This window comes from Canis lupus, chromosome 19 (genome assembly GCF_011100685.1).
Source record: "Canis lupus familiaris isolate Mischka breed German Shepherd chromosome 19, alternate assembly UU_Cfam_GSD_1.0, whole genome shotgun sequence".
NCBI classification, from domain to species: domain Eukaryota; kingdom Metazoa; phylum Chordata; class Mammalia; order Carnivora; family Canidae; genus Canis; species Canis lupus.
The window spans coordinates 22,750,832-22,883,110 of NC_049240.1; the positions used below are offsets into that span (position 1 = coordinate 22,750,832).

Genomic DNA, 132,279 nt, shown 5'->3' on the forward strand with positions numbered 1-132,279 from the left:
TGCTTCAATTGTTTCTGCCTATCTTGGAAGCTCTTTATCTCTCCTTCTATTCTGAATGAGAGCCTTGTGGGATAGAGTATTCTTGGCTGCATGTGCTTCTCATTTTGGATCCTGAATATATCCTGCCAGCCCTTTCTGGCCTTTCAGGTGTCTGTTGAGAGATCTGCTCTTAATCTAACATTTCTTCCCATATAAGTTAGGGATCTCTTGTCTCTTGCTGCTTTAAGGATTTTCTCTTTATCTTAGGAATTTGCAGGTTTCACTATTAAATGTAAAGTTTCTGAACAGTTTTTATTTATGTTTTTGTGGGTGGACATTTCTATCTCCTGGATCTGAATGCCTGTTTCCTGCCTCAAATTAGGGAAGTTTCAGCTATGATATTTTCAAATATGCTTTCTAGCCCTCTGGCCCTCTTGGCGTTCTCTGGAAAACAATTATACATAGATTTTTCCTTTTGAGGCTATCATTTATTTCCCTTAACCTTTCCTCATAGTCTTTTGTTTTTCTCTTTTGCCTCAGTTTCCTTTTTACCATCAACTTGTCTTCTTTGTCTCTCACTCTTTCTTCCACTTCATTAACCTTTATTGTTAGGACCTCCAGTTTTGATTGCATCTCATTTAATTGATTTTAATTTGGCCTGATTAGATCTAAATTCTGCAGTCATGAAGTCTCTTGAATCCTTTATGCTTTTTTCCAGAGCCACTAGTAGCTTTATAATTGTGCTTCTGAGTTGGCTTTCTGACATATAATTGTAATCCAAATTCTGTAACTCTGTGGAGGGGAGTAGTATTTCTGATTTTCTTTTGTGGTTAGTTCCTCTTTCTAGTCATTTTACTCAGTGGAGAGTGGCTGTATGAGTTAGCTGAGTCAAGAATATCAACCACAACCTAAGTAAATATCACCCTAGATGATTCTTGTTAGAATAGAAATCCCTTCTCTCTGTAGCATTCTGGCTGTTCTCTCTTTAAATCTCAGGTTGGATTCATAGGTGTTCCGGATGGTTGACAGTTATCTAGATAAGTTGGTGAGGCCAGGTGAGTTGAGGACCCCACTCCTCTGCCATCTTGCCCTGCCCCTCGACACCACAATCTGGAGCAGAAGTTTGAACAGATTTATATACACATATAATTTATAAATGCATACATATATATTTGCATATGTATAATTTGTAGGTATATTTTTATGAGTGTGAATACATGTATGTAAGCAATGCAGTTTGTGTGCAAAATTGGTTATATATATATAGGTACATATGCATATTTGTGTAATATATACGTAAAATTTCCAATCCTTTACTCTTATGGGGATACTATTATTTCTTTTCTGTGGGTTCCCCTTGTTCATTCTCACAAATAAGTTCTTAGGCCACAATTCACCCCCAACCCTTCCTATCCCTGAGGAGATGCTCTTTGAACTCTACTATAATGTCTCCCTAGAGACTTCCACTGTGCCACCCCTCCCATGAGTATCCCAATGCTGTGTTCCATATCCTGGCCCATGTCTGGTTGCCATGTTTACTCTAGAAAACATAGAGTTCAAGTCCTACAGCCTTGCACATACCAAAAACAGAGAATAAACTGTCTACTCTCTACAGTGTCCCTCCTCCTGAGGACGCCCCAGCTCCTTATGGAGCATGCACACACATGCACGCAGAAAAGCAGGGCAAACTGAACCAGACCCTAGAGAACCCTGCATCGAAGGTTGAGCACATGACCCCCCATGCCAACCACAGAAAACTCCAGCAGGCTACCCCTGGGATGTTTAGGGTACCTATACTTACGTGCAAGTGTTCACTTACCTGGGACATGTGGAAGGAGAACCTGAGGCTCAGAGGGCCCGAACTGGGTGAATGGGGTGCTTTGCTCATGCCTGAATGCTCTCCACAATTAGAGAAAGCTGCCAATGAGGCCAGCCAAGGGACTAGAACCTAGGAATCCCTCTGGTTCCATCAGTAATGCCCCAACTTTTGGGGAGGAACCAAGCGCTCGGCTCACTTGGGGAGATGCTCTGGTCCTCTTTGGGTTGGGTTGTTGCTGCGGCTTTGATATCTTTGCAGGAAACCAGCCTCTTCTCTTTCTTTTAAGATTATATTTATTTATTCATGATAGAGAGAAAGAAAGAGAGAGAGAGAGAGAGGCAGAGACACAGGCAGAGGGAGAAGCAGGCTCCATGCAGGGAGCCTGATGTGGGACTTGATCCCGAGACTCTAGGATTGCACCCTGGACCAAAGGCATGCGCCAAACCCCTGAGCCACCCAGGGATCCCCTACCTCTTCTCTTTCGAAATGGAAACCAAAGGATGGATGGGATCCAGACGTGGTCATGCTCTCTGGCAACTGGAGTTGTTGTCACCCAGCAGGGAGATTGGAACATCAGGTCTTTCTTGACCTCTCCACAAATCAGAGTGAGACCAAGGCTATACTTTGTTGGCATCATGTCTACGTCTACGTGTCCCTATGGGTTCTACGTGGGAGAGGTTTCTTCTACCTCCGGATGCTATATTGCTAACATTCGTTTGTAAAGAAACTGTAGTTTAGGAGTTCAAAGGCCGGCGCGGGTAAAATCAGGAACAGTACAGGTCAGAGAGATAAGGACGAGCCCCAATATTTCACAAGTTCCCATGACCTGGGATGAAATTCCCTACGTTCATTTGGGACTCCTAAGTTTCTCAGCGGTTAAGCATCTGCCTTCATCTCAAGGCCGGATTATGCAGGTCCAGGATCCTTTCCTGCATCTGTCTCCTTGCAGGAACCTGCTTCTGCCTATTTCATTCTCTCTCTCTCTCTCTCTCTCTCTCCTCTCTCTCCCTCTATCAGCAATAAAGAAACAAAATAGTTTAAAAAAGAAAAAATAAAAAACATGGTATCACTGAAAAAAATCACACTAGATAGCATAGAAACGGAAGCAAACTAGGTCTATAATCACGATCCCTTTTCATGATTTCCCAACTGGCCAAATCACAGTAGTACGTCAAACATTTTTTGGTTTGTGTGTTTGTCCTTTTTTTAATTAAGTGCTTTAAATAGTAAGACTCCCTAGTAATGATGAGTCCGTTTAAAATAATGTTCAAGGACGAGGGCAAGATAGTGGAAGAGTAGGGTCTCCAAAACACCTGTCCCCACCAAATTACCTAGATAACCTGCAAATCATCCTGAAAATCTACAAATTCGGCCTGAGATTTAAAGAGAGAACACCTGGAATGCTACAGTGAGAAGAGTTTGCGCTTCTATCAAGGTAGGAAGACGGGGAAAAGAAATAAAGAAACAAAAGGCCTCCAAGGGGGAGGGGGCCCGCGAGGAGCCGGGCTGAGGCCGGGGCGAGTGTCCCCAGGACAGGAGATACCCGTCCCGGAGAAGCAGGAGCTTGCACCGACCTTCCCGGGGGGAAAAGGGGCTCCAGGGAGGTGGAGCAGGACCCAGGAGGGCGGGGGATGCCCTCGGGCTCCCGGGGACACTAACAGGCACCTGCGCCCCGGAGAGTGCGCCGAGCTCCCTAAGGGCTGCAGCGCGCACGGGGGACCCGGAGCAGCTCGGGGGGCTCGGGGGCGGCTCCGCGGAGGGGGCTGCGGGGCGGGAGCAGCTAGGGGGGGCTCGGGGGCGGCTCCGCGGAGGGGGCTGCGGGGCGGGAGCGAATCCAACAGCTCAGGCGCCGGAGCACAGGGCGCGGGGACACAGTCCAGGATCCGGCCTCCCCCGGGACAGGCAGAGGCCGGGAGGGCCCAGATCAGCGAGGACGCTCCTGCCCGAGCTGAGCAGATCAGCGGCCCCGCCCGGGAGCCTCCAGGCCCTGCAGACGGAGAGCTCCGTGGTTACTGCGGGAGCTGACTCCAGGGCTTCAGAGCTGGCCCCGCCACTGCGGTTGTTCCTCCTGGGGCCTCACGGGGTAAACAACCCCCACTGAGCCTCACAGTGGCCTCACCAGATAAACAGGATAAACATCACTCATTGAGCCCTGCACCAGGCAGGGGCAGAGCAGCTCCCCCAAGTGCTAACACCTGAAATCAGCACAACAGGCCCCTCCCCCAGAAGACCAACTAGATGGACAAGTTCCAAAAGGAAGTCAAGGGACTTAAGTATACAGAATCAGAAGATACTCCCCCGTGGTTTTTGTTTTGTTTTGTTTTGTTTTTTGCTTTTTGATTTATTTGCTTCCCCCCTTTTTTCCTTTCTTTCTATTTCTTTCCCCTTTTTCTTTCTTTTTTCCTTTTTTCTTCCTTTTTTCTTTTTCTCTTTTCTTTCCTTCTTTCTCTCCTCTCTTTTTCTCCTTTTCCCAATAGAACTTCTTTCTGGCCACTCTGCACTGAGCAAAATGACTAGAAGGAAAACCTCACCTCAAAAGAAAGAATCAGAAACAGTCCTCTCTCCCACAGAGTTACAAAATTTGGATTACAATTCAATGTCAGAAAGCCAATTCAGAAGCAATATTATACAGCTACTGCTGGCTCTAGAAAAAAGCATAAAGGAAACAAGAGACTTCATGACTGCAGAATTTAGATCCAATCAGGCATAAATTAAAAATCAATTGAATGAGATGCAATCCAATCTAGAAGTCCTAACGACGAGGGTTAAGGAGGTGGAAGAACGAGTGACTGACATAGAAGACAAGTTGATGGCACAGAGGGAAACTGAGGAAAAAAGAGACAAACAATTAAAAGACCATGAAGATAGATTAAGGGAAATAAACGACAGCCTGAGGAAGAAAAACCTACGTTTCATTGGGGTTCCCAAGGGCACCGAAAGGGACAGAGGGCCAGAATATGTATTTGACCAAATCATAGCTGAAAACTTTCCTAATCTGAGAAGGGAAAAAGGCATTCAGATCCAGGAGATAGAGAGATTCCCCCCCCTAAAATCAATAAAAACCGTTCAACACCTCAACATTTAATAGTTAAGCTTCCAAATTCCAAAGATAAAGAGAAGATCCTTAAAGCAGCAAGAGACAAGAAATCCCTGACTTTTATGGGGAGGAGAATTAGGGTAGCAGACCTCTCCACAGAGACCTGGCGGGCCAGAAAGGGCTGGCAGGATATATTCAGGGTCCTAATGAGAAGAACATGCAACCAACAATACTTTATCCAGCAAGGCTCTAATTCAAAATGGAAGGAGAGATAAACAAGTTCCAAGACAGGCAGGAACTGGCCTCCAAACCAGCTCTGAAGAAATTTTAAGGGGGACTCTTAAAATTCCCCTTTAAGAAGAAGTTCAGTGGAACAATCCACAAAACCAGGGACTGAATAGATATCCTGATGACACTAAACTCATACCTTTAAATACTAACTCTGAACGTGAACGGGTTTAATGACCCCATCAAAAGGCGCAGGGTTTTCAACTGGATAAAAAAGCAGGTCCCATCTATTTGCTGTCTACAAGAGACTCATTTTAGACAGAAGGACACCTACAGCCTGAAAATAAAAGGTTGGAAAACCATTGACCATTCAAATTGTCCTCAAAAGAAAGCAGGGGTAGCCATCCTTATATCAGATAAACTAAAATTTACCCCGAAGACTGTAGTGAGAGATGAACAGGGACACTATATCATACTTAAAGGATCTATCCACGAAGAGGACTTAACAATCCTCAATATATATGTCCTGAATATGGGAGCTGCCAAATATATAAATCAATTAATAACCAAAGTGAAGAAATACTTAGATAATAATCCACTTATACTTGGTGACTTCAATCTAGCTCTTTCTATACTCGATAGATCTAAGCACAACATCTCCAAAGAAACGAGAGCTTTAAATGATATACTGGACCAGATGGATTTCACAGATATCTACAGAAATTTACATCCAAACACAACTAAATAAACATTCTTCTCAAATGCACGTGGAACTTTCTCCAGAATAGGCCACATACTGGGTTACAAATCAGGTCTGAACCGATACCAAAAGGTTGGGATTGTCCCCTGCATATTCTCAAACCATAATGCCTTGAAATTAGAACTAAATCACAACAAGAAGTTTGGAAGGCCCTCAAACGCGTGGAGGTTAAGGACCATCCAGCTAAAAGATGAAAGGGTCAACCAGGAAATTAAGGAAGAATTTAAAAGTTTCATGGGAATTAATGAGAATGAAGATACAACCATTCAAAATCTTTGGGATAAAGGAAAAGCAGTCCTAAGGGGGAAATACATCACAATACAAACATCAAATCAAAAACTGGAAAGAACTCAAATACAAAAGCTAACCTTACACATAAAGGAGCTAGAGAAAAAACAGCAAATAGATCCTACACCCAGCAGAAGAAGAGAGTTAATAAAGATTCGAGCAGAACTCAACGAAAACGAGACCAGAAGAAATGTGGAACAGATCAACAGAACCAGGAGTTGGTTCTTTGAAAGAATTAATAAGATAGATAAACCATTAGCCAGCCTTATTATAAAGAAGAGAGAGAAGACTCAAATTAGTGAAATCATGAATGAGAAAGGAGAGATCACTACCAACACCAAGGAAATACAAACGATTTTAAAAACATATTATGAACAGCTATACACCAATAAATTAGGCAATCTAGAAGAAATGGACGCATTCCTGGAAAGCCACAAACTACCAAAACTGGAACAGGAAGAAATAGAAAACCTGAACAGGCCAATAACCAGGGAGGAAATTGAAGCAGTCATCAAAAACCTCCCAAGACACAAGAGTCCAGGGCCAGATGGCTTCCCAGGGGAATTCTATCAAACGTTTAAAGAAGAAATCATACCTATTCTACTAAAGCTGTTCTGAAAGATAGAAAGAGATGGAGTACTTCCAAATTCGTTCCATGAGGCCAGCATCACCTTAATTCCAAAACCAGACAAACCCCACCAAAAAGGAGAATTGCAGACCAATATCCCTGATGAACATGGATGCTCAACTTCTCAACAAGATACTAGCCAATAGGATCCAACAATACATTAAGAAAATTATTCACCATGACCAAGTAGGATTTATCCCCGGGATGCAAGGCTGGTTCGACACTCGTAAAACAATCAGTGTGATTCATCATATCAGCAAGAGAAAAACCAAGGACCATATGATCCTCTCATTAGATGCAGAGAAAGCATTTGACAAAATACAGCATCCATTCCTGATCAAAACTCTTCAGAGTGTAGGGATAGAGGGAACTTTCCTCAACATCTGAAAGCCATCTACGAAAAGCCCACAGCAAATATCATTCTCAATGGGGAAGCACTGGGAGTCTTTCCTCTAAGATCACAAACAAGACAGGGATGTCCACTCCCCACTGCTATTCAACATAATACTGGAAGTCCTAGCCTCAGCAATCAGACAACAAAAAGACATTAAAGGCATTCAAATTGGCAAAGAAGAAGTCAAACTCTCCCTCTTCACCGATGACATGATACTCTACATACAAAGTCCGAAAGCCTCCACCCCAAGATTGCTAGAACTCAAACAGCAGTTTGGTAGCATGGCAGGATAAAAAATCAATGCCCAGAAATCAATGGCATTTCTGTACACTAACAATGAGACTGAAAAGAGAAATTAAGGAGTCAATCCCATTTACAATTGCACCCAAAAGCATAAGATACCTAGGAATAAACCTCACCAAAGAGGTAAAGGATCTATACCCTAAAAACTATAGAACACTTCTGAAAGAAATTGAAGAAGACACAAAGAGATGGAAAAATATTATATGCTCATGGATTGGCAGAATTAATATTGTGAAAATGTCAATGTTATCCAGGGCAATTTACACATTTAATGCAATCCCTATCAAAATACCATGGACTTTCTTCAGAGAGTTAGAACAAATTGTTTTAAGATTTGTGTGGAATCAGAAAAGACCCCAAATAGCCAGGGGAATTTTAACAAAGAAACCATATCTGGGGGCATCACAATGCCAGATTTCAGGTTGTACTACAAAGCTGTGGTCATCAAGACAGTGTGGTACTGGCACAAAAACAGACACATAGATCACTGGAACAGAATAGAGAACGCAGAAGTGGACCCTGAACTTTATGGTCAACTAATATTCAATAAAGGAGGAAAGACTCTCCACTGGAAGAAAGAGAGGCTCTTCAGTAGATGGTGCTGGCAAAAATTGGACATCCACATGCAGAAGAATGAAACTAGACCACTCTCTTGCACCAGACACAAAGATAAACTCAAAATGGATGAAAGATCTCAATGTGAGACAAGATTCCATCAAAATCCTAGAGGAAAACACAGGCAACGCCCTTTTTGAACTCAGCCATAGTAACTTCTTGCAAGATACATCCACGAAGGCAAAAGAAACAAAAGCAAAAATGAACTACTGGGACTTCATCAATATAAGAAGCTTTTGCACAGCAAAGGATACAGTCAACAAAACTAAAAGACAACCTACAGAATGGGAGAAGATATTTGCAAATGACGCATCATATAAAGGGCTAGTTTCCAAGATCTATAATGAACTTATTAAACTCAACACCAAAGAAACAAACAATCCAATCATGAAATGGGCAGAAGACATGAAGAGAAACCTCACAGAGGAAGGTATAGACATGGCCAACATGCACATGAGAAAATGCTCCGCATCCCTTGCCATCAGGGAAATATAAATCAAAACCACAATGAGATACCACCTCACACCAGTGAGAATGGGGAAAATTAACAAGGCAGGAAACCACAAATGTTGGAGAGGATGTGGAGAAAAGGGAACCCTCTTACACTGTTGGTGGGATTATGAACTGGTGCAGCCACTCTGGAAAACTGTGTGGAGGTTCCTCAAAGAGTTAAAAATAGACCTGTCCTACGACCCAGCAATTGCACTGTTGGGGATTTACCCCAAAGATACAGATGCAAGGAAACGCCGGGACACCTGCACCCCGATGTTTATAGCAGTAATATCCAGAATAGCCAAACTGTGGAAGGAGCCTCGGTGTCCATCGAAAGATGAATGGATAAAGAAGATGTGGTCTATGTATACAATGGAATATTACTCAGCCATTAGAAACGACAAATACCCACCATTTGCTTCAACATGGATGGAACTGGAGGGTATTATGCTGAGTGAAGTAAGTCAATCAGAGAAGGACAAACATTATATGTTCTCATTTATTTGGGGAATATAAATAATAGTGAAAGGGAATATAAGGGATGAGAGAAGAAATGTTTGGGTAATATCAGAAAGGGAGACAGAACATAAAGACTCCTAACTCTGGGAAATGAACTAGGGGTGGTGGAAGGGGAGGAGGGCGTGGAATGTGGTGAATGGGTGAAGGGCACTGAGGTAGGCACTTGACAGGATGAGCACTGGGCATTATTCTGTATGTTGGTAAATTGAACACCAATAAAAATTTAATTTATTAAAAAAAAGAAATAGAAAAAAAGAATTAATTCATTTATCCATCATCTGCTCATCTGTCTATCAACTCATCCATTGAAACATTATTCACTTACTCAAGGATTCAACCAATAGAAGTCACTACAATTTGCTCAGTAGTAAGGTGCACAGTTAAATAAACCCTGATCTCTGCCTTCAATGAATGGTCTTATGTAGGAATGTTGAGTAAATATCAGAAAAGGCATCCTGCATCTGCCCTTGACCCTACAAATGTGCATTCTTTCCTTGAAGGATCCATATGCAGCCTGAGGATCCTTCAAAAACAAGCAGTAGGACAGCTGCCACCAATGGTTAGAGTTATAAGGCAAAGTGGAGTTGACTCCCATACTTAGTTCAGAGGAGAGAAGAAGGGGAATTGAACTTTATTGGGCATTGTACCCATTAAACACATATTATTTCACTTAATAATCAAAATAACCTTATCCATTCATCTTATTATCCCTATTTAGCTGGTAAAGAAAGTAAGGTTTGAAAGATTATGTTATTGATAGAGAATGATTTATTTGGGCTGAAACTGGGTTTGATACCAGACGTGTCTAGAGGCAGGGTGAGAGTTCCTTTTATCAGGCCAAGCTTTGCCCCATTATATGTCCAAAGTTGTCAGGACAGAGTTTGATGAATGTGACAGAAGGCTGCCATGCCAACATGGCATGTGGGTGGGAGAGCCTGCAGGCTGTGTCTGTAATGAGAGCAGGGGTGGGAAGCTGCTCAGTGGATCTGTGGAGCCTTCTTCCCTGCCGTGCGAGGTGTGGGAGCAAAAGCCCCTCTACTCACACTGCAGGCTTGAAATTAACAGATAACAGGTAAGGGTGAACTTTGGGCCAGAAAAGGAGTTCAACTTACATTAAGTTTATGTATGGATAGAAGTAATTAGAAATATCAAATAGCAACATAAGCAAGTCATTTTCCTGTACAAATAATATATGTCTTAGTTTTTTAACTTTCTGGATTCTCTAGGCTGCTACATTAAAACATTGGCTTAAGATGTACATGAAGCCATAGCACATAGATCCCCAAGACTAGAGCAATGACATTGGCAAAAATGAGAGTAATCTTAATGGAAAGGTTTAAGAAATCATGGCCTCTGCCAGGTGCTTCTACAAAGGAATGTGCTGGAATGGTGACAAATGGAACACCCAGGAGCCTGGTGATATTTTTCACTTTCCATGTGGATAATCTGGCAGCAAGGAGGAACAGCTGGTTTGGGCTAAGAGGCAACTTTAATTTTTCTTCCTTTTACTCCAAGATTTAGAGTTTGCTGGAAAATTAGAGGTGCCTTGGTTGACTTCATTCTATAAACAGTGTATTATGATATTTGCCTATTCTCCAGAAGCAAAAGAAATGGGAAGTTCATCATGTGGGCTCATTATTCCTTTCCATTGTCACAGAAGTCTCATAGGTTTGGAAAATTTTTACCTCAGGAAAAATGTAGAATGGTATTTTCTTTTTTTAAAGATTTTATTTATTTATTTATTCATGAGAGACACGGAGAGAGATAGAGAGAGAGGAAGAGACACAGGCAGAGGGAGAAGCAGGCTCCATGCAGGAAGCCTGACATGGGACTTGATCCTGGATCTCCAGGATCAGGCCCTGGGCTGAAGGCAGCGCTAAATCGCTGAGCCACCTGGGCTGCCCTAGAATGGTATTTTCATAAGACTTTTTCCTTTGTATAAAATCTAGCTGGGCAAATAGTGGGTTTCCATTTTGTTCCAAGATTTGTAGATTAGCTTATTGAATTTTCACAATAATTCTGTGTTTAGGATTTATTATTCAAATCAAAGTACTTCCCTCCTTTCTTCCCTACTCAAACAAGAAGCTGAACAGACCAAAACCTAGAAAAATCAAGTCAAGTCAGCTTTCTTAGGAAAGAGAGATTTTACCCAAAGTTAGCTTTCAAGTTTGGGGGGAAAAGTGTGCTTTCTGGAGGCAGAACAATTATTTGATCTTTGCAGGTCCTATTTAGGCCCTCTTCTCCATTTGACTCCTCACACTTTTCACTTATAGGAAAGCTCCTTCACACTCTTGTCTTAGCTCAGCAGTCATGAAATCACTACACAGACCCAGGCCTAAGAGGTGACTGTTAGAACTTTAGGAGGCCTATATTCCCTCTGGTGGGCCAGACCCTTTGGAAAGGTGGCAGTGTGGTAGTAATACAGAAGTCATCGGGAGAGTGTTGTGTATACATGATGGGGGTGAACTGTTGTGGGGTGAGTGCTGGTGACTAGAGTGGGAAAAGTTGGAGTGATAGCAGAAGACGTTCCCCTTCTTCTATCAAACATGTAGTATAAACCTTGCTCCATAATAGATGCTTATAATAAATGAATCATCAATAAGTTTCTAAGTGCATGGATGATAAATGAGTGAATGAATGAACCTATTTTTATATTTCTATGTCACTTCCTGTCTTCCCAAAGTACATTTCTTTTTATTTTTCCTATTTGTTTTTGGAGGAAAGGCAGAAGTGTGGGTTTGAGTCTTGGTATCTGTCTTGGAGCGTATCAGAAATTGATCCCTTTAAAACTTGCTCCAACTGATCTCAATTTTCATGTTGTGTTTGAATGCCCATGATATATAATTCTGTGGGGGGAAAATCCCTCAACTTGAAACACACTGAGGCTGTCGTTGTTTATCTTTCTTCTTTCTTTCTTGTCTTTCGTTCTTTCTTTTTCTGTCGTCGTTTCGTGTTGGGGAGGGGGGTAGGTCGTTGGAGGTAGTAGGGAGTGAGTCTTGAGGATGCGGGTCTGGGGAGGGGGGAGGGAGGGGGATTGTTCTTATTTCTTCTTCTTTTCTTCTCTCGTCTTCTTCTTCTCCTTCTCCTTCTCCTTCTCATTCCTCCTTCTCCTTCTCTCTTCCTTCCTTCTTCTTCTTCTTCTTCTTCTTCTCTCATCTTTACATAGTCAGAAAGTTAACATCCTAATCTCAAGAATTTTGGACCTACCGTATACCAGCTTGAGTAGTGATATGCATTCCAGTGGCGACATAGATGTGTGAAGCGCTATGAAAACATAGTATACTCTGTGAACTTCCTATAAGTATCTACCACAATATTTAAGTGAGGTTATTGTACTTAGGGTTAAAAATCCTTCTTGCAGACTTGTTTCTGCCAAGATAGAGTAACTGGGCTTGGATTTATTTCCCTTCCTGGAACATCTTTTAAAACTACAAGGAAAATATATGGAACAATTACTTTTAAGACAATGGACAATAAGGCATCGAAGGGCAGTGATTCCTGAGAAATGGGATGGGGGCAATATAATAACAACAATGCAAGCCCTAAGATTATCCCAGATTACTGGAGAAAAGGTTTAGACCAAAATGGAGGAAGGGGGAACCAAAACCAATCTGGTAGCCTCCCTAATTGATCAAACAGAACTAAGAGTCAAGAGTAGGTAAGGCAGCCTGAGTTCACAGGGCAATGTACCAAAGAAGAAACACATAAAGGGAAGTACAGAGATCTTTAGAGGCTATCTTCCAGTATTAAATTCAATAATGATCAGTGAATGCATGCATATGAAGAAACTAACCAGGGCCTGGGGAAAAAACATCTGAAAAGAGCAGTGAGAAGAGGACCTAGAGCTTAAACAATGTTCAATATAGCTTTTGTTCCAAAAACCAGTGTAAGAAAATATTGTGATTAATGGTGTATGAGTTAGAGTACTAAGAAGGTTCTTGCCTCAATAGTGATAAAAACTAGGTGCAGACAACACTATGTGGGAGCTAAAAACAAGCCAAAAAATAATCAGAATGTCTCCAGTTAATTTAACTGTGTCCCAGGGTAGTAGGAAGGGTGGAGAAAACTCAAGAATGCAAACATGTCCACTACTCAAAATGACAAAATTTGCAATGTTTGCCATCCAATAAAAAATTCTAGACTTGCAAAGAATCAGGAAATCACACCTCATAAAGAGAACAAAAACCAATCAATCAAAACTGACTTATAGTTTCTGGTTCCAGGACAAGATGGATTAGGCACAATTCTTCCTACTTCTTCCTTAAGAATAGCTAAAAATACCAGGCATTATAAATATGACAGATACTAAAAAGACTCAAAAGTGGAGAGAGGGAGACAGATTAGCTAAGTGGAGAGTTGCTTGGGTATTCTTTTGCTCAATATATTACAGGCTGTGTGCTGAGAAAACTGGTATCTGAGAAATGCCAAAGAGCACAAACAAAAATGCCTCCCTCCATTGGGATGATGCCTAAAAAGACAAGGCAGGTAGCTAGGACATCCATCCCCACCTGAGAGCAATAAGGGCCATCCCCCCACCATGACGTCAGTGTATACCAAATGAAAAGCAATAACAAGTTACTTTCTCCCAGCAAGTGTGGTATCAGCAGTGTTGCGCGCGCTGCGGCAACATGATCAGGGTCCTGAGGATAAGGGGATGAGGAAAATAAAAGAACAGTAAAGAGATGGGAACAGGAGGGACACAGTGGATGATGTCCAAGCAGTGCCAGCTTTATTCAAGGTCTTACAACATTTTATAGCATGAGTAAAACAAAGCCAAGAAGGTGTTTATTTTTAGCAGGTTTGTGAAACTCTCCAAAGTTTCCCTTTCTCAGCATGTAAGACAGACTCACGGGTGCCAGAAGACCTTGGTAAATAGATAAGCTTGTTGCTCCAGATGTGCATACTTCAAAGGAATATTAGGTATGGTAAACAGACCAGCAAGGACAGACAGACCCTTATTTACATTTATGACCAAGTCAGAATAAGTTTTATTTATTGTGTTATGTGAGCGATCATGTACAAGCAAGCCCTGAGAACCACTGCTCAAGCCCTTTCTCAAGCGTCTACCAACTATTCACCCTTTAGGCTCTCGAGCCTTTTGAGTGAATGAGGGACGCAAGTCCGGGCCTGGTTTGGTTCAGTTACTCTAGCTAGTTTGTGGCCGCCCACAAGCAGAGACCTAATGGGGAACCAGAACACTTAAATTTGTCCAGAAGTAATAAGAATCATCTCTCTCCATCAAAGTTTAGAGTAGGCAAAGTAGAAAACCTAGAATTTCACCCTCACCTAAGCAGGACCCAGGTAATGCCCACGTTCCCCATTGGTATGGCATCAGAAGATGACTAAATCTATTTAAATAAAATCTAGGGTTCCATATAATATTATCCAAAGTCTGCAGGATTCAACTGAAATCACTTATAATCTCAAGAACCAGAAATATCTCAACTTGAGTGATAAAACAATCAACATATGCTAACACCAAGATGATACAGATGTCGAAATTGACAAAAATTTTATTTTTTATTTTTCATTTTTTTATTTTCTTATTTATTTGTTTATGTATTTATTTTTAATAATAAATTCATTTTTTATTGGTGTTCAATTTGCCAACATACAGAATAACACCCAGTGTTCATCCTGTCAAGTGCCCCTGTCAGTGCCCGCCAACCAGTCACCCCCACCCCCCGCCCTCCTCCCCTTCCAACACCCCTAGTTCATTTCCCAGAGTTAGGAGTCTCCTATGTTCTGTCTCCCTTTTGATGTTTCCTACCCATTTCTTCTCCCTTGCCCTCTATTCCCTTTCACTATTATTTATATTCCCCAAATGAATGAGACCATATAATGTTTGTCCTTCTCCGATTGACTTATTTCACTCAGCATAATACCCTCCAGTTCCATCCACGTTGAAGCAAATGGTGGGTATTTGTCATTTCTAATGGCTGAGGAATATTCCATTGTATACATAAACCACATCTTCTTTATACATTCATCTTTCGATGGACACTGAGGCTCCTTCCACAGTTTGGCTATTGTGGACATTGCTGCTATAAACATCGGGGTGCAGGTGTCCCAGCGTTTCATTGCATCTGTATGTTTGGGGTAAATCCCCAGTAGTGCAATTGCTGGGTCATAGGGAAGACCTATTTTTAACTCTTTGAGGTACCTCCACAGAGTTTTCAGAGTGGCTGCACCAGTTCACATTCCCACCAACAGTGTAGGAGGGTTCCCTTTTCTCCGCATCCTCTCCAACATTTGTGGTTTCCTGCCTTATTACTTTTCCCCATTCTCACTGGTGTGAGGTGGTATCTCATTGTGGTTTTGATTTGTATTTCCCTGATGGCAAGGGATGCGGAGCATTTTCTCATGTGCATGTTGGCCATGTCTATGTCTTCCTCTGTGAGATTTCTGTTCATGTATTTTGCCCATTTCATGATTGGATTGTTTGTTTCTTTGCTGTTGAGTTTAATAAGTTCTTTATAGATCTTGGAAACTAGCCCTTTATCTGATACGTCATTTGCAAATATCTTCTCCTATTCTGTAGGTTGTCTTTTAGTTTTGTTGACTGTTTCCTTTGCTGTGCAAAAGCTTCTTATCTTGATGAAGTCCCAATAGTTCATTTTTGCTTTTGTTTCTTTTGCCTTTGTGGATGTATCAAAATCAATGCCCAGAAGTCAGTGGCATTTCTATACACTAACAATGAGACTGAAGAAAGAGAGATTAAGGAGTCAATCCCATTTACAATTACACCCAAAAGCATAAGATACCTAGGAATAAACCTAACTAAAGAGGTAAAGGATCTATACCCTAAAAAGTATAGAACACTTCTGAAAGAAATTGAAGAAGACACAAAGAGATGGAAAAATATTCCATGCTCATGGGTTGCAAGAATTAATATTGTGAAAATGTCAATGTTATCCAGGGCAATTTACACGTTTAAGGCAGTCCCAATCCAAATACCATGGACTTTCTTCAGAGAGTTAGAACAAATTATTTTAAGATTTGTGTGGAATCAGAAAAGACCCTGAATAGTCAGGGGAATTTTTAAAAAGAAAACCATAGCTGGGGGCATCACAATGCCAGATTTCAGGTTGTACTACAAAGCTGTGGTCATCAAGACAGTGTGGTACTGGCACAAAAACAGACACATAGATCAATGGAACAGAATAGAGAACCAAGAAGTGGACCCTCAACTTTATAGTCAACTAATATTCGATAAAGGAGGAAAAACTATCCACTGGAAGAAAGACAGTCTCTTCTATAAATGGTGCTGGGAAAATTGGACATCCACATGCAGAAGAATGAAACTAAACCACTCTCTTTCACCATACACAAAGATAAACTCAAAATGGATAAAAGATCTTAATGTGAGACAAGAATCCATCAAAATCCTAGAGGAGAACACAGGCAACACCCTTTTTGAACTTGGCCATAGTAACCTCTTGCAAGATACATCCACAAAGGCAAAAGAAACAAAATTGACAAAAATTTTAAAGTAGTCATCCTAAAAATGCTTTAGCAAACAATTATGAACATGTTGATAACAAATAAAATAGAAGTCTCAGAAAAGAAAAAAGAGAAGATATAAAGCATTACAAAATGGAAATTTTAGAATTTAAAAACAAGCAGTCATAACAAAAAGGCTTAAGTGAGTTCAACAGGAGAACGAAGATGACCCAGAAAGAATCAGGGAATTTGAAGAGAGAAAAGTAGAAATTATAACCTGAACAAAAGAAGGAGAATAGTGTGACAAGTTAAGAGAAGTTCAAATACCTGTGAGATTATAACAAAAGACCTAATTCTTCATCATTAGTTCCATAGAAGGAGGAAGGAGAGGGAAAGAGTGTGGAGCTAGAAATAAACACAAAAACATAATTATTGCAAAATTTCCAAATTTGCAAAAAAAATTGACCTAGTTATTCAAAAAGATAAGGAAAACTGAAATAGTTCAAACCCAAAGAAATTCACATTAAGAAACATCTGATCAAATATGTGAAAACTAAGCACATACATACACAGCATTTGCAGAGCAAGAGAGAAAACGTTGAATAGCGCTAGGTTTTTCATCAGAGAATCATGGAGGCCAAAGGAGTTAACACATATTTTTTCTCAAGTGCTGAAAGGAAGGAAAAAAAAACCTGTCAATCCAGAATACTTTTGAATTTCTGAAATCGCATTCAAGAATAAAGATTAAATCAATAAATTTGAAAACAGAAAAACATAAAATTAATCAATTATACAAAAGAATGAATAAAATTGAAAAATCTGTAACAAGACCATGTGTGTATGTGAAAGAAAGCATGAGGAGAAAGGAAAAAAAGGGAGCAAGAGGAAAAGAGAACACACATATTACTAAATTACCAATATCAAAAATGAGTCTTAAAATATGAATGTCACTAGGTTTGATGGAATCACTGTTTCCTAAGTCAATTCTCCTTTTATGTAATTATTTTCTCTCTTTGTTCAGCTTGACTACTTTTCATTACTCTATCTTCTAGGTCACTAATTCATTCCTCTGCCTCTTCCATCCAGCATGTTTCTCAGTTCGTTTATTGAGCCCATATGTCTGCTATCTTATTCTTTATATCTGTATTAATTGTCTCACTCGTGTCTTCCACTCTTTTCTCAAGTCAAGTGAATATTCTTATGATCATTGCTTTAAATTCTCTGTCAGGCATGTTATATACATCTGTTTTGCTTAGATCTCTGGCTATGGCCTTGTCCTGTTCTTGTATTTAGCTTACATTTCTCTGTCTCCTCATTGTGTCTGCCTCTCTGGGTCTGTTTCTGTGTTGTAAGAAAGTCAGGTGTGACTTCCGCTCTTGAAAGTAGTTTGTTGGATAGCCTGGGTGGCTCAGAAGTTCAGTGCCGCCTTCAGTCCAGGGCCTGGTCCTGGAGATATGCGATCGAGTCCCTCATTGGGCTCCCTGCATGGAGCCTGATTCTCCCTCTGCCTGTGTCTCTGCCTCTCTCTCTCTCTCTCTCTCTCACACACACACACACACACAGACACACACACACTCTGTCTTTCATAAATAAGTAAATAAAATATTAAAAAAGAAAGTAATTTGTTTATGAAGAAAAGGTCCTAGATTGCCATGCAGTGCACTGCCTCTGTTCACGAGAAGATGGCACTTCAGCAGAGTATTCTCTGTGTGTTGCTCATGCCCTGAAATTGTGTCTTCCTTTATGGGCAGTCATCTGCACTAATTCTCTGCCTGTTGTGGGCAGTGCTTGGTCTCTGATGTGTTAGTGGGTGGGACTCAATCAGGTCAGCTCTGAGGGGCGAAACCTGCCTGGAAACATGGGAACAGGATGGTGGAGTTAGCAAAATGTTCACTGGGCCCCTAGTCTTATGCTGGATTGCCTGAAGTGCTGCCGTGACTGGATGCTGCACACCAGAGTGACAAGGGCACATGGATGGGCATAGTGCTTGAGGGGAGATATGATTATGTGAGGGCAACACAGGAAATTCATCAGTTCTGTACCTTGACTGTTATTGTGCTTATAGGAATCTTCAAATATGACAAAATAGCATCGCATCAATGCCAAGCTTTAGGCCTTGATATTAAGTTATGATTATGTAAATTTCATAGCATATATAATTTATGAATGTTATTGGAGTCACATAAGAAGAGGGAAAATTGAGAGGAAAGATTATATAACTTCTCTGCTATATATGTCACTTTCCGTAAATCTAAAATGATTTTAAAATAAAGTTTCAAAATGGCAGATAAAAAAACTGACAGGAATAACAATCATAAGAATTAAGTAAAAAAAAGAATTAAGTAAAAAGAACATGAAATCAATTGTGATAACTATAACATATATATTTTTAAAAACTAGAGAATCTGGGAGGCGGGGCAAGAGGGCGGGAGAGTAGGGTCCCCAAGTCACCTGTCCCCACCAAATTACCTAGATAACCTTCAAATCATCCTGAGAATCTACGAATTCGGCCTGAGATTTAAAGAGAGACCAGCTGGAATGCTACAGTGAGAAGAGTTCGCGCTTCTATCAAGGTAGGAAGACGGGGAGAAAGAAATAGAGACACAAAAGGCCTCCAAGGGGAGGGGCCCAGGAGGAGCCGGGCTGAGGCCGGGGCGAGTGTCCCCAGGACAGGAGAGCCCCATCCGGAGAAGCAGGAGCTGCACCGACCTTCCCGGGGGAAAGGGGCTCGCAGGGAGTTGGAGCAGGACCCAGGAGGGCGGGGATGCCCTCGGGCTCCCGGGGACACTAACAGGCACCTGCGCCCCGGGAGAGTGCGCCGAGCTCCCTAAGGGCTGCAGCTCGCACGGGGGGACCCGGAGCAGCTCGGGGGGACTCGGGGGCGGCTCCGCGGAGGGGGCTGCGGGGCGGGAGCAGCTCGGAGGGCTCGGGGGCGGCTACGTGGAGTGGGCTGAGGGGCGGGAGCAGCTCGGGGGGCTCGGGGGCGGCTCCGGGGAGGGGGGCGGCGGGGCGGGAGCAGCGCGGGGGGAGGCTCTTGGGGCGGCCTCCGCGGAGGGGGGCTGCGGGGCGGGAGGCAGCTCGGGGGGGCTCGGGGGCGGCTCCGCGGAGGGGGCTGCGGGGCGGTGAGGCAGCTCCGGGGGGCTCGGGGGCGGCTCCGCGGAGGGGGCTGCGGGGCGGGAGCAGCTCGGGGGGGCTCGGGGGCGGCTCCGTGGAGGGGGCTGCGGGGAGGGAGCAGCTCGGGAGGGGCTCTGGGGCGGCTCCGCGGAGGGGGCTGCGGGGCGGGAGCAGCTCGGGGGGCTCGGGGGCGGCTCCGCGGAGGGGGCTGCGGGGCGGGAGCGAATCCAACAGCGCAGGCTCCGGAGCACAGGGCGCCAGGACACAGCCCAGGATCCGGCCTCCCCCGGGACAGGCAGAGGCCGGGAGGGCCCAGGACAGCGAGGACGCTCCTGCCCCAGCTGAGCAGATCAGCGGCCCCGCCCCGGAGCCTCCAGGTCCTGCAGCAACCACTGCGGTTGTTCCTCCTGGGGCCTCACGGTGTAAACAACCCCCCTGAGCCCTGCACCAGGCAGGGGGCAGAGCAGCTCCCCAAGTACTAACACATGAAAATCAGCACAGAAGGCCCCTCCCCCAGAAGACCAGCTGGACAGACGGAAAAAAAAATTATTGACCAAGCAGCACTGGAAACTTCCAGGGGAAGAAGAGGGATTTACAGAATACAGAATCAGAGGATACTCCCCTTTGTTTTTTGTTTTTTGATTTCTGTTCGCTCCCCCGTTTTTCTTTTTTTCTTTTCTTCTCTTTTTTATTCTCTCTCTTTTTTCTTTTTTTCTTTTTCTTTTCTTCTTTCTCTTCTCTCTTTTTCTCCTTTTCCCAATACAGCTTCTTTTTGGCCACTCAGCAATGAGCAAGGTGACTAGAAGGAAAACCTCACCTCAAAAGAAAGAATCACAAACAGTCCTCTCTCCCAGAGAATTACAAAATTTGGATTACAATTCAATGTCAGAAAGCCAATTCAGAAGCACTATTCTAAAGCTACTGGTGGCTCTAGAAAAAAACAAAAAGGACTCAAGAAACTTCAGGACTGCAGAATTTAGATCTAATCAAGCAGAAATTAAGAATCAATTAAATGAGATGCAATCCAAACTAAAGGTCCTAACGACGAGGGTTAACGAGGTGGAAGAACCAGTGAGTGACATAGAAGACAAGTTGATGGCAAAGAGGGAAACTGAGGGAAAAAGAGACAAACAAAAGATCATGAGAATAGGTTAAGGGAAATAATTGACAGTCTGAGGAAGAATAATCTCCATTTTTTTAATTTATTTTTTATTGGTGTTCAATTTACTAACATACAGAATAACCCCCAGTGCCCGTCACCCATTCACCCCCACCCCCCGCCCTTCTCCCCTTCCACCACCCCTAGTTCGTTTCCCAGAGTTAGCAGTCTTTACGTTCTGTCTCCCTTTCTGATATTTCCCACACATTTCTTCTCCCTTCCCTTATATTCCCTTTCACTATTATTTATATTCCCCAAATGAACTTCATCAAGATAAGAAGCTTTTGCACAGCAAAGGATACAGTCAACAAAACTCAAAGACAACCTACAGAATGGGAGAAGATATTTGCAAATGACGTATCAGATAAAGGGCTAGTTTCCAAGATCTATAAAGAACTTATTAAACTCAACAGCAAAGAAACAAACAATCCAATCATGAAATGGGCAAAAGACATGAACAGAAATCTCACAGAGGAAGACATAGACATGGCCAACATGCATATGAGAATAATCTCCATTTAACGGAGGTTCCCGATGGTGCCAAAAGGGCCAGAGGGCCAAAATATGTATTTGAACGAATCCTAGCTGAAAACTTTCCTAATCTGGGAAGGAAAACAGGCATTCAGATCCAGGAAATAGAGAGATCCCTCCCTAAAATCAATAAAAACCATTCAACACCTCCGCGTTTAATAGTGAAGCTTGCAAATTCCAAAGATAAAGAGAAGATCCTTAAAGCAGCAAGAGACAAGAGATCCCTAATTTATATGGAGAGAAATATCAGATTAACAGCAGAACTCTCTACAAAGACATGGCAGGCCAGAAAGAGCTGGCAGGATATACTCAGGGTCCTAAATAAGAAGAACATGCAGCCAAGAATACTTTATCCAGCAAGGCTCTCATTCAGAATAGAAGGAGAGATAAAGAGCTTCCAAGACAGGCAGGAACTGAAAGAATATGTGACCACCAAGCCAGCTCTACAAGAAATTTTAAGGGGGACTCTTAATATTCCTCTTTAAGAAGAAGTCCAATGGAACAATCCACAAAAACAGGGACTGAATAGGTATTATGATGACACTAAACTCATATCTTTCAGTAGTAACTCTGAACGTGAATGGGCTTAATGACCCCATCAAAAGGCTCAGGGTTTCAGTCTGGATTAAAAAACAGGACCCATTTATTTGCTGTCTACAAGAGACTGATTTAAGACAGAAGGACACCTACAGCCTGAAAATAAAAGGTTGGAGAACCATTTATCATTCATATGGTCCCCAAAACAAAGCAGGGGTAGCCATCATTATATCAGATAAACTAAAATTTTTCCTGAAAACTGTAGTGAGAGATGAAGAGGGACACTATATCATACTTAAAGGATCTACCCAAGAAGAGGACTTTTTAAAAATCATCTACATATATGCCCTGAACGTGGGAGCTGCAAAATATATCAATCAATTAATAAAAAAAGTTACGGCATACTTAGATAATAATACACTTATACTTGGTGACTTCAGTCTAGCACTTTTACTCTCCATAGGTCTTCTAAACACAACACCTCCAAAGAAACGAGAACTTTAAATGATACACTGGACCAGATGGATTTTACAGATATCTACAGAACTTAACGTCCAAACTCAACTGAATACACATTCTTCTCAAGTGCACTTGGAACTTTCTCCAGAATAGACCACATACTGGGTCACAAATCAGGTCTGAACAGAAACCAAAAGATTGGGATCATCCCCTGCATATTCTCAGACCATAATGCCTTGAAATTAGAACTAAATCACAACAAGAAGTTTGGAAGGACTTCAAACACATGGAGGTTAATGACCATCCTGCTTAAAGATGAAAGGGTCAACCAGGAAATTAAGGAAGAATGAAAAATATTCTTGGAAACTAATGAGAATGAAGATACAACCGTTCAAAATCTTTGGGATACAGCAAAAGCAGTCCTGAGGGGGAAATCCATTGCAATACAAGCAGCCATCCAAAAACTGGAAAGAACTCAAATACAAAAGCTAACCTTACACCTAAAGGAGCTAGAGAAAAAACAGCAAATAGATCCTACACAAAGCAAAAGAAGAGAGTTAATAAAGATTTGAGCAGAACTCAATGAAATCGAGACCAGAAGAACTGTGGAACAGATCAAGAAAACCAGGAGTTGGTTCCTTGAAAGAATTAATAAGATAGAAAAACCATTAGCCAGCCTTATTAAAAAGAAGAGAGAGATGACTCAAATTAATAAAATCATGAATGAGAAAGGAGAGATCACTACCAACACCAAGGAAATACAAACTATTTTAAAAACATATTATGAACAGCTATACACCCATAAATTAGGCAATCTAGAAGAAATGGACGCATTTCTGGAAAACCACAAACTCCCAAAACTGGAACTGAAAGAAACAGAAAACCTGAACAGGCCAATAACCAGGGAGGAAATTGAACCAGTCATCAAAAACCTCCCAAGACACAAAAGTCCAGGGCCAGATGGCTTCCCAGGGGAATTCTATCAAACGTTTAAAAAGAAACCATACCTATTCACCTAAAGCTTTTTGGAAAGATAGAACGAGAAGGAGTACTTCCAAATTCATTCTATGAGGCCAGCATCACCTTAATTTAAAAACCAGACAAAGACCCCACCAAAAAGGAGAATTACAGACCAATATCCCTGATGAACATGGATGCAAAACTTCTCAACAAGATACTTGCCAATAGGATCCAAGAATACATTAATTGTAAATGGGATTGACTCTTTAATTTCTCTTTCTTCAGTCTCATTGTTAGTGTATAGAAATGCCACTGACTTCTGGGCATTGATTTTGTATCCTGCCACGCTACCGAATTGCTGTATGAGTTCTAGCAATCTTGGGGTGGAGACTTTTGGGTTTTCTATGTAGAGTATCATGTCATCGGCGAAGAGGGAGAGTTTGACTTCTTCTTTGCCAATTTGAATGCCTTTAATGTCTTTTTGTTGTCTGATTGCTGAGGCTAGGACTTCCAGTACTATGTTGAACAGCAGTGGTGAGAGTGGACATCCCTGTCTTGTTCCTGATCTTAGGGGAAAGGCTCTCAGTGCTTCCCCATTGAGAATGATATTTGCTGTGGGCTTTTCATAGATGGCTTTTAAGATGTCGAGGAATGTTCCCTCTATCCCTACACTCTGAAGAGTTTTGATCAGGAATGGATGCTGTATTTTGTCAAATGCTTTCTCTGCATCCAATGAGAGGATCATATGGTTCTTGGTTTTTCTCTTGCTGATATGATGAATCACATTGATTGTTTTACGGGTGTTGAACCAGCCTTGTGTCCCAGGGATAAATCCTACTTGGTCATGGTGAATAATTTTTTTAATGTACTGTTGGATCCTATTGGCCAGTATCTTGTTGAGAATTTTTGCATCCATGTTCATCAGGGATATTGGTCTGTAATTCTCCTTTTTGGTGGGGTCTTTGTCTGGTTTTGGAATTAAGGTGTTGCTTCAATGTGGATGGAACTGGAGGGTATTATGCTGAGTGAAGTAAGTCAGTCGGAGAAAGACAAACATTATATGTTCTCATTCATTTGGGGAATATAAATAATAGTGAAAGGGAATAAGGGAAGGGGGAAGAAATGTGTGGGAAATATCAGAAAGGGAGACAGAACGTAAAGACTGCTAACTCTGGGAAACGAACTAGGGGTGGTAGAAGGGGAAGAGGGCGGGGGGTGGGGGTGAATGGGTGACGGGCACTGGGGGTTATTCTGTATGTTAGTAAATTGAGCACCAATAAAAAATAAATTAAAAAAAAAGAGGATTATTCACCATGACAAGGTAGGATTTATCCCTGGGATGCAAGGCTTGTTCAACACCCGTAAAACAATCAATGTGATTCACCATATCAAGAGAAAAACCAAGAACCATATGATCCTCTCAATAGATGCAGAGAAAGCATTTGACAAAATACAGCATCCATTCCTGATCAAAACTCTTCAGAGTGTAGGGATAGAGGCAACATTCCTCAACATCTTAAAAAACATCTATGAAAAGCCCACAGCAAATATCATTCTCAATGGGGAAACAATGGGAGCCATTCCCCTAATATCAGGAATAAGACAGGGATGTCCAATCTCACCACTGCTATTCAACGTAGTACTAGAAGTCCTAGCCTCAGCAATCAGACAACAAAAAGAAATAAAAGGCATTCAAATTGGCAAAGAAGAAGTCAAACTCTCCCTCTTCGCCGATGACATGATACTCTACATAGAAAACCCAAAAGTCTCCACCCCAAGATTGCTAGAACTCATACAGCAATTCGGTAGCGTGGCAGGATACAAAATCAATGCCCAGAAGTCAGTGGCATTTCTATACACTAACAATGAGACTGAAGAAAGAGAAATTAAGGTGTCAATCCCATTTACAAGTGCACCCAAAAGCATAAGATACCTAGGAAAAAAGCTAACCAAAGAGGTAAAGGATCTATACCCTAAAAACTATAGAACACTTCTGAAAGAAATTGAGGAAGACAAAGAGATGGAAAAATATTCCATGATCATGGATTGGTAGAATGAATATTGTGAAAATGTTACCTTTACCCAGGGCAATTTACACATTTAATGCAATCCCAATCAAAATACCATGGACTTTCTTCAGAGAAATGGAACAAATTATTTTAAGATTTGTGTGGAATCAGAAGAGACCCCAAATAGTCAGGGGAATACTAAAAAAGGAAACAATACCTGGGGGCATCACAATGCCAGATTTCAGGTTGTACTACAAAGCTGTGGTCATCAAGACAGTGTGGTACTGGCACAAAAACAGACACATAGATCAGTGGAACAGAATCCAGAATCCAGAAATGGACCCTCAACTTTATGGTCAACTAATATTCAACAAAGGAGGAAACACTATCCACTGTATAAAACACAGTCTCTTCAATAAATGGTGCTGGGAAAATTGGACATCCACATGCAGAAGAATGAAACTAGACCACTCTCTTGCACCATACACAAAGATAAACTCAAAATGGATGAAAGATCTAAATGTGAGACAAGATTCCATCAAAATCCTAGAGGAGAACTCAGGCAACACCCTTTTTGAACTCGGCCACAGTAACTTCTTGCAAGATACGTCCACGAAGGCAAAAGAAACAAAAGCAAAAATGAACTATTGGGACTTCATCAAGGTAAGAAGCTTTTGCGCAGCAAAGGATACAGTCAACAAAACTAAAAGACAACCTACAGAGTGGGAGAAGATATTTGCAAATGATGTATCAGATAAAGGGCTAGTTTCCAAGATCTATAAAGAACTTATTAAACTCAACAGCAAAGAAACAAACAATCCAATCATGAAATGGACAAAAGACATGAAGAGATATCTCACAGAGGAAGACATAGACATGGCCAACACGCACATGATAAAATGTTCTGCATCACTTGCCATCAGGGAAATACGAATCAAAACCACAATGAGATACCACCTCACACCAGTGAGAATGGGGAAAATTAACAAGGCAGGAAACCACAAATGTTGGAGAGGATGTGGAGAAAGGGGAACTCTCATGCACTGTTGGTGGGAATGTGAACTGGTGCAGCCACTCTGGAAAACTCTGTGGAGGTTCCTCAAAGAGTTAAAAACAGATCTGCCCTATGACCCAGCAATTGCACTGCTGGGGATTTACCCCAAAGATACAGATGCAATGAAACGTCTGGACACCTGCACCCCGATGTTTCTAGCAGCAATGTCCACGATAGCCAAACTGTGGAAGGAGCCTCGGTGTCCATCGAAAGATGAATGGATAAAGAAGATGTGGTCTATGTATACAATGGAATATTCCTCAGCCATTAGAAACGACAAATACCCACCATTTGCTTCAACGTGGATGGAACTGGAGGGTATTATGCTGAGTGAAATAATCCATCAGAGCATGACAAACATTACATTGTCTCATTCATTTGGGGAATATAAAAAATAGTGAAAGGGAATAAAGAGGAAAGGAGAGAAAAATAAGTGGAAAATATCAGAAAGGGATACAGAACATTAAAGACTTCTAACTGGGAAATGAACTAGGGTTGGTGGAATGGGTGGTGGGCGGGGGAATGGGGGTGAGTGGGTGACAGGCACTGAGGGGGGCACTTGACGGGATGAGCTCGAGTGTTATTCTGTATGTTGGGAAATAGAACACCAATAAAAAATAAATTTATTATTAAAAAAATAAATTAGAAAACCAAACCAAACTAAATATATATATAACTTTAATTGTGCATACAGATTGTTTATACCCCCCACCTTAGTTTTACCAAGTAGAAGTATCTGAGATTTCTTAGACTCATCCATCATTCTTGCTTCCAAATGCATGTCCTAAGTATTTCGAATCTAAAGGACCTTTGAATTCTTATCGTTTCTACCCTCCATTACAACTGCCCTAGTTGGGCCTCCTCATCTCTCAGGTAGGCTAAGGTAAAAGTCAGATTACAGTTCTCCTGACCTTGCATGCTCGATTCTGCCTATGAGCATCACATAATCTCCTGCCCAGGCTTAAATATGCAATTGGTCCTGTGGTCTTCATGCTAAAAATTCCCAGCTCCACTCTTGGGTATAGAGTCTAGTATAAGGCCCTCTCTCCTGCTCTCTGAATCTGGGCAGCAGTGGGAAATGGTGGGCAGAGTGCTGAAAGCTGCAGAATACATAGCTCCAGGGATTGAAGTGAGCAGGCAGTACTCTAGGGAGTGCACACCCAGCCTGCCTCCAGTCTGCTTCTCTGAAAACAGCAAAACATGAGAAAGGAAAATGCCTTTTGGTAATTTCCAAATCAAAGTTTAATTCATTTATACCCATTCACCTTTAGAAATAAAGAGCATAAAGCATCATTTGCTAATGCTCTGATATTTCTGGCACATTTAAAATGTAAAAATGAATGCCTTTATTGATTTTTCTTCATCACAAAAGAAGCCATATAACACAAATAAATCAACCTTTCCAGGTGGAGCCCATTTTTAGTGGGAAAACATACTGGCTGACAGAACAAATCAATTATAGGTCCCTACTGGGCTCCAAGTTATTTCTGAACTTAGTAGAACTTATGGGCTGAAGGTTCTGATGCCGTGAGAGCCCTTCTTCAATTGTGATTCCATCTTTTGAGCTCTGTTTAAACTATAGTTCAGTTGTGGATAACAGCCCCTCCAGATACTGCAGCCTTGGAAGCTGACACTCTCAGGGAGTTCTCTGGATAGGTGGACTTGTGTTCTGGATCAGAGCATGAAGTGAAATGTAAGAGACGATGTTATACAGTTCTTACCATAGAGATCCTTGGACAGCTGGGGCAATTGGTAGACATGACTATCCTGGGCCTAGATCTGATTAATTCCTCTTTTTTAATGCCTACATCCTCTACTCTTGACTAATTAAACAATTATCCATCCTGTATCAGACAGACTTCCATCTGAGAAGCAAAAAATACCACATGTGATATAAAATTTGGAATTTGTTATAAGGACTCGAGCAGGCTACTGCCTCAGTTAGTGAGCCTGAGGCTACCTGTCTATGGGTCAGACAGGCAGAGCAGTGGTAGAAAAACAAGAAACTGGATATAGACAAAGTCAAGGGTTAAGGAAAACTAATTCAGGAAGAACACATTGGAACACACGTCTGCCTCTACCACCTCCAATCTTAATGCTGTAGATTATCTGCAAAAGAACTTGGCTCCCTTTGCCATGGAATTGCCTCTTACCTGGACCATACCTTGAAGAAACTGAAGGAAGAGAGCCTCTAGGAACCAGATATATCATGTGGTCTCATGTGGGTCTCAGTGCTATCCCATGCCAACCAGGTGAGCCAAAGGATCAGTGACAGCATGCATACATTGCATACCCAGTCTCTATCTATAGAGCATAGAAGTGGGGGGTTCACTTCCAGCTTAGTTAAGTTGAGACAAATCACTCCCACCTCACATAACTCAGGTTATCAGGTTGTCCTTGTGCCTTTTCACCTCCATGCCTTTGTTTATGGCTGGAATGATCAGAAATAGTCATTAGAGTGATAGGAATTGATAAAAAGTTCTCCTTAACCATCTCCATATTGTCTGGTTTGAAATCTACCCCTAATTGATCACATATCCCCTTTCATAAATAATTTTCTCATGAGCACTGACCCTGCTATTTCCCTGCTATCCATAGTCCACCCATTAGGAAATCTAGAGGTGCTCAGGGTGTAAAGATAGATATTTGTGAGTCTAGGTACACAACAGTAAAAGAAAATCACTCTGAGTTCTGAAACTCTTGCAACCAGAGACAAGGTAACCAGAGATTTTCAAAGGAAAAAAAAAGAGAAGGTGTGTTGCTAGTGCCCAGTGGTCAGGGTTACCTCAAGACCTAAGCTACTTCTGCCAAAGGCACTGCCCATGTAAGGTAGATAGAAGACACAGCCTCTTGTCTTCCTTTCCCTGGCTGTTTGTTCACTAGGGGCTGCCTACTCTAATAGACAGGAATCTGAAGAAAAGTAAACAAACAAACAAAAAAAAGATCTGAGGGCAAACAGGTACTGCCTGGCTTCTAATAGCATTCTACTCTGTGCTAAATGCAGCACTAACTGTATCCAGGAAGAGATGTCATGGCTTCTGCTCTCAAGAACCTTGAAAGTGTGAACACTAGTTTTTGAAGATAGGAGGCAAAGGAAAGGAAACATAGGGAGGTGTCTGTCTCAGTCTGGAAGAAGGCAGGGGCAGGGGTATCCCTAATCCCAGACTTCTTTATCAACTTGAGAAAACTGAACATCCCCCTATATCAGGAAATCTGACCTATGAATGCACCAAATAATACTTTATTGAGCAGTTAGTATGTGTCAAGTATCGTGTTCCTTATAATCATCCACCTGAGGCAAGTTATAATAATAGCTTGATTATTACGATGTTGGAAGTCCCCAAGAACATCATCAGGCCCCATAATTTTCTTAAATTTACAGAATTGAAGGATACCTGGGTGGCTCAGCGATTGAGCATCTGCCTTCAGCTCAGGGTGTGATCCTGGAGTCCAGGGATCGAGTCCCCCATCAGCCCCCACAGGGCTCCATGTGAGGAGCTTGCTTTTCCCTCTGTCTGTATCTCTGCCTTTCTCTCTCTGTGTCTCTCATAAATAAATAAGTAAAATCTTTTAAAAATTACAAAACTGAGAAAACCATTATACCCATAATTTTTTTTTAAAGTTTTTTTGTTTTTATTTATTTATGATAGTCACACAGAGAGAGAGAGAGAGGCAGAGACACAGGCAGAGGGAGAAGCAGGCTCCATGCACCGGGAGCCCGACGTGGGATTCGATCCCGGGTCTCCAGGATCGCGCCCCGGGCCAAAGGCAGGCGCTAAACCGCTGCGCCACCCAGGGATCCCCATAATTTTTATTATTATTTTTTTTTACAGTGAAAGGAAACAGGTTAAAAATCCACAAAGAGGACATATACACGGGAAAAATCCAGGAGAAACCAAACACAAGGTTCTAGGCTTTCTCTCTCACTGGAGTCACACAAGGACATACTTAGTTACCCCAGCAATGATATGTGGGTGAGTTTCCTGGTATTCCCAAAAAAGGAACCCCCCCCCCCCCCCGGAGCCTTGGTGTTGAAGCTCCTGTTGGAGGTTAATTATATAGACATGTAGTGCTCCTAAGACTAACCTTACTGACCTTAGCAATCTTCAGCTCCAGCAGAAGTAAATATATAGCATGGCCCAGGGCTTCAAGGATACAAAACACTCTTATCAGACAGCATATTCCAAGGGCTTAGAGGTTATCTCCCAGGAATGTCAAGCTAATCAAAGGACAATCCTGATAGACCTTTTTTGGGATGTGCAGGGTTGGAACAATCATGCCTGTTGACCTAAGTCATTGGTGGATAATCAGGAATTCCCATTTTGGTTCAGTTCTCACCTGAGCTCTAATTATTGCTACATTCCCCTATGCTGGTCCACTCCTGATGGACTTGAGATTTGTATTTAGCTCCCCTCACTATAATCACAGAATTATGAGTCTCAAATCCAATGTATGATAACATCGTATTTAGGGACACTGCCTTGGACTGGAATCCATTTATTTACTCATTTGGTCATTATTGACTAAACACATAGGATGTACCAAGAATTATAAGCACCCTGGTTACAACAGTAAATTTAATAAACCCCTAGCAGAGAGCATGGTCTGGTGGAGCAGCACATGTGAATAAGGAAATATAATATAACTGATAGTGTACTGAGTTAAGTGCTATCATCACAATATTCATGTCTACTCAGAACCTGAGAATGTGATCTTATTTAGAAATAGAGTCTTTAGGGCCCACACTGATTTAGTGTGGGCTCTAATCTAATAACTGGCATCCTTATAAGAAAAAGGAAGTTTGAACACAGAAATGGACACAGAAGGAAGACAATGAAGACACAGTGAACTCCATGTGATAATGAAGGCAGATCGGAGTGATGTATCTATAGGTCATGGAATGCCATCAACCATCAGAACTTGAAAGAGACAAGAAAGAATCCTCTCCTCCCTAGAGGCTGCAGAAAGAGAATGGTCCAACCAACACCTTGATTTTGGACCTCTAGCCTCCAGAAATGTGAGAATAAATTTCTGTTGTTCCAAGTCACCAAGTTTGTAGTATTTTGTTACAGGAAACCTTGATAATGAAAACAGATAGCATAGAGTTAAAAGAAAGGGCATTTGAATCCACAGGAGAAATTCTGAAGATTCAAATCAGAAGACCAGAGATAAATTCCAGAGGGAGTGACAACTTCTAGAAGGAAGTTTACTGCTGTGGAGGTTGTAGGGAAAAGTATACATGGAGAGAGTTCCAGGCACAGGAAAGAGTATGTGTTCAGGGCATGAAGGCGAGAGAAAGGGTGACTCACTAGAGGAACAGAAAGAAAATAAAGAGAATTATATCCTAAATTGTGAAACAAATAAGTGCATGGCAAGATTGGGAAGATTAGAACCTTACATGGGCAGTAGTTGATCTGTGCACACTATCCCATGTAAGCAGAAATTTCAAAATCAGGAATAAATCTCACACGTTTGCTGTCACTATTTATCTATGATTCACATTTTACCACCACATCAGTGGAGAGTTGGCTAGTGAGGAAGGGCTTGGGAAGTCAATATAATTATCAGAAAATGCAATGACTTTCATACCATTCTACAATGTTGGTACTCTATTGAAACCTAATTCCACTATGACCATATTGATTGCCATTCCAGTAGACAGCATTGTAGTGTTTCCAGGCTGGCACCAAAACCCTTTAAAATGTGAAAACTGCTAGTAACAGGTGGAAGAGCTTACCTTTTACCAAATGAACAATGTCAAACTGTATCAAAAAAAGAAATCTGCAGTGCTGCTCATGAACTCATCTCTCACTTTCAATTTCCTTTCCCATGTTGTCAATTTAGACTTGGGTTAGAATTTATGATTTGCTAATTCTATCATGATATTACGTTTGAACATTTTTATTTTATTTTATTTTATTTTATTTTATTTTATTTTTTAATAAAATAATTTTTTATTGGTGTTCAATTTACCAACATACAGACTAACACCCAGTGCTCATCCCTGAAGTGCCCCCAGAGTGCCCATCACCCACTCACCCCACCCCCCGTCCTCCTCCCCTTCAACCACCCCTAGTTCGTTTCCCAGAGTTAGGAGTCTCTATGTTCTGTCTCCCTTTCTGATATTTCCCACACATTTCTTCTCCCTTCCCTTATATTCCCTTTCACTATTTTTTATATTCCCCAAATAAATGAGAACATACACTGTTTGTCCTTCTCCCGATTGACTTACTTCACTCAGCATAATACCTTCCAGTTCCAACCACGTTGAAGCAAATGGTGGGTATTTGTCATTTCTATAGCTGAGTAATATTCCATTGTATAGATAACCACATCTTCTTTATCCATCATCTTTCGATGGACACCGAGGCTCTTTCCACAGTTTGGCTATTGTGGACATTCCTGCTATAAACATCGGGGTGCAGGTGTCCTGGCGTTTCATTACATCTGAATCTTTGGGGTAAATCCCCAACAGTGCAATTGCTGGGTCATTGGGCAGGTCTATTTTTAACTCTTTGAGGAACCTCCACACAGTTTTCCAGAGTGGCTGCACCAGTTCACATTCCCACCAACAGTGCAGGAGGGTTCCCTTTTCTCCGCACCCTCTCCAACATTTGTGGTTTCCTGCCTTGTTAATTTTCCCCATTCTCAGTGGTGTGAGGTGGGATCTCATTGTGGTTTTGATTTGTATTTCTCTGATGGCCAGTGATGCAGAGCATTTTCTCATGTGCATGTTGGCCATGTCTATGTCTTCCTCTGTGAGATTTCTGTTCGTGTCTTTTGCCCATTTCATGATTGGATTGTTTGTTTCTTTGGTGTTGAGTTTAATAAGCTCTTTATAGATCTTGGAAACTAGCCCTTTATCTGATACATCATTGCAAATATCTTCTCCCACTCTGTAGGTTGTCTTTTAGTTTTGTTGACTGTATCCTTTGCTGTGCAAAAGCTTCTTATATTGATGAAGTCCCAGTACTTCATTTTTGCTTTTGTTTCTTTTGCCTTTGTGGATGTATCTTGCAAGAAGTTACTGTGGCCAAGTTCAAAAAGGGTGTTGCCTGTGTTTTCCTCTAGGATCTTGATGGAATCTTGTCTCACATTAGATCTTTTGCCCATTTTGAGTTTATCTTTGTGTCTGGTGGCAAGAGAGTGGTCTAGTTTCATTCTTCTGCATGTGGATGTCCAATTTTCCCAGCACCATCTATTGAAGAGACTGTCTTTCTTCCAATGGATAGTCTTTCCTCCTTTATCGAATATTAGTTGACCATAAAGTTCAGGGTCCACTTCTGGGTTCTCTATTCTGTTCCATTGATCTATGCGTCTGTTTTTGTGCCAGTACCACACTGTCTTGATGACCACAGCTTTGTAGTACAACCTGAAATCTGGCATTGTGATGACCCCAGATATGCTTTTCTTTTTTAAAAATCCCCTGGCTCGGGAATTCCTGGGTGGCGCAGCGGTTTGGCGCCTGCCTTTGGCCCAGGGCGCGATCTTGGAGAACGGGATCGGGTCCCACGTCGGGCTCCCGGTGCATTGGAGCCTGCTTTTTCCCTCTGCCTGTGTCTCTGCCTCTCTCTCTCTCTTTGTGACTATCATAAAAAAAAAAATTCCCCCTGCTATTCGGGGGTCTTTTCATGATTCCAACACAACTCTTTAAAATAATTAGTTCTAACTCTCTGAAGAAAGTCCATGGAATTTTGATAGGGATTGCATTAGGGATTGCTTAAACGTGTATAATGCCCTGGGTAACATTGACATTTTCACAATATTAATTCTTCCAATCCATGAGCATGGAATATTTTTCAATCTCTTTTGTGTCTTCCTCAATTTCTTTCAGAAGTGTTCTATAGTTTTTTAGGGTATAGATCCTTACCTCTTTGGTTAGGTTTATTCCAGGGTATCTTATGTTTTTGGGTGCAATTGTAAATGGGATTGACTCCTTAATCTCTCTTTCTTCAGTCTCATTGTTAGTGTACAGAATGCCATTGATTTCTGGGCATTGATTTTGTTCCTGCCACCCTACCAAATTGGTTCTATGAGTTCTAGCAGATCTTGGGGTGGAGGCTGTTGGGTTTTCTAGGTAGAGTATCATGCCATCAGCGAAGAGGGAGAGTTTGACTTCTTCTTTGCCAATTTGAAGGTCTTTAATGCCTTTTTGTTGTCTGATTGCTGAGGCTAGGACTTCCAGTACTATGTTGAATAGCAGTGGTGAGACTGACATCCCTGTCTTGTTCCTGATCTTAGGCGAAAGGCTCCCAGTGCTTCCCCATTGAGAATGATATTGCTGTGGGCTTTTTGTAGATGGCTTTTAAGATGTCGAGGAAAGTTCCCTCCATCCCTACACTCTGAAGAGTTTTGATCAGGAATGGATGCTGTATTTTATCAAATGCCTTATCTGCATCTAATGAGAGGATCATATGGTTCTTGGTTTTTCTCTTGCTGATATGATGAATCACATTGATTGTTTTACGAGTGTTGAACTAGGCTTGCATCCTGGGGATAAATCCTACTTGGTCTTGGTGAATAATTTTCTTAATGTGTTGTTGGATCCTATTGGCTACTACCTTGTTGAGAATTTTTGCATCCATGTTCATCAGGAATATTGGTCTGTAATTCTCATTTTGGTGGGGTCTTTGTCTGGTTTTGGAATTAAGGTGATGCTGGCTTGTTTTTAGCTCCCACATAGTGTTGTCTGCACCTAGTTTTATCACTATTGAGGCAAGAACCTTCTTAGTACTCTAACTCATACACCATTAATCACAATATTTTCTTACACTGGTTTTTTGGAACAAAAGCTATATTGAACATTGTTTAAGCTCTAGGTCCTCTTCTCACTGCTCTTTTCAGATGTTTTTTCCCCAGGCCCTGGTTAGTTTCTTCATATGCATGCATTCACTGATCATTATTGAATTTAATACTGGAAGATAGCCTCTAAAGATCTCTGTACTTCCCTTTATGTGTTTTCTTCTTTGGTACATTGCCCTGTGAACTCAGGCTGCCTTACCTACTCTTGACTCTTAGTTCTGTTTGATCAATTAGGGAGGCTACCAGATTGGTTTTGGTTCCCCCTTCCTCCATTTTGGTCTAAACCTTTTCTCCAGTAATCTGGGATAATCTTAGGGCTTGCATTGTTGTTATTATATTGCCCCCATCCCATTTCTCAGGAATCACTGCCCTTCGATGCCTTATTGTCCATTGTCTTAAAAGTAATTGTTCCATATATTTTCCTTGTAGTTTTAAAAGATGTTCCAGGAAGGGAAATAAATCCAAGCCCAGTTACTCTATCTTGGCAGAAACAAGTCTGCAAGAAGGATTTTTAACCCTAAGTACAATAACCTCACTTAAATATTGTGGTAGATACTTATAGGAAGTTCACAGAGTATACTATGTTTTCATAGCGCTTCACACATCTATGTCGCCACTGGAATGCATATCACTACTCAAGCTGGTATACGGTAGGTCCAAAATTCTTGAGATTAGGATGTTAACTTTCTGACTATGTAAAGATAAGAAGAAGAAAAAGAAGAATAGAAGAAGGAAGGAGAAGGAAGAGAAGATCCTGCTATTCGCCATCCCATGAGACTCACGCGGACTCACGCCCATCAAGACACCAGCAGCTCACCCCCTAACCGACCGCCCGCCATACCTGCCGCCCCCCGCCATCCGCCCGCCGCCCGCCGCACGACCTCCACTACCCCCCCTCCCGCCTCCCTACGAAGAAAACAACGACAGCCTCAGTTGTTGTTCTCAAGTTTGAGGAAGATTTGGATTTTCCCCTCCACAGAATTATATCATATGGGCATTCAAACACAACATGAAAATTTAGATCAGTTGGAGCAAGTTTCAAGGGATCAATTTCTGATACGCTCCAAGACAGATACCAAGACTCAAACCCACCCTCTGCCTTTCCCCAAAAACAAATAGGAAAAATAAAAAGAATGTACTTTGGGAAGACAGGAAAGTGACATAGAATATAAAAATAGGTTCATTCATTCACATCATTTATCATCCATGCACTTAGAAACTTATTGATGATTCATTTATATATAAGCATCTATTATGGAGCAAGGTTTATACTACATGTTTATAGAAGAAGGGGAACGTCTTCTGCTATCACTCCAACTTTTCCCACTCTAGTCACCAGCACTCACCCCACAACAGTTCACCCCCATCATGTATACACAACACTCTCCCGATGACTTCTGTATTACTACCACACTGCCACCTTTCCAAAGGGTCTGGCCCACCAGAGGGAATATAGGCCTCCTAAAGTTCTAACAGTCACCTCTTAGGCCTGGGTCTGTGTAGTGATTTCATGACTGCTGAGCTAAGACAAGAGTGTGAAGGAGCTTTCCTATAAGTGAAAAGTGTGAGGAGTCAAATGGAGAAGAGGGCCTAAATAGGACCTGCAAAGATCAAATAATTGTTCTGCCTCCAGAAAGCACACTTTTCCCCCCAAACTTGAAAGCTAACTTTGGGTAAAATCTCTCTTTCCTAAGAAAGCTGACTTGACTTGATTTTTCTAGGTTTTGGTCTGTTCAGCTTCTTGTTTGAGTAGGGAAGAAAGGAGGGAAGTACTTTGATTTGAATAATAAATCCTAAACACAGAATTATTGTGAAAATTCAATAAGCTAATCTACAAATCTTGGAACAAAATGGAAACCCACTATTTGCCCAGCTAGATTTTATACAAAGGAAAAAGTCTTATGAAAATACCATTCTAGGGCAGCCCAGGTGGCTCAGCGATTTAGCGCTGCCTTCAGCCCAGGGCCTGATCCTGGAGATCCAGGATCAAGTCCCATGTCAGGCTTCCTGCATGGAGCCTGCTTCTCCCTCTGCCTGTGTCTCTTCCTCTCTCTCTATCTCTCTCCGTGTCTCTCATGAATAAATAAATAAATAAAATCTTTAAAAAAAGAAAATACCATTCTACATTTTTCCTGAGGTAAAAATTTTCCAAACCTATGAGACTTCTGTGACAATGGAAAGGAATAATGAGCCCACATGATGAACTTCCCATTTCTTTTGCTTCTGGAGAATAGGCAAATATCATAATACACTGTTTATAGAATGAAGTCAACCAAGGCACCTCTAATTTTCCAGCAAACTCTAAATCTTGGAGTAAAAGGAAGAAAAATTAAAGTTGCCTCTTAGCCCAAACCAGCTGTTCCTCCTTGCTGCCAGATTATCCACATGGAAAGTGAAAAATATCACCAGGCTCCTGGGTGTTCCATTTGTCACCATTCCAGCACATTCCTTTGTAGAAGCACCTGGCAGAGGCCATGATTTCTTAAACCTTTCCATTAAGATTACTCTCATTTTTGCCAATGTCATTGCTCTAGTCTTGGGGATCTATGTGCTATGGCTTCATGTACATCTTAAGCCAATGTTTTAATGTAGCAGCCTAGAGAATCCAGAAAGTTAAAAAACTAAGACATATATTATTTGTACAGGAAAATGACTTGCTTATGTTGCTATTTGATATTTCTAATTACTTCTATCCATACATAAACTTAATGTAAGTTGAACTCCTTTTCTGGCCCAAAGTTCACCCTTACCTGTTATCTGTTAATTTCAAGCCTGCAGTGTGAGTAGAGGGGCTTTTGCTCCCACACCTCGCACGGCAGGGAAGAAGGCTCCACAGATCCACTGAGCAGCTTCCCACCCCTGCTCTCATTACAGACACAGCCTGCAGGCTCTCCCACCCACATGCCATGTTGGCATGGCAGCCTTCTGTCACATTCATCAAACTCTGTCCTGACAACTTTGGACATATAATGGGGCAAAGCTTGGCCTGATAAAAGGAACTCTCACCCTGCCTCTAGACACGTCTGGTATCAAACCCAGTTTCAGCCCAAATAAATCATTCTCTATCAATAACATAATCTTTCAAACCTTACTTTCTTTACCAGCTAAATAGGGATAATAAGATGAATGGATAAGGTTATTTTGATTATTAAGTGAAATAATATGTGTTTAATGGGTACAATGCCCAATAAAGTTCAATTCCCCTTCTTCTCTCCTCTGAACTAAGTATGGGAGTCAACTCCACTTTGCCTTATAACTCTAACCATTGGTGGCAGCTGTCCTACTGCTTGTTTTTGAAGGATCCTCAGGCTGCATATGGATCCTTCAAGGAAAGAATGCACATTTGTAGGGTCAAGGGCAGATGCAGGATGCCTTTTCTGATATTTACTCAACATTCCTACATAAGACCATTCATTGAAGGCAGAGATCAGGGTTTATTTAACTGTGCACCTTACTACTGAGCAAATTGTAGTGACTTCTATTGGTTGAATCCTTGAGTAAGTGAATAATGTTTCAATGGATGAGTTGATAGACAGATGAGCAGATGATGGATAAATGAATTAATTCTTTTTTTCTATTTCTTTTTTTTAATAAATTAAATTTTTATTGGTGTTCAATTTACCAACATACAGAATAATGCCCAGTGCTCATCCTGTCAAGTGCCTACCTCAGTGCCCTTCACCCATTCACCACATTCCACGCCCTCCTCCCCTTCCACCACCCCTAGTTCATTTCCCAGAGTTAGGAGTCTTTATGTTCTGTCTCCCTTTCTGATATTACCCAAACATTTCTTCTCTCATCCCTTATATTCCCTTTCACTATTATTTATATTCCCCAAATAAATGAGAACATATAATGTTTGTCCTTCTCTGATTGACTTACTTCACTCAGCATAATACCCTCCAGTTCCATCCATGTTGAAGCAAATGGTGGGTATTTGTCGTTTCTAATGGCTGAGTAATATTCCATTGTATACATAGACCACATCTTCTTTATCCATTCATCTTTCGATGGACACCGAGGCTCCTTCCACAGTTTGGCTATTCTGGATATTACTGCTATAAACATCGGGGTGCAGGTGTCCCGGCGTTTCCTTGCATCTGTATCTTTGGGGTAAATCCCCAACAGTGCAATTGCTGGGTCGTAGGACAGGTCTATTTTTAACTCTTTGAGGAACCTCCACACAGTTTTCCAGAGTGGCTGCACCAGTTCATAATCCCACCAACAGTGTAAGAGGGTTCCCTTTTCTCCACATCCTCTCCAACATTTGTGGTTTCCTGCCTTGTTAATTTTCCCCATTCTCACTGGTGTGAGGTGGTATCTCATTGTGGTTTTGATTTATATTTCCCTGATGGCAAGGGATGCGGAGCATTTTCTCATGTGCATGTTGGCCATGTCTATACCTTCCTCTGTGAGGTTTCTCTTCATGTCTTCTGCCCATTTCATGATTGGATTGTTTGTTTCTTTGGTGTTGAGTTTAATAAGTTCATTATAGATCTTGGAAACTAGCCCTTTATATGATGCGTCATTTGCAAATATCTTCTCCCATTCTGTAGGTTGTCTTTTAGTTTTGTTGACTGTATCCTTTGCTGTGCAAAAGCTTCTTATATTGATGAAGTCCCAGTAGTTCATTTTTGCTTTTGTTTCTTTTGCCTTCGTGGATGTATCTTGCAAGAAGTTACTATGGCTGAGTTCAAAAAGGGCGTTGCCTGTGTTTTCCTCTAGGATTTTGATGGAATCTTGTCTCACATTGAGATCTTTCATCCATTTTGAGTTTATCTTTGTGTCTGGTGCAAGAGAGTGGTCTAGTTTCATTCTTCTGCATGTGGATGTCCAATTTTTGCCAGCACCATCTACTGAAGAGCCTCTCTTTCTTCCAGTGGAGAGTCTTTCCTCCTTTATTGAATATTAGTTGACCATAAAGTTCAGGGTCCACTTCTGCGTTCTCTATTCTGTTCCAGTGATCTATGTGTCTGTTTTTGTGCCAGTACCACACTGTCTTGATGACCACAGCTTTGTAGTACAACCTGAAATCTGGCATTGTGATGCCCCCAGATATGGTTTCTTTGTTAAAATTCCCCTGGCTATTTGGGGTCTTTTCTGATTCCACACAAATCTTAAAACAATTTGTTCTAACTCTCTGAAGAAAGTCCATGGTATTTTGATAGGGATTGCATTAAATGTGTAAATTGCCCTGGATAACATTGACATTTTCACAATATTAATTCTGCCAATCCATGAGCATATAATATTTTTCCATCTCTTTGTGTCTTCTTCAATTTCTTTCAGAAGTGTTCTATAGTTTTTAGGGTATAGATCCTTTACCTCTTTGGTGAGGTTTATTCCTAGGTATCTTATGCTTTTGGGTGCAATTGTAAATGGGATTGACTCCTTAATTTCTCTTTTCAGTCTCATTGTTAGTGTACAGAAATGCCATTGATTTCTGGGCATTGATTTTTTATCCTGCCATGCTACCAAACTGCTGTTTGAGTTCTAGCAATCTTGGGGTGGAGGCTTTCGGACTTTGTATGTAGAGTATCATGTCATCGGTGAAGAGGGAGAGTTTGACTTCTTCTTTGCCAATTTGAATGCCTTTAATGTCTTTTTGTTGTCTGATTGCTGAGGCTAGGACTTCCAGTATTATGTTGAATAGCAGTGGGGAGTGGACATCCCTGTCTTGTTTGTGATCTTAGAGGAAAGACTCCCAGTGCTTCCCCATTGAGAATGATATTTGCTGTGGGCTTTTCGTAGATGGCTTTCAGATGTTGAGGAAAGTTCCCTCTATCCCTACACTCTGAAGAGTTTTGATCAGGAATGGATGCTGTATTTTGTCAAATGCTTTCTCTGCATCTAATGAGAGGATCATATGGTCCTTGGTTTTTCTCTTGCTGATATGATGAATCACACTGATTGTTTTACGAGTGTCGAACCAGCCTTGCATCCCGGGGATAAATCCTACTTGGTCATGGTGAATAATTTTCTTAATGTATTGTTGGATCCTATTGGCTAGTATCTTGTTGAGAAGTTGAGCATCCATGTTCATCAGGGATATTGGTCTGCAATTCTCCTTTTTGGTGGGGTTTGTCTGGTTTTGGAATTAAGGTGATGCTGGCCTCATGGAACGAATTTGGAAGTACTCCATCTCTTTCTATCTTTCAGAACAGCTTTAGTAGAATAGGTATGATTTCTTCTTTAAACGTTTGATAGAATTCCCCTGGGAAGCCATCTGGCCCTGGACTCTTGTGTCTTGGGAGGTTTTTGATGACTGCTTCAATTTCCTCCCTGGTTATTGGCCTGTTCAGGTTTTCTATTTCTTCCTGTTCCAGTTTTGGTAGTTTGTGGCTTTCCAGGAATGCGTCCATTTCTTCTAGATTGCCTAATTTATTGGTGTATAGCTGTTCATAATATGTTTTTAAAATCGTTTGTATTTCCTTGGTGTTGGTAGTGATCTCTCCTTTCTCATTCATGATTTCACTAATTTGAGTCTTCTCTCTCTTCTTTATAATAAGGCTGGCTAATGGTTTATCTATCTTATTAATTCTTTCAAAGAACCAACTCCTGGTTCTGTTGATCTGTTCCACATTTCTTCTGGTCTCGTTTTCGTTGAGTTCTGCTCGAATCTTTATTAACTCTCTTCTTCTGCTGGGTGTAGGATCTATTTGCTGTTTTTTCTCTAGCTCCTTTATGTGTAAGGTTAGCTTTTGTATTTGAGTTCTTTCCAGTTTTTGATTTGATGTTTGTATTGTGATGTATTTCCCCCTTAGGACTGCTTTTCCTTTATCCCAAAGATTTTGAATGGTTGTATCTTCATTCTCATTAATTCCCATGAAACTTTTAAATTCTTCCTTAATTTCCTGGTTGACCCTTTCATCTTTTAGCTGGATGGTCCTTAACCTCCACGCGTTTGAGGGCCTTCCAAACTTCTTGTTGTGATTTAGTTCTAATTTCAAGGCATTATGGTTTGAGAATATGCAGGGGACAATCCCAACCTTTTGGTATCGGTTCAGACCTGATTTGTAACCCAGTATGTGGCCTATTCTGGAGAAAGTTCCACGTGCATTTGAGAAGAATGTTTATTTAGTTGTGTTTGGATGTAAATTTCTGTAGATATCTGTGAAATCCATCTGGTCCAGTATATCATTTAAAGCTCTCGTTTCTTTGGAGATGTTGTGCTTAGATCTATCGAGTATAGAAAGAGCTAGATTGAAGTCACCAAGTATAAGTGGATTATTATCTAAGTATTTCTTCACTTTGGTTATTAATTGATTTATATATTTGGCAGCTCCCATATTCAGGACATATATATTGAGGATTGTTAAGTCCTCTTCGTGGATAGATCCTTTAAGTATGATATAGTGTCCCTGTTCATCTCTCACTACAGTCTTCGGGGTAAATTTTAGTTTATCTGATATAAGGATGGCTACCCCTGCTTTCTTTTGAGGACAATTTGAATGGTCAATGGTTTTCCAACCTTTTATTTTCAGGCTGTAGGTGTCCTTCTGTCTAAAATGAGTCTCTTGTAGACAGCAAATAGATGGGACCTGCTTTTTTATCCAGTTGAAAACCCTGCGCCTTTTGATGGGGTCATTAAACCCGTTCACGTTCAGAGTTAGTATTTAAAGGTATGAGTTTAGTGTCATCAGGATATCTATTCAGTCCCTGGTTTTGTGGATTGTTCCACTGAACTTCTTCTTAAAGGGGAATTTTAAGAGTCCCCCTTAAAATTTCTTCAGAGCTGGTTTGGAGGCCAGTTCCTGCCTGTCTTGGAACTTGTTTATCTCTCCTTCCATTTTGAATTAGAGCCTTGCTGGATAAAGTATTGTTGGTTGCATGTTCTTCTCATTAGGACCCTGAATATATCCTGCCAGCCCTTTCTGGCCCGCCAGGTCTCTGTGGAGAGGTCTGCTACCCTAATTCTCCTCCCCATAAAAGTCAGGGATTTCTTGTCTCTTGCTGCTTTAAGGATCTTCTCTTTATCTTTGGAATTTGGAAGCTTAACTATTAAATGTTGAGGTGTTGAACGGTTTTTATTGATTTTAGGGGGGGGAATCTCTCTATCTCCTGGATCTGAATGCCTTTTTCCCTTCTCAGATTAGGAAAGTTTTCAGCTATGATTTGGTCAAATACATATTCTGGCCCTCTGTCCCTTTCGGTGCCCTTGGGAACCCCAATGAAACGTAGGTTTTTCTTCCTCAGGCTGTCGTTTATTTCCCTTAATCTATCTTCATGGTCTTTTAATTGTTTGTCTCTTTTTTCCTCAGTTTCCCTCTGTGCCATCAACTTGTCTTCTATGTCAGTCACTCGTTCTTCCACCTCCTTAACCCTCGTCGTTAGGACTTCTAGATTGGATTGCATCTCATTCAATTGATTTTTAATTTATGCCTGATTGGATCTAAATTCTGCAGTCATGAAGTCTCTTGTTTCCTTTATGCTTTTTTCTAGAGCCAGCAGTAGCTGTATAATATTGCTTCTGAATTGGCTTTCTGACATTGAATTGTAATCCAAATTTTGTAACTCTGTGGGAGAGAGGACTGTTTCTGATTCTTTCTTTTGAGGTGAGGTTTTCCTTCTAGTCATTTTGCTCAGTGCAGAGTGGCCAGAAAGAAGTTCTATTGGGAAAAGGAGAAAAAGAGAGGAGAGAAAGAAGGAAAGAAAAGAGAAAAAGAAAAAAGGAAGAAAAAAAGGAAAAAAGAAAAGAAAAAGGGAAAGAAATAGAAAGAAAGGAAAAAAGGGGGGAAGCAAATAAATCAAAAAGCAAAAACAAAACAAAACAAAACAAAAACCACGGGGGAGTATCTTCTGATTCTGTATACTTAAGTCCCTTGACTTCCTTTTGGAACTTGTCCATCTAGTTGGTCTTCTGGGGGAGGGGCCTGTTGTGCTGATTTTCAGGTGTTAGCACTTGGGGGAGCTGCTCTGCCCCTGCCTGGTGCAGGGCTCAATGAGTGATGTTTATCCTGTTTATCTGGTGAGGCCACTGTGAGGCTCAGTGGGGGTTGTTTACCCCGTGAGGCCCCAGGAGGAACAACCGCAGTGGCGGGGCCAGCTCTGAAGCCCTGGAGTCAGCTCCCGCAGTAACCACGGAGCTCTCCGTCTGCAGGGCCTGGAGGCTCCCGGGCGGGGCCGCTGATCTGCTCAGCTCGGGGCAGGAGCGTCCTCGCTGATCTGGGCCCTCCCGGCCTCTGCCTGTCCCGGGGGAGGCCGGATCCTGGACTGTGTCCCCGCGCCCTGTGCTCCGGCGCCTGAGCTGTTGGATTCGCTCCCGCCCCGCAGCCCCCTCCGCGGAGCCGCCCCCGAGCCCCCCCTAGCTGCTCCCGCCCCGCAGCCCCCTCCGCGGAGCCGCCCCCGAGCCCCCCGAGCTGCTCCGGGTCCCCCGTGCGCGCTGCAGCCCTTAGGGAGCTCGGCGCACTCTCCGGGGCGCAGGTGCCTGTTAGTGTCCCCGGGAGCCCGAGGGCATCCCCGCCCTCCTGGGTCCTGCTCCACCTCCCTGGAGCCCCTTTTCCCCCCGGGAAGGTCGGTGCAGCTCCTGCTTCTCCGGGACGGGTATCTCCTGTCCTGGGGACACTCGCCCCGGCCTCAGCCCGGCTCCTCGCGGGCCCCTCCCCCTTGGAGGCCTTTTGTTTCTTTATTTCTTTTTCCCCGTCTTCCTACCTTGATAGAAGCGCAAACTCTTCTCACTGTAGCATTCCAGGTGTTCTCTCTTTAAATCTCAGGCCGAATTTGTAGATTTTCAGGATGATTTGCAGGTTATCTAGGTAATTTGGTGGGGACAGGTGTTTTGGAGACCCTACTCTTCTGCCATCTTGCCCCTCCTCCCTAAATGAATTAATTCTAATGCATGCTGTTATTTCTTCCTGCCTATCTCTGACACTTGGAATTTTTTGCTCTATTATGATCCAGATTCTCCTAAAGAAACTCTTCACTGGCACCCTGGGTTCTGTCTGTCCAGGCAATGACAGCTCAGGGCCTTATTTCTAGGGCCAATGGACACTCATCAAAGATGGCATTTGGACAGAATAATCCTGATATTGATGATGACTAGTGGAATTATTTCTTCAACTCTATCATGTTCCTGCTTCATGTAGACTTTTTACCTCAGTGATCTGCATGTAAGAGGAAAATGATCAAATACTTCATTATTAGAGTTATTTGTCTACCCTAGCTGGACCAGCACAAGAATGTGAATTTGACTTAAATAACATTGGCTCCATGGCTTCTAACTCTAATCTCAGCCAGTTTGGTGGTTATCAGATGTACGTGTGAGGCTTGTGAAAAGGAAGTTTTCCTTGCCCCCATCTATGACGATTTTGATTCTCAGAATCTTTTTTTCAATAAACTCCCGAGTGACTGATGACCAGCACCAGGACCTGCTCTATTTGTATCTACCAGTACCAAAACACTAATTCCAGGATATGAGAAGCTTCCTCCATATACATGGGGGCCTAATTGGAAGTCCACAAGCAAATATCTTAGGATAGCATGAAGGGGCAGGACAATTCCTGGGTTTGGCCATTCTTGGCAAGCATATTCCACTAGCTAGCAATTCCTACACTCTTACCCCTCAAGTCGGTTTAAGCCTGGTTGCTTTACTGTGCCTTACTCTGGTCCTCACCTGTGGCATTTAGCCTGTGTTAGGGGGATAAATTGCTCATACCTGAGACTCTGTATCTATATGCTAATTTTCTCCTACACAAGAGAACCAGTTTCCTGCATTTTCCTTCAATATGGATATATATCTTTTGATGAATTTTTCCCTTGGGACTTACTATCTTTTCTGCCTGCACACACCTTAGAGACCTACAATGGCAGAAACACACCCACAGAGAGAATATTTTTACAAGCCCTGGGGCAGTAGCCATAATAAATTACTTTGTCTTCTATCATAGTTCAATATGAGCACTATTCTCAGGACTGTAATTTTATCTTCCTTTATTTGGCTAGACAGTAATAGGGCCCCATTTGGTATGTGCCTGGGGTGAAGCACATTTAATACCCCAAAGGAGATAGCAATGTGTCCAGGCAAAGATCACCAGGTCCCAGGGTTTGGAGATGCAAACAAGCTACTAACTTTGATAAGTGACATGGGCCAGAGCTAGGTCAGAAAATGGGTACAGTACATGGAAACTTGCAAATTAGTAGAAACTAGGAAAAACATAGCTACAGAGATCTTGGCTGCATGATTGGAGAGGGAGTGAACTTCATATGATGAATGCAGATGAAGCCCTGGCATGGAGATCCATTGTGAATTGGTGATGGTGGCAAGATCAAAGTAGGGGCCTGGAGGTTCTAGAATGGGATAAAACATCAAGGTGAGTTATGTCAGCTACAGGCTGGAGTATTTTAAACTGTTGTGGACCTACACAAATCATGGTAGGGGCAACTTCAGCAAAGCTTGAAAAGTGTACACCTAAGGGTAGGCAAGCAGGACAAGGGGAGTATGGGATGATCTAAGTCTTCAGGACGACTTTCTTGGACAAGTTTCTTGAAGCATGAAACTGGGCCTGGAGTGCTGGGCAGCATTCCACCAAAGAAGCAGGATGAAGAATATTAATACAAAACCCAGAGTGAGCCATTCCTGATTTATTCCTTTTGGTATCAGCATATCATATCTTTGCTTATATATTTCTTTTGACTTATTCCTGTCAGCTATAAGTAGCATGTAGTTGAGTCTTAATTCCAATACCCACTTCTGCCTTTTAATTGGGGTACATGGACACCCCCATTTAATGTGATTGCTGATTTGTTTAGCTTTAAATCTAGCATGCTGCATTGTTTTTATTTTTGCCACATCTATTTTTATTTTCTATTTTTGTTTTTGACTCACTTTTCCTTCTTTTTCTGCTTTCTTTTGTATTTAATATTTTTGTGATTCCATATTATCTTGCTTTTTGGCTCATCAGCTATATATAATTCCTTATTCTGTTCTTTAACAGTTGTTTTAGGGATTATAGTATAAATCTTCACTCCATCATGGTCTACCATTAAGTAATATTGTAACATTTCATGTGTGGTAACCAAGAGTGCATCTTGATTCCTCTCACCTGGACTTTGTGCTACTTTTGTGATGCATTTTACTTTTACATATATCGCTTACCCCAAAATGCATGGATATTATTTTTATTTTAACAGTTATCTTTTAAAGAGATTTAAAAAGCAGGAAAAGAATCTCATACTTTTACTCATGTAGTTACTACTTCCAGTGTTCTTAATCTTTGTGTAGAGAGTTATGCGCTTTTCTAGTATGTTTCCCTTCTACCCGAAAGGCTTATCTGAACATTTCCTATGTAGTAGCTACTGCTAATGGATACTTTTTGGCTGCATGTATCTGAAAAAGTTTTTATTTTATGTTAATTTTTACAAGATATCTTTGCTAAGCACTTAATTATTTAAAGATACATCTTCTTTTAGAACAAACAATCCTAAAACTTATATGGGACCACAAAAGACCCCGAAGTGTCAAAGCAATCTTGAAAAAGAAAAGTAAAGCTAGACTTCAAGTTATATCACAAAGCTGTAGTGAACGAGATCATATGGTACTGACACAGTAACAGACACACAGAACAATGGAACAGAAGACTCAGAAATGAATCCATAACTATATGGTCAACTAATCTTTGATAAAGCAGGAGACAATATCCATTGAGGGAAAAAAGACATTTTCTTCAACAAATGGTGTTGGAAATGCTGGAAAACAACGTTCAAGAGAATGAACTTGGACCACTTTTTTATACCATATATAAAAATAAATTAAAAATGGATGAAAGACCAAAATGTGAAATAGGAAATCATCAAAATCCTAGAGAAGAACAAGCCAGTAACCTCTTTGACATCAGCCATAGCAACTTCTTACTAGATACGTCTCCTGGGGCAAGGGAAACAAAAGAAAAAAACAAACTATTGGAACTACATCAAGAAAAAAAGCTTCTGTACAGAGAAGGAAAAAATACACTAAAAGGCAACCTATGGAGTGGGAGGAGATATTTGCAAATGACATGTCTCACAAAGAGTATCCAAAATCTATACAAAACTTAACAAACTCAACACCCAAAACCCACAAATAATCCAGTTAAAAAATAAGCAGAATACATGAATAGACATCATTCTTCCAAAGAATAAATACATATGGCTAACAGACACATAGAAATCATTGATAAGGGAAATACAAATCAAATTGAAACTATAATGAGATATCATCTCACACCAATCAGAATTGCTAAAATTAACAACACAGGAATCAACAGGTGTTGGCAAGAATGCAGAGAAAGGAGGATCCTCTCATACTCTTGGTGGTAATGCAAACTGGTGCAGCCACTCTGGAAAATAGTATGGAGATTTCCTCAAAAAGTTAAAAATAGAACTACTCCATGATTCAGAAATTATATTACTAGTTCTTTACACAAAAAATATTAAAACACTGATTTGAAGGAATACATGCATTATCAACAATAGTCAAACTATGAAAAGAGCCTAAATGTTCACTGTCTGATAAACAGATAAATGGATAAAGAAGATGTGATATATAAATAAAATGGATTATTACTCTGTCTTTAAAAAGAATGAAATCTTGCCACTGGCAAAGAGATAGATGGAGTTACTAAGTGAAATAAGTCACAGAAAGACAAATATCATGATTTCACTCATGTGGAATTTAATAAAGCAGATGAGTGTGGGGGGAAGATAAAGGCAAAGCAGAAAATAGATTAATAACTATAGAGAACAAAGTTAAAGTTTCTGGAGGGGAGATAGGTGGAAGATGGGTTAAATAGGAGATGCGAATTAAGGAGGACATTTGTGACGAGCACTGGGTGTTGTATGTAAGTCATAAATCACTATATTGTACATCTAAAACTAATATTACTGTACATTAACTAACTGGAGTTTAAATAAAAACATGAAAAAGAAAAAAGATAAAGACCTGTCTTCTTGATTGCATAACTCTCAATGAGGAATCTACTGCTAACCTTAGTATTTTTTTTCTCTGCTGATAAGGTGTCTTTCCCCACCCCCCACCACCAGTTGCTGTTTTTCATTGCTGGTTATAAGGAATCAAATTATGATGTGCCTTCGTGCAGTTTAGTTTTCATGTTCTTGGGGTTTATTGATCTTGGATATAAGGGTTGAAATAGTTTATCGAATTTGGAAAAATTTCAACCATTCTCCCTTTAAATATGTATCCCTTCCTTTTTCCAATCACACATTACATACCTTTTCTCTTTCAGTGACTTCAATTCCACATATATTAGGGAGCTTGAAGCTGTCTCCCAGATTACTGACATCTTTTATATTCTTTTTTTTTAGATTTATTTATTTTTATTTTTTTCAAGATCTATTTTATTTTTATTTTTTTAATAAATTTATTTTTTATTGGTGTTCAATTTACCAACATACAGAATAACACACGGTGCTCATCTTTTATATTCTTAAATTTTGTTTCAATTTGCAGTTTCTAGTATTATTTCTCCATGTTCAACAATCTTTTTTTCTTTCATATTTAATGCTATTAATCTCATTCAGTCAATTTTTCATTTTAAACACTGTAGTTTTTTTTTATTTATTTTTTACTGGTGTTCAATTTACTAGCATACAGAATAACCCCCAATGCCCGTCACCCATTCACTCCCACCCCCCGCCCTCCTCCCCTTCTACCACCCCTCGTTCGTTTCCCAGAGTTAGCAGTCTTTACGTCCTGTCTCCCTTTCTGATATTTCCCACACATTTCTTCTCCCTTCCCTTATATTCCCTTTCACTATTATTTATATTCCCCAAATGAATGAGAACATATAATGTTTGTCCTTCTCCGACTGACTTACTTCACTCAGCATAATACCCTCCAGTTGCATCCACGTTGAAGCAAATGGTGGGTATTTGTCATTTCTAATAGCTGAGTAATATTCCATTGTATACATAAACCACATCTTCTTTATCCATTCCTCTTTCGTTGGACATCGAGGCTCCTTCCACAGTTTGGGTATCGTGGCCATTGCTGCTATAAACATCGGGGTGCAGGTGTCCCGGCGTTTCATTGCATTTGTATCTTTGGGGTAAATCCCCAGCAGTGCAATTGCTGGGTCATAGGGTAGGCATATTTTTAACTGTAGTTTTTAAACTAGAAATTTCTAGAAATTTAATTTAGGTATTTGTAATATCTTCCATATCTATACTTAACCTTCTTACCATATGAAATACAATTATGATAACTGCTTGGTAAACTTGTCTGTTAATTCTGATATCTGTATTAGTTCTAGGTCAGTTTTGCTTCATTAATTTTTTTGTCACTATTATAGGTTTGTATTTACTTGATTGTTTATATACTGGGAAATTTTTTATTGGATACCAGATATTACAGATTTAACTTTTTTGGATTCTAAAAACGTGAAAATTATTAGTGTTCCTGTCACTGTTGCTGTTCGTGTGTGTGTGTGTAAGTTACTTGAAAACAGTTTGATCTTTTCTACTCTGTTTTTTTTTATAAATTTATTTTTTATTGGTGTTCAATTTGCTAACATATAGACTAACACCCAGTGCTCATCCCATCAAGTGCCCCCCTCAGTGCCCATCTACTCTGTTTTTAAGAGTTGTCAGAACTGGAGCAGTGCTGTCTAGGGCTAAGACACCACCTTTTTGAGTGCTTACTCACTGACCGATGAATTATGATTTCTAATTTGGCCAGTGGGAACATACATTACTCCTTAGGTGGTTGCTGGTACTATGTCCTCTCATCTTTGTGTTTCTTTCACTGTTCTTGACTAGTTTCCTCACATGAAAATGTGGATCAGCATCCTTCTGAATAATCAAGCAATCAGGAACACATACCTATCGTTATATCTTTCTATGACACACTGCCCCATGAACTCCAGCTGCTTGGTCCCCCTGGACTCACAGAAATATCACCTCATCTTAGGGAGATTTCTCCACTCCATCTCCCTTCCTCCTTTCTCCCCCACACCTGGAAACTCTTTCAAGGCAATAAACTAGAGCGATTGTAGGGCTTATCTCATTTGTTTTGCATTTGCCATGGATTCCTGTCCTCTTTTGCTTAGTGTCTTAGGTCTTGAACATTACTTTGTATATTTGGTCCATTTGTTGCTGTTGTTTTTCATGGAAGGATAAAACTGGCCCCTGTTACTCTTCTTGGCTTGAGGCAGAAGTCCCAAAGTGCCACTTCTACATTGCAATTTGTATATGTTTATGTGCCAATAGAACATAACTTCAGCTAACCTCCCATATGAAGTTTATGTTCTTTTTTTTTTTAAGTTTATGTTCTATATCCAAGTAACAGCGGGAATTATCATTCATTTGGCATCTACTGTGTGATAGGCACTGGTGTATTATTTCTAATTCTTATGGTTGACTCTGTGATGTAAATGTTGTCCTCACTTAAGAAAACAGATCCTAACAAGTTGAATAGTGTCTTTGTTTTAGGAGTTGAGAGGTGGTTTACCTCAGGTATGTAAGCTTGAAACCAGGTCTTCTTTCCTATCTTAGTTTGCCTAAGTTGTGAGGAAACAGTTTTCTAGATACTCTGCACCCTGTGACATACTGCATCAAATTTAAATCAAATTTCCATAGTCTCCAAGTGAATGCCAAGACAGAGTCCAGGGTCATCAAGGAAGACATGGCTGCACATATCCTCTATATGGACTGGAGCATTCTTCTCCCCTCTAGCCTGAAACAACAGGAGCTACACAGGTGAGGAGGAGAAACACAGGTGCTTCTCTACACAGGGATGCTCAGTAAGGTCTTTGATGCAGATACTAGCCTCCATGGTCCCCTGATGGGTCTGGCTCTGTCAGACAAAAGTCAGCTGCCCTCAATGGCCAGTGCATGCCACACTCCATGGGCTGAGCTAGCAAGGACCAATTAACTTCTACCATAGAATGGGGCATGGAAACTTAACAGGCCTCTGGGATTACTATATTCAGGGAAAATCTCTTCCCCTCATCTTGGTTTTTCTGTGAGTTGATTGCCTACAAGGACACTGACAGATGTTCCAGACAATTTCTGATGACTGCAGACAGCCCCACCTCAATAGAAGAGCCATAGGACCTGGGTAGAGAGGGCTCACCTTCTGGGGCAGAATTTCCCATCTGCATGTAATGAGATAAGAGTGCCTTTCCTGCTCAATGGTCATGAAGTTTAATGCAGTGTTTACCCCACTCTTTCATTTTTTTCTACAAATAGTGAGTCTTACGGCTTTTTTTAAGCCCTGTGAACACAGAGGAAAAAATAAGGCTGTGTCTCTGATCTGTGGAAGCTCACAGCTGAATGAGGTAGGTAATCAAGAAATCTACTAAATACTGCAATGTAGTCTGAGCTACATTGTGTGTGGTGGGTTTCAAGCAGCATATAATGAACAAAGGAGCCCAAAGAAGAGTATAGTCATTCAGGGATAACTGTCGGAGGCTGCCACCAGGATGTGACACTTGAGCTGACCATGGAAGGAGTTGGAATTAGCATGATGAAAAAACTGAGGCAGAAGTATTAGGGTAATGTAAAGCCCAGAGGTCCCCCAAAGCTGTGGCATGTGCATGTATAGGAGCCTCTTTTCCCTCCTTTCCTTCCTTCCTTCCTTCCTTCCTTCCTTCCTTCCTTCCTTCCACCATCATCATCATCATCATCATCATCTTAGCAGTAGTAGCATCTTCATCTTCCTCTCTTGATGTAGGACAAAGCTGCAGATTCCTCAACTGAGAGCAATATAGTTAATTCAAAATAGAACACACAATCTGCCATAGCTATTGTATCACCAGAGCTTGCTTACCAGCTGTTCCTATGGAGTTCCAGCCACTATTGATTTTATTATGTGCCTTTCATTATAAGATTTTTGTTCTTTTGACTCACAATTAAGATATTTATAGGCAGAGGGGCCTGATAAATCATCTCTTTCCCCTTCCTCTTTGCAGCAAGCTATCCCATAACATCCTTGCCAGACTGTCACACAGTCTCAGCTTGAGTCCCTCCCCAGCAAAGATGGGACTTGCTGTTTCATTGAACCATCTCTTGGTGAAAAAAATTGCCTTGAGGAACTACAATTCATTTGTCCTAGTTCTGTCTGTTGGGATCATAAAGGATATTTTGCTTTTTTTTTTCTGTATGACAATCTGGGAGACATCAACAGGACTTTGTCCAACAGCAATTTATCAAATGTCAACAACTCTCCAGGTGCTCTGCTGGGTGTGACAGGCATCCCCATAGAAAGCACTGAGTAGTAAGTGGAAGGCTGATCTTAATTATTTAGGGATTGCTAACTTTTCTGTTAAATCACTAGGCAGACACTGTGGTATCCCGGTCACACGCCTCAGAGCCTCATTGAATTCAGACACAGCTGTAGTAAATGGCTCCCTGGGAGCTCAAACTCACTTCCTGAATTATACTGCCTTCACTTTGTATCCAGAGTCTTCTCAAGATTTAGGGGCTCTCTGGAAGGGTGAGAAGTGAGTCCAAAGGAGGGGGCTACTAACACTGAGGGTTACATTCACTCAATGGGAACCAGGCCAGTGGTTTTAGTGCTTTTTGTCTTGGCTTCCAAAGTGGTGGATTCCAGAAAGCATTCTGTATGCTTCTCAGGGCTTCCAATAAAATCATTCCTGCAGCCCTTAGCAGCCACCTCACTAATAGCCTCATATCCTCTCTCCTCATGCATTCTCTCTTCCTGAGGCCACCTTCCAAACCAAGCCTAACCAAATCTTTGGCTCTACTTCCAGGGAACCTATCAAATTAAATAAGGCAGGGGATATAGAACCACAGAATTTCCACACTCTACCCCCATCAAGCCCTATCTCCATATGCACCTGCCTTCAGGCCAGCTCAGATCAGCCCTCATCATGAGTATCTTCTGGATTCCAAAGTACATAGTGTTTTCTCTTCCCCTCAGAATCCAGAAGCACTTATGGTCAACAACCTTACTGAAAGTATCTCATATAGGGTCTCATCACCAGTAGTTGTCACATCCTTCAATATTATTCTTGTGCTAGTTATGATTTTTATACATCTATACTTTGCACACACTTGAAAAAAATATTTATCAACAATGTTGCCATAAGGGACTTCAGTGCCTTCATCTGGAAATAAGGTGGTAAAAATTACCTGCTAGGACTGTTACATGAGCCACACACATCTATAGCTGCTTAATATGCTCAGCTCAATGTCTGGCAATCCTTAGCAGTCCTTTCCCACCTATTTACTTCCTCTTTTCATATTTGAGGCTTTGAATTATGTCTGCCAGTATATTGCCAAGAGTATTCCTCAGCGAAGTGTATAATTACAGCAACTTCTTCATCATTTTCAGAAGCTAAAAGAAGAGCTATGGAAAAGGAGGAAACAAGGATATAAAAGTGTTTGAAGTTGGAGGCTGCCTATCAAAAGTCCTCTGGGGTTCTCAAATCTTTGCCAGATTATCTTAAATTTTAAATTCAATTTAAATTTAAATTAGCCAACATATAGTACATCATTAGTTTCAGATGTAGTGTTCAATAATTTATCAGTTACCTATAACACTCAATGCTCATCACATCACATGGCCTCCTTAATACCTATCACCCAATTACCTCATCCCCCTACGAACATCCCCTCCACCAACCCTCAGTTTGTTTTCTGTAGTTAAGAAGGGAAGGGAGAAGAAATGGGTAGGAAATATCAAAAAGGGAGACAGAACATAAAGACTCCTAACTCTGGGAAACGAACTAGGGGTGGTGGAAGGGGAGGAGGGCGGGGGGTGGGGGTGACTGGGTGAGGGGCACTGAGGGGGCACTTGACGGGATGAGCACTGGGTGTTATTCTGTATATTGGCAAATTGAACACCAGTAAAAAATAAATTTATTATTAAAAAATAATGAAAATAAATTAAAAAGCTTAAAAAATAAAATAATAAAATAATAAAATAAATAAAATAAAATAATAAAATAAAATAAAATAAAATAAAATAAAATAAAATAAAATAAAATAAAATAAAGAGTTCATGGTTTTTCTCCCTCTCTGATGACTTCCCATTCAGTTTTCCCTTCTGATCCTTTGTGCTGTTTCTTATATTCCCTTCTGATCCTCTGGGCTGTTTCTTATATTCCACATATGAGTGAAACCATAAAATAATTGTCTTTCTCTGACTTATTTCACTCAGCATAAGACCCTCCAGTTCTAGGTACTTTCAAATTAAAAGCAGAACATTTCTGTTTTCATCTGTTAAGTAGTAATAAAAATAAGTATTATTAAATATTAAAAATTTCACAATGTCCATGAAGATGACAGTTTCTACACTTTATAAATGAAGAATTGAGGCTCAGAGAGGCTAAGTCACTTGCTCACGCCAACAGTCTCTTGGTCTACTTGTTTTTAAAGCCTGTCTTTCCTCCATGCTGCATGTCTCTTGGGAGATCACTAAGATCCAGAACTGGCCTTTTCACCTTGTGTATTTATTGCAGACCATGGCATCATGGAATCGACACTTACCAGAGAACTTCTGGCACTCCTTTTTTCCATGCCAAGTGTAGTAGCATTTGGTTTGGCTAATTTGGGAAGCTGACCATCTATGTTCCAGCGTTATGGACTGCATCACTGATGGGTGCCTCTGAGCTGGGTTCTCAGCTCAGCTTCGTGGGCTCTACTCCATAAAAGGAGGCCCTAGCAGATCTGTGCTTTCATTTGAAGTGTGGGATGAAGCACTCTGGAAGTGATTGCAGTGGGCTGGCTTTTGATGCAGAAGTTCTCCCTGGCAGGTTATTTATAGAGTGGGTGGAGTGGAGACATGACAAATGTAAACCTAAAATAAAAATAGTTTCAGATTCACATAAATGAAGTAGTTAATCAAAGCAGAGAGTGACAACATGTCCACAAGTTTCCTCTGCCTCATGGTGTATATATGTGAGTGTGATTGGGGGGTTGGTATTCACTTTCCTGGTAAAACAGGAGAGGATCTGATAGCACTACAGGCTGCACATCCGTTGTGAAATGCAGCTATGTGATTTAACTTCTTTGTGATCTTAGAAGAGCTGGGACTAACAAGCAGGGACTATGCTTCACTCTGGCATGGAGACCTTTCTGCACTTGTTCCTTGTTCTCATCACTAGCTACTTCAATACAGTTCACTTCCGCTCCTCCCCCCCCCCAAAAAAAGAAAACATTTTGAGCAATTATTATAGGCTAATCTGACGAATAAGAAAAGTTTCTCTCCACGTGGATATTAGAGGAACAAGGGGTGGGGAGTGGTAAAAAGACCACTGACCACCGCAAATAAGAGCTTTCAGAGAACTTCAGTTCACCTGGGCATCGCAGGTTTCACAGGAGAGCTGGCATGGAGAGTATGCTCGGAAGGATGGGTGTGATTTCAAGTCAAAGACAATGAAAAAAAATAGACATTTCACTCTGTGTTCTGGATTAAGGTTACAGCAAATGTTTAGAGATATAAAGGTTTAAGGCATTCAGCAACAGGGATGGTTTAGGTATGACTACAAGCTAAGTCCAGATTCACCAATTTTAGTAAGAATCATCTAAGATGCTGCTGTCATTACAGGGCTCAGGCTCCTTTACCATATATTCTGATCCAGACCAGGAGTCAGTCATAAATCTGTATTTCTAAAAAAAATCCCCAGTGGGCAGTACATGGTGAAAGGAATTGCACTTTAAAAAGAGTGAAAAATGAAGTAAGATGAAGGCGAATGGAGGGTGGGGCCAGGTTGTGAACCTTAGTGAACATCAGGAGGTGTTTTGACTCTATTAACTATGTAATTGGAAAATCACTGATTTTTTTAGAACTAGATAGAATTGTCTTAGATAGAAGGTAAGAAGAACCCTAAACTGAGCTTGGCTATCGAGGTGGGGGAGGGGAAGGAAGGTAAGAATGCTGGGAAAAGAACCAAGGTTGAAATAAAAATACTTTAGCTCTGGACTCCCAAGATCTCAGGTCAAGTCTACCAGTAACCATGTAGCTTTGAGCTGGTATGCAGCTCCTGATTCCCAAGAACCTCAGCAGTTAAGTGAATATTGTACAGACAGATATGTGTCATTTCCTATATTCCTCTCTATAGTGCAGAGAATTTCAAATGTGTGGCTCTTGGCTGACGGCAGAATCAGATATATCCCCAGCCTATCCTCTAGAAACTGAGTGTGGGTATGTGACCCAGGCTTGGCTCTGCCAGTGCTCTCACCTGGGTCTTTGAAGGTTGCAGGAATGATGCAAGTTTGGAAGAGCCAAAACATTCCTCATGGCAACCATGATGTGAAGAATCTATCAGAGCCTGTGGCATGGACATCAGAGTATCACTGGAGGTTTGCAAAATTCACCAGTGTTGGCATCAAATGTCCAGGCAGGCTTCTATTCAGAGTTGTAACCTAAGTTTGTTCACTGTTTTCTAGCCCACCTAATTTTCTGCTTCTTTTGGAAGCCTGGTTCTCCATCTTTCCCGGTGACTTTGTGAGGAGCTATCTAACAGCCTTTCTTTTCTTCTTAATCTGTACAGACATTTACTGTTGCTTGTTACAACTAATTTCTACTAATGCAGAATATGAATGAGACAAATGTATTATTCATGAAGTTATTTTATAAACTCTGGACTATTTTCTGTAGGCTAAAGAAATATTAAGCTTCTGAATCTGAACATTCAGAATAATAGTGATTTATTTTTAAAAGGAAGTTTGGAAGAATTTCTGGAGAGTTTGACAAAATTTGTTTCAGAAGGTTGGGAGTAGGAAGTACCACTGGGACAACCATTCAGACAGACGGAAAAATTGGCGTATTAATCAGGGTTGAGTAAATTTGCTGTAATAACAAATAAACTTCAATGTCATGGTGCAACAAAATTTAATTTCTTTCCCATAGTAACAGGGGAAAATAAAGCATGGAAAATACTGGACTGTGTGCCTTCAAGGACGTGAAGAATAATGCTCCACTCCTTTACATGGACTGCACATACTGACCTACTCCCAAAGGGTACAGCATGGAAATGAAGGGAAAATGATGGAAACCTGAGAGACACCACCTCAACCAGGTGACCAAGGCCAACATCAACAGTTATGAGCGATGCTAATAGCAAGTATTCTTGTTATGGTGTGATGAAAATGCCATCCTATCCGCTTCCCCAGACATAGTATACTACTCCATCATGAGAAAATCATCAGATAAATCCTAATTGAGGTACTCTTTACAAAATATGTAACTTGTACCTCTCAAACTATCAAGATTATTGAAAACTAAAGGAAAGTCTGAGAAACTGTCAGAGCCACAGGAATCTGAGGAAACATGACTAAATCTAACATTTTATCCTGGATGAATTCCTGAAGCAGAAAAAAGGACATTAGGTAAAAACTAAGAAAATCTGAATAAACTACGGGCTTTACTTAATAATAATGTGTCAATATTGATTTATTAACTGTGACAAAGGTACCATACTAATGAATGATGTTAAGAATAGGGGAAACTAGATATGAAGTATACGGGAACTCTCCGTACTAGTTTCACAAATGTTTATAAATCTAAAACTATTTAATTTTTAAAGTTTATTTTTTAAAATTTGGATTTTAAATACTTTGGCCCAATAGTGAACTCTGTCACTTTTGCTCACATTACTTTGCCCAGAACTAGTCACATGGTTCCATCTAACCACTACAGGGCTGGAAGTGTCTCTCTGTGAACTCAGGAGGGAGTGAAGACTGGGGAAGGGATGAGCACTGCAGGTAGGTGAGGAATAGTTCAATGTAGAAGAGCTACCTACAAAAAGGCAATGGTGTGTTGGTGTTCTCTCCAAGGAGAGAGTATGGAGGTGCATAAATGAGAATGTAGGAGCAATCTTTGGGGGATGATTGCTGAAGATCAGCCAGTGGAGGGATGTGCAAAGAGGTGAGTCAAGAAGGTAAAGAAGAAATGAGGACCCATTTACATGGAATGAAAGTAAGTAGGTTAAGGACAGAGGAGAGGACATGACACATATTAACAAACAGGAACTGGAGGGTATCATGCTGAGTGAAGTAAGTCAATTGGAGAAGGACAATCATCATATGATTTCACTCATATGGGGAATATAAGAGATAGTGAAAGGGATTATGAGGGAAAGGAGGGAAAATTGGTGAGAAAAATTAGAGAGGGTGACAAAACATGAGAGACTTCTAACTCTGGGAAAGATACAAAGTAGTGGAAGGGGCAGTGGGCAGGGGGATGGGGTAACTGTGTGTCAGGCAATAAGGAGGGCACTTGACAGGATGAGTACTGGGTGTTATACTATACTATATGTTGGCAAATTGAACTTCAAAAAAAAAAAAAAAAAAAAAAAAACAGAAAGCCAGAGTCCCCTTTGGGAAGTATTTCAGTGAGTAGGAGTGTATATGGGAGGAAAAGGAGTGGAGTATGTAAGTATAGATAGACATTTCAACAAATAGTAATAAGGGGAAAGAAGAATGAAAATACAGTAGCCAAAGGTGAAAAGACATCAAAATAAGAGTATCTTGTGCCTAAAATTTTTAAAAAGGAAACTTAGCAAAAAACAAAAACAAACAAAAAAAAAAACACGATTTTTTTCTATTTAGAATGACATTTGCATTCTTGATCTTGCCTCTACTAACTTCCTTCTAAATGATAGTTCAAGAACAGGAATGATACAGAAACTACAACACTATTAAGCTGGGTGGCTCAGAGGCTTAGCGCCACCTTCAGTCCCGGGTGTGGTCTTGGAGACCCGGGATTGAGTCCCACGTCAAGCTCCCTGCGTGAAATGGAGCCTGCTTCTCCCTCTGCCTGTGTCTGTGCGCCCCCCACCTCTATCTGTGTCTCTCATGAATAAATAAATAAAGTAAAATAAATAAAATAAAATAAAAACTACAACACTGAAAATCAGTCCTTTCTTTCACCTCATCCCCAGTGAGAGTCTTTTTTTTAATAATAAACTTATTTTTTATTGCTGTTCACTTTGCCAACATACAGAATAACACCCAGTGCTCATCCCGTCAAGTGCCCCCCTCAGAACCTGTCACCCATTCACCCCCACCCCCGCCCTCCTCCCATTCCACCACCCCTAGTTCGTTTCCCAGAGTTAGGAGTCTTCATGTTCTGTCTCCCTTTCTGATATTTCCCACACATTTCTTCTCCCTTCCCTTCTATTCCCTTTCACTATTATTTATATTCCCCAAATGAATGAATCTATTAGGGACTCTAGATGTGGACTATAGACTTGGGCAAGGGTGGGGCTCTGGGGCATTGCATCCTAGGAGGTAGAGTCTCTATATCTGGGGCCGGGAGGAGGGGCAAGAGGGCGGAAGAGTAGGGTCCCCAAGTCACCTGTCCCCACCAAATTACCTAGATAACCTTCAAATCATCCTGAAAACCTACGAATTCGGCCAGAGATTTAAAGAGAGACCAGCTGGAATGCTACAGTGAGAAGAGTTCACGCTTCGATCGAGGTAGGAAGACGGGGAAAAAGAAATAAAGAAACAAAAGGCCTCCAAGGGGGAGGGGCCCCGCGAGGAGCCGGGCTGAGGCCGGGGCGAGTGTCCCCAGGACAGGAGAGCCCCGTCCCGGAGGAGCAGGAGCTGCACCAACCTTCCCGGGCGGAAGGGGCTCCAGGGAGGTGGAGCAGGACCCAGGAGGGCGGGGATGCCCTCGGGCTCCCGGGGACACTAACAGACACCTGCGCCCCGGGAGAGTGCGCCGAGCTCCCTAAGGGCTGCAGCGTGCCCGGCGGACCCGGAGCAGCTCGGAGGGGCTCGGGGGCAGCTCCGCGGAGGGGGCTGCGGGGCGGGAGCAGCTCGGAGGGCTCGGGGGCGGCTCCGCGGAGGGGGCTGCGGGGCGGGAGCAGCTCGGGGGGCTCGGGGGCGGCTCCGCGGAGGGGGCTGCGGGGCGGGAGCAGCTCGGGGGGCTCGGGGGCGGCTCCGCGGAGGGGGCTGCGGGGCAGGAGCAGCTCGGGGGACTCGGGGGCGGCTCCGCGGAGGGGGCTGCGGGGCGGGAGCAGCTCGGGGGGCTCGGGGGCGGCTCCGCGGAGGGGGCTGCGGGGCAGGAGCGAATCCAACAGCGCAGGCCCCGGAGCACAGGGCACCGGGACACAGCCCAGGATCCGGCCTCCCCCGGGACAGGCAGAGGCCGGGAGGGCCCAGGACCGCAAGGACGCTCCTGCCCCGGAGCTGAGCAGATCAGCGGCCCCGCCCCGGCGCCTCCAGGCCCTGCAGACGGAGAGCTCCGGAGCTACTGCGGGAGCTGACTCCAGGGCTCCAGAGCTGGCCCCGCCACTGCGGTTGTTCCTCCTGGGGCCTCATGGGGTGAACAACCCCCACTGAGCCCTGCACCAGGCAGGGGCAGAGCAGCTCCCCCAAGTGCTAACACCTGAAAACCAGCACAACAGGCCCCTCCCCCAGAAGACCAGCAGGACGGACAAGTTCCAGGGGAAGTCAAGGGACTTAAATTATACAGAATCAGAGGATACTCCCCCGTGTTTGTTTGTTTTTTGCTTTTTGGTTTCTGTTTGCTTCCCCCACCTTTTTTTTTCTTTTGTTTCTTTTTCTTTCTCTTTCTCTTTTCTTTTTTTTCTTTTTTCTTCCTTTTTTCTTTTTTCTTTTTCTCTTTTCTTTCCTTCTTTCTCTCCTCTCTTTTTCTCCTTTTCCCAATACAACTTCTTTCTGGCCACTCTGCACTGAGCAAAATGACTAGAAGGAAAACCTCACCTCAAAAGAAAGAATAAGAAACAGTCCTCTCTCCCACAGAGTTAGAAAATTTGGATTACAATTCAATGTCAGAAAGCCAATTCAGAAGCACTATTATACAGCTACTGGTGGCTCTAGAAAAAATCATAAAGGACTCCAGAGACTTCATATCTGGGGGCCATAGGTTTGGCTATAAGCAGTGCAAATATTTTACATTTTCCATGAGTTTAGGGAAGCAACACATAGAAATAAGGAAAGGTTGCATTTACATCTAGAAGAAAGGCACCATATGACTGTCTTCTGGAAACTAGAAATCATACTGATAATCGTGTGCATAAATTTTCCTCCACCCCCAGCTCTGAGAAACTGAGTACTAGCAACAAAGAAAGGAGAGCAGGTACTTTCTGAGTTTAACACTACAATATTTAAAGTGGAAAGTAGATTGGATGAGATTAACAGCATTAAATATGGCACACACACACAAAGATTATTGAAAATGAAGAGTTAGTACTATAAATTGCAAAATGAAACAGAAACAAAATAAAAAAAAGTCAGTGAACTAAGGAACAGTTTCAAGCAACCTAATATACAGAGCATTGGAGCCAACAAAAGAGAGAAGGTGTGTGTTGTGTGATGTCTGATATGTGATGGGACGAAGGGAAGAAAAAAATATTTGGAGGGATAATGGCTCAAAAACTTCCAAATTTAATGAAATCTATAAACTCACAGATCCAAGATCAATAAACCTGAAGAGCATGAAAAATAAGCTATATGAAGGTATATCCTAAAATGAGTCACTCTGAGAAATAGAAAGTTTAGACACTATCATTTGGTGTCCTCAACAGAGTGCAAGCAAATAGCTTCTTTAAAAATGTAGCCAGAAGATAAGTAGCCAGGAGAAGCTGAATAGGAAAGGAAAGAAGAGGGGATCCCTGGGTGGCTCAGTGGTCTAGCGCCTGCCTTCGGCCCAGGGTGTGATCCTGGAGTCCCGAGATCGAGTCCCATGTCAGGCTCCCTGCATGGAGCCTGCTTCTCCCTCTGCTTGTGTCTCTACTTCTCTCTCTCTCTCTCTCTGTCTCTCATGAATAAATAAATAAATAAAATATTTTAAAAAAAGAAAGGAAAGAAGAGAGTTATCTGGAAGAATTCAAGGAAGTTAAGCATTGAATAGTAGAATTAAAAGATGCATTGGGGGCAGAAAAGTGCATAATTGACATTATGAAAAATTAAAATAAGTCAAGAACAAAGATGAAAGTAATTTCCGGAAATAGAGGAAGAGACAGATTAAAGATGCCACAGATGCCAGAAGCTGAGGACTAAAAAAGGAGACTTAGCCTTAGAAATGTGTAGTTCATAGAAATAACAGAAGGTATAAACAGGGACATGACTCATTAAAATGTCTTTTCTAGCTTAAAAAAATTTCTAGTTAAATGGCCCGTATTCAATAAAGAGGGGTAGCAATGAGGATGAAGATGCTGGGCAGAGGTGTCCAAATTGTGGCATTGGAGTTTGGACCAGGCCTGGCAAGGGTTGAGATGGGGTTGAGATCTTGGGGTCGAGATGGGGTTGAGATCTTGGGGTTGAGATGGGGCTGAGATCTTGGGGTTGAGATGTCTAAGCAGAGGGGACAGGTAGTGCTGCACTATATGGTGGCAAAAAGCCAGCAGAACAAACTAATTCTTATGTTGACATAAGTCAGAGAAAGTGAGTTGTCAGGGAGGGCAGGAAAGGAAGTCAGAAAAGCCATCAGAAGCCAAAGTGCATGGCATCCTACCAGATGCAGAGAGGAATATGGATTCGATTCTAAATGCCATGGGAATAATCGCAAGTTTATAAATAGGTAACAAAGTAATTTATATTTTAATGAGACCCACTTGTCTAATATTCAAGAATGAGCTGTAGGGGAGCCAGAGCAGACAAATCAAATGAGATGCATTTTTGAATTGCAATTATGAGGGTAAAAAATTTTATGAGCATCCAGAGATTAACAGTCACAACTACATTCAAATTCAATCAGCCTTAGGCCTCTTCTCTGAAACATAAAATGCAGGTGAAAACAGAGAAACTCAAGAGTAGTTTTGGGGCCACAACTTTATAGAAGCTGGCCGTTCAGTATCCTCTCTCTCCCCTTCCAGCTGCAGTGCCCAGCTTCCAGGCCACTTGTTCTGTACTATGATGGGATCTTGTATGTTTTGTGCTCTATTTGTATCTGGCTCATCTTCCCAAACAGAATGGAGATGGACACTACGTCCCCACCATGTTCTCTCACTCAGAGCTCCTAATAAAGCACTCTGCAATTATTGGGACAATCAGGCTTTTTATGAGGGTTCCATTTTGTGACTGATTGAGATAATGAGGGATCACAGGATCTGGGAAGACATGCTGCAGGAAGTGGAATAAAGGTTGGATTTTGCTATTGAAATAATAATAATAATTAATAATAATAATTCATCAATGGATATCATTAATTCAGCCCCTGCTCTATGTTTGTCTCTTAAACTATGGTATCAAGAGATATTCGAGGTATTGAAATCCCCATATTTACAAAAGAGAAACTGGGAATTAAAAAGGCAAACTAACTTCTCCCAAGAATTGAGAATGCAGGTTGACCATAGTTTATCTGATTCCAAAGCCTCTTTTGCAGATGGTCTGAAGGGAGAGGAGGAGGGCTATGGTGTGTGGAAGCACCATTGGCTGATGTGTGGCATCAAGAGAGCAAAGGATGAAGGGGAACTTTTCAATTTGTGAGTTGTGAATTCTATGCTAGACTTAAGAGCTCACTTTGGAAAAGTATGGTTTGAAGCAGCCTGATGAGTATTTCACTATTAGCACTGCCCAGACCACTTAGGTTGAGGCTGCAAGAGGCCATCAACAATTAACTGCATGCATAAATTTACTCTAATTTACTAGTATTAGAAATGAAAAATTTCCTTTTTTTTCTGCTTATATACATCTTTTTTTCAAAATAAATAAATGTAACTTTTTCTCTCTGCTAAATAACATTTGTAATGGTTTGCTTCTCTCAACATTGCACAGAGGCTTCTGTTCCCTACAAATTTATACTTTTCCCACTGAGATGATCAACCCCTGACCAATCAGATAATAGCCCCAGGCAAGCAAGCTGCTCTTATCATCAGAGGGAAGAATGATACAAATAAACTGTCAATGCCCTTGTATGCAAAGCTATGATTCTGAACTTGAAATAGCACAAAGATGTGTGGGAGAGAATCCCCCTTGACCTTTGGGGAGAAACAGAAAAAAAAGCCTTTGTTTTTGTTTAAATCCTGCTCTAAGGGGCACCTGTGTGGGTCAGTGGTTGAGCATCTGCCTTTGTCTCAGGTAGTGATCCCAGAGATCCCGGATTGAGTCCCACATCAGGGTCCCAGTGAGGAGCCTGCTTCTCCCTCTGCCTATAAATAAATAAATAAATAAAATCTTAAAAAAAATCCTGCCCTAGACTTGTCTGTGCTATATCCTGCCCTTGCAGAAGCAGCTCTTGGTCCATACCCCAAGGAGATCTCCCCTGGCCAGCTCCATTCCACAGGATCACATGGAGGTCCTGTTAAGAAGAGTGATTATATTTGTGTGCATTCCCATGTTACTTACCTACTCTAACAGAGCTCTCTTCATGGAGTTAGCTATGAAATATACTGGCACCCAGAAGCACACAGGCTTGAAGCAAATTTTGAGGCAGAAATGGAGATGGGGAGACCAAAGTGCTTGCATGGGAAAATCCAGTGATTCTCAGCAGATATATCACAAGAAGTACAGTCTTTATCCAGGGAGAGAAACTCTAAAATAGTGGGATGTCAAGGTAGGGGTTTTCTGAATGTAATCTAAATTAAAATCTTTTAGAGTGTCAGATTTTCAATAAGTAGAAGCTTTTCCTCTTCTTTGGAGATTCTGCTGGCAGCAATGGTACATTTCCAGATGTTAAAGAAGTCATTAACTAAGGAATTTGGCATAATGCAAAAAAAAAAAGTATAAATTGTGCCCTCTAGTTTTGTGCATTTCATAACTCATGCAATTTTATCCAGTGGCCTGGAAGATTCATAACAAGACTTGGATTTGCCTCAGGTAATGACACAAAGGAAGAACATCAGGTTGTACAACTTGAGGATATGTTAATTGTCAATAAATGCAGTAATATTTTTTTTTTTTTTTTTTTATGATAGTCACAGAGAGAGAGAGAGAGAGGCAGAGACATAGGCAGAGGGAGAAGCAGGCTCCATGCACCGGGAGCCCGACGTGGGATTCGATCCCGGGTCTCCAGGATCGCGCCCTGGGCCAAAGGCAGGCGCCAAACCGCTGCGCCACCCAGGGATCCCTGCAGTAATATTTTTACATAAATTAACAAAATGCAAAATAAAACTTAGTATGTCCAAATATTAATATTAATAATGAATAGTACTTCAAAATTTTTACACACATCTATGCAGAATCAAGACAGGAAAATATAAATCAAATGAAACCAGGAGTACCTGGAAAATAGAGTTCCTAATATTTAATTTTCTTCCTTATACTTTTTCAGTATTTTCCAATGTTTACAAGTACCAGACCTCCTTTTAATAATCACAATAATAAAAGTAATCAGTAAATAGTCTATCAACTCGTTAAAAAAGACAGACAAAGCAAATTAGTAAATCTTATATTGAAAAATATAGTTATTAAAATATTAATGGATAAAATAGCATCTAATTTGGACACGTTAAATAAATTATGGGAGATTCATTAGAACACTTGTGAGAAAGATAAGAAAATTAAAGAACATGAAGGATATATCAAGATCTTCCAGTATATACCTAATAGGAATATCAGAAATGGGACAATGAAGAAAGGTAAAGCAACAATATTCAAAGCTGAATAAAACATGACTCCTTGGACAAGAAATTTGTGATTAACTCTTAAAATATTGATAAAAATTATAATATTATAGACAGATCAGAGTAAAAGTCATCACATAAAGTTGAAAGAGAAAAAAATAGCAGAAGAGAAAGGGAGGGTGTGGTTCAAGATAGCAGTGCAGGAAGATATTGAACTCATTCCCTCCCATGAACATATTTACAAATTTAAAGCTTCATCTGGAAAAATTCCTACTAAAAATAAATAAAAACTAGCCAAACAGCTTTCTCTATAATAAGAGATTGAAGGACCATTTTGAGATGGGTAGGAGAGGCAGAGATGAGGTCTTACCAAAAACCCACACTATTGTGGTGTCATACAACATATAGGAACTTCATAGGCCCCTTAGGCTCTCCCTTAAGAGTGAAGGTTTTGTGCCCATGTGAGGCACTCCAACCTTTGGGATAGGCAAAAGAGAGTAATGGCCTTCAAAATATCTGGCTTTAGAAACCAATGCAGTTTACATCCAGGAGACCCAGGGACTGTGGGGATCTAAGATACTCCTTTTAAGACACCTGTGAATGAACAAAATTAGTAAAATTAAATATAAGTACAATAATTATTTAAGGGATACACAAACTAAAATGAGGTAAATATGACAAAAAGTAATATACAGGGAGGAGAGTAAAAGTGTAGTTTTTAGGATGTATTCAAATTTAAGTTGTGACTAACTTAAAGTAATTTGATATATAGAAAGACTGTTTTATGTGGGCTTCATGGAAAAACAAAGTAAAAGCCTAGGATAGATACACGAAAGATAATGAGAAAGGAATCTACACATAACAAATAAAAAATATTAAACCACAAGGAAGAGAGCAAGAGAAGAGAATAATAAAGAGGAACTACAAAAACATTCGGAAAACAATGAACAAAATGTCAATATATTTATGCTTACCAAAAATTACTTTAAGTGTAAATGAGCTAAATTCTATAATAAAAAAATAGCTAAACAGATAAAAAAAACACACAAAAAAAATAAGACTCATCTATATGTTGCCTACAAGAGACTCACTTCACTTTCAAAAATACAGACTGAATGTGATGGGATGGGAAAAGATTTTCCATGCAAATGAAAATGAAAAGAAAGCTGAGGTAGCTATATTCATATCAGGCAAAATAGACTTTATCACAAAGACTGTTATAAAAGATAGACACACATAATTATAAATGAGTAATCCAAGAAAAGAATATACCATTTATAAATATTTACACACTTGGGAAGCCTGGGTGGCTCTGGAGTTGAGTGTCTGCCTTCCGCTTAGGGTATGATCCCAGGATCCAAGATTGAGTCTGCATCAGGCTCCTTGTGGGGAGCCTGCTTCTCCCCCTGCCTATGTTTCTGCCTCTTTCTCTCTGTGTCTCTCATGAATAAATACAAAAATATTTTTAAAAGAATATTTACACACTCAACAAAGGAGCACCTAAATATATAAAGTAAATATTAACAGACCTAGAGACAGAAATTAACAGCAATACAATAATAGTAGGGGACTCTAACATCTCACTTACATCAATTGATAGATTATTCAGACAGAAAATTAATAGAGAAATAGCGGTCTTGACATATTAGATCAGGTGGACTTAATAGATATATTCAGAACATTCCATCCAAAAGCATCAGAATACACATTCTTTTCAAGTGGGCATGGAGCATTCACCTGGATAGATGATATGTTAGGCCACAAAAAAAAGTCTCAGTAAATTTAAGAAGATTGAAATTATATCAAGCATTTTTTCCAACCATCATGGCATGAAATTAGAAATCAATTATAGGAAGAAAGTGAAAAAACCACAAATATATGGAGATTAAACAGCATGCTACCAAACAAGTAGGTCAATGAAGAAATCAAAGGGAAAAGCAAAAAAATAGCTTGAGACAAAAGAAAATGGAAATACCAAAATCTATGGAATACAGCAAAATCAATTATAAGAAGGAAGTTCATGGCAATACAAGCCTACCTCAGAAAAAAAGGAAAATCTCAAATAAACAACCAAACTTTACACCTAGGAGAACTATAAAAGAACAAATAGCCCAAAATTAATAGAAGGAAGAAAATAATAAAAATCTTAGTGGAAATAAATGAAAAATAGACTAAAAAGAAAATATCAAATTAAACTAAGAGCTTGTTGCTTGAAAGGATAACAATATTGATAAACATTTAGTGAGACTAAAAAGGAAAAAAGAAGACTCAAGTAAAATAAGAACATACAACTGATACTACATAAATACAAAAGATAACAGATTATTATGAAAAGTAAAACACCTACAAAGTAGACAAAAAAAGAATAGATAAATTCCTAAAACATACAACCGCCCATGACTGAGTTAGGGATAAATAGAAAAACTGAGTAGAGCATTACTAGTAAGAAAATTGAATCAGTAATCAAAACTATCCCAATAGGGCAGCATGGGTGGCTCAGCAGTTTGTCACCACCGTCAGCCCAGGGCCTGCTCCTGGAGAACCGGGACCAAGTCCTGCATCGGGCTTCCTGCATGGAGCCTGCTTCTTCCGCTGCCTGTGTCTCTGCCTCTCTCTCGCTCTCTCTCTCCCCCAATCTGTGTCCCTCTTGAATAAATAAATAAATAAATAAATAAATAAATAAATAAATAAAATCTTTTTAAAAAATCTCAATAAATAAAACTCTAGGACTAAATGGCTTAACTTGTTTACTGGTGCATTCTACCCAACATTCAAAGACGATTTGAGAATTCGGCCTGAGATTTAAAGAGAGAACAGCTGGAATGCTGCAGTGAGAAGAGTTCGCACTTTTATCAAGGTAGGAAGACGGGGAAAAAGAAATAAAGAAACAAAAGACATCCAAGGGGGAGGGGCCTGCGAGGAGCTGGGCTGAGGCCGGGGCGAGCGTCCCCAGGACAGAGAAGCAGGAGCTGCACCAACCTTCCCAGGCGGAAAGGCCTCGCAGGGAGTTAGAGCAGGACCCACGAGGGCGGGGGTGCCCTCGGGCTCCCGGGGACACTAACAGACACCTGCGCCCCCGGGGGAGTGCGCCGAGCTCCCTAAGGGCTGCAGTGCGGGCAGCTGGACCAGGAGCAGCTCCGGGGCTCGGTTGGCAGCTCCGGAGGGGGCTGCGGGGCGGGAGCGCAAATCCAACAGCGCAGGCCCCGGACCAATGGGCGCCGCGACACAGCCCAGGATCCGGCCTCCCCCTGGGACAGGCAGAGGCTGGGAGGGCCCAGGACAGCAAGGACGCTCCTGCCCCAAGCTGAGCAGATCAGCCACCCCGCCCTGAAGCCTCCAGGCCCTGCAGAGAGAGAGCTCTGTAGTTACTGCGGGAGCTGACTCCAGGGCTCCAGAGCTGGCCGCAGCCACTGCGGTTGTTCCTCCTGGGGCCGGCCTCACAGGGTAAACAACCCCCACTGAGCCTCACAGTGGCCTCACAAGATAAACAGGGTAAACATCACTCACTGAGCCCTGCACCAGGCAGGGGGCAGAGCAGCTCCCCCAAGTGCTAACACCTGAAAATCAGCACAACAGGCCCCTCCCCCAGAAGACCAGCTACACGGACACGGGAAAAACAAATTATTGACCAAGCATCACAGGAAAGTTCCAGGGGAAGTCAAGGGACTTACAGTATACAGAAAGAGAGGATACTCCCCCTGTTATTTTATTTTTTTTATTTTTTATTTTTTATTTTTTGCATTGATTTGTTTGCTTCCCCCACCCCTTTTTTTCCTTTCTTTCTTTTTCTTCTCATTTCTTCTCCTTTTTTTCTTTTTTTTCTTCTCTCTTTTTTCTTTTTCTCTTTTCTTTCCTTCTTTCTCTCCTCTCTTTTTCTCCTTTTTCCAGTGCAACTTGTTTTTGGCCACTCTGCACTGAGCAAAATGACTAGAAGGAAAACCTCACTTCAAAAGAATCAGGAACAGTCCTCTCTCCCACACAGTTACAAAATCTGGATTACAATTCAATGTCAGAAAGCCAATTCAGAAGCACAATTATACAGCTACTGGTGGATCTAGAAAAAAGCATAAAGGACTCAAGAGACTTCATAACTGCAGAATTTAGATCTAATCAGGCAGAAATTAAAAATCAATTGAATGAGATGCAATCCAAACTAGAAGTCCTAACGACGAGGGTTAACGAGGTGGAAGAACGAGTGAGTGACATAGAAGACAAGTTGATGGCAAAGAGGGAAACTGAGGGAAAAAGAGACAAACAATTAAAAAACCATGAGGATAGATTAAGGGAAATAAAAGACTGGATGAGAAAGAAAAACCTACATTTAATTGGGGTTCCCGAGGGCACCGAAAGGGACAGAGGGCCAGAATATGTATTTGAACAAATCATAGCAAAAACTTTCCTAATCTGGGAAGTGAAACAGGCATTCAGATCCAGGAAATAGAGAGATTCCCCCCTAAAATCAATAAAAACCGTTCAATATTTCAACATTTAATAGTGAAACTTTCAAATTGCAAAGATAAAGAGAAAATCCTTAAAGCAGCAAGGGACAAGAAATCCCTGAGTTTTATGGGGAGAAGTATTAGGGTAACAGCAGACCTCTCCACAGAGACCTGACAGGCCAGAATGGGTTGGCAGGATATATTCAGGGTCTTAAATGAGAAAAACATGCAACCAAGAATACTTTATCCAGCAAGGCTCTCATTCAGAATGGAAGGAGAGATAAAGAGCTTCCAAGACAAGCAGGAACTGAAAGAATAAGTGACCTACAAACCAGCTCTGCAAGAAATTTTAAGGGGGACTCCTAAAATTCTCCTTTAAGAAGTCCAATGGAACAATCCACAAAACCAGGGACTGAATAGATATCATGATGACACTAAACTCATATCTTTCTATAGTACTCTGAACGTGAATGGGCTTAATGTCCCCATCAAAAGGCGCAGGGTGTCACACTGGATAAAAAAGCAGGACCCATCTATTCGCTGTCTACAAGAGACTCATTTTAGACGGAAGGACACCAAGAGCCTGAAAATAAAAGTTTGGAGAACCATTTACCATTCAAATGGCCTTGAAAGAAAGCAGGGGTAGCAATCCTTATATCAGATAAACTAAAATTTACCCTGAAGACTGTAGTGAGAGATGAAGAGGGGCCCTATATCATACTTAAAGGATTTATCCAAGAAGAGACTTAACAATCTTCAATATATATGCCCCGAATGTGGGAGCTGCCAAATATGTCAATTAATAACCAAAGTTAAGCCATACTTAGATAATAATACACTTATACTTGGTGACTTCAATCTAGCACTTTCTACACGTGATAGGTCTTCTAAGCACAACATCTCCAAAGAAACAAGAGCTTTAAATGATAAACTGGACCAGATGGATTTCACAGATATCTACAGAACTTTATATCCAAACTCAACTGAATACACATTCTTATCAAGTGCACATGAACTTTCTCCAGAATAGACCACATACTGGGTCACAAATCAGGTCTGAACTGATACCAAAAGATTGGGATCGTCCCCTGCATATTCTCAGACCATAATGCCTTGAAATTAGAACTAAATCACAATAAGAAGCATGGAAGGATTTCAAACACGTGGAGGTTAAAGACCATCCTGCTAAAAGATGAAAGGGTTAACCAGGAAATTAAGGAAGAATTAAAATATTCATGGAAACTAATGAGAATGAAGATACAACCATACAGAATCTTTGGGATACAGCAAAAGCAGTCCTGAGGGGGAAATCCATCGCAATACAAGCATCCATCCAAAAACTGGAAAGAACTCAAATACAAAAGCTAACCTTACACATAAAGGAGCTAGAGAAAAAACAGCAAATAGATCCTACACCCAGCAGAAGAAGAGTTAATAAAGATTCGAGCAGAGCTCAATGGAATTGAGACCAGAAGAACTGTGGAACAGATCAACAAACCAGGAGTTTGTTCTTTGAAAAAATTAATAAGATAGATAAGCCAGCCTTATTAAAAAGAAGATAGAGAAGACTCAAATTAGTAATATCATGAAGAGAAAGGAGAGATCACTACCAACACCAAGGATATACAAACGATTTTAAAAACATATTATGAACAGCTATACCCCAATAAATTAGGCAATCTAGAAGAAATGGACGCATTTCTGGAAAGCCACAAATTACTAAAACTAGATCAGGAAAAAATAGAAAACCTGAACAGGCCAATAACCAGGGAGGAAATTGAAGCAGTCATCAAAAACCTCCCAAGACACAAAAATCCAGGGCCAGATGGCTTCCCTGAGGAATTCTATCAAATATTTAAAGAAGAAACCATACCTATTCTATTAAAGCTGTTTGGAAAGACAGAAAGAGATTGAGTACTTCCAAATTCCTTCTATGAGGCCAGCATCACCTTAATTCCAAAACCAGACAAAGACCCCACCAAAAAGGAGAATTATAGATCAATATCCCTGATCAAAATGGATGCAAAAATTCTCAACAAGATAATAGCCAATAGGATCGAACAGTACATTAAAAAAATTATTCACCATGACCAAGTAAGATTTATCCCCGGGACACAAGGCTGGTTCAACACTTGTAAAACAATCAGTGTGATTCACCATATCAGCATCTCAAGAACCATATGATCCTCTCATTAGATGCAGAGAAAGCATTTGACAAAATACAGCATCCATTCCTTTTTTGTTTTTAATTTTTATTTATTTATTTATGATAGTCACAAAGAGAGAGAGGCAGAGACACAGGCAGAGGGAGAAGCAGACTCCATGCACTGGGAGCCCGATGTGGGATTTGATCCCGGGTCTCCAGGATCGCGCCCTGGGCCAAAGGCAGGCGCTAAACCGCTGCGCCACCCAGGGATCCCTACAGCATCCATTCCTGATCAAAACTCTTCAGAGTGTAAGGATAGAGGGAACATTCCTCAACATCTTAAAAGCCATCTACGAAAAACCCACAGCAAATATCATTCTCAATGGGGAAGCACTGGGAGCCTTTCCCTTAAGATCAGGAACAAGACGGATGTCCACTCTCACCACTGCCATTCAACATAATACTAGAATTCCTCGCCTCAGCAATCAGACAACAAAAAGACATTAAAGGCATTCAAATTGGCAAAGAAGAAGGGAGACTCGCCCTCTTCACCGATGACATGATACTCTACATACAAAATCCAAAAGACTCCACCCCAAGATTGCTAGAACTCATACAGCAATGTGGAAGTGTGGCAGGATACAAAATCAATGCCCAGAAATCAGTGGCATTCTATAAACTAACAATGAAATTGAAGAAAGAGAAATTAAGGAGTCAATCCCATTTACAATTGCACCCCAAAGCATAAGATACCTAGGAATGAACCTAACTAAAGAGGTAAATGATCTATACCCTAAAAACTATAGAACACTTCTGAAAGAAATTGAGGAAGACACAAAGAGATGAAAAAATATTCCATGCTCATGGATTGGCAGAATTAATATTGTGAAAATGTCAATGCTACCCAGGGCAATTTACACATTCAAAGCAATACCTATCAATATACCACGGACTTTCTTCAGAGAGTTAGAACAAATTCTTTTAAGATTTGTGTGGAATCAGAAAAGACCTCGAATAGTCAGGGGAATTTTAAAAAAGAAAACGATAGCTGGGGGTATCACAATGCCAGATTTCAGGTTGTACTACAAAGCTGTGGTCATCAAGTACCACCAGTGTGGTACTGGCACAAAAACAGACACATAGATCAATAGAAGAGAATAGAGAATCCAGAAGTGGACCCTCAACTTTATGGTCAAATAATAATCGATAAAGGAGGAAAGACTATCCACTGGAAGAAAGACAGTCTCTTCAGTAAATGGTGCTGGAAAAATTGGACATCCACATGTAAAAGAATGAAACTGGACCACTCTCTTGCACAAAGATACACAAAGATAAACTCAAAATGGATGAAAGATCTAAATGTGAGACAAGATTCCACCAAAATCCTAGAGGAGAACCCAGGCAACACCCTTTTAGAACTCGGCCACAGTAACTTCTTGCAAGATACATCCACGAAGGCAAAAGAAACAAACGCAAAAATGAACTATTGGGACTTCATCAAGATAAGAAGCTTTTGCACAGCAAAGGATACAGTCAACAGAACTAAAAGACAACCTACAGAATGGGAGAAGATATTTGCAAATGACATATCAGATAAAGGCTAGTTTCCAAGATATAAAGAACTTCTTAAACTCAACAGCAAAGAAACAAACAATCCAATCATGAAATGGTTAAAAGACATGAAGAGAAATCTCACAGAGGAAGACATAGACATGGCCAACATGCACATGAGGAAATGCTCTGCATCACCTGCAACCAGGGAAATACAAATCAAAACCACAATGAGATACCACCTCACACCAGTGAGAATGGGGAAAATTAACAAGGCAGGAAACCACAAATGTTTGAGACGATGAGGAGAAAGGGGAACCCTCCTGCACTGTTGGTGGGAATGTGAACTGGTGCAGCCACTCTGGAAACTGTGTGGAGGTTCCTCAAACAGTTAAAAATAGACCTGCCCTATGACCCAGCAATTGCACTGTTGGGGATTTACTCCAATGATGCAGATGCAATGAAACGCAGGGATACCTGCACCCGATGTTTCTAGCAGCAATGTCCACAGTAGCCAAACTGTGGAAGGAGCCTCAGTGTCCATCGAAAGATGAATGGATAAAGAAGTTGTGGTCTATGTATACAATGGAATATTACTCAGCCATTAGAAATGACAAATACCCACCATTTGCTTAGATGTGGATGGAACTGGAGGGTATTATGCTGAATGAAATGAGTCAATCGGAGAAGGACAAACGTTATATGGTCTCATTTATTTAGGGAATATAAATAATGAAAGCGAATAGAAGGGAAGGGAGAAGAAATGGGTAAGAAATATCAGAAAGGGAGACAGAACATGAAGACTCCTAACTCTCGAAACGAACTAGTGGTGGTTGAAGGAGAGGAGGGCAGGGGGTGAGGGTGAATGTGTGATGGGCACTGAGGGGGGCATTTGACGGGATGAGCACTGGGTGTTATTCTGTATATTTGCAAATTGAACACCAATAAAATATAAATTTATTATAAAAAAAGACGATTTGATACTGATCTCTCTCAAATTCTTAAAAAAAAAAAAAAGAAACTCATGGGCCAAGATTTCTGACAAACATCCAACGTTCAAAAAGGATTTAATACTGATATCTTTCAAATTAATTCAAAAAAAGAAACTCACAGGCCAATATTTGTGATAAACATACATGCAAACTCTTCTACAAAATATTTGGAAACCAAATTTAACAATGCTTTAAAAGGATCCTTTATAATGATCATGTAGGACTTATTCCAGAGATGCAAGGATGGCTCAGTATCTGCAATTCAATCCTATGATTCACATCAATAAAACTAACAGAATTAACATTTTTGGAAAATCTCTAAAATCTAATTATCTTATTATCACTGAGATAACAGAAGATACCTTATCTCTAAAATCTAATCTGAAATTAATAGAAACCAGGGATTATTTAATGAATTAAAGGGCAACATAGAGCATAGTGGCACTTTTGCCCACCTATCATCCCCCATTCTTTCGTTCTAGTTACTGTGAGGATTGTGCAACACATCCCTACTGTGAATCACTAGTTCCAGGGAGCTAAAATGGACCATGTTTTTAAAATACTATGGTTGTGCACTTTGAATTGTCTTTTACTTTTCTGATGGAGTGGCACAGAGTGTGGCCTTCATTTTGCCCACTGCCCTTAGGATAGAGTGAATTTCTAGGTACTGTTTTTTGAATGGTTTAAATATACACACACTATGTCTCCCTGGGACATAGGATGGTGGATAGCATGAGCAGCATACAAACCCAAAAGGACTTGAACAAGGAAGCCAATGAGAAGGTTTACTGGGAGAATAAAGATTCACAAGGCCTATCACACAAACAAAGAGTGCAATGCCTATGCACAGGACTAGACACATGCTTGGAAAAGATATTAAAGACCTCATGCTTACACTTGGCAGATCTATTGACTCCATGTGAGTGGGAATCAATAGCTCATGAAAATTCATTGGAGGCTTGGCTTATGATTAAAGTAGTACCCAGCTCATATCCAAGCTTTAAAGACTGAGGGAATATTGTTTGTTTGTTTGTTTGTTTGTTTGTTTGTTTGTTTTTTCTATTGTTGACTTCAGCCATTTAAGGAGACCATTGTTATGTCATTGGCTGATCACTGAGATAACAGAAGATACCTTATTGACCGGATGGGATATGGCCAATATAAAGAATATATTCTTTGGAAAAATCACTGAACAGATGGATAATTGTAGCAATAAAAAAAACCACCACAATAGCAAACTCTGGGAAAGGGGAAGAATTTAATTTCCAGAATTGGCACATTATATTCAACAATACCAACAACAACAAATTTATGAGAAATACAAAGAATCAGAGTATGGACCATTTACATAAAAAAAACTTTGAGGAAGTCCAGAAACTGGACCTATTAGATTCAGACTCTAAATCACATAAAAATAAAACAATCACATAAAAATTCTGGAGCCCCTCAAAAAGAACGAAAAAAATAAATGAAGTGAAAATTTGACTAGAGTAGTTCAATAGTAGATTTGAGCTGGCAGAATAACCAGCAAACTTGAAGATAAGACTATTGAAATTATGAAATCTTAGAAGATAGAAAAATAATTAAAAGCAAGTAGAGCCTGAGGACCTATGGAAAACCGTCAAATATACTAATACAAAAATTATAGGAATTACAAATGGAGAGAAGAGAGAGAAAGAGGAAGAAAGAATCCTTGAAAAAATAATGTGTAAATATTTTCAAAGATCCATGAAAACATAAATCTATAAATCAAATATCTCAACAAACTCTAAGATGCTCTTAAATAGATTCACACCAGGATTCTCGGCAAGATAGCTAAAGAGTAGGGTCCCCAAGTCACCTGTCCCTACCAACTTACCTAAGTAACTTTCAAATAATCCTGAAAACCTACGAATTCAGCCTGAGACTTAAAGAGAGAACAGCTGGAATGCTACAGTGAGAAGAGTTTGCGCTTCTATCAAGGTAGGAAGATGGCAGGATCCCTGGGTGGCAGCGGTTTGGCGCCTGCCTTTGGCCCAGGGCGTGATCCTGGAGACCCGGGATCGAATCCCACATCGGGCTCCTGGTGCATGGAGCCTGCTTCTCCCTCTGCCTGTGTCTCTGCCTCTCTCTCTCTCTCTCTGTGTGTGTGACTATCATAAATAAATAAAAATTTTAAAAAAAAGGTAGGAAGATGGGAAAAAATAATAAAGAAATAAAAAAGCATCCAAGGGGGAGGGTCCCCACGAGGAGCAGGCAAAGGTGGGGCGAGTGCCTCCAGGACAGGAAAGCCCAGTCCTGGAGAAGCAGGAGCTTCACCAGTCTTCCCGAAGGGAAAGGCGCTTGCTCTCAGGGAGTTGGAGCAGGATCCCAGGAGGGCCAGGGATGCCCTCAGGCTCCCAGGGACACTAACAGAGCACCTGTGCCTCAGGGAAGAGCATGCCACATATGAGGGGGCCAAGCTCCCTAAAGGCCTGGAGCGTGCACGGCTGGCAGGGCCCCAGGAGCAGCTCAGCAGTGGCTCCACGTGGGGGGGTGGGGAGGCAGGGGCTGCACGCCATAGGAGTGGGATTACAGCGGTGCAGGCCCCTGAGCCCCGGGTGCCAGGGGACAGCCCAAGATCCGGCGCTCCCCACGGGACAGATAGAGGCCGGGAGGATACAGAACAGCAAGGACGCTCCTGCCGCCAGTGGGCCCCGAGCTGAGCAGATAAGCAGGCCCCTCCCCCGGAGCATCCAGGCCCCTGGGGAATGAGAGCTCTGGTAGTTACTGCAGGGGCTGACTCTAAGGCTGGATAGCTGGCCGGGGCCACTTTTGTTGTTCCTCCTGGTGTCACCTTGTACCTGGGACTGAGCAGGGGCCTCACAGGATAAACAAATCCCACTGAGCCATCACCTGGCAGGGGGCTGGGCAGCTCCCCCAGGTGCACACAATAGAGAATCAGCACAGCAGGCCCCTCCCCCAGAAGACCAGCTAGAAGGACGGGGAAAAGCAAGTTATTGGCCAAACAGCACTGGAAAGTTTCAGGGGAAGTCGAGGGATTTACAGTATATAGAATCAGAAGATACTCGTCCTTGTTTTTTGTTTTCTGTCTACTTCCCACCCTCCTTCTTTCTTTTTTTTTTTTTTTTTTTTTACTTTTTTTCTCTCTTTTTCTCCTTTTTCCAGTACAACTTGTTATTGGCCATTCTGCACTGAGCAAAATGACTAGAAGGAAAAACTCATCTTAAAAGAATCAGAAAGAGTCCTTACTCCCACAGAGTTACAAAATTTGTATTACAATCCAATTTCAGAGAGCCAACTCAGAAGCACAAATATAAAGCTACTGGTGGCTCTAGAACAAAACATAAAGGATTCAAGAGACTTCATAACTGCAGAATTTAGATCTAATCAGGCCGAAATTAAAAAATAAATTGAATGAGATGCAATCCAAACAGGAGATCCTAATGATGAGGGTTAATGAGGTAGAAGAACGGGTGAGTGACATAGAAGACAAGTTGATGGCAAGGAGGGAAACTGAGGAAAAAAGAACAATTAAAAGATCATGAGGATAGGTAAAGGGAAATAAGTGACAGCCTCAGAAGGAAAAATCTATCTTTAATTGGGGTTCCTGTGGGCACCGAAAGGGACAGAGGTCCAGAATATGTATTGAACAAATCCCAGCTGAAAACTCTCCTAATGTGGGAAGGGAAACAGGCATTCAGATCCAGGAGATAGAGAGATTTCCCCCTAAAATCAATAAAAACTTCTCAACACCTCGACATTTAATAGTGAAGCTTGCAAATTCCAAAGATAAAGAGAAAATCCTTAGAGCAGCAAGAGACAAGAAATCTCTAACTTTATGGGGAGAAATATCAGATTAACAGCAGACCCCTCCACAGAGACCTGGCAGGCAAGAAAGGGTTGGCAGGATATATTCAAGGCCCTAAATGAGAAGAACATGCAGCCAAGAAAACTTCATCCAGCAAGGCTCTCATTCAGAATAGAAGGAGAGATAGAGAGCTTCCAAGATAGGCAGAAACTGAAAGAATATGTGACCACCAAGCCAGCTCTGCAAGAAATACTAAGGGGGACTCTGTAAAAGAAAGAGGAAGTCCAAGGAAAAAATCCGCAAAAACAGGGACTGAATAGGTAGTATGTTGACACTAAATTCATATCTTTCAATAGTAACTCTGAACGTGAATGGGCTTAATGATCCCATCAAAAGGCGCAGGGTTTCAGGTTGGATAATAAAGCAGGACCCATCTATTTGCTGTCTACAACAGACTCATTTTGGACATAAGGACACCTAGAGCCTGAAAATAAAAGGTTGGAGAACCATGTACCATTCAAATGGTCCTCAAAAGAAAGCAGGGGTAGCCATACTTATATCAGATAAATTAAAGTTTATCCCAAAGACTGTAGTAAGAGATGAAGAGGGACACTATATCATACTTAAAGGATCTATCCAACAAGAGGACTTAACAATCATCAATATCTATGCCCCCAATGTGGGAGCTGCCAAATATATCAATCAATTAATAATCAAAGTTAAGACATACTTAGATAATACACTTATACTTGGTGACTTGAATGTAGTGCTTTCTACAATCAATAGGTCTTCTAAGCACCACATCTCCAAAGAAACAAGAACTGTAAATGATACACTGGACCAGATGGATTTCACAGATATTTACAGAACTTTACATCCAAACGCAACTGAATACACATTCTTCTCAGGTGCACTTGGAAGTTTCTCCAGAATACACCATATACTGGGTCACAAATCAGGTCTAAACTGATACCAAAAGATTGGGATTATCCCCTGCATATTCTCAGACCATAATGCTTTGAAATTAGAACTAAATCACAAGAAGAAGTTTGGAAGGATTTTCAAACACGTGGAGGTTAATGACCATCCTGCTAAAGGATGAAAGGGTCAACCAGCAAATTAAAAGATTCATGGAAACTAATGAGAATGAAGATACAACCCTTCAAAATCTTTGGGATGCAGCAAAAGCAGTCCTGAGGGGGAAATACATAGCAATATAAGCTTCCCTCAAAAAACTGGAAAGAACTCAAATACAAAAGCTCACCTTAAACCTAAAGGAGCTGGAGAAAAAAACTGCAAATAGAACCTACACCCAGCAGAAGAAGAGAGTTAATAAAGATTCGAGCAGAACTCAATGAAATAGAGACCAGAAGAATTGTGGAACAGATTAACAAAACCAGGAGTTGTGTCTTTAAAAGAATTAATAAGATAGATAAACTATTATCTAGCTTTATTAAAAAGAAGAGAGACAAGATTCAAATTAATAAAATCATGAATGAGAAAGGAGAGATCACCACCACTACCAAGGAAATAGAAATGATTTTAAAAACTTAAAATGAGCAGCTTTATGCCAATAAATTAGGCAATTTAGAAGAAATGGACACATTTCTGGAAAACCAAAAATTACCAAAACTAGAACAGGAAGAAATAGAAAACCTGAACAGGCTGATAACCAGGGATGAAATTGAAGCAGTGATCAAAAACCTCCCAAGACACAAAATTCCAGGGCCAGATGGCTTCCCAGGGGAATTCTTTCAAACGTTTAAGGAAGAAACCGTACCTATTATGCTAAAGCTGTTCATAAAGATCGAAAGAGATGGAGTACATCGAAACTCGTTCTATAAAGTCAGCATCACCTTAATTCCAAAACCAGACAAAGACCCCACCAGAAAGGAGATTTATAGACTAATATACCTGATGAACAACAAGATACTAGCCAAAAGGATCCAACAATACATTAAGAAGATTATTCACCATGACCAAGTGGGATTTATCCCTGGGATATAAGGCTGGTTCAACACTCAAAAGCAATCAATGTTACTGATCATATCAGCAAGAGAAAACCCAAGAACCATATGATTTTCTCAATAGATGCAGAGAAAGCATTTGACAAAATACAGCATCCATTCCTGATCAAAACTCTTCAGAGTGTAGGGATAGATGGAATATTCCTCAACACCTTAAAAGCCATCTACGAAAAACCCACAGCAAATGTCATTCTCAGTGGGGAAACACTGGGAGCCTTTCCCCTAAGATCAGGAATAGGATAGGGTTGTCCACTCTCACCACTGGTATTCAAGATAGTACTAGAAGTCCTAGCCTCAGCAATCAGGCAACAAAAAGAAATAAAATGCATTCACATTGGCAAAGAAGTCAAACTCTCCCTCTTACCAGATGACATGATACTGTACTTAGAAAACCCAAAAGACTCCACCCCAAGATTGCTAGAACTCATACAGCAATTCAGCAATGTGACAGAATAAAAAACGCCCAGAAATCAGTGGCATTTCTATACAATAACTGTGAGACTGACGAAAGAGAAAAGAGTCAACCCCATTTACTATTGCACCCAAAAGCATAAGATACTTAGGAATAAACCTAACCAAAGAGGTAAAGGATCTATACCCTAAAAACTACAGAACACTTCTGAAAGAAATTGAGGAAGACACAAAGAGATGGAAAAATAGTCCATGCTCATGGATTGCAAGAATTAATATTGTGAAAATGTCAATGCTATTCAGGGCAATTTACATGTTCAGTGCAATCCCTATCAAAATACCATGGACTTTCTTCAGAGAGTTGGAACAAATCATCATAAGATTTCTGTGGGATCCGAAAAGACCCCGAATAGCCAGGGGAATATTAAAAAAGGAAACCATAGCTGGGGGCATCACAATGCCAGATTTCTGGTTGTAATACAAAGCTGTAGTCATCAAGACAGTGTGGTACTGGCACAAAAACAGATGCATAGATCAGTAGAACAGAACTGATTATCCAGAAGTGGACCCTCAACTTTATGGTCAACTAATATTCAACAAAGCAGGAAAGACAATCCACTGGAAAAAAGACAGTCTCTTCAAAAATAGTGCTGGGAAAATTGGACATCCACATGCAGAAGAATTAATCTAGACCATTCTCCTACACCATACACAAAGATAAACTCAAAAGGGATGAAAGATCTTAATGTGAGACAAGATTCCATCAAAATCCTAGAGGAGAACACAGGCAACACCCCTTTTGAACTTGGCCACGGTAACTTCTTGCAAGATACATCATTGAAGGGAAGAGAAACAAAAGCAAAAATGAATTATTGGGACTTCATCAAGATAAGAAACTTCTGCATAGCAAAAGAAACAGTCAACAAAACTAAAAGACAACCTACAGATTGGGAGAACATATTTGCCAATGACCTATCAGATAAAGGACTAGTATCCATGATCTTGATCTATAAACAACTTATTAAACAAAACAGCAAAGAAACAAACAATCCAATCATGAAATGGAGAAAACAGGTGAACAGAAATCTCACAGTGGAAGTCATAGCACAACATAGCCAACCAGCACATGAGAAAATGCTCTGCATCACTGGCCATCAGGGAAATACAAATCAAAACCACAATGAGATACTACCTCCACCAGTGAGATCGGGGAAAATTAACAAGGTAGGAAATAACAAATGTTGGAGAGGATGTGGAGAAAGGGGAACCCTCTTGCACTGTTGGTGGGAATGTGAACTGGTGCAGCCACTCTGGAAAACTGTGTGGAGGTTCCTCAAAGAGTTAAAAATAGACCTGCCCTACGATCCAGCAATTGCACTGCTGGGGATTTACCCCAAACATACAGATGCAGTGAAATGCTGGGACACCTGTACCCTGGTGTTTATAGCAGCAATGTCCACAATAGCCAAACTGTGGAAGGAGCCTCAGTGTCCATCGAAAGATGAATGGATAAAGAAGAGGTAAACAATGGAATATTACTCAGCCATTAGAAATGACAAATACCCACCATTTGCTTCGACGTGGGTGGAACTGGAGGTTATTATGCTGATTGAAATAAGTCAATCGGAGAAGGACAAACATTATATGGTCTCATTCATTTGGGGAATATAAAATATAGTGAAAGGGAATAATGGGGAAAGGAGAGAAAATGAGTGGGAAATATCAGAGAGGGAGACAGAAAATGAGAGATTTCTAACTCTGGGAAACTAACAAGGGTTGTGGAAAAGGAGGTTGGTGGCGGTGGCGGTGACTGGGTGACAGGCACTGAGCGGAGCACATGGCGGGATGAGCACTGGGTGTTATGCTATATGTTGGCAAATTGAACTCCAATAAAAATAAATTTTAAAAAATAGATTCACACCAAAAGCATTATAATCAAACTGTCAGATGACAGGGACAAGAAAACAGCAGGAGAAAAGCAACTTTTTGTGTACAACGTATCCGTAAAAAGATTCACAGCTGATTTCTCAATAAAACCAATGAAGCTAGAAGCAAATCAGGTGATATGTTTAAAATGCTGAGGTCGATGCAAGGGAAGATTGTGGTGTAGGAGGACTCTGAGCTCACTCCATCCCATGATTATAACTAGATATCATCTGCATCCAAGTAAATAGAGAACAATCCAAAGACTGGCAGAACACTCTACAGCGAAATATAGAGAAGAAGCTGCATCTCAAAGTTAAAGGGTGTCTAAAGGTATGAATAAAAAAACAGTAAAAAGCAGTGAAAGAACTCACAAAATTAAAGGATAATTAATATGACAACATGTATCTAAAACATGGGAGGAGAGGAGTAAAGAATGAGTTCAAATTTAAATAACCATCATCTCAATATAGATGACTATGGAGAAGAGGTCATATACAAACCTAATGGTAACCATATTTCAAAAACCACTAAAAAAAACATGAAAATAATAAAGAGAAAAAATAATCTATCACTAAAGAAAATCAGTAAATGATGAAAGAGAGAATGACAAGAAAGGATCAGAGAAAATCATCAGAACAATCAATACAAACAATAAAATGACAATAAATATATATTTGTGAATAATTACCTTGAATATAAATGGAAAGCTCAAATCAAAAGACATAGGGCATCAGAATGGAAAACAAACAAGCCCCGTGTATGTGCAGCCTACACGAGATTCATTTAGGACCTAAAGACACATGCAGATTAAAAGTTAGGGGATGGAGAAAGATCTATCAATCACATAAATAGATGTCAAAACAAAGGTAGGGTAACAATACTTATATAAGACAACATAGAATTTAAAATAAAGACTACAACAAGAGATGAAGGATTCTATATCATAATAAAAGGGACAATTCAACAAGACGATATAACAATTGCAAATATAGGAGCATTCAAATACATAAAACAGTTAATAACAAACATAAAGGAACTAATAAATAATAATACAATAATAGTAAGGAACTTTGACACCCTATGTACATCAATGGAGAGATCATCCGAACAGAAAATCAACATGGAAACAATGGCTCTAAATAACACAGTGGAACAGATGGATTTAACAGATATTTTCAAAATATTTCATCCTAAAACAGCAGAATACATATTCTTTTCATGTTCACATGGAATATTCTCCAGAATATATCACATTTTAGCCCAAAAAACAAGCCTCAATAAATTCAAGAAGATCAAAGTCATACCATGCATCTTTTTTAGCCACAATGCTATGAAATTACAATTCAACCACAAGAAAAAATCCACAAATACATGAAAATCAAATAGCATTCAAGTAAAAAAAGAATGGTTCAACCAGAAAATAAAAGAAGTAAGCAATAATGGAAACAAATGAAATGAAAACACAAAGGTCCAAAACGTTTGGGATGCAGCAGAAGGGGTTCTAAGATGGAAATTTACAGTAATACTTTGAGAAGAAAAAAATAACCTCAAATAGACAACCTAGCTTTATACCTAAAGGAAACAGGTAAAGAACAATAGAGAAGCCTAAAACCAGAAGAAAGAAGGAAATAATGAAAATTGGTACAGGAATAAATGATATGGAAACTAAAAAGACAACAGAACACATCAGTAAAACCAGGATCCAGTTCTTTGAAATAATCTATAAAATTGATAAGCCTGCAGCCAGACATCAAGAAAGAGAAAGGACTCATAAATAATAAATCACAAAAATAGAGGGAAAATAATAACCAACACCATAGAAATACAAACAATTATAAGAGAATATTTTAAAAACTATATATCAAAAAACTGGACAACCTAGAAGGAATGGATAAAGTCCTAGAAACTACCAAAACTAAAATAGGAAGAAATAGAAAATGTGAACAAACTGATAACCAGAAAAGGAATTGACTCAATAATAAACAAAGAAATAAACAAAATAGTTCCCCAACAAACAATAGTCCAGGGCCAGATGGCTTCACAGGTGAATTCTGCCAAAATTTTATTTTTTTTAATTTTATTTATTGGAACACCTGGGTGGCTCAGTGGTCGAGTGTCTGCCTTCGTCTCAGCACGTGATCCTGGAGTCCTGGAATTGAGTCCTACTTTGGGCTCCCTGCATGGTGTCTGCTTCTCCCTTTGCCTATTTCTCTGCCTCTCTCCCCTCTCTCTCATGAATAAATAAATAAAGCATTTTTTAAAAAAATATTATTTTTATTTATTTATTTAGAGAGTTCAAGTTGAAGTGGGGCACAGAGGGAGAGAGAATCCCAAGTAAACTCTGTGATGAGCATGGAGCCCAGTGCAGGGCTCAATCTCAGGACACCAAGATCATGACCTGAGCCAAAATCAAGAGTCGGATGCTTGACTGATTGAGCCACTCAGATACCCCTCTATCAAAAATTTAAAGAAGGGTTAATATACAGTCTTCACAAACTATTTCAAAAAATAGGAAAGGAAGAAAATTTTTCAAATTTATTCTGAGGCCAGAATTATTTAATACCAAAGCAGATAAAGACACCACAGAAGAAAAGAGAACTACAGACAAATATTCTTGTTGAACATAGATTCAAAAATCTTGAACAAAATACCAGCAAACAGAACTCAACAATACATTAAAAAAAAATCATACACTTCGATCAAGTGGGATTTATTCTCTGGTTTCGAGGGTGGTTCAGTATTTCCAAATCAATCAAGATGATATATCACATCAATAAGGGAAAGAACCATATGATAATTTCAATAGACACAAAAAAAGCATTTAACAAAGCACAACATCTATTCATGATAAAAGCCTTTGACAATGTAGGCTTAAAAGGAGCATAATTCAATAGTAAAGATCATAAATGAAAAATAGCAAATACCATCCTCAATGGGGAAAAACTGATAGCTTTCCCCTTAGGTCAGGGACAAAACAAGGAAACTCACTCTCATAACTTTTATTGAACACAGTATTGGAAATCCTAGCCACAGTAATAAGAGAACAAAAGGAAATGAAGGCACCCAAACCAGTAAGGAAGAAGCAAAACTTTCAATATCCACAGATGACATGATACTATGTATAGAAAACCCTAAAAATACCACTAAAAAACTGCTAGTACTAATAAAGGAATTCAGTAATGTCACAGGATACAAAATCAATGTACCAAAATATGTTGCATTTATATGCACTAAAAGTAAAGCAACAGAAAGAGAAATTAAGAAAATAACCCATTTACAATTACCTCAAAAAAACAAAAAACCATAAGATATCTAGGAATAAACCTATGCAAAGAGGCAAAGGACTTGTAGTTTGAAAACTATAAAAGAAACTAATAGAAGAAATTGAAGAGGAAACAAAGGAATGGGAAAATATTCCATGCTAATGGATTGGAAGAACAAATGTTAAAATGTCTATACTACCCATAGCAATCTACACATTCAATGCAATCCCTGTCCAAATACCATCAGCATTTTTCACAGAAATAGAACAAATAATTCCAAAATATGTATGGAACCACAAAAGACCTTGAATAGCCAAAGCAATATTGAAAAAGAAAAATAAAGCTGGAAGCACCATAATTCTGGCCTTCAGATTATATTACAAAACCACAGTGATCAAAACAGTATGAGACTGGAACAAAAATAGACACATAGATCAATAGAAAAGAACAGAAAACCCAGGGCAGCCTGGGTGGCTCAGCAGTTTAGCACTGCCTTTGGCCCAGGGCCTGATCCTGGAGATCCAGGATCGAGTCCCACGTCAGGCTTCCTGCATGGAGCCTGCTTCTCCCTCTGCCTGTGTCTGCCTCTCTCTCTCTCTCTCTCTCTCAAATAAATAAATGGAATCTTTGAAAAAAAAAAAAAAAGAATAGAAAACCCAGAAATGAAGCCACAACTAGATGGTCAATTAATCTTCAACAAAGCAGTAATAAATATCCAATGGGAGGGATCCCTGGGTAGCGCAGCGGTTTAGCGCCTGCCTTTGGCCCAGGGCGCGATCCTGGAGACCCGGGATTGAATCCCACGTCGGGCTCCCGGTGCATGGAGCCTGCTTCTCCCTCTGCCTGTGTCTCTGCCTCTCTCTCTCTCTCTCTCTCTGTGACTATCGTAAATAAATTTAAAAAAAAAAAATATCCAATGGGAAAAGGAAAGTCTCTTTAACAAACAGTATTGGGGAAAATAGATAGCAATGTGCTAAAAAGTATGAAATTGAACCACTTTACTACACCATACACAAAAATAAATTCAACATGGTCTAAATACCTAAATATGAGACCTGAAACCACCAAAATCATAGAAAAGAACATAGACTGTATCTTCTTCAACAATGGCCAGAGCAATTTTTTTTCTAGATCTGTCTCCTGAGGCAAGGGAAATAAAAGCAAAAATAAACTATTGGGATTACATCAAAATAAAAATATTCTGCACAGCAAAGGAAACAATCAGCAAAACTAAAAGGCAACATACTGAATGGGAGAAGATATTAGCAAATGACATATTTAGTAAAGGGTAGGTATCCAAAATATATGAAAAACTTACACAACTCAGCATCCAAAAAAACAAAAATAAAATAATAACACAACTAAAAATGAGCAGAAGAAATGAACAAGCACTTCTCCAAAGAAGAATACAGATGGCCAGCAGACATAAGAAAAGATGCTCAACATCATTCATCATCAGGGAAATGCAAACCAAAACTACAATGAGATATCACCTCACACCTGTCAAAAAGCCTATAACCAGGGATCCCTGGGTGGCGCAGCGGTTTAGCGCCTGCCTTTGGCCCAGGGCACGATCCTGGAGACCCGGGATCGAATCCCACGTCAGGCTCCCGGTGCATGGAGCCTGCTTCTCCCTCTGCCTGTGTCTCTGCCTCTCTCTCTCTCTCTCTCTCTCTCTGTGTGTGTGTGACTATCGTAAATAAATAAAAATTAAAAAAAAAAGCCTATAACCAACAACACAAGAAACAACAGGTGTTGGTTAGGATGTGGAGAAAAAGGAACTTTCATGTACTGTTGGTAAGAATGCAAACTGGTGCAGCCATTGTGGGAAACAGTATAGAAGTTCCTCAAAAAGTTAAAAATAGAGCTACCCTATCATCCAACAATTGTACTCATGGGTAGTTTTGCAAAGAATATAAAAACAGTAATTCAGAGGGATATTTGAATCTCTATGTTTATAGCAGCATTATTTATAATTGCCAAGATATGGAAGTAGCCCAAGTGTCCATCAACTGATGAATGGATAAAGAAGCAGTATGAATGTATATACATGTGTGTGTGTGTGTATATATATATATATACACACACACACACACATATATATATATAATGCATGAATGATATATATATTTACATACCCCAATATTCCAGTATATATAGTCCTAACTCTGGGAAATGAACAAGGGGTAGTGGAAGGGGAGGTGGGCAGGGGGGTGGGGTGACTGGGTGATGGGCACTGAGGAGGGCACTTGATGGGATGAGCACTGGGTGTCATACTATATGTTGGCAAATCAAACTTCAATAAAAAATCCATTAATAAAAAACATGGATGAAGCTAAAGAGTATAATGCTAAGCAAAATAAGTCAGTCAATAAAATATAAATACAACAGGATTCACTTATATGTGGAATTTAAGAAACAAAACAGGCAAAAAAAAAAGAGAGAGAGAGAGAGAGACCAAGAAACAGACTCTTAACCATGCTGATGGTTAACAGAGCAGAGGTGGGTGGGAGATGAGTTAACTAGGTGATGGGGATTAAGGAGTGCAGTTGTGATTAGTGCCTGGTGTTGTATGGAAATGTTCAGTCATTATATACACTTGAAACTAATATTACACTGTATATTAACTATCTGGAATATACACAAAAATAAAAAAATAAAAGCCTTGTGAAATATGCCCAGAATATTCTCCATAATGAAGGCCTGATATTCAGGGGAAATGGCATTGCCAGAGCATTATCCCCAAAGCTGGGGAAGGAGCTTTGCTTTTATTTTGGTTCCTTCTAGCCTCCTGTTTTCACCTCAGAGGATAGAAATAAGCTGAAGAAAACTGAACATATGTAGCCAAGAGACATAAGCCCAATAATCATTATAGGATTCTTCCCCTCCTTCATATGTTTCTACCACACCAATTGGACTCCAATATAATAGCAAAGAGTTACAGCTGAAAGAACTGACAGATGCAGATTTCCATGAAGAGGAAATATTTAGAAAAGTCCAAAGTCAAAATAGTATACCATTAAAAAACAGAGAGAGAGAAAAGGACTTTGCAGCTTTTGGCACTTATAGCTGTATTAAAGACAAAACACAGCCTGACTCATAGTTTAACATCAGTCCTCACATTAAAGTCCTTTTTACCTCAGTTTCTAGTACCTGATGCAACATGTCCAGCTTTCAACATAACATTATAAGGCATGCCATGAGGAAAAAAAAATATATACACAATCTGAAGACACAAAGCAAGCATCAGAACTGGACTCAGCTATGATACCTTTGTTGGAATTATCAAATAGGGAATTGAAAATATGTATAATTGATAAAAACTCCAGTGGAAAAATTAGACAATGTGAAATAAAGGATGAGTAATGCAAGTGAAAAGTGAAAATCCAAAAAATAATTAAAAGGAAATGTTCTAAATAAAAAACACTGCCAAATAAATAAAGAATGCCTTTGATGGGCTTATCACTAAGCCCAAGAAAAGAGTCAGTGAGCTAAAAGATAGAGCAAAAGACATTGGCCAGAATAAAATACAAAGAGAGAGAGAGAAAAGAACCAAAACAAAGCAAAACAAATAAATAGAAGAGGATATCCAAGAACTGTGTGACATTTCAAAGTGTGGAACATAGGTATAATTGGAATGTCAGAAGTAGAGACAACAAAACATTAAAAATATTCAAAACAAAAAGGGCCAAGAATTTCCAAAATTAATGGCATCCAGACTGATAACCAGGAACCTCAGAGAAGTACCAGGAAGAGTAAATTCCGAAGAGGAGCTACATCTAAGTAGTTAGAGAGGCCAGGGGAAGGGGCTGACACCTCACAGAGGAATAAGGAAAACAACTATAGTACAGTTCTTGTCAGAAGCCATTCAAACAAAAAGAGAGTAGAGTAAAAAATGCCACGCTGCTGACTTTGAAGATGTAAGAAAGGCCACAAACCAGGTGACAAAGGTGGCCTCTAGATGCTGGAAAAGCCATGAATGTCAATGTGGGTGTCAGAACAGCAGCTGCACTTCTGGATCAGTTTTATGAGTAAAGGAGACTCCTCATTGTGTCCACACCCACAGCCTGGAACCTTCTTTACAGGCTGCAGTTGGGGATGCTGCAGTTACCATCACTGTTCCAGATGTGACCTCCTAGCACATGGTTGAAGGCGCCACATCCCCAAGACACTTGCCAGGGGCTGACTCATCGGGCTAGAATTTTCTTTTTTCCTCTCTTTGTAAATGGAATATCATTGACACCTGGGTGGCTCAGTCAGTTAAGCATCTGACTCTTGGTTTCAGCTCAGGTCATGATCTCAGGGTCCTGGGATCAAGCCCCTTGTTGGGCTCCACACTAAGTGCAGAATCTGTTTGAGATTCTCTCCCTCTTCTTCTACTCTGCCCCCACTCACTTGCTTGTTCTCTCTCATATAAATTAATTTAATTAATAAATAAAAATTTTAAAATAAATTTAAAAAGTGAGGTTATCATTGACTTGTAACATTAGTTTTAGTAGTACAACATCATAAGTCAATATTTATATGTATTACAGAAGATCATCACAATATTCCAGTGAGCATCTGTCACCAAACCTAGATATACATTTTTTTATAAGCACTTTTAAAATCCACTCTCCTAGCTACTTTCAAATAGGCAATAGAGTCTCATTAACTATAGTCACCATGCTGTACATTACATACTTGAGACTTTTTATAACTTGAAACTTGCACCTTTTGGCCCTCTTCACCCACTTTGCCCATCTTCCCACCCCTGCCTCATGAAGACATGTCTATTTGCTATATCCATGAGATTAAAAAAAAAAAAAAAAGCTCCATGACTCCCCCAGACCTGAGGCTGTCGCGGCCACTACTGGTCCCACTCCTGAAAAACAACTTCCTCACCAATAATTCTTTATTCAGCAAAATTACCCTTCAAAAGTGAAAGGGAAATAAATACTTTCACAGACAAATCTAATTTAATTTATTGCCAGCAGACATGTTCTTCAGGAAGTATTAATCATTCTTCAAGCACCTAATACCTACATAACAAAAAGAGTAGTGTCTGAGAAAGAATAAATACAATTGAAATAAAATCTTTATTTTTTCTTATTTTTAATTGATCTAAAAGATAACTGCCTTAGGTAATAATAGTAATTGTACATTAGGTATTTATAGCTATAAATAAGTGGAAAGAATGGCAACAGTATCCTAAGGATGGAACAGAGCAATCAGTTTTAGGTAACTGTACACATGTGAATGATACTTTGTTATTTTAAAGGAATTTTGGATTCTTAAAAATCTGGAGCAACTACTCATTTTTTAAAAAGTGTAATTGGTATGCTAAACAGGGAGGTAAAACGGGATGATATAAAACAGTCAATTAAAAAGCAAGGTAAAAAAGGGGAACATAAAAACATAAAGAACAAACAACAAATAGAAAAAAAAGTTGTTAATAATGAGTAGATATTAATCCATTTCTACCAATAATCACTTAGAGTGGATTAAAAAATGACATAACTATGTGTGTTGACAAGAAACCCACATTAAATATAACAACTCAAATAGGTTACAATAAAGGAATGGAGAAAGATATACCATGCCATGACTTATCAAAAGAACCAGAGGAACTGGGGATCCCTGGGTGGCGCAGTGCTTTGGCGCCTGCCTTTGGCCCAGGGCGCGATCATGGACACCCGGGATCGAGTCCCGCATCAGGCTCCCGGTGCATGGAGCCTGCTTCTCCCTCTGCCTGTGTCTCTGCCTCTCCCTCTCTCTTTCTCTCTCTCTCTCTCTCTCTCTCTCTGTGTCTATCATAAATAAATAAATATTTTTTTAAAAAAGAAATTTAAAATGTATTGTGAACTAATGAAAATGAAAATACAATTTATCAAAATTTGTAGTATTGAAACAAATGCAGTGCTTATATGGAAATTATAGCATTGGCTGCATCCTAAGATCATCTTAGGAAACTATAGAAATTTATGCATAAGGCAAAAGGAGAAAAGAAAAAAATTAAAGCATAAATCAATGAACTTGAAAACATAAAGGAAAATTAATGAAGTCAAAAGCTGGTTCTTTGAGAGGATCAATTAACTTAATTAACCAATAAACACACTAACCAAGAAAAACAGAGTAAGATGCAAATTATCATTATGAAAAATGAATGCCAGATCACCACCACACATCCCATGGAAGGTAAACTGTTAATAAAGGAAAACTACAAGAAGCACTACACCTACAAGTTTGAAAAATTAGATTAAATGTACCAGTTACTTAAAATCACTCTGGGAGAAATAGATAATTGGTATTGGTAAAGACCCATCTCTATTAAAGAAATTTCATCAATAGCTAATAAAATTTTCAAAAAGGAAGTACTGGGACCAGATAGAGTCACTGTTGAATTCTGCCAAATATTTAAGGAAGAATTAACTCCAGTTTTACCAAATATCTTTCGCAAAATGTAAGTGGAAAGAATATCCTTTAACTCATTTGATGATGCCACTATGACCCTAATACCAAAACAAGAGAAAGACATTTTAAGAAAAGAAAGGACAGACTAATGTATTTTGTAAACATACATTCTTCACAAAATGTTAGCTAACAATATCAAAAAAGTGTAAAAATATATATACAACATGACTAAGTGGGATCTATTCCAGGTATGCAAGGATATTTTACTATCTGAAAAATCAACTTAATCTACCTTATCAACAGACTAGAGAATAAAAATCATATGAACAAATCAAGTATTGCAGAAAGACATTTGATACAAGCCTAAAACCATTCATGATAAAAACTCTCATAAACTAGGAATAGAAGGGAACTTTATCAGTTTGATTAGGAATATCTATAAAAAAAAAGTAGTCCCCCCCAAAACAAACTGAAACCCATAAAGTTAACCTCATATTTGTTGGTAAGGAAATGGAAGCTTTCCCACTAAGATCATGAGTAAAATAGAGATATCCTCATAACCTCTCACTACTTCTACTCAACGTCATATTTAAAATCACTGTATATTACTTTATGGGCTAAAAAAAAAAATAGACCACAGAAAACACCACAGGCTGAGTGGCTTAAACAATGGACATTCAAGGGCACCTGAGTGGCTCAGTTGGCTAAGCATCTGCCTTGAGCTCAGGTCATGATCCCAGGTTTCTGGAATCAATCCTCGTGTTAGGCTCCCTGCTCAGGAGAGCCTGCTTTTCCCTCTCCCTCTGCACCTCCCCCTGCTTGTTCTCCCTCTGTGTGTGTGTGTGTGTCAAGTAAATAAATAAAATCTTAAAAAATCAATAGACATTTATTTTCATAGTTCTGGAAGCTCAAAGTCCAAGATCAGAGTGCCAGTGAAGTGAAATTCTGGTGAGAGCCCTCTTCCTGGCTTGCAGATGGCAGCTTATCACTGTGTCCTCCCATAGCAGAGAAAGAGCAAACTAGGAAGTTTTCTGGTGATCATTCTTATAAGAATATGTAATCCTATTGATTAGGGCCCCTACTAACCTTAATTGTATAGCCTTAGTTATTTCCATAGGAGCCCTATTTGTAAACAAAGCCACACTGGTCAGGGCTTCAATCTATGAATTACAAGGGGGTATACAAACATTCAGGATGTAACACCTAGCTAGTGGAATAAAACAAAAACAGCAAATAAAAAGTACATATATTGGAAAATCCAGGTTTTTTTCTTGGAAAATGGTATTAAAAACAAAGATTTGAGCACCAGATGTGCTCTCTGCTACTGGTATGTGATTCCTTCTAGTCTCCTTTAAGTAAAAGAGCCAGGAAATACATGTGAATCTACTGACCTGTTTATATGCATATATTTATATATAATTCTCTATGTAACCATTTGTATCTGTATTAAGCTGAACATGAGTTTATATTGTCTTCAACTCTAATCATATAGGTCTTTATAGCATCCTTTCATTGTTTACTTGTAAATTCTCAATCAGCAGTGACATGCCTGGTTCTTATCATCCACCAACCATTTACTTAAATTTTGTTAATTTTTAAATATTTCATTTTTATGGTAACTGCATATGTATCATTACATAATGTAGGGCTGAGAGTGGGAATTCTAGCTCCATTTAGATTTTCTTTTATATAAAACATTTTATTTTGCTTAATAGAAAAGGCAATTGCACTTCCTTCAACAAATCATGTGAGTTAATTTGTAATATCTTCTTTTCCTTTAAATATTTTACTTTGTGTTAGCTTAATCCTTTGATCTGGCACATGAAAAATGGTAAGGAGTCACTGAGTTTTCAGCCAAATACTGCTCATTGTCATCTAAAAAGCCTGCAAGAATGACTCTCTCTCTCTCTCTCTCTCTCTCTCTCTCTCTCAGTACCCTGATCTTGTGTGCTATGCCTGGAACACTCTACATTTATTACAAGAAATTATTCAGTACATCAAATGAATGAAATTGGAAGAAGAATGAGTAGAAGAAACCACAAAATTTGATTTTAGCACCTTCCCACTTCCACTTTCTATATCTCTCTGTCCAATTCTAATGAAATACCACTGTCTCATCTATTACCAGTTTCTTTTTCCTGAACTCACAAATCCTGTAACTATCCAGAAAGGAAGCTATTTGCACATCCTCATTTTGGCAGATAGGGTTAGATAATGTCTTCTAATGACTTCACTAAAAGGAGCCCTACAGAGTAGTTAGTAATTAGGATAAAATATACAATGTTACAGTAACAAACCAGCCTCTAAGTCTCGGTGGCTTAATAGTATAAGTTTATACTATTATACAGTTTATATCTCATTCAAGCCAGTCTTAATGTAGGATGTCCTCCTCTATTTTGAAGCCATTCCACATGAAACATGGCCCAAGACCACTACAGTAAGAATATAAAGAGCTGAGGATCATGGAAGATCTTTTTAAGAACTAGGCTTAGACGGGACTTATATCACTTCAATCCAACTAGATAATTCTAGCATAATTACAGTGAGGCTGGGAAATGAATACATCCTGTGTCTGAAAGACAATAGCATATGTTGAACCCATTGTATTGGCCACAGTTGCCATGAGCCCAGAGTTTGAGTTTCTTACGATCAACCTCCTATGCTGCTACTGGTAAGTCATGGAACATTCAGAACTCTAATTTTGAAATTTACTTACTTATTGAATCATTTGACCAATTTACAATTACCATGCATATAATGCAGGTTGAAAACTCTGCAAGGATATAGACTATACAGGTAGATAGAACATGGCCTTTATTTTGCAGGAGTTGACGGATAGAAAAATTTCAAGTGAAGTAAATTTTACAACAGAAATAAGTTCAATAGATGTTGGGATTGCAGAGGAAGGTGCAACCAGCATCCACTGTGGAAAGCAGGACTAACTTCACAGGAGAGACTTTGACATTGTCTTCAAAGATAATTGAGCATCTTTTAGAAGGATTGGGCCACCTTTGGCATTTCATATACATAGAGGAGTATGTACAAAGGGTTAGATCTTAAAAGTGTGGTATGTATAGAAATCAGGAAATAATCCATCCTGGTGTGGATTGGAATGTTCAAGGCCTCTCATGTGTGATGATAATGTTTGTGTATGTGCATGTGTGCACATGTGGGCATAAATTAAAGATATGACACTTCTTCCCTAAATACTTCATTAGGCATTTCCTGAAAATAAAAGTATTCTCTTATTATAGCCAAATACCAGTATCATACCTAAAAAAATCATTATCTAATATAAGCTAAAACTTCCTCTTTTTCCAAATTTCCTCAATTTTTCAAATACAGATTTTTATAGTAGTCTACTTTCAAACCAAGATCCAGTTAAGGTTTCTGCATTGTCTTTGTGGTCATGTCTCTCTAATCTCATTTAATCTGCAATAATTATCTCACAATCTTTTTATTCACAGCCTTGTCTTTTTAATAAAATCAACGTATGTATATATAATATTCTGCTTATCTATCCATCCATTAGTGGACTTCTGGGATGTTTTCATGATTGTGAATAATTCTGCCATTAGCACAGATGTACAAATATCTCTGTAAAACCCTGTTTTCAACTCTTTTGCATATATATCAATGAGTAGAATTATTGGGTCACATGGTAATTCTATATTTAGTTTTTTGAGGAACTGTCATAATATTTTCCATAGCAGCTGTACCATTTTACATTCCCACTAACGGTGCATATGAGCTCCAATTTCTCCAAATCTAGTATTAAACAAATATAGTAAAATATTATTATAATCTGCTCTATCTCTTGCATTGATTAGTATAGTCCAAGACAGAGTAAACATACTATATTAAAAGCAATTGACTGACCCAGTTGGGGAAAAGAATAAGGGAAATGGGATGTAAGCAATTATAAAAAAAAAAAAAAAAGAGGAAGGAAGAGGGGAGTTGACGAGTAGTACAGGAAAAGGAAGATAGAGGAGGACATTTGGGAATTCACCGACAGTGTCAATGTATTACTTTATGTACTTAGGAAAAGGCCTAATTGAGGGGATCCCTGGGTGGCGCAGCGGTTTAGCGCCTGCCTTTGGCCCAGGGCGCGATCCTGGAGACCCGTGCATGGAGCCTGCTTCTCCCTCTGCCTGTGTCTCTGCCTCTCTCTCTCTCACTGTGTGCCTATCATAAATAAATAAAAATTAAAAAAAAATAAAGTCCTGGTTGACCTGTGTTTTCTGCCTAATGAATCCACTAGAATGAAAAGGAAGCCTCATGGCATATTCTTTATATGTAACTACAGGTATAAAACAAGATTTCTTTTACCTTAGATGAAATGGAGGTGCTCCAGAACATCCATAACTCCTTACTGGGAACTAGCTGGGTACTTAATCTTGAGCTGGGATGATGAAAAAGAAACAGAAAAAAGTCTTTCTACTGATCTTTTAAGATCTTTGCCTCTTCTTAAGAATGTTGATGGGGGCCATAAGAGGGAGATTATCACTTTTATATCATCACTTGCTCAATTTTCCAAGGACTTGGTATGAAATAAGATGCCTCTCTATCCATTCCTTGTTTCTCAGTCCCAATATGATTGATACAAAATATTTTATGCATTGATTGTGTAATCTCTAGTAGAGGAGTCCATGGCTTTCCAATGTGCCCTACTCTTTAAGATCAAGAAGCAATAAAGCCATGAAAAATATAAACAGCAAAGTTATACTCCACACTAAATGTCTAAAAAATTAGACAGATACAGGAAGTGAGCACTTGCAGAATTATAAAACTGGCAGGATAGAACTCACCCTTCCCACATCACTGAAGAGACTAATACATTAAAAAAATATGCTAGTTTGTAGATATTTACTCAAAGAATACAAAAAAAAATACAAAAAAAACCCCACTAATTCAAATATTCAGTCCTGTGTTTATAGCAACATTGTTTACAATACCCAACATCTGGAAGCAGCCCAAATATCCATCAATTGATGAATAGATAAAGAAAATGTGGTATATATAAAAATGGAATATTACTCCAGCATAAAAAAGAATGAAATTTTGCTATTTGCACTGACATGAATGGAGCTACAGAATATAATGCTAAGAGAAATAAGTCAGAGAAAGATGAATGCCATGTTATTTCACTCATATGTGGAATTTAATAACAAAAAAACAAAGGGAGAATATATATATAGAGGGAGTCAAAGAAAGAAAAATATTCTTAATTATAGAGAACAATCTGATGGTTACTAGATGGAAGGTGAGTGAGGGGATGCGTGAAAAAGGTGACAGGGATTAGGAGTGCACTTATGATGAACACTGGATGATGTATGGAATTGTTGCATCAATATATCAATATATTATACACCTGAAACTAACATAACACTATATGTTAACTAACTGGAATTAAAACAAAAACAAATTTTTAAAAAGTTGCAAGTGTTTGTAAAGTAATATGTGGAAGCATATGGAAATTTCCATATGCTTAACTCATTGAAATGACACTGTATGATCCCATTTAAGTAACATCTTCTTTCATTAAAATATAAGTGTTTGTAAACATGTGTAGAAGCACATGGGACTATCCTTATGCTCATTAAAACTACATTAAATATAAAAACACAAATAAAATTTTAAAATAACATTTTAATAATATATATTAGTGTAAAAGCTAGTATTTTTGGAACTACACATTTTATTTTCTACTTTATTTAAGAGATCAGTGCATTTAGTAAATTATTAGTTTATGCTTAGGGAAACACAATTTATGTAATTTTGTGACATCAACAACTAAAGGGATTGAATAGAGCTGTTAAAAGAGCAGAGCTTTTTTATGTTATTGAAGTCAATCTGCTAAAAATTCAAAATAGAATGCTATAACTTTAGAATGTTAAATATAAGCCCCATGGTAACTACATAGAAGATAACTAAATAATATATGCAAAAATAAATGAGAATAGTTTGTTTCATTTAAAAAAGGAAATCAACTAAACACAAAAAAAGACAGTTATGCAAAACGTGAGGGAGAAAAAGCTATAAGAAATATAGAAAGCAAATAGCAAAATGACAGAAGTCCCTCCTTATCAGTAATCAGTTTAACCTTAAATTAATTAAGCTATCCAATAAAAAGACAGAAACTGCAGAACAAATAAACACTTGATCCAACTGCTGTATAAAATATGCCATCTAAAAAAGACTAACTTTAAATCCAGAGAAAATTAGGGTGACTGTTAAAGAAAGAAAAAGATATTTCATGCAAATATAACCAAAACAGCACGGTGGCTATACTAATATCAGATAACATAGACTTTAAATTAAAAAATAAATGAGAGAAAGTAAGGTATAAACAAGTTTCAATAGAGCAAGATGATGCACCATTTATAAACATTTACACAGTTAATAATATAAAATAAAAATATTTGAAGCAAGATTTTCAGGTCAAAAAGAGAAATTCTATAGAGAGGTTCTACAAAAATAGTGCAGACTGAGTCAGTGATGAAAAGTTTCCTAACAAAAAGTTTTGGAAACAATGGCTTCACTGTAAATTCTACCAAACATGTAAAGAGCTAACACATTGGGCTAACACAAATGCATTTGAAAACTTTTTCCTTAAAGAAGTATAGGAGAGAACGCTCTGACTCATTCAGAGGCCAGTATTACACTGATATTGAAACCAGGAAGACACAACAGGAAACAGAAACTAGAGAACAATATTCCTCATAAACATTAATTCACAAGTCCTCAAAAAAAATTCTGAATTCAGCAAACTGAATTCAGCAGCATATTAAAAAGATTATACATCTTAAGAAAGTGGGATTAATTTCTGCAATTCAGAGATGTCACAACATGGGAAAATTGATCACTGTAAAACATAATATACACAAATTGAAGTTTAAAAATACATGATCACCTCAATTGATGCAGAAAAAGCCTTTAACAAAATTCAACACCCTTTCATAATCGAAACACTCAACAAACTAGGAGTAGAAGTAAACTAAAATCCATATATGAAAACTCCACAGTGAACATCATCCTCAACAGTGAAAGACTGAAAACTTTTCTTCTAAAAAAAAAAATCAAATATGCTCAAATTCACCTTTTTTATTTAATATCATACTGGAAGTCCTAGCCATAGACAGCAGGTAAGAAAAGTAATAGAAAGGCATCCAAATAGGAAAGGAAGAACTAACATTATTTCTGTTCACAGATAATATAATTTATAATAGAAAACCATAAAATTATCACACAAAAACCTTTATAACTGATAAGTTAGTTCATCAATGTAGCTTAATACAAAATCAACACGTGACACTTGACGGGATGAGCACTGGGTGTTATTCTGTATGTTGGCAAATTGAACACCAATAAAAAAATAAATTTATTATTAAAAAAAATCAACACGTGAAAATCTGTTTAATTTCTTCACACTAACAATGAACAATCTCAAAGTGAAATTAATAAAACAATTTCATTTATAATAGCCACAAAATGAGTAAGATACTTAAGGACTTAGCCAAGGAGATGAAAGTCTTGCACAATGAAAACTAGAAAACACTGTAGGAAGAAATTAAAGAAGACATAAATAAATGGGAAAACATCTCATGTTCACAGATTGAAAGACTTAATATTAATATCTCAATATACACAAAATGATCTACAGATTTAATGCAATAATTATTAATTTATCAACGATTTGATTTACAGAAATAGGAAAACTCATCTTAAAATTCATGGGGAATATCATCATTCCAAATAGTCAAAACAATCTTGAAAAAGAAAACCTAAAGAATTCATACTTCCTTTTTTCAAAACTTATTGCAAAGCTACTGTAATAAAAATAGTGTGGACTAGCATAAAGACAGACATATAGATAATGGAATTGAATAGAGAGTGCAGAAATAAACACCTGTCTGTATGGTCAAGTGATTTTTGACAAGGTCACCAAGACAATTCAATTAAAAGGACAGGCTTCTCAACAAACGGTGCTGAGAATCTATATCCACGTGTAAAAGAATGATACTGGACTACTACCTAATGTTACATAAGAAATTAAATAAAAATATGTCAAGATCTTAAATGTTAGACTTAAAACCAGAAAACTGTTAGGAGATAACAAAAATCAAAATCTTCATGATAAGGGCAGCCCCAGTGGTGCAGCGGTTTAGCGCCACCTGCAGCCTGGGGTTTGATCCTGGGGACCCTGGATCGAGTCCCACGTCAGGCTTCCTGCATGGAGCCTGCTTCTCCTTCTGCCTGTGCCTCTGCCCCTCTCTCTCTCTGTGTCTCTATGAATAAATAAATAAAATCTTTTTAAAAAATCTTCATGATATTAGATTTGGCAATAATTTACTGATAATGATATGCACAGACAACAAAAGATAACAAAAGATAAAATGGACACATTGGACTTTATGTAAGTTTTAAAATATTTGCATCAAAAATCCCTATCAACAGAGTAAAAAGATGATGCATAGGATGGGAGAAAATATTCATAAACCATATATCTGATAAGAGATCAAAATTCAGAATACATGAAGAAGTCTTAAAAGTCAACTACAAAATATTTTAAACATTTAAATTCAAAAATAGATGGACTTGCATAGAAATTTCTCCAAAGAAGATATACAAATAGTCAATAACCACGTGAAAAGATGCTCCATATGATTAATTATTAGCGAAATACAAATCAAAATTGCAATATAATTTACTTCATACTGTTAGGATGGTTAATATGAAAACAATTACAGCAAAAAAACACTTCTTGATGAAGATGTGAGGAAATTGGAACATGTGCACTGTTGGTGGGAGTGTAAAATGGTACAGCTGCTATAGAAAACAGTATGGTTCTCAAAAAATTAAAAATGGAATTACCATATAGTTTGTCCTTTTCCAATTGACTTATTTCACTCAGCATAATAACCTCCAGTTCCATCCGCGTCGAAGCAAATGGTGGGTATTTGCCGTTTCTAATGGCTGAGGAATATTCCATTGTATACATAAACCACATCTTCTTTATCCACTCATCTTTCGATGGACACCGAGGCTCCTTCCACAGTTTGGCTATTGTGGCCATTGCTGTTAGAAACATCGGGGTGCAGGTGTCCCGGCGTTTCACTGCATCTGAATCTTTGGGGTAAATCCCCAACAGTGCAATTGCTGGGTCGTAGGGCAGGTCTATTTTTAACTCTTTGAGGAACCTCCACACAGTTTTCCAGAGTGGCTGCACCAGTTCACATTCTCACCAACAGTGCAATATAAAAATTAGTGAAAGGGAATAAAGGGAAAGGAGAGAAAATGAGTGAAAATATCAATGAGGGTGACAAAACATGAGAAACACCTAACTCTGGGAAATGAACAAGGGGTAGTGGAAGGGGAGGTGGGTGGGGGGTTGGGGTGACTGGGTGATGGGCAATGGGGGGACATTTGGCAGGATGAGCCCTGGGTGTTATGCTACATATTGGCAAATTGTACTCCAATAAAAATTTTTTAAAAAAATGGAATTACCATGTGATATGGATATATGGGTACATATTCGTGGATATGTATTCAAAAAAACTGAAAACGGGGTCTTAATGAGATATTGGTACCTCCCTGTTCACAGCAGCATTATTCATAATACTTAAAATGTGGAAGCAGCCCAAGAATTTGTTTAGGGATGAATAGGATGTATCATTGCCAAAATTGCAGCATCAGAGGTCACAGCCTCCATCCTCTGACAAAGATTAGCAATAAGACAACTATCCATGAATATTCAGCTTGTAAATATTCAGGAGTCCACTTCACAAATTTTAGCAACACAGTGAAAGAAACAAAAAAATATCTGAGAATAACTGCACACACAAAAAAGGGAATGACAACCTCATTTTGTCTGCATTACTCCCTATTCCAGGCCAACTTTGCTCAGTATGAAGAGGGAATCCCCAATTAGAAAGAGTTCTTCTCACCAGAAAAGGGAATTGGGTGAGCAACTAGTTTCCTCATCCTTTTGGGGCACCATATAAAGGTATTGCTTTGGTTTCATCTCACCTAAACACCCAAAGCTGAGGTGTATAGAGAGCAAAGAACAATAAAAGAGCAGAAGCTATCATTTTCAGCTGCACAGTGGGAGTAACTACAGTTACCAGGGAACTACTCTGCAGAGAAGCCTACTGAAGGAACCAAAGTTCAATACAGCCATCCCAGACCCACTGCAGATTTCACTGATTTTATTATGTATCTTAGAGAAGTTTGAAATTTTAGGCATTCAATTAGCTTCTTCAACATGTATCTCCAAATCTCTTCCCAACATTTTGGGAAGTTCTCGGCCATTATTTGATTTAATACACATTTTGTCCTTCTTTCTCTCTACTTCTAGGATTCTACTTATGGCAGTTGTTGGGACTTTAAACATCAGTCTGTACTTCTGTGGCTGCATGATATCACCACAGTCATATACACAGCTTTAAACACCATCAAAGGAAGTAAGGTGGAAAATGTTCAGGTGCAGAGTTAGAAAGACTATTTGTAAGAGAGCTCATCAATGCATACTAATAATAGAAGATAAGGCCAGATCTAGGCCCACAAGTAGGTCTGAGAACCTTGGCTTTCAGCATGCACTTTCCTAGCTTTAGGATCTCATTATGGGCATGCACGAAGCAGGTAGAGATTGGTAGCATGAAGATATATAGATGCAGGGGTGCACTTGCAGTGATGGAGGTCAGCTGCAAGGGTCTAATCTTGTTTTTTGCACAAACATGGCCACAGTGGCATGGGCTGCATACTGATGATGGTCCCAAGATCTAGTGGGCACTGGGGAGAAAGAGGAGGGAGAGAGTCAGGTATCTGTAAGAAAAACTATGGGGTGAAAACTCCATAGGGATATCAGTTTATTTTTCAGCAGAAACTGTGTAAGCCAGAAGATAGCAGCACTACCAACATGCTGAAAAGAAAGATCCTACAACCAATATTATACCCAGCAAAGTTAATCATTCAAAATTGAATGAGATATAGCTTACCAGAAAAATAAAAAAATAATAATAAAGGTGTTAATCATTACTAAATTGACCTTACAAGAAATGTTAAAGGAACTTCTTTAAGCTGAAAAGAAAAGGTCATAACTAGAAGTAAGAAAATTATGAAAGAACAAATCTCATCAGTAAAAGTAAACTGTAATATAGTAGACCAGTCACTTATTAAGCTAGTATGAAGGTTAAAGATGAAAGTGGTAAAATCAATCATATCTATAATAATTAGCTAAGAAACTAATAAAATGAGAAGATGTAACTATAATAAATAATGTGAATGGGAGACTAAAAATTTAGGAATTTTAAAATGTGTTCAAATTTGAATGGCTAGCAACTTAATATAGACTGCTATATGCATAGTGTATTATAAATTAACCTCATGGGAAGCACAAAATAAAACATACAATAGGTACACAAAAAATATAGAGAAAAATATCCAAACATAATACTAAAGAAAACCATCAGAATGAAAGGATAGAGAGAGAGAGAAGAAGAAAGGAACAGAGATTTTAAAAATAATCAGGAAACAATTAATGAAACGGCAATAATTACATACCTGTAAATAATTACTTTAATATAAATGGACTAAATTTTCCAATCAAAAGACATAAGGTGACTGGATGTAGAAAACAAACAAACAAAACAAACAAACAATCTAAAGACACACATTGACTGAATGTGAAAGATTAAAACAAAATCCATGAAAATTAAAGTGAAAACTGGGTAGCAATATTTACATGATACAAAATGCACTTTAAAACAAAGAGTATAGTAAGAGATAAAGATTACATAATGATAAAGAGATCAATCCCTAACAAAGTATATAACAATTATAAATATCTATGCACCCAACACAGGAGCATCTAGCGACATAAAGCATTTATTATCAGATATAAAAGGAGAAACTGACAATTATACAATAACAATAGGGGATGTTAACACACCATTTACATCAATGAATGGATCACCAAAACAGAAAATACATAACAAAAGAGTGGCCTTTATTCCATGGATGCAGGGATTGTTTAATATCCATAAATCAACAAATGTGATATAACACATTACAAAATGAGAATACAAGTTATGATCATCTTAATAGATACAGAAAAATAATTTGATAAAATTCAATATACATTCATAATAAAATCTCAGCAATGTGAGGAAAGAGGGACATAACCTCAACATAATAAAGTTCATATATGACAAACTCACATCTAACAGCATACTGAAAGGTGAAAGGCCAAAACTTTTCCTTTAAGATCAATAACAAGTCAATAACACTCTCACCACTTGTATTAACATAGTATTGGAAGTTGTAGACATACTAATCAGACAAGAAAAATTAAATGTCACCTAAATTGGTAAGAAATAAGGAAAACTTTCACTATTTTCAGATAATATGATATATAAATAATCCTAAATAATCTATCAAAAAATTAGAACTAATATGTATTTCAGTAAAATTATAGGATACAAAATTAATATAAGGAAATCCATGTATTTCTACACTAACAACAAAATACCACAAGGAGAAATTTTTTAAAATCTTATTTAAAATTCCATTAAAACAAATAAAATCCCTAGGAATAGATTTAACCAAGTAAGGTAAATATCTATACTCTAGAAACTATTTTCATTGTTGAAAGAAATTGAAGATGGTACAAATATGTGAAAAGATATGCTTAGGGATTGAAACAAATAAAAGTGTTAAAATGTCCATGTTATCCAAAACAGATTAAATTCAATCACTACTAAGTTGCTAATAGCATTTTTCACATAACTAGAACAAATATTTCTAAAATTTTTATGGAAATAGAAAAGATCCAGAATAACCAAATTAACTTGTGAAATAGAGCAAAGCTGGAGGTATCAGGCTCCCAGATTTCATACCATATTACAGTGCTATAATAATCAAAACAATGTGCTACTGCTACAAAAAGAGATGTATAGACCAATGGAAAAAAATGGAGAACTCAGAAATAAACCCAATTTTATATGGTTAATGAATGTACAACAAAAGAAGCAAGAATATACAATGCAGTCCTTTCAATAAACGGTGCCAGGAAAACTTGACAGCAACACTAAGAAACAATGAAAGTGGATGACTTCACTACACCATATACAAAAATAAACTCAAAATGTATTAACAATCTCAATGTAGGACTTAAAACCCTAAACTCCTAAAAGAAAAAAAAAAAAAAAAAAGAGGCAGTGAACTCTTTGACATCAGGCTTACCAGTATTTTTTTTCAAGTATTTCTCCTTAGGTGAGGGAAAAACAAACTATTGGGACTACATCAAAATAAAAAGTTTTTTCGCAACTAAGAAAGCCATCAGAAAAATGAAAAGGCAACATACTGAATGGGAGAAGATTGCAATGATATATTTGATAAAGGGTTAATATCCTAAATATATAAAAAAATTCATACAATTCCAGAAAAAAACCAATCTGATTAAAAAATGGTCAGAGAACCTGAATAGACAATTTTTCAATGAAGACATACAAATGGCCAACAGAACACAAAAAGATACTCAGTATCACTAATCCTCATGGAAATGCAAATCAAAACCACAATAAGACATCAATTCACATTTGACAGAATGGAAAGAAAGAAAGAAGGAAGGAAGGAAGGAAGGAAGGAAGGAAGGAAGGAAGGAAGGAAGGAAGGAAAAGAAAAAGAAAGAAAAGAAAGAAAGAAGAAAGAAAGAAAGAAAGAAAGAAAGAAAGAAAGAAAGAAAGAAAAGAAAGAAAGAAAGAAAGAAAGAAAGAAAGAAAGAAAGAAAGAAAGAAAGAAAGAAAGAAAAAGAGTTGGTGAGATTGTAAAAGGGAACCATTGTGCACTGTTGGTGGGAATGTAAATTGGTACAACCACTATGAAAAATGTTATGGAGGTTCCTCAGAAATTTAAAAATAGACCTACCATATGATCCAACACTTTCTTTTCTGGGTGTGTGTATATATATATATATATATATATATATATATATATATATATATAAAGTTTTTATTCATTCATTCATGAGAGACACACAGAGAGAGGCAGCAGAGACATAGGCAGAGGACGAAGCAGACTCCCCACAAGGAGCCTGATGAAAGACTCAACCCCAGACCCCAGGATTGTGCCCTGAGCAAAAAGCACAGCATATGCAGCACACATTGGAAACACTTCTGGAAGTGAAAACTGTAATGTATGTAATATTGAATACTACCTTCCATAAAGATTTCTTCACATATATACATTAGTGAAGTTCTATTATTTTCTTGACATAGGCTCTTTACATTTTATTAAAAATATTTTAAGTTAAAACACAGAAACTAACCAACAAAACAAAGAAATAAACCAGAAAATTATGATTAAGTCTCGGAAAAAAATAATTAATGAATATTAGCCCCACAATGCATGAATGCTACTGATGTCTCAGTAGGCATAAGGAAAATTTAGAAATTAACCAAATGATAATCCCCAAACTGAATAATATAGAGTATGCCAAAAAAATCATTGTGGATTTAACTGCAGAATGTAGATAATAGGTGAACCCCCCCCCCCCAAAAAAAAAGCTTGAAAATAGAATAATGAAATGACATAATGTAAAAAAGAGATTTTAAAATATTTTCAAAATAGGGGAGTTGGAAGATGGTGGCAGAGTAGAAAGACCCTTGGCTTGCCTCATCCCAGGACTACAATTAGATAACTATCAAATAATCATAAATACCACAGAAATTGACCTGAAGACTGGCAGAACCAACTCCACTACTAAAGACAGAGGAGAGGCCACATCAAAGAGGGTAGGAAGTACAGAGACGTGGTTTAGGGAAGAAACAGATTGTGGCTGCTGCAGCTAGGAAAGAGTTGAAATTACTGAGAAAAGGAAGAAACAGACTAACACACAAGGGAGCACAGGAACACAAATCCCCATAGCAATTAGCGTGTAAAACAAGAGAGGTGGAGTTTCCTGACTTGTGGCAACCACAGAAACTTAAGGTCTGAAATTTTACAGTTCAGAGGGCTTTGCTGGGATAGATCCCAGAGGACACTGGGCTGTTCTTAGAGAGAAGGCAGGCAAACAATCTAAAGACACACCACATGGAAACAGGAATCTGAAGAGCAACTGGGGCATACAGTATGAGGTTAGCTGCTTATCTCTGAGCACATCCCAGAGAGACAGCACTCATGGAGAAGGAACTGGCTAGCACTATTTCCCTCCTTCACCCCTCAGCATAAACGAAGGGCAGCTGTGGGAACCAGCATAGCTCAGACAGTTGCTACTTGACTTGCTTACACCAATTCCCACCTTCCCCATGCTCTGCTGGAACTACCCCTTCCAGTAACCCTTGCCTGAGTCCCAGTATGGCAAGCCCCCTTCCTAAGAAGCTTGGCCCAAACCCCTGTTCACACTGGGTTTCCCAACATAGGAGTTTTGCAGAATCTTGGTTCTAGCAGCAGTTGTGATAGGTCTCATTTCACAAACACACCAGAGCACATCTAGATAAAATGCACTGCATTTAGGCCGAGACCAAACACTGCTCACAGTAGAGAAAGACAGTCTCTGTAGATGACTGGTCTGAAGGATAAATAGGCCAGGAAAAAACAGCACAGCATATGCAGCACACATTGGAAACACTTCCGGAAGTGCAAGCTCTGGGAGACAGGGAACACCACACAAGAAGGCACTACAGGACATCTTTTTCCTAAAGCCCTGACCCTCAAAAAAAATAAGATGTAGCTGACTTTTCTAACACAGAAAAACAGGCAAGAGATTTACACAAATGAGAAGACAGAGAAATTTATCCCAAAACAAAGAATAAGGACAAGTTCATAGCCATAAATTTAAGCAAAATAGATATAAATAACATGACTAAACAGAATGTTATGTAGTAATCATAAGAATAATCACTGGACTTGAGAAGAAGGAAGATATGATTGAGAGCCCTAAAACAGAGATAAGAAATTACATAGCAGAGATAAAGGATACAATAAATGAAATGAGAAACACACATGGTGAAGTGAACAGCAGGCTGGAAGAAGCAGAGGAATGAATTAATGACCTATAAGACAGAGTAATGAAGAGTAATTAAGCTGAACAAAAGAGAGAGAAAAGAATTACACAAATGAGAATGGATATAAGAAGCTCAATAACTCCACAAATGTAATAGCATTCATATGATAGGAGTCCCAAAAGAAGACAGAGAAAAGGGAGTAGAAAATTTATCTGAAGATACAATAGCTGAAAACTTCCCTAATCTGGGGAAGTTAAGAGATATCTAGATCCAGGAGGCACAGAGAACTCCCATCAAAATAAAAAAGCAGATACACACAGAGATATTGTAATTAAATAGGTAAAATATAGTGATAAAGAAAAAAAGTTAAAAGCAGCAAGAAAAAAAGAGATATGTAACTTACAGGGGGAAACCCATAAGGCTAGCAGGAGACTTTTAAGTGAAAATTTTCCAAGTCAAAAGGGATTGACATGATATACCTAAAGTGCTGAATGGGAAAAAATCTGAAACCAAGAATATTCTATCCAGCAAAGCTAACATTCAGAATAGAAGGAGAGATAAAGAATTTCCAGACAAGCAAAAACTAAAGGAGTTTACCACCCCTAAACCATCTCTGCAAGAAATTTTAAAAGGGACTCTTCTGAGTGGAAAGGAGAGAACAAAAGTGACAGTTTAAAATTAGGAAACACAAAAGCAGTAGAAATGGATATTTCCACAAAATATCAATCAATTAATTCACAAAATAAAAGAATGCAAAATATAATAACATATATCTAAAATGTGGGAAGGAGAGGTGTAAAGAATGGGTTCAAACTTAAACAACCACCAACTTGATATAGACTGCTTTATGCAGAAGATGTTACCTAAAAACCTAATGGTAACTATATATAAAAAACCACCAGAAAACATGAAAAGAATGAAAAGAAAGAAATCCAAATGTATCACTAAAGAAGATCAGCAAAACATGAAAGAATGACAAGAAAGGATCAGAGAAAATCTTCAGAAACAACTATAAAACAAATAATAAAATGCAACATAGATTTATCAATAATTACTTTGAATGTAAATGAACTAAATATTGAAATCAAAAGACATAGGGTGACTGAATGTATAAAAAAAATAAGATCCATCAATATGCTGCCTATAGGAGACTTATTTCAGACCTAAAGACACCTGTAGATTAAAAGTGAAGGAGTGGTGAAACATCTATCATGCAAATGAATGTCAAAAGAAAGGTGAAGTAGCAATGCTTATATTGAACAAAATTAGACTTTAAAACAAAGAGTGTAATAAGAGACAAAGAAGAACACTAGGTAATAATAAAGGGGACAATCCAACCAGAAGATATAACAATTGTAAATATGTATGCATCCAACATAGAAGCACCCAAATATATAAAATAGTTAATATCAAACTTAAGGGAACTAAATGATACAAACACAATAATAATAGGGAGGGAACTTTAACACCCCACTTGTATCAGTGAACAGATAGATCATTTAAACAGAAAATCAACAAGGAAAGAATGGCTTTAAATGATGCACTGAACCAATGGACTTAACAAATATATTTCAGAACATTTCATCCTAAAGCAGTTCACACATTATTTTAAAGTGTTCATGGGACATCTCTAGAATAGTTCACATATTAGCCCACAAAACAAGCTTCAGCAAAATCAAGATCAAAGTTATGCCATGCATATATTCTGACCACATTGTTACTAAACTAGAAGTCAACCACAAAAGAAAATATGTGAAGAACACAAATACATGGATGTTAAATAATATGCCACTAAACAATGAATGGATCAACCAGGAAATAAAAGAAGAAATAAAAATACATGGAAAGAGGGGGAAAGCTAAAATGGTGGCATAGTAGGTTTACTTAATCACTCATACACAGCTAGTTAACTATCAAGTCATTCTGAATACGCATCAAATCAATCTGAGGACTGATAGAACAAACTGCACAACTGCAGGGAGAGAAGAAACCACATTGAGGAAGGTAGAGATTGTGGAGACATGGTTTTGGGGAGAAATGGATCATGGGTGCTGTGAAGGCAGGGAGCCCTGGTCAAGAAGGGCAAGAGAGAGTGGAGTGCACAGGGATACACACCAAGAGAACACTTCCCTAAAGCCATTGGCTGGGGAAACAAGAGGAGCTGATTTTTATCAGTGTTTGCAATCAGTGGTGTTGAAAGAATAGAATTTTAGAGGTTGGTGGGCTTGGCTGGGATAGAGCTCTGAGGTCATTGCCTTACTCCTGGAGACAAGATGGGCCAGCAATCCCAGGGCAGATGATACCATCTTATGATCACCTAAGGTGCACAGGGCACCATTATTCACTCTTCCTGGAGTTCATCTATGTGAGGTGTCACTTGCAGAGAGGTCTCTCTTGGGACAAAAGAGCCAATGAGCTCCATTTCCCTTACCTGCCCTTTAGCATAGGTTCAGAGACATCTACTGAGGGGCAGCTAATTCAGACCCTGGTTGTTAGCATGTTTTGTCCAAATACCACACCTCTGAGCCCTTCTCAGTCAAACCTGCATCAACCTCAGGATGGCAAGACTCTCTCCCAAAAGATCAGTGCAGATTCCCACCACACCAGGTCCCTACAGTTTGGAGCTGAAATAGAGTCCAAACTTCCCTGTGCTGCTCCTAGAAGGCAAGCAAAGTCCCACATTGGGCCCTGAGGGGAGCCTGCTACTCCCTCTGTCTGTGTCTCTGCCTCTGTGTGTGTGTGTGTGTGTCTCATGAATAAATAAATAAAATATTTTAAAAAAAGAAGTGATATATATATATAAGAAGTGATATATATATATATATAAAAGAAGTGATATATATATATCAGAATATTACTCAGCCATAAAAAAGAATGAAATCTTGCCATTTGCAATGACATAGATGGAGCCAGAGAGTATTGTATTAAGTGAGATAAGTCAGAGAAAGATAAACACAATATGCTCTCACTTATATGTATAAATTAAGAAATGTAACAAATGAACATAATGGGGATTGAAAGGGAGAGGCAAACCAGGAAACAGACTCTAAACTAAGGGTTATCAGAAGGGAGGTGGGTGGGGATATGGGTTAACTAGGTGATGGGGATTAGGATGAGCACTGGGTGTTGTATCGAAGTGTTGAATCACTAAATTGTACACCTGAAACTAATACTACACTATATGTTAACTAATTGGAGTTTAAATAAAAACTTTAAGAGAATGCATGGAAATAAATGAAAATGGAAACACAATGATCCATATCCTCTGGAATGTACCAAATGGGGTTCTAAGAGGAAAATTTATAGGAATATAGGCCCAACTCAAGAAGCAAGAAAAATCTCAAATAACCCAACTTTACACCTAAAACACCTAGAAAAAAGAACAGTAAAGCAAGCCTAAAACCATGAAAAGGGAGGAAACAAGAAAGATTAGAGCAGAAATAAATAATACAGAAACTGAAAAAACAAACAGACATGAAACTAGGAACTGGTTCTTTGAAAAAATAAATAAAATTAATAAACCTCTAGCCATATATATCAAGGAAAAAAAGAGAAAGGACACAAATAAATAAAACCATAAATAAATGAGAAATAACAACTGACACCATAGGAAAACAAACAATTTTAAGTGAAAATTATAAAAAAAAACTACATGCCAACAACCTGAACAATGTAGGAGAAATGGATAAATTCTCAGAAACATATAAACCACCAAAACTGGGGCACCTGGGTGGCTCAGTGGTTGAGCATCTGCTTTTGGCTCAGGTCATGATCTGGGGGTCCTGGGATCAAGTCCCACATCAGGCTCCTCACAGAGAGTCTGCTACTCCCTCTGTCTATGTCTCTGCCTCTCTCTCCATGTCTCTCATGAATAAATAAATAAAACTTAAAAAAATAAATAAACCACCAAAACTGAAACAGGAAGAAATAAAAAATTGGAACAGACTGATAACCAGTAAAGCAATTGAATCAATAATAAAAAAAAAAAAAAACTCCCAAGAATCAATAGTCCAGGACCAGATAGCTTTATAGGTGAATTCTACAAAACATTTAATGAAGAATTCATGCCTATTCTCAAACTATTTCAAAAAATAGGAAAGGAAGAAAAATTTCCAAATCCATTCTGAGGCCAGAATTGCCCTGATTCCAAAATCAGACAAAGCTTCCACTCAAAAAGAGAACTACAGTACAATATCCCTGATGAACATAGATGCAAAAATCCTCAATAAAATTCTAACAGACTCAGTTCAACAGTATGTTAAAAAAGTAACGTACCATCTTATTCCCAATCTCTCAGGACACTGATCTTTGTTACACTCAAAGGAAGAGAAAAAAAAGATAGTGGAGTTAATAGGAACTGAAGCACAAAATGGGTATAGAATTCACAGAAGCCAGTAGAGAGTAAGGCCAAGCAATGATAAGGCAAAATTAGCTGTTCTCCAATCAAAATAAAATAAAATAAAATAAAATAAAATAAAATAAAATAAAATAAAATACTGATTTCTAAGATAGGAGTCCTTGGCTTAGTTTGCAAATTAGACATACCTAGTGAGCTAAAAGAACCCCACCACCACCAAAAACAAAACAACATAAAACAAAAATACCCAAACAAAAAAACACCCTGATGCTTATGCTCTACTTATAAAGGACAAAGATTCAGTTGATCTGGCTTGTGGCTCAGTGACGGATATTTTTGCAAAGCTGTGGCAGTAATGCTTATGTACAGTCAGGGCTGAGAAATCCTGTTTTAAGTGTTTTCTGTACCTTGGGCTTTTCAAACGGATTTGGAATAAACTAACTATAGATGAGGATCAATGCAGGAAATCTGGAGAAGACATGGTTGACTAGAAAGAGGGGAGATAAAATTGGAAAGAGCAGGGCAGGAAAATGGTAGCCAACAGAAAAAAGGATCAAGCCACAGCTGGGCCTGCTCTGTGGACACACACTAATGTTCCAGGCCAATATAAACAGCAGAAATAGACACCAACCTTGTCTCCTGAAAGTTCTCCTTTTCTGGTTCCACCTCTCCTCTCAGGACTCTCTCACTCTGGTTTGTGTCTTGTTCCTGGCCACTCAGGATAACCCTGATTCGAGCTTAACTCCATACCTGATCTTAACATGCTTCTCATATCGACCAGACATGAGGGGTTCATTTCCCCACCGCATCCCCACCTACAGGAGCAAATTAGGCACTGGGTATAGTTTGCATAATGCATTTGTGGGGGGAAAACTGTGTGCTTTTGGTGGGTGCAAAATATTAAGAAAAAGTATTAAGGGACGCCTGGGTGGCTCAGCAGTTGAGTGTTTGCCTCTGGCTCAGGGCATGATCCAGGAGTCCTGGGATTGAATCCCACATCAGGCTCCCTGCAGTGAGCCTGTTTCTCCCTCTGCCTGTGTCTCTGCCTCTCTGTGTCTCTCATGAGTAAATAAATAAAATCTTTTTTAAAAAAAACTTAAAATGAGTGAAGCTGCCAGTTCTTTCTCTTACCCACCTGATATGGCTAGGGAAGGCAAAAAGTCAATATAGGATCAGCTTCTGAATCTCATAACAACTAAAGGGCACATATGCAATCATTTTCACTCATTTACTCCCTTGCCCCAGGAGTGTTCAAGGAACTACTGTGTTCCAGGCACATCACTACACGCTGATGACTCAGTGCCAGTGGACCAGACTCACATGGAACTTGTACTGGAGAAGCTGAGAGACATGTGATTCCTAGTTCTGTGAAGAACTGGAGGCTGAGAAAGTACAGAATATTATGGAGAAAAGTCTCCAAAACACAACTATCAGGCAATTTAATATTTATCAGGAATCAGACAGACCCTAAGACCATTCAATAAAAAGAAATCTTCATAGGGGCACCTGGATGGTTCAGTGGTTGAGTGTCTGCCTTTGGCTCAGGGCGTGATCCCAGGGTCCTCAGATCTAGTCCTACACCGAGCTTCCCGCAGGAAGCCTTCTCCCTCTGCCTATGTCTCTGCCTTTCTCTGTGTGTCTCTCATGAATAAATAAATAAAGTCTTTTTAAAAAAGAAATATTAATAAATTATCATATATATACATATATATGTATATTTTATATATAAGAAAATTCTATTCAGAGAGAATGTGGCCCAAGGTATCCCAAAAAGTTAGGAAGTTTTAAACCCATCATGCTTCCACTCTATCAAAAGATTTCTCTTGTGGTTCAGCTTCTGGGATCATTCCACTCAGTAGTTCTTAATCTGCCCCTGTTCTCCAGACACCATTCCATTTCAGCAGGTGGGAAATACAGCAAAGCAGGGTTTGTGAGGTCAACTTCCTGATTTTATCCAGTTTGTACTAAGTTTTTTTTTTTTAATGATAGTCACAGAGAGAGAGAGAGAGAGGCAGAGGCACAGGCAGAGGGAGAAGCAGGCTCCATGCACCGGGAGCCCGACGTGGGACTCGATCCCGGGTGTCCAGGATCGCGCCCTGGGCCAAAGGCAGGCACTAAACCACTGTGCCACCCAGGGATCCCCTGTACTAAGTTTTATAGCTTCACCTATACCACAGCTCATCATGGGTACCACCAGACAGGACAGGGTGTCTGGAATTTTATAACCATTATTAGAAAAGAGTTCTGAGTTCATTCACCCTTGAAGAGATTGAGTGAATGGAGGCTGTGAAAATTTTCACATTGTGAAAATGTGAGGGCAAGCAAGTGTCAAATCTCCATGACCTTTGATAGATCTGGACAGGAACAGAAGTGACGGGCAGCACTTTGGGTAGTGCCTGCATACAAGGAACATTCACCCTAGATCTTGAAGTCTTCACTGCAGAGCTCACAAATACCCACCCACCAACCAGTTTTATAACCAAGTCAACCAGCTTCACACAGACATTAAAGGTCTGGAAACAAATTTAGGGCAGTCTAATTCCAAAAGGCCTGCTCTTCCACTAGCCAGCCCATTTCATTTATATTGAAATATTAGGAACTTTATATGAAATTCCCCCAAATAGCTTGCATATTAAAAAATAAAATCTGGAGAAGGCAATGCTTAGCATAAAGTTTTGAATTCCTGACTTTGTTGAAATTATATGCTGTTTATTATTATTCTAGACATTTATTTTTCTGTCATTGGAAGACAGTTTCCTAAACATTACCATTATCTATCTATCTATCTATCTATCTATCTATCTATCTATCTATCTATAAACTACAAGATAATCATCATTCAACACAGACTCCTCCAATTATTCATGCCTTGGTTAGACCATAAAGGATTGTTTGGCCTGATCAGCTATTCACAGCCTCCAGTCAATTAGCTGAGTAATCTCTGCTTGTCTTACTCTGTTAGTGTTCTACACAGAGCCAGAGGAAAGTACTCCAGGAAAGACACTCTGGCTACTTTTGCATTCATATGGCAGCCAGCAGAGCTTTGTTAATAAAATTTGCAGCATTCTAACTCCCCTAACCTTTCAAAGTTCATCTGTGATAGATCTATGCTATCTATGCTCTTGCTCAACTCAAGCCAGGGGGACAATTTGGTCTGCATTTCATTTTTCTAAAAATTAACACTTCATTAGAGCAAGGAAAGATTCTTTCTATATTGCTGTGGAAAATGAGAGCTCAAGGAAATTACTAACAGGTCACAAAATCACTGGAGTATTATGAGTCCTGGATTGCAGTCCATGCAGTGTCTGATGTATCCAATCTCCCACAAGTTCCTCCAAGAAATGATAATGACATTATTTTAGATAAAGATGTTAGATGTTCAGAGTCCCACACAAAATTATTTCATGTCTAAAGAAAAATGAAGAATTAGAAAATATTCATTGTAGAATTCATTTTCCTTTCTAATCCCAAACCTACTTGTTAGTTTAAGGCAGTTGTGTAGGAAAAACTCACTGCTTTCCTTTGCTCACCTGTAACACTTCTGACACTATTAGTGTCAGTTTGTTTCTGCATCAACCAATTCTCTGACACAAAGTGGATATCCTACAATTCAATTCAGTTATTATACTATCTACCCTGCATTAGCATTATATTTCACAAATTAAAGGCTTAGTTCCATCCTATTTCAGATGGCAATCACAAATCCCAACTAGCCTTAGTACTTCTGACAGACCAACTGTAAATCAAGTTTCCCATGATATTATATAGGATACAGATGAACAGCCTGATAAAGAGATACACAGGACAAGGTATGGGAAAGGGCTACAGAACTTCTATGCCCCCTTTGGGCATGCCAATCTTCCAGCACATCCATGTGTTCAGCAACTCAGAAGCTCCATGAACTCTGTATTTTTGAATTTGTATGGAAGTTTCATCACACAGGTATAATCAATCATTAACTCAATCTTCTGTTCCTCTCTCCTTCATAGAGGATGAGGAGGTGGGGTTGAAGTTTCTAAACTTCTACCCATGGCTTGATCTTTCTGGTAACTGAAGCTATCCAGGAATCTACCTCATTAAAAAAAATCACCTCATTTTAAAAAGAGAAAAGAATGAAGAAGTGAAGAAAAAGAAAGAAGAAGAAGAAGAAGAAGAAGAAGAAGAAGAAGAAGAAGAAGAAGAAGAAGAAGAAGAAGAAGAAGAAGGAGGAGGAGGAGGAGGAGGAGGAGGAGGAGGAGGAGGAGGAGGAGGAGGAGGAGGAGGAGGAGGGGAGGAGGAGGAGGAGGAGGAGGAGGAGGAGGAGGAGGAGGGGAGGGAAAGAGGAGAAGGAGAAGGAGGAGGAGGAAGAGGGAGGAGAAAGTGATGATGACAAAACTGCTGTCACTCAGGAAATTCCAAGAGATCCAAGATCTCTGTCAGAAATTAGAATTACAGAACAAGTGTTAGAACAAAAGATGTGCTTGGAACTCTTATCATTTAGAAAATCCCAAAGATTTCAGAAACTCTGCCAGGAACTGGGAGCAGACCTACATACGTATACACACATGTACTGTATAATTATACAGTGGTGTTTCTCAAAGTATGATTGCTGACTTTGTAATCTAATTATTTACTCTAGTTTTAAGAGTCTTGTAGGAAATAATGAGGATAATGACATACATATATATTATTATATATATTAACATACATGACCATATTTATGTGTATATAAATATATGTTAATTATAACAAAGTTTATAACACTTAAATATACAAAAATAGAGAAATGTTTTAAAATAGAAGCTTAAGGACCTTGAAAAATTTGCCCTTCTATAAAAACAATGAAAAAGATGGAAAAAACTGATTAAAAGAAACATTTTCAAGAGTTCTGGAAAGTCAACCAAAGACTTACAGCAACCCAAGTAGGATAAGAAAAGAAGTTGCATCTTGCTAGCATTTTAAAGTACACCATTCCTATTACACATTCCGAGCTCTGTGGTAACCTTGGAAATTACAACCTTTATTCCTAGTACAACAAGGAGCAGAAGGAACTTTATTTTCACAGAATTCTTTTTCTTTTCTTTTCTTGTCTTGTCTTGTCTTTTCTTGTCTTTTCCTTTCTTGTTTCCTTCTGTCTTGCTTTTTGATCTGTCTAGTGGTTTTCTGGAAGATCTGACTTGAAAAGCTTTATTTTTGTTTGTCATCCAATGTTAAAAGCATTTTCCTGAGGGACAGTGACATTTGTTGAAATATTCACTGTTAAAAGTTTTAGGTATGGCTAAATGAAATAATGGCTAATAGTCAAGGTAAACAATTGACTAAACAAAAATCCAACCAACAAAGAAAAGCTAAGGTCTGAGATGTATGTAAGGCATTGAAAAACTCCAACAAATGCCTGGAAGTGTAGAATGCACATGTAGACTCATACATATGTCCAAGAACATGAAAATTCCTTAATTTCTCACCTCTGGATGATCTTGAAGCTCTGCATATATAGGATGTGAAAGTTAAGACAAGATTTAGACGTGCAGATGTTAAAAGTATACCCCCCAAAGTATACCCCTCCTGGAAAAGACACAGAGATATACTGGCTTTAGTCGTGTAAGGATATTTCTGTCCAATCTAACCAAGTAGACACTTTAGTGACTACACACACACACAAATACAGACTATACAGAATTAGTTAAGGAAATCATTAGATAAATACCAACAACTATAACAAGCAGCAACACAACAAACTCTGGGAAGGGAAGAGAATATTATTATTATTTTTAAAGATTTTATTTATTTATTCATGAGAGACACAGATAGAGAGAGAGGCAGAGACACAGGCAGAGGGAGAAGCAGGCTCCATGCAGGGAGCCTGACATGGGACTCGATCCTAGGTCTCCAGAATCACACCCTGGGCTGAAGGCAGCACTAAATCGCTGAGCCACCCAGGCTGCCCGAGAATATTATTTCCAAAGTTGTCATGTTATATTATTTGAAATTTCACTCTTAAATAACAACAAAATTTCAGGACATGAAAAGAAATTTAAAAGTATAACAAAAATCAATCAACTGAGACAGTCCCTGAAGAAAATCAAATATTGGATTTACTGCACAAATAGTTTAAATCATCTACTGAAAATATGTTCAGATAACTCAATGAAACCATGTCTAAAGAAATAAAGAAAATAATTAGAATAAGATTTCACTAAGCAATAAAGAGAATTATAAAAGGGAACCGAATTCTGGATTTGAAAATGACAATACATGAAGTGAAAAATTTAGTTGAGGGGTCCAACAACATATTAAAACAGATAGAAGAAAGAAGCAGCAAATTTGAGTAAAGGTGAATTGAGATTATCCAGTCTAATTAATAGAAAATACATACATATGTACACACATACATACATATACATACAAACCCAAAGAGATATGTGGGACACCATCAAGCATACCAACATATGATAGAATCAAGCAACTAGAGGAGGGGAAAAGAGAAAACACTATCTAGGTAAATTATGTTTAGAGTTACCTAAAGTTCATAAAAAGAATTAATCTCCACAACCAAGAAGCTTAATGAACTCTAAGTATAATAAATTCAGATTCATACCTGGATGATTATAATCAAACAATAGAAATCCAAAGATAGAGTCTCTTGGAAGTAGTAAGAGAGAAAGAATTTAGGTACAAGAAGTCCTCAGTAAGATTCATAGCTGACATACTACCAGAAAGCATGGAGACAAAAAGAGAGTGAAATAGTATATTTAAAGTATTGAAAGAAAAAAAATAAAACCTGTCAACCAGGAATTCTATATACAGCAAAACTATTCTAAAAGGTGTTAAAAATTAAGACATTTCCATAAATACAAAAACTGAGTTTTTTCTAGCAGACCTGCCCTATAAGAAATACTAATGGGAGTTTTTCAGGATGAAATGAAAGAAGACTAAATAGTAGCTCATATAAGGGAATGAAGAGGATTGGCAAAGGTAACCACATTAAAAAAAAAAAAAAACTATAAACTTTGTTGTTGCTGACAACACTATTTTTCCCATATGATTTAAAGATTAACCACATAAATAATAATTACAAATCTAAATTGATGGATACAAAATGTATAGTTATAATTTGCAACAATAATGGAAAAGAATGGGAGAAGGAAACTGTACAGAAGAAGCACTTTTGTATATTATTGACATCTAACTGGTAATGACTTGAACTAGACTATTAGAAATTAATATAATAATTACAATACCCAGGGCAACTAAGAAAGTAAAAATAAATTGTAAAATAAATGACAAGGGAATTAAATGATATACTAGAAAATATCTATTTAAGTTATAAGAAGGCAGTAATAGAGGTAAAAACAGACCTCAGGTATATAGAAAGCAAAAACCAAATGCAGACTTGAATGCCAGTTTATCAACAGCGGTATTAAATGTAAATGACTAAGTTGTCCGATTTTTAATTTTTAAAAAACATATTACAGTTGTATATGTAACATACATATATGCTATCTATAAGAAATTGACTTTATTTTTTAAAAAAAGTTGGTTGCAAGTAAAATGGTGAAAAAATATAAACCAGGCAAGCAACAGTCAAAACAAGTTGGAGTCTCTCTACTACTGTTAGACAAAAATGACTTTAGGAAAAAATGTGAATGTCAACAGAGAAGGAGATCTTATAATCATAAAAGTGTTAATTCATCATGGAGACATAATAATTTTCTTAGGAGAAGAATGGGGCAGGAGAATACGGAGAGAGAGAAAGTCTTAAGCAGGCTCCACACTCTGCATTGGGCTCCATCTCCTAACCCTGAGACCATGACCTGAGCTGAAATCAAGTCAGATGCTTAATCAAGTGAGTTCCCCACCCCAGGTGCCTATGAAGACATAATAACTTTTAACATATGTGCTTCTATAAACAGAGCACCAAAATTAGATTGTGGTAATGGTTGTATAATACCAAGAATATACTAAAAAAATGAGTTATACATTTAAATGGATAATTGTATGTTGTAAATTGAATCTCAATAAACCTCTTTTTAAAAATGTGCCTGGACATCAAAAAGAGAAAATAAAAGATAATTTTCATCAATGTCTTTACTGTTTGGGATATAACTTGATAGGTAGCAGGATTAAACACTGGATTGCACAAAGACAGCTGAAGGCAAAAGCTCAACCACTGAGCCACCCAAGAGTACCCACTTTAAACCTCATTTTAATGATAAAAGCTAAGGAAAAAAAAAAAAAGCCTATCCATTTAAAGCCACAAAAGCACCCAGGGTGTGAATAATCAATATCCAAGAGAAGGGAAACACATCAACACCTCAAATTTACCCCTATTTTACTCTAGGTCATTTGCAAATTTTCAGCCAAACAGAAAGCAATTTGCTACGTCTTTCCACAGTCTGACTGGGATAGAGAGCCATGAATTGGAGTTCAGAGCTACCAACATAGCCAGGATGTCAGGGCCCTAGCAAATCTGATCTAAGTACCCATTTCAATAATTTCAAAAACCAAAAGAAAAAGAAAAAAGCAAATAAAATGGGAGAAAGAAAATAATAAAGATGAGAGAAGAAATTTATGAAAAGGAAAACAAGTAAAAAACCAACAAACAAAAAGACCAAAAAAGCATAAAGGTACTTCTAAAAAAAAGAAAAAAAAAACTAATAAAGCTGCTAAATTTATTTTTTTTTAAGATTTTATTTATTTATTTGAGAGAGAACTAGAACATGAGCAGAGAGGATGGGCAGAGGGAGAGGGAGAAGCAGACTCCCTGACGAGCATGAAGCCTGATATGGAACTTGATCCCAGGACCATGACCTGAGCCAAGGGCAAATTCTTAACCACCCCGATGCCCCAAGGTAAATTTCTAAAGACAGAAAGACAGACAGGGAAGTGAAAGAGAAATAACGAAGAAAGAGTGACCAAAATTAGGAATTAATAATGACAACATCATTAGAGATTCTGTAGACACAAAAAACAGTTAGAAGGCATTATGAAAAAATTTGCACCAAAGCTTTAAAACTTCAGATGAAGTGGATAAATGCATTAAAAATAGGCTTACCAATGGTGGCCAAGAAGAAATAGAAAATGTGAATATTTCTGTATGCATTAAATAAATTAAATCAATAATTTAAAAAAATTCTATAAAGAAAATTTAAGCACAGATGGCTAAATGGTAAATTCTTCTGAATACTTAAGGAAAAGATATCAGTTTTACACAAACTCTATGGGAAAAGGGAAAAGGATGAACTACTTTGTGAGGTGATTTTTGAAGCCAAACTCAATTTATACAGTCATCAAAACCTAAATATCAAAGTCTGACAAAGACATTAGAAAGACAAATTATAGATTAACTTCTCACTAACATATATGAGCAGAGATGCAAAAATATTAGAATATGCACAAGCTGAATCTAATAACATAAAAATATATAATATATATATTATAATATATATAATTCACATTTCTTCACATTCACATTTCTTAACATTAAGAAAATAGTTAATGTAGCTCACCACATTTATAGAAAAAAAGGAGAAAAAAATATGATCATTTTAAAGACTACAGAAAAGAATCTTATAAAATTCAACACCCATTTATAATTAACAAGAACAATAATAAACCTAATACAGAAATTATACTTATGGATGAAATATTGAAAAATTTACCCCTGATATAAGGCACAAGACAATGTCCATTTCTATTCAACAACTGTATTGTCCTAGGCAGTATAATAATGGAAGACAAATAAAAGGTGCAAGAATTGGAAAGGAAAATAAATATCATTATTTGAATATGATACAGTTGTGTAGACAGAGAATCCAAAAAGATATGTATGTAGATTACTTGAATTAATAAGCAAATTTAGCACCTGTATAAATTAGGCATATTTAGCAAATATTTGCTTCTTCTGCATACCTCATTGGGAGAGCGTGATTCACTGATGTTGAACATAGTTATAACTTACTTTGGATAATGGAACATGGGCAGAAGTGAGATTATGCTTAGGCTTTCAGGGTTTCACATGTTTCTATTCAGCCTTCTAAGAGTTTTCCTCTTCCTCCTTAAGGAAAAAAAACACAAAACACATAATAGGTTGTGTCTCCCCATCCAAGCATGGAGACACAAGTGTGCCCCACAATAAGACAGAGGAGAGCTGTTCCAAACAATTTACAGATTCTTATCCAAAAAGCAGATAAGATTGGTCTTATCCAAGACCAATCGCAGCTAATTGTAAATCACACAACTCCATGCAGAACTTTGCCAATTTATCTGTTGCCAATGAACTTTGGGGTGATTTTTAATGCAGTATTCTTCTGGAGTAGCAGATTATTACAAAATGATGTTGGATACAATGTCAATATGTAACATTCCATTGCAATTCTATATGCTAACAGAGAACAATTCAAAAAGGACAACTTAAAAGATGATACCATTTATAAAAGCAAAGAACTCAAATTCTTAGGAATAAATTTAATGAAAGATGTGTGAGATCTCTACAAAGAAAACTAAAAACACTGAGAGAAAAAGGTAAAGAAGAGCTAAATACATGGGTAATAAGCAATGTTCATATATTAGAAAACTCAACATTAAAAGATGTAAGTTTTCATTCATACTATTTTATAGACTTGTCAATGAAATGCCAAACTGTCATCTGATTCAAAATTTATATGAAATTACAAAAATGAAAATACTGATAAAAAAGAGACAGTTTTCAGGAAGAACAAAATGAGAGGCCTTACACTGCATTATCCCAAGGCTTTTAGTAATCTACAGTAATAAAAGCAATGCAGTATTAGTGCAATGACAACACATAGATGAGCAGAGCAAACCTACACATACAGAAAGAGTACAAAAACAGATGTAGTCACACATAATCACCCCAATTAATGACAAAGGTAGTAATGCAAGACAGTGGGGAATTATGATCCTTTCAGATGGATCCATTAAATATTCAAATGGAAAATAACAAATGTTTACCTACTTTACATCAAGAACAAAAGTTAATTGCTGATGGGTCACATACCTGTATATGACAGGTAAATCCATAAAGATTATATAAGGAAATATGGGAAAATATTTAAGGAACAAGAAAAATTTTCTTAAACAGGACAAAATAAATCCCTAACCACAAAGGAAAAGATTGATAAATAATACATTAAAATAAAGGACTTTTTTTTTTTTAGAATTTACATGGTAGAAATGTATTTTATATACAGATTGTTTTCCTGTTTCTAACAAAGATTATCTTTAGCTTTAATATAAAAAGGTCAGTCTTGAATCAAATATATATTAAATTTACTAAATATTCTCTAGAAAGCTTTGGTGTTTCTCTGCATATAGAAGAAAATATAAACATTTAAATTTTTACTCTGCTCTTCTATTGATATTTAGTTATTAGTTGTCAACAATTCAGAAATTTGGTGACATTTTCTTTTTAAAAGAAAAGTGTAAAGATGATCTTTGTGTTTATTGTATTTTAATATCAAGATGTAAATAATAACTGGGAAATTTTAAAAGTTACATTTATCTTGCTTACATATATTATAGATAAACACATATACATATAATATAACAAAAATTGTCATTAAAGAAACAGAAAGGCTAGATTTTTCTCTGATAAATCAGAACAAATCTTGAGGTCTCACATCCGAGCCCTAAAGATGAATACTGCTGCATCTCTGTAGCGATAATCCAGGTGACAGATGACCATGTACTGTGCAACTGTGTCTATGAGCAGACATAGTTGCAAATATACTGAGCTATCAAAAATGATTTTGAAAATATAGTATTTTACTTAGAGTTTTCTTTTACAGTGCAATTTAAGCATACTGAAATCAAATACATGATTTTAAAGGATAACTTTTTTTTCCTTTGTATATTTTTTTTATTGGAGTTCAATTTGCCAACATACAGCATGACACCAGTGCTCATCCCATCAAGTGTCCCCCTCAGTGCCCGTCACCCAGTCACCCCATCCCCTTGCCCATCTCCCCTTCCATTATCCCTTAATTATTTCCCAGAGTTAGGTTGTCTTTTATGTTTTGTCAACCTCTCTGATATTTCGCACTCATTTTCTCTCCTTTCCCCTTTATTCTCTTTCAATATTTTTTATATTCCCCGAATGAATGAGACCATATAATGACTATGTTTCTCCAATTGACTTACTTCACTCATCATAATACCATCCAGTTCTATCCATGTTGAAGCAAATGGTGGGTATTCTAATGGCTGAGTAATATTCCATTGTATATATAGACCACATTTTCTTTATCCATTCATCTTTCGATGGACACCAAGGCTCCTTCCACAGTTTGGCTATTGTGGACATTGCTGCTATAAACATCGGGGTGCAGGTGTCCCAGCGTTTCATTGCATCTGTATCTTTGGGGTAAATCCCCAGCAGTGCAATTGCTGGATCATAGGGCAGGTCTATTTTTAACTCTGAGGAACCTCCACACATTTTTCCAGAGTGGCTGCACCAGTTCACATTCCCACCAACAGTGCAGGAGGGTTCCTCTTTCTCCACATCCTCTCCAACATTTGTGGTTTCCTGTCTAGTTAATTTTCCCCATTCTCACTGGTGCGAGGTGGTATCTCATTGTGGTTTTGATTTGTATTTCCCTGATGGCCAGTGATGCGGAGCATTTTCTCATGAGCATGTTGGCCATGTCTATGTCTTCCTCTGTGAGATTTCTCTTCATGTCTTTTGCCCATTTCATGATTGGATTGTTTGTTTCTTTGGTGTTGAGTTTAATAAGGTCTTTGTAGATCTTCGATACTAGGCCTTTATCTGACAGGTCACTTGCAAATATCTTCTCCCATTCTGTAGGTTGTCTTTTAGTTTTGTTGACTGTTTGTTTTCATGTGCAGAAGTTTTTTATCTTGATTAATGTCCCAATAGTTCATTTTTGCTTTTGTTTCCCTTGCCGTCATGGATGAATCTTGCAAGAAGTTGCTGTGGCCAAGTTCAAAATGGGTGTTGCCTGTGTTCTCCTCTAGGATTTTGATAGAATCTTGTCTCACATTTAGATCTTTCATCCATTTTGAGTTTATCTTTGTGTATGGTGCAAGAGAGTGGTCTAGTTTCATTCTTCTGCATGTGGATGTCCAATTTTCCCAGCACCATTTATTGAAGAGACTGTCCTTTTTCCAATGGATAGTCTTTCCTGCTTTGTCGAATATTAGTTGACCATAGAGTTGAGGGCCCATTTTTGGGTTCTCTATTCTGTTCCATTGATCTATGTGTCTGCTTTTGTGGCAGTACGATACTGTCTTGATGATCACAGCTTTGTAGTACAACTTGAAATCTGGCATTGTGATGCCCCCAGCTCTGGTTTTCTTTTTCAATATTCCCCTGACTATTCAGGTCTTTTCTTTTCTTTTTTATAAATTTATTTTTCTTGGTGTTCAATTTGCCAACATATAGAATAACACCCAGTGCTCATCCTGCCAAGTGCCCCCCTCAGTGCCCCTCACCGAGTCACCCCACCCCCCGCCCACCTCCCTTTGCACCACCCTTTGTTCGTTGCCCAGGGTTAGGAGTCTCTCATGTTCTGTCTCCCTCTCTGATATTTCCCACTCATTTTTCTACTTTCCTATTTATTCCCTTTCACTATTTTTTATATTGCCCAAATGAATGAGACCATATAATGTTTGTCCTTCTCCGACTGACTTACTTCACTCATCATAATACCCTCCAGTTTGATCCACGTTGAAGCAAATGGTGGGTATTTGTCATTTCTAATGGCTGAGTAATATCCCATTGTATACATAAACCACATCTTCTTTATCCATTCATCTTTGGATTGACACCGAGGTTCCTTCCACAGTTTGGCTATTGTGGACATTGCTGCTAGAAACATTGGGAGGTGGGGCAAGATGGTGGAAAAGTAGGGTCCCCAAGTCACCTGTCCCCACCAAATTACCTAGATAACCTTCAAATCATCCTGAAAATCTACGAATTCGGCCTGAGATTTAAAGAGAGAACAGCTGGAATGCTACAGTGAGAAGAGTTCACGCTTCTATTAAGGTAGGAGGACTGGGGAAAAAAAGAAATAGAGAAACAAAAGGCATCCAAGGGGGAGGGTGACTGGGTGACTGGCACTGAGGGGGCACTTGATGGGATGAGCACTGGGTGTTATGCTATATGTTGGCAAATTGAACTCCAGTTAAAAAAAAATAAGTAAAAAAAAAAAAAAAAAAGAAATATCCTGAAAACAACAACAACACCACCACCAACAACAACTTTGGGTCCCACCTCTGGATCTCCAGAGGATAGAAGAACTAGAGGTTGAATCAATCACCCAGGGCCAATGATTTAATCAATTGTCCCTATGTAATGAACCTTCTGGGCTGTAGAGAGTAAGCAAGCTCCCGCCCTTTCCCTGGTCTTCCATCTGGCTGTTCCTGAGTTATGTCCTTTTATAATAAATCAGTAATTTTTTGGAAAAAAATTCTCCCATCAATTTTCTTTTCTACTGAGTAGTCAATGTCATTTTATTTTATTTTTATTTTTTTAAAGATTTATTTATTTATTCATTCAGGGGGAGAGAGAGAGAGAGAGAGAGAGAGAGAGAGAGAGAGAGAGAGAGAGAGAGTTACAGGCAAAGAAAGAAAGTGGGCTCCATGCAGGAAGCCCAACGCAGGACTGGATCCGGGGTCTCCAGGATCACACCCTGGGCTGCAGGTGGCGCTAAACCGCTGCGCCACGGGGGCTGCCCATTTTATTTTATTTTTTAAATGGAAGTTTTGGTGCACCTGGGCAACTCAGCTAGTTAAGTATTCTCCTGATTTTTGGCTCAGGTCATGATCTCAAGGTTGTGAGATCAAATTCTGTATTGGGGTCTATGATAGGCATGCTGTCTGCTTAAGAGTCTCTATCTCCCTCTTTCTCTATGTCTCCTCCCATCTCTCTCTCTTTCTACTCCCCCCCCCCAAAATGGAAGCTTTAACACCCTTGGTACTAAGATATTTGTTTTAGTGGGAACAAAGATTTAGTAAGCACCAGTTTGTACAAAGATCTATGTCATTGAATCCATCAGATAAAAGGTCAAGATGAAGAGATAAGTAATATGTGAGAGGTCACAGAACGTTTAAAGAGCAAAGCAAAGGGTTACATTAAGCCCTGAATGATTTCAAAGCCCATACTCTTTTTGTTTCTTCATCTCCACTTAAAGAAGAAAATAAGGCCCCTTATTTGAAGTTTCCAGAGATTGTTTCTCCTGCCAGACCTTTGATCTAGCAGGAACATAGAGGTTAAACAAAATCCAGAACTGTTCTCCTCTTTTTGTTATGTGTTTTAGGACAGTCTGAAAGAGGTGAGGCAGGGATGCCTGGGTGGTTCAGTGGTTGAGAGTCTGCTTTCAGCTCATGGTGTGATCCTAGGTGTGGGTATCAAGTCTCACACTGGTTCCCTGCAGAGAGCCTGCTTCTCCCTCTGCCTATGTCTCTGTCTCTCTCATGAATAAATAAATATAATCTTAAAAAAAAAGAGGTGAGGCAGACTCACACAAGCTGTCCCAGTGAGCTCTCTGTTCCCACAACCTAGGGAAGTACATCATTTGTCAAGCCAAATGACATTGAAAGAAAGAAAAATGTCTGCTCAGCTATATTAGAATGACTGCCTGGAATCCTTCAACTTACAGTGTAGGTTGGAAACCATACGTTAAGACTGACTTTCTCCTACATTGCTTGTGTGGCCTTGTACAAGGCACCCAAATTTCTGGGCTTCAGTTTCTTCATCTCTAACCCGAAAAGTCAAACTAATTGGTGTTCTTCGTTTCCCTAGGTGACACTTTCATATGGAAAGAGAGTAAAATATTCTCCCACCCACTCTCATCTCCTAGGGACAGAGATGAGGTCGTCATTCAGAAAGGATAGAATCTCTTGGTGAGGAAATGGTCAAGTATCTTCCCTTCGCTAAATGAAGCTCAGCACCCAGAATTTTTCCAGAGAGGAGACCAAGCCAGAGGTGCCCAATTAGGATCTAGTTTGTCTGAAAATTGAAGTTCCCTTTGAGGTGGAGTGAGGAAGTATGCAAGTGGCAGGAATTTGCTATCTACTAGCTGGCTTCATGGATTTTTTTTTTTTTTTCCTGAAGTATGATGACATGGTTGTTCAGAGGGAGGTTTTAGAATCAGACCCGAGTTCAGGTCATGGATCCAGCATACCTGCTTCATGTAACTTCTGCTAGTCTCAACTGTCAGAGAATTGGATAAGTCTCACAGTGTTGATTGGGATAATGAACTAAAGCCTCTGCTTAGTATCTGTTACATGTTCAGCCTCCAGTGCATGCTGCATTCTCTGCTCCTGAAGACTTTCCCTGGGTTTACTGCCTTCTGGTTTATGCACCCATTGCTGCCTCTCTGGTTTTGCACTGTTTCTGTTTGGACACGTGTTGGAATGAATACTTTCTCCTATCATATAAAGTAGATGTTCTCAACCCAGACTGCATCTTAGAACCACCAGAGGATCTGTTAATAAGTACAGAAACCTGGGCTCTACCTCCAGAAGTTCTGATTTAATTGGTCTAGCACTGGGGCCCTGCTATGTCTGAAGGTTTGTGTTCCCCAGAACTAATGTTGAAGCCCTAACTCCCAATGTGATGGTATTAGGAAGTGGGGCCGTTGGGAGGTAATTAGATTAAGATGAGGTCATGAGGGTAGAGCCATCACAATGAAACTAGTATCCTTATAAGAAGAGGAAAATACCTTAGGGTTCTCTCTCTCTCTCTCTCTCCCTCTCTCTCTTTCTCTCTCCTTTCTCTGCTCTGTAAAGACACAGCAAGCAGACAGACCTGAAATGAAAGCAGGCTCTCCCTGGATACTGGATTTGCCACACCTTGATCTTGGACCTCCCAAACTCCAGAACTGTGAAAAACAAATGTTTGTTGTTTAAGTTACCCAGTCTGTGGTATTCTCTCAAAGCAACCTGAACTGATTAGGAAAGTCCCTGATGATTTCATTGTGCAGCCACACTGCAATAGGAACCAACTTTAAGCCTTCTAAGGTTCCTTCTGGGAAGGTAAATGACTGAATCTGTGCAGCCTCAGTGTTTACCTGTGTGACATGAATTTGCTTAATTGATCTTAGTGATTTTGTGTCACTGCTAGAGGACTGGCAATAGGGAGCCATACTGAATGGGGCCAGAAAAAGAGGTGACATACATAGAATTTATCAGCTTGTAGGAAAGGACAATGAATTTCACCCTGCTCAGGGCAAAAAGCACCAGTAGCAATTATATAACTTTCTTTTCTAATTTAACTCATTGGTTATCTTGGACCTACAAAGAAGCCACTGCACTGGCTTTGCAGTAAACATCTACATTTTTTGTGCTTTTTTGTTTGTTTGTTTTTGTTTTGTTTTGTTTTTGTTTTTTTTCCTAATCTTTGCAAGCATTAGCCTAGAAGGTAGACATTTAAATCCCTGTGCATGGGCAGCTTGGGTGGCTCAGCAGTTTAGCGCCACCTTCAGCCCAGGGCCTGATCCTGGAGTCTCGGGATCGAGTCCCATGTCGGGCTCCCTGCATGGAGCCTGCTTCTCCCTCTGCCGGTGTCTCTGCCTCTCTCTCTCTATCTGTGTGTGTGTGTGTGTGTGTGTGTCTCATGAATAAATAAATAAAATCTTTAAATAAAATAAAATAAGTCCCTGTTCAGAAAGATGAATTAAATTGTTGAAGATTCTTTGGGTAGAAGTTCTGAAGTAAGTGTTCAAAAACAGGTCTGTTTAGTTTCAAAATTGTATGATGTTCTAATCACAGAAGAGGAAAACCAAATCTTTGAGACTTGGTATATTATATAAAGAAATACAAACATTATCTGAAAGTAGTAATACCAGAGGCTTGGAGTCACATTTTCAATTTTCTCTGCAAGTGTGAGAGCACTTACAAAACGCTCATATTCAGGATTTACAAAGTTTTCTTTGCTTTTGGTACGAATAACTACAAATTGTTTCTGCATATTTAAACATATGCCTAGGATTTCACTCATCCTGAATGTGGTATGTTTCAAGATCTATTTCATGTCCTACTTTCTGAAAGAAGTCTCTGTTTATCCTTTCACTAATTTATGTTCTTTCATTAATTTATAGATTTTAGTGATGGCAGACTGCATACACCGACGGACAATAGCCAGACCATATTTGAAAATAGAACTCTAATACACAACCTCTGCAGTAAGTAGTTCAGAGCACTCAGAACTTGATTAGTAACTTACAATTTCCCTATTTTTTTGTCCCCGCCTCAAGCTCAGGACCAACCAATCCCATAGGATGCCCTGCTTCTGGTTAGCCCACCTGATCTTCCTCATGGCAGCAGTCTCTAGTCAGAGGACATTTGAAGCCTTCCCTCTTTCTGCTATAAAGTGTCATTGAGTTTCTTCCAGTTGCAAGTGGTGGAAGCTGACTCCCTTGCTTTGTTACAAGCTCTGAATAAATATTCAGT

At 39.1% G+C, this 132,279-nt stretch overlaps 1 long non-coding RNA gene across 2 annotated transcripts; it reads right to left on the reverse strand.

The window, feature by feature from the left end:
- Positions 1–46,068: 46,068 nt before the first annotated feature.
- Positions 46,069–118,828, reverse strand: LOC111091051. Of its 2 annotated transcripts, XR_005373772.1 has the most exons (5): positions 118,757–118,812; positions 117,117–117,273; positions 97,834–97,906; positions 55,576–55,885; positions 46,069–46,416 (listed from the first exon to the last, which is right to left on the reverse strand). It is a non-coding gene; the product is annotated as an uncharacterized LOC111091051 (long non-coding RNA). The 2 variants fall into 2 exon arrangements; XR_005373771.1 differs by lacking the exon at positions 117,117–117,273 and having other exon boundaries at positions 118,757–118,828.
- Positions 118,829–132,279: the final 13,451 nt, after the last annotated feature.